This window comes from Ahaetulla prasina, chromosome 4 (assembly GCF_028640845.1).
Source record: "Ahaetulla prasina isolate Xishuangbanna chromosome 4, ASM2864084v1, whole genome shotgun sequence".
In the NCBI taxonomy this organism is placed as follows: Eukaryota; Metazoa; Chordata; class Lepidosauria; order Squamata; family Colubridae; genus Ahaetulla; species Ahaetulla prasina.
Window position 1 is genome coordinate 5243539 of NC_080542.1, and position 125522 is coordinate 5369060.

At 46.9% G+C, this 125522-nt stretch overlaps 2 protein-coding genes across 3 annotated transcripts; one reads left to right on the forward strand and one right to left on the reverse strand.

Annotated features, from left to right (window-relative positions):
- Positions 1-21837: 21837 nt before the first annotated feature.
- NGDN (neuroguidin) lies at positions 21838-33206 on the reverse strand. Of its 2 annotated transcripts, none has more exons than XM_058183610.1 (11): positions 33111-33206; positions 31061-31120; positions 30599-30670; positions 29513-29650; positions 28090-28174; positions 27946-27998; positions 25847-25973; positions 25566-25734; positions 24265-24421; positions 22669-22729; positions 21838-21988 (listed from the first exon to the last, which is right to left on the reverse strand). In XM_058183610.1, exons 1-11 carry the CDS (start codon positions 33153-33155, stop codon positions 21969-21971), a joined length of 987 nt encoding a protein of 328 aa, XP_058039593.1. In that variant the 5' UTR covers positions 33156-33206; the 3' UTR covers positions 21838-21968. The 2 variants fall into 2 exon arrangements, with proteins under 2 accessions (XP_058039593.1, XP_058039592.1); XM_058183609.1 differs by lacking the exon at positions 33111-33206 and adding an exon at positions 32969-33103.
- A 22469-nt stretch (positions 33207-55675) lies between these two features.
- LOC131198696 (myosin-7) lies at positions 55676-114852 on the forward strand. Its single transcript, XM_058183608.1, has 40 exons — positions 55676-55764; positions 57331-57387; positions 59759-59964; positions 61955-62098; positions 63029-63185; positions 63965-63992; positions 65862-65976; positions 69156-69248; positions 69364-69427; positions 69560-69658; positions 72013-72116; positions 74674-74812; positions 77237-77355; positions 78827-78976; positions 81174-81344; positions 84152-84461; positions 86117-86187; positions 88136-88223; positions 89305-89422; positions 90574-90697; positions 92723-92859; positions 93982-94237; positions 94988-95230; positions 96657-96833; positions 98328-98473; positions 98563-98653; positions 99760-100149; positions 101513-101639; positions 102804-102922; positions 103034-103230; positions 103537-103720; positions 104434-104599; positions 104678-104802; positions 106155-106463; positions 107356-107559; positions 107875-108000; positions 109822-110097; positions 111484-111579; positions 113438-113572; positions 114663-114852. Exons 3-40 carry the CDS (start codon positions 59767-59769, stop codon positions 114684-114686), a joined length of 5820 nt encoding a protein of 1939 aa, XP_058039591.1. The 5' UTR covers positions 55676-55764; positions 57331-57387; positions 59759-59766; the 3' UTR covers positions 114687-114852.
- The last annotated feature ends 10670 nt before the right edge of the window (positions 114853-125522 follow it).

A 125522-nucleotide genomic window follows, 5' to 3' on the forward strand; every position in this document is an offset into this window, starting at 1 on the left:
TCATAAGGCGAGAACTACTGTGTGTGAAGGTTCCGACAGATGCGTTTCCCCAAAAATAAGACCCGGTCTTATTTATTTATTTATTTATTTATTTATTGCCTCCAAAAGAGGCATTAGGTCTTATTTTCAGGGGATGTTTTCCACTGACTAACCTCGCCGCCGCGGCACCAACGGTCCAGCCTAGCAGGAGCCCATGTGGCCTCTGCCAGCCCACTTCTCCTGCGGCTACTTGTCACCGCTCGTGCGCAGCACACCCAGCCTTCATTTTGCTGTCGGAGGCCTTCAGGAAAGGCCTCTGCCTGCCCACGTCTCCTGCGGCAACTTGTCACCGCTCGTGCACGGCACAACCAGCCTTCGTTTCGCCGTCGGAGGCCTTCAGGAAAGGCCTCTGCCAGCCCACGTCTCCTGCGGAAACTTGTCACCGCTCGTACGCGGCACACCCAGCCTTCGTTTCGCTGTCGGAGGCCTTCAGGAAAGGCCTGTGCCAGCCCACGTCTCCTGCGGAAACTTGTCACCGCTCGTACGCAGCAACCCAGCCTTCGTTTCGTTGTTGGTGGCCTTCAGGAAAGGCCTCTGCCAGTCCACGTCTCCTGCGGAAACTTGTCACCGCTCGTGCGCAGCACACCCAGCCTTCATTTCGCTGTCGGAGGTCTTCAGGAAAGGCCTCTGACGGTGAAACGGAGGCCGGGGGTGACAAGCACAATATACGGCGAGTGGCCGGAGAAGTGGGCTGGCAGATGTCGGGGTCTGCGAGGCCTGGCTGCAACTGTCTGAAGGTAAGTGGGTACGGGGCACATGGGGCAGCTCCACCTGCATCCCCATCCTGGCTTAATTTTTATCCATGTGCCTCATCCTGCCTCGTGCAACCAGGTACAACGGAGTGGACAGTGTCTTATTGTCAGGGAAACACAATCTCAGTAGCTTCAACAAGACTGAAAATTCGATTTCAGCTGCCGTCTATTAAATATGCTCACGCTCCTACCACAGCAGAGGGTTTGCTGAAAACTCACACCTGGGTTTCACGGGCGCTAAGTGTGCAATTTCACAAAACAGTCTCCGAGCCAGGCGAAACAACCCTTGGTGCGCATCCTCGAAACACCACAAGACCTTAATAAGGCGTTTCATGCACAGGAATTCCTCGTTTCGAACTCGCCAAGCTATCAGGCAGGGAACTCTGAACAAAATTGCGCAACTACGAACACACAAATATCTCTGCTGATTCTCAGTTATCCGGCTCATGATTGTTCCAAAAGCACTTTTTTTTTTCCCCAAAAGGCAACTGCCAGCAATTTAACTACCAGTTCGCCCGAACCGGCCCGAACCGTCTTATTACCACCACTGAGACACACACACACCAAACACATACTTCCAGCTCATGATTTCAACCTTAAACCCTAAGAAACGGGAAGCTAAGCAAAACCGCTGAACATCAGGAAGGCCTGCAGAAAAAAAAAAAATCTCCTGCCAAAACTGCCTAAAAAATTAAGAGATTTCTGGAAAGATTTCTAGATGTCCACGTTTTGATAGCCAATCTCTGCTTACCACCCACTCTGCTTTTAAACCTTTCGGAATAGGAAAATAATGATTCTCGGCAAAAATGTCCACTGCCAAATTTATTTCCCCTCATAACAAGGAGACCTGATTTAAAAGCGAAGTTTTAACGAACGTGCCAATCCTGCTTGTGGAACGGTCTTGTCCAATCTGGAGCCCGTCTGACCCAGGTGGCTAAGATTTTCAACACAATAGGAATATTTCAGACTGGAAGAAATACTACTGCCATCCAGACCATCCGAAGTTACAACAGCAATGAAAAAAGTGATTTATGATAATTTTTCACATCAGCGTCTTGTGGTCCGTCAGCGGCCTACGGAGCTGGCAACGGAATCGGACAGCGATGAGGCTGAGGTGGGGCCAGGGCCATCGGGAAGTGAGGTGTGGACTCCAGAGCCTCCAGTGACTGATAGCAGTGAGGCAGAGGAACAGGAGGAGCTTGTTCCTAATGCACGCTTGAGAAGAGCTGCCAGAAGGCAAGAGCAGCTCAAGCAGAGAGGACGACTCGGGAGTAAGGCCAAGAGATGATTGGCCCCTCCCATAAGGCTTAAAACAGACCAGCACCGGTGTTTCAGCTTTGCCGGAAAACAACGTTGTAGCTGCGTCTTCTGCTCTGTCTTCTGCTTCATGTACGTCTTTGTTTTTGTGGCTTCTGGATGTTTGCCAGGAAGGGCCTTTGGCAGTTTGCCTAATTGGACCAAGGTTTGTGAGATAACTGAGGAATTTGTGTTGGGAAGCATTTGTTTTACTTTGAGTTGAACGATGCTGGGAATGAAGTAATTCCCAGCTGTTCGAATAAAGTTTGTTTTTCCACAGACTAAGTTTATTACTACCTACTTGGGCCTGGGTCACAACAGAGCGTTGCCGCATTCCCTTTCTTCAATTTGATCAAAATTCAGACGTTTGGTAACAGACTCGTATTTATGACGGTCATAGTGTTCCAAGGGTCAGAGGTGGGATTCACATACTGCAGCAACCGGTTCGCCCAGCACTGCAAATGTAAGCATGCGTGCGGCATCACAAAATACGGCAATTCGCTCGTCCGTGCCATCCGCATGCGGTGTCAAAAACACAGCGATATAGGATGGGATTGCACTTGCAGGGTGCCACTATCGGTTCGCCCGAACCGGTTCAAACCGGCTGAATACAACCTCTGCCCAGGGTCACCTGATCTCCTTTTGCGACCTCCTGATGAACGATGTCTAGGGGGAAACCAGATTCACTTAACAACCGAGTAACTTAACCACCGCAGTGATTCCCCTTACAACTGTGGCAAGAAAGGTGGTAGAATGGAGGAAAGTTCACTTAACAACCGTCTTGCTTAGCAATAGAAATTTTAGGCTCAGTTATGGAATCTGTATTGTTAAGCGAATTCATTACCCAGAAAACACGATGTTTATGAAGCACTAAGAAATGTAATTAATATAAAATTAATAAAATTCATTGAAAAAAAAAAGAAATTTTAGGCTCAGTTATGGAATCTGTATTGTTAAGCGAATTCATTACCCAGAAAACACGATGTTTATGAAGCACTAAGAAATGTAATTAATATAAAATTAATAAAATTCATTGAAAAAAAAAAGAAATTTTAGGCTCAATTGTAGTCGTAAGTCGAGGCCTACCTCAGGGCCACACATTTTAATAACATCACCTAATCCCTGGCCGTTAAGGATCTCTATTTAAACATATCCGTACAGGTAGTCCTCGACTTATGACCACAATCGGCACCAAAATTTCTGCTGTTAAGAAAGTCACTGTCGATCTTACAGCCTTTGTTAAACGAATCCCTACTGCTGTTACGTGAACCATGCCATCGTTCAGCGAATCCAGCCGCTCCCACTGACTTTGCTCATGGGAAGCCTAGGCTAGGACGGTCGTAAACGGCGATCGCACGACCCCAGGATGCTACAACGGTCGTAAATACAGGTTCGGTTGCAAACTGCCCCAATTTTGATCACGTGACCACGGGATTGTTCAGTGGTCTTAAAGAGGAGAAGTGGCCGTAAGTCCCTTTTTCACGGTGCCGCCGCTACTCCGAACGACCCATAAATGAGCGGTTGCAAAACGAGGAGTACCTGCATCCTGTTAACGCCGGTGATGCTACAATTGCTGCCACTGATTGGCTGAGCTTCCGCGGCGTCACAGGACGTGGAAAAGCATTCCAGCATCCTAGAACGTGACCGTCACAAAAGGTTTGCAAGCTTTGGAAGCCACGAAGCAGTTGCTACCCGGTTCGCCCAGCACTGCAAATGTAAGCATGCGTGCGGCATCACAAAATACGGCAATTGCCGTCCGTGCCATCCGCATGCGGTGTCAAAACACAGCGATATAGGATGGGATTGCACTTGCAGGGTGCCACTATCGGTTCGCCGAACCGGTTCAAACCGGCTGAATACAACCTCTGCCCAGGGTCACCTGATCTCATTTTGCGACCTCCTGATGAACGATGTCTAGGGGGAAACCAGATTCACTTAACAACCGAGTAACTTAACCACCGCAGTGATTCCCCTTACAACTGTGGCAAGAAAGGTGGTAGAATGGAGGAAAGTTCACTTAACAACCGTCTTGCTTAGCAATAGAAATTTTAGGCTCAGTTATGGAATCTGTATTGTTAAGCGAATTCATTACCCAGAAAACACGATGTTTATGAAGCACTAAGAAATGTAATTAATATAAAATTAATAAAATTCATTGGAAAAAAAAAGAAATTTTAGGCTCAGTTATGGAATCTGTATTTTTAAGCGAATTCAATACCCAGAAAACACGATGTTTGTGAAGTACTAAGAAATGTAATTAATATAAAATTAATAAAATTCATTGGAAAAAAAAAGAAATTTTAGGCTCAATTGTAGTCGTAAGTCGAGGCCTACCTCAGGGCCACACATTTTAATAACATCACCTAATCCCTGGCCGTTAAGGATCTCTATTTAAACATATCCGTACAGGTAGTCCTCGACTTATGACCACAATCGGCACCAAAATTTCTGCTGTTAAGAAAGTCACTGTCGATCATACAGCCTTTGTTAAACGAATCCCTACTGCTGCTAAGTGAACCATGCCATCGTTCAGCGAATCCAGCCGCTCCCACTGACTTTCCTCATGGGAAGCCTAGGCTAGGACGGTCAGAACGGCGATCGCATCGACCCCAGGATGCTACAACGGTCGTAAATACAGGTTCGGTTGCAAGCTGCCCCAATTTTGATCACGTGACCACGGGATTGTTCAGTGGTCTTAAAGAGGAGAAGTGGCCGTAAGTCCCTTTTTCACGGTGCCGCCGTTACTCCGAACGACCCATAAATGAGCGGTTGCAAAACGAGGAGTACCTGCATCCTGTTGACGCCGGTGATGCTACAATCGCTGCTACTGATTGGCTGAGCTTCCGCGGCGTCACAGGACATGGAAAAGCATTCCAGCATGCTAGAACGTGAACGTCACAAAAGGTTTGCAAGCTTTGGAAGCCACGAAGCAGTTGCTATCCGGTTCGCCCAGCACTGCAAATGTAAGCATGCGTGCGGCATCACAAAATACGGCAATTCGCTCGTCCGTACCATCCACATGCGGTGTCAAAAACACAGCGATATAGGATGGGATTGCACTTGCAGCGTGCCACTATTGGTTCGCCCGAACCGGTTCAAACCGGCTGAATACAACCTCTGCCCAGGGTCACCTGATCTCCTTTTGCGACCTCCTGACGAACGATGTCTAGGGGGAAACCAGATTCACTTAACAACCGAGTAACTTAACCACCGCAGTGATTCCCCTTACAACTGTGGCAAGAAAGGTGGTAGAATGGAGGAAAGTTCACTTAACAACCGTCTTGCTTAGCAATAGAAATTTTAGGCTCAGTTATGGAATCTGTATTGTTAAGCGAATTCATTACCCAGAAAACACGATGTTTATGAAGCACTAAGAAATGTAATTAATATAAAATTAATAAAATTCATTGGAAAAAAAAAGAAATTTTAGGCTCAGTTATGGAATCTGTATTTTTAAGCGAATTCAATACCCAGAAAACACGATGTTTGTGAAGTACTAAGAAATGTAATTAATATAAAATTAATAAAATTCATTGGAAAAAAAAAGAAATTTTAGGCTCAATTGTAGTCGTAAGTCGAGGACTACCTCAGGGCCACACATTTTAATAACATCCCTAACCCCTGGCCATTAAGGATCTCTATTTAAGCAGATCCGTACAGATAGTCCTCAACTTATGACCACAATCGGCACCAAAATTTCTGCTGTTAAGAAAGTCACTGTCGATCTTACAGCCTTTGTTAAACGAATCCCTACTGCTGCTAAGTGAACCATGCCATCGTTCAGCGAATCCAGCCGCTCCCACTGACTTTCCTCATGGGAAGCCTAGGCTAGGACGGTCGTAAACGGCGATCGCACGACCCCAGGATGCTACAACGGTCGTAAATACAGGTTCGGTTGCAAGCTGCCCCAATTTTGATCACGTGACCACGGGATTGTTCAGTGGTCTTAAAGAGGAGAAGTGGCCGTAAGTCCCTTTTTCACGGTGCCGCCGTTACTCCGAACGACCCATAAATGAGCGGTTGCAAAACGAGGAGTACCTGCATCCTGTTGACGCCGGTGATGCTACAATCGCTGCTACTGATTGGCTGAGCTTCCGCGGCGTCACAGGACATGGAAAAGCATTCCAGCATGCTAGAACGTGAACGTCACAAAAGGTTTGCAAGCTTTGGAAGCCACGAAGCAGTTGCTATCCGGTTCGTCCTCGCCTAACAATGCTTCGCTTAGTGACCATTTGAAGTTCAAATGATACTGGAGGAAAAAAAAGAGGGACTGATGACCATTATTTGCACTTACACCCAGTGGTGGGATTCAGCCAGTTCGCACCACTTCGGGAGAACCGGTTGTTAACTTTCTGAGCAGTTTGGCAAACTGGTTGTTGGAAGAAATCATTAGTGCAGAGAACTGGTTGTTAAATTACTTGAATCCCACCACTGCTTACGCCCGTTGGCAGCCTCTCAGCGGTCACGTGAATTACATTCGGACGTTTGGTTACTGACTCACATTTATGACGGTCGTAGAGTCTCGGGGGGTCATTTGATCCCCGTTGGCGATCTGACAAATTTCTCACGGCAGCAACAATGTTGAGCGCAATTGCGGTCGTAAGCCGAGGATCGCCTATAATTGCGGCCTAGGTTTTAAGACAGGGGAGGAATTATGCACAGTCACTCATGCGCTCGTTACCTCCCGCTTGGATTATTGTAATGCTCTCTACATGGGGCTCCCCTTGAGGTGCACCCGGAGGCTTCAGTTAGTCCAGAATGCAGCTACGCGGGTGATAGAGGGAGCTTCACGTAGCTCCCGTGTAATACCACTCCTGCGCAGACTGCACTGGCTATCTGTGGTCTTTCGGGTGCACTTTAAGGTTTTGGTTACTACCTTTTAAGCGCTCCATGGCTTAGGGCCTGGGTACTTACGGGACCGCCTGCTGTTACCTCATGCCTCCCACCGACCTGTACGCTCTCAGAGAGAGGGACTTCTCAGGGTGCCGTCCGCCAAGCAATGTCGGCTGGCGGCCCCCAGGGGAAGATCCTTCTCTGTGGGGGCTCCTACCTTCTGGAACGAACTTCCCCCGGGCTTACGCCAAATACCTGCCCTGCGGACCTTTCGCCGCGAATTGAAAACACATATATTTATTCGCGCGGGGCTGGCTTAAATTTTATTGGTTTTAAATTTTTTATTATCAATTTTTAATGGGTTTTAGTTTTATATGTTCCAAAGTTTTAGGCCAATTATGTAATAAGTTTTTTAATTCGTATTTTAAATTGTATATTGTACTGTTCGTTTTACCTTGGCTGTACACCGCCCTGAGTCCTTCGGGAGAAGGGCGGTATAAAAATTGAATAAATAATAATAATAAATAATAATAATTAAGTGGCCGGCATTTAAATCTCCTAACCAAAATCAAACAAGTAATCCTTAACTTACAAGAGTTCATTTAGTGAACCGTTCAAAAAACAGAACTGAAAAAACAGACTTATGACCAACGGCGGGTTACTCATTATGTTACTACCGGTTCATATCGCGCGCGCACACGCTCGCTTTGTGCACCTGCGTTCCGCACCTGCGCCTGGCCTTCTGCGCATGCGCTATGCTCTTGCGCACGCCTTCCACGCAGGTGCCCAACCTTAAAAACGATCCTAAATAGAGCCGGGGCGGCCTGAGATTTCTGGCAAATCGGCGCGAACCGGCTGAATACCATCTCTGCTTATGACTATTTTTCCCGCGATCGATCGTGGGATCGAAATTCACAAGATTGGCAGCAGATTCATACTTATGACCTTTGCCGTGCCCCAAGATTATGGGATCCCCTTTTGCGACCTCCCGACAAGCAAAGGGAAGCCAGATCCACTTAACAACCGACGCAAGAAAAATCGTTAAAACTCACCTAAACAACATACAGCTCAACAACATTGTTTGTGATCATAAAAGTAAGACCTACCTGTATTTGCACCCTAGATTTTAAGACAGGAGAGGGGAACATCAACAGGCTGGCATTTAAGGGGTCACTCACGCCCTCGTTACTTCCCACCTGGACTATTGCAATGCTTTCTACATGGGGCTCTCCTTGAAGAGCACCAGGAGGCTCCAGCTAGTCCAGAATGCGGCCGCGCGGGTGATTGAGGGAGCACCACACTGCTCCCATATAACACCTATCCTGCGCGGCCTGCACTGGCTGCCGGTAGCCTTCTGGGTGCAATTCAAGGTGTTGGTTACCACCTTTAAAGCGCTCCATGGCTTAGGACCGGGGTATTTACGAGACCGCCTTCTGCCACCGATAGCCTCCCAACGACCTGTGCGCTCCCACAGAGCGGGCCTGCTGAGGGTGCCGTCGACCAAACAATGTCGGTTGGCGGCCCACACAGGGAGAGCCTTCTCTGTGGCGGCACCGGCCCTTTGGAATGAGCTGCCTCCGGGGTTACGCCAACTCCTCGACCTCCGGACCTTCAAACGTGAACTGAAGACCTTTCTGCGCCAACTCAGTAAGCTCAAACTGCCCAAGGAGCTGCTGATTCAGTTCTACAGAGGAATTATTGAGTCTGTCATTTGCACCTCTATAACTGTCTGGTTCGGTTCTGCAACCCAACAAGAAAAACAGACTTCAGAGGATAATTAGATCTGCAGAAAAAATAATTGCTACCAACCTGCCTTCCATTGAGGACCTGTATACTGCACGAATCAAGAAGAGGGCCGTGAAAATATTTACAGATCCATCACATCCTGGACATAAACTGTTTCAACTCCTACCCTCAAAACGACGCTATAGAGCACTGCACACCAGAACAACTAGACACAAGAACAGTTTTTTCCCGAAGGCCATCACTCTGCTAAACAAATAATTCCATCAACACTGTCAAACTATTTACTGAATCTGCACTACTATTAATCTTCCCATAGTTACCATCACCAATCTCTTTCCATTTATGACTGTATGACTATAATTTGTTGCTGGCAATCCTTATGATTTATATTGATATATTGACCATCAATTGTGTTGTAAATGTTGTATCTTGATGAACGTATCTTTTCTTTTAAGTACACTGAGAGCATATGCACCAAGACAAATTCCTTGTGTGTCCAATCACACTTGGCCAATAAAAATTCTATTCTATTCTATTCTATTCTATTCTATTCTATTCTATTCTATTCTATTCTATTCTATTCTATTCTATTCTATTCTATTATTTCATCATGCGGGACTAGCCTATGTGTAATTTTTAATTGTAATTTTAATATGGGTTTTATGTTGGTCTATGACCGTTTTAATTGATTCGGCCTACTAAATATTTGTTTTTAACTTTGTTTTACATTTTTTATTTGTATTCTGTGTTTTAATATGGCTGTAAACCCGCCCTGAGTCCTTCGGGAGAAGGGCGATATAGAAATTAAATTATAAATAAATAAAAATAAATAAATAAATAAATCTTCAAGCCTTGCTTAAAACCGAAACCGAACAATTAAAAAAAAAAAAAAGCAAATTAAAAACTCAAAAAGGCCAAAAACGAAACCGCAAATGGCAGAAGAAATAAAAAGACGCCGTTTGGGGGGGTGCGGGGGGGAAGAAAGGAAAAAAAAAAAGAAAAAAAAAGAAATACCAACAGCTAAAGAACACAGAAAGCCAATAATATTGTATTTCACTTGTTGATTTGAATTAGTTCTCCAATTTCTTAGCTGCGGGCTAATTTCGCCCTTGCCCCGAATCGTTCGCTCCAAATGATTGGTGTGGATGACATAAAACGATTATCCCTATCGAACCGTTTGTAATTAGTTAAGTATTTTTTTTCCCCCCTACCCCTCCTTCTAAAGCGGTAATCCTTTCCTCGCTCAACTCGGAGGAAATCCCTTCGAACTCGGGAAAAACAATGCAGGATTAGAAGATGGTTAAGGTGGCTAGAATAATGACGGTTCCGTTATTACAGGAACACGCGCTTATATGAATGACCCAGAGGTGGGCTTTACGTACGGCAGCGCTGGAAATGTTGAGTGTGCGCACACGGTTGCTTCACTCAGTTGCGCCATCCGTGCACGCGTGCGGCGTCACAAAACACGGCAATTCGCGCCCGGGCGCGACGTCCGCACATCCACGCGGCATCAAAAACGCAGCGATATAAGGACGGGATTGCACTCGCAGGTCGCCACTCCCGAGTCTATGGATTTCAACCGAGTCTAACTTCAACGAAAAAGGCGATTTAAAAGGGAATTTTAAAAAAGCTTGCTCCAATCCAAATAAAGGAAAAAACACGTTTGTTTGTTTTTTAAAAAAGGTGAATATAATGACTTTCCAAATCCATAAAATAAGGGGGGAAAGTTTCAGGCGCAAATTTTAAATATTCCCACACACGCTGCCCCCCGCTTCTGCGTCATTGGCCCTTTGTGCAAAGACTGGTACATTTTGCAGTAGCCCATCGGCCACGTCTCTGAATCAACCCACTGCCAAGCATCACTGGGCTTGTAGTCCACTGGTTGGCCCATGCAAAAGCTTTTCCTGGCTCCTTCTGCGGAGAAGGAGGCACCCAATCGGTGCCAGGGTATCTCCTGGTCTCAGCCAGCCAGCCAAACAAACACTGCCCCAACCCACTCAGGCCATTCTGATGGGCCTGCAAGAAAGAAAGGTTGAAATCTCACCTCCATGATCGACGAAGAAGAAGAAGCTGGCAAGATGCTTTGAGCTCCTGGACCAGATTTCGTTAGGTATCGGTAGTCCGAGGTGGGGAAAAAAGGCAAAGAGAGATAACGGCTGGAGAAGGGGAGGGACGGAGGGAGGAAAGGAAAGAGGGAAAGGATAGGGATGAAAAATGAAAGGAGGAGGCTAGGAAGGAAGGAAAAGATGGACGGAATGAATGAATGAATGAATGAAGAAGGCAGAGAAGGAAGGAAGGAAGAAGGAAGAACGTGACTGAAGAAGGCAGAGAAGGGTGAAAAAGGCAGAGAGGGAAGAAAGAAAAATGGGAGGGATGGGAGGAAAAGGGAAGGATGATAATGAGAAGGAAGGAAGGAAGGAAGGAAGGAAGGAAGGAAGGAAGGAAGGAAGGAAGGAAGGAAGGAAGGAAGGAAGGAAGGAAGGACGCCAAGCAATTTCTTTTCCGGTGCCCACAGGGATGCCAAGGTGGTGGCTGGCCAGCGGCGTTGGCAACAATGCCTCGCTTCCGTCCTCTTCTTTGCAGAGTGCCAACCTCAGGGATTCTACTCACGTGCCAGCCGGGGCGATGCCAGCCCCCACCAGCTTTGACTCGGTGCCAAGTTCAGGCGGGCACAAGGGCGCCAAGGGGAAGGACCACGGGGGAGGTGGGGAGACGGTGCAGGCGGAATAGATTGGGGATGCCAAGGCCCAATTCTCGGGGGGGCTCAGCCAAGCAGCTTTCGCCAAAAACTACAGCTCTCCGGCGATGCCCACCTTGTGTGCCCAGTTGCTTTCCCAGTGCGATCTATGCCGGCGTCTCGTTTCCCTCCCTGCCTTATGCCATCCCTCAATCTGAGTCCCTGCGCTACTGCCGGGGGCGCCTCCTCCGATGCCCGTCGGCGCTTTTGAGCTCTCCGCCGTTGCATAGACGCCCTCTTCCCCGCCCTGCCCGCTTCTCGCCAGCTGCCGCCTGGTGTCCGAGTCTCTTTTTGTAGAGGCCGTAGAGGGAGGGAAGGAGGGCGGGGGCACGGTGCCAAGGCTCCCCAAAAGTCCCGAAAGACCTGCCAGCCTCCGCTCGGATGCCAATCTCTTGCCCTGGCCTTCTCTGCCTCCGTTTGGCTGGCGGGCACCGCCGTGCCAGCTGCTCTCTTTCCCTCCCCCTCTGTGCCGGGTTCCATACACCCCCTCCTCCCTCGGCTGCAATTTGTGAACCAACCTGGCATCTCTCTCTCTCTCTCTCTCTCTCTCTGGCTCTCCCCCCACCCCACCCCCACCCGCCCAGTTGGCATCGGCATGGTGAGCAGAATGAATGCCGCAGAAAGGAGGGAGGGAGGGGAGGAGGGAGGGAGGGTGGGTGGGTGGGTGGCAGGGCGGGCGGCTGTTCCATGCCAGCTGTCATCACCCCTCCCCTGTGCAGAAGCTCTCCTGGTATCCGGCTGGCATACGCCACCTTTCCGCCCCCCCCCCCCCCCCGCCATCTTCCCCTCTTTCCTTCTATCACGGGCGTCCTCGCTCGAGCCATCGTTGGCTTCTATGCCCGCGTCCGTTCTCTTTCTCTTTCTCTCTCCCTGAGACCTCTGGGCAATATTCTCCTGCCTCCACTTCTCTTTTTCCCCTCTTTCTCCATCACCCCATCCTTTCTCTCTCTCTCTCTCTCTCTCTCTCTCTCCCTCCCGCCGCCCTCTTTTCCCCGTGCCAACCTTCAAACCAGCACCCCATTCCCAAGTACCAGGTCTCTGGTCCGGGCGCCCTGCTCCTTATGCCAACCACGGGCAAGGGTTTTGTGCGTGTGGATGTGCGGGGGGGGTGTGCGCACGGCCACGTCTAAGCGTCTTTTCTCGGGGAAGCGACACTGTCCACACACACACACACACACACCCGCCAACCATGTACGAACAAGAACAGTGTGTCTTTCGGCTTTCCATCTCGCCCGCCCCGCCCGCCTGAGAAAAAGGTGGCACTTTGCCAGCCCATAAGCAGCCATCTGTGCCCCTGCCTGCAGCCCCCCCCTCTCCCCCCCACCCCCAGCGCCGCACTAATTGGCAGCTGAATTAATTAAGGCCGGGTTGCTAATTAACATTCCTACGGTGCCGTGTGCAAGGGGAAACTCAATTGGCACGGCAGCAAAAAAAAACAACCCAGGAAACGAGGCACGGACGGAGGTGAGTTGGCAAAGAATGGCTCGATTGGTGCCAGCGCAGGGACTCCCAAAACTGGGAGGAATTTAAAAATAATAATAATTTTTTTAAAAAAATAAATCGATCCGTTACAGGTCATCCTCAATGTACGACCGTCGGTTTCGAGTTACGACAGCACCGAAACCCGCGACCGGAGACCGTGTTTCACAGCCGCGCAGCGGTCAAGCGATACAAAATTCAGACGCTGGGCGTAACCGGTTCGTATTTATGACGGCGGCCGCGTGCCGGTGGGTCACACGCACCACCTTTTTATGCGACCTTCCGACGAGCAAAAGGAAGCCGGGGTTCACTTAACAACGGGGGAAGGGGGTGTGTGCTAATTTATCAACCGCAGGCAGCGGTGGTCTTCAGCCGGTTCGGACCGGTTCGGGCGTACCGGTAGCGAATATCGAGGGTGAGCCCGCCTCGGCGCTATGCCGTCCTATTTGGCCACAGTTTCGAGGCCGGGCGCATGCGCAAAAGGCACGCGTGCAAACAAAGCACACGTGCTGAAGGCCGGGGCGCGTGTACAGAACGTGTGCGCGTGGGGCGAACCGGTGGTAAAAATATTTGAAACCCACCTCTGACCGCAGACATTCACTGAACCACCGTGGCAAGAAAAGTGGTGAAACGGGGCAAAATCTCTCGCTTAACAACAGAGATGTTGGCCTCAGTTGTGATCGTAAATTGAGGACTACCTGTACTAAAGCAAAGTTAAGTGGCATAATTTTTTGCTAAAGGTTGCAGCCGAGCACAGCGCACTGGAGACTCAGTGCAGAGAGTCCTCGACTTGTGACCGCTGTTGAACGCAACATTTCCGTTGCTGAGCGAGACAGTTGTTAAAAGTGAGTTTTGCTCCGTTTTACGCCCTTTCTGGCCACAGTCAAGTTAATAGCCCGGTTGTTAAGTGAATCGGACTTTTCAGAAGGACGCAAAAGTCTGTGTGTGTGTGGGGGGGGGGAATCTCCTAACCCATGGAAATTGCAACCGTCATAAATACGAGTCACTTGCCAAGCATCCGAATTTTGATCACGTGACCGCGGGGGGAAATGTCGTTAAGTGTGAAAAACGGTCACAAGTCACTTTTTTTTGACCAGCGAAGCCAATGAGGGAGGCCAGATCCACTTAACAACCGTGTTGCTAAGTTAACAGCTTCACCACTACGGCGAGAAAGGTCGTAACGGGGTGTGTGTCAAAACTCGCTTAGCCGTCTCGCTTAGCAACGGACATTTTGGGCTTGGTTGCGGTCGTAAGTCGAGGACTGCCTGTAATTGGTCTCCATTTTAGTCTTGGCCACCTTGAGGGAAGGTGATGGGAACTGTAGTCCGTCCCCCTAGGAAATTCGGGGGAGAGTGTCCACATCACTGAACTGGGTTCCGATCACAACCACCCAGAATGGATCAAATGGACAATCAAGCAGGACCGTCACTAAGAGAGACAATCTGCAGCAGGAACACACACATTTAATTTTTCACTCAATTGAATCTTTAATTCGAACCGGGCCGCTATGTCCCTTTTCCGCCCTGACAAAGGTAGTCCTCGCCTTACGACCACCATTGAGCCTAGCATTTCCGTTGCTATGAGAGATGGTCGTTAAGCAAGTTTTTGCCCCATTTCACTTTGATCACTGCGGTTGTTAAATTAGCAACCCGGTCGTTAAGCGAAGCCGACTCCCCCCCCAGGGCTTTTTTTGCTCGTGAGGAGGTCGCAAAAGGGGATCGTGTGCCCCCCCCGGGACTCTATGACCGTCATAAATATGAATCAGTTGCCAAGCATTTGAATTTGAGTCACATGACCATGGGGAATGCTGCAACGGTCGTAAGTATGAGAAATGGTCGTATGATCACTTTTTTCCCAGCGCTGTGGTAACTTTAAAAACGGTCACTAAGTGAACTGCTGTAAAAAAAAGGGCTACTCGTACTACAATTCCCATTGGTCTCACCAGGTTAGCTTGATTGGAACTGGAGTTTCCAGCAGGAGAGGGTCGCGTTGAGTTGAAGCGGTATCAAATGCTCAGGAAACCTTTGCTGAAAACGAATTATTAAAATTTAAAGAAAGGACCATTAAAATGCCGGGCGAATTGGCGATTGGGCCAAACATGGCACGGGAACACGCCAAGCTTGGATATTAATTACATATTTATCTTGCCTTTATTTCTTTTTAAGTAAATCCGGGCAACAAATGTACATAATACTCCTTTCTCCTTCTTTTTCCACCACAACAACCTTGTTAGGTGGGCTGGGCTGAGAGAGAGACTGGTCCAAAGTCAGCCAGCCGGCTTTCAGGCCTAAGGCGGGACTAGAACTCACCGTCTCCTGGTGATTGGCCCAAAGTCTCCCAGCTGATTTTCATGCTGAAAGCAGAACTAGAACTCACCGTCTCCTAGTGATTGGCCTAAAGTCACCCAGCCGGCTTTCAGGCCTAAGGCGGGACTAGAACTCACCGTCTCCTGGTGATTGGCCCAAAGGCACCCAGCTGGCTTTCAGGCCTAAGGCGGAACTAGAACTCACCATCTCCTGGTGATTGCCCAAAGGCATCCAGCCGGCTTTCAGGCCTAAGGCAGGACTAGAACTCACCCTCTCCTGGTGATTGGCCCAAAGTCACCCAGCTGATTTTCATGCTGAAGGCAGAACTAGAACTCACCCTCTCTTAGCAATTGGCCCAAAGTCACCCAGCTGGCTTTCACGCCTAAGGCGGTACTAGAACTCACCGTCTCCTGGTGATTGCCCAAAGGCATCCAGCCGGCTTTCAGGCCTAAGGCAGGACTAGAACTCACCCTCTCCTGGTGATTGGCCCAAAGTCACCCAGCTGATTTTCATGCTGAAGGCAGAACTAGAACTCACCCTCTCTTAGCAATTGGCCCAAAGTCACCCAGCTGGCTTTCACGCCTAAGGCGGTACTAGAACTCACCGTCTCCTGGTGATTGGCCCAAAATCATCCAGCCGGCTTTCAGGCCTAAGGCAGGATTAGAACTCACCCTCTCCTGGTGATTGGCCCAAAGTCACCCAGCTGATTTTCATGCTGAAGGCAGGACTAGAACTCACCCTCTCTTAGCAATTGGCCCAAAGTCACCCAGCTGGCTTTCAAGCCTAAGGCGGGACTAGAACTCACCATCTCCTGGTGATTGGCCCCAAATCATCCAGCCGGCTTTCAGGCCTAAGGCGGGATTAGAACTCACCCCTCCTGTTGATTGGCCCAAAGTCACCCAGCTGATTTTCATGCTGAAGGCAGGACTAAAACTCACCCTCTCTTAGCAATTGGCCCAAAGTCACCCAGCTGGCTTTCAAGCCTAAGGCGGTACTAGAACTTACCCTCTTCTGTTGATTGGCCCAAAGTCACCCAGTCAGCTTTCAGGCCTAAGGCGGTACTAGAACTCATCATCTCCTGGTGATTAGCCCAAAGTCACCCAGCTGATTTTCATGCTGAAGGCACGACTAAAACTCACCCTCTCTTAGCAATTGGCCCAAAGTCACCCAGCTGGCTTTCAAGCCTAAGGCGGTACTAGAACTCACCCTCTCCTGTTGATTGGCCCAAAGTCACCCAGTTGGCTTTCAGGCCTAAGGCAGGACTAGAACTCACCACCTCCTGGTGATTGGCCCAAAGCCAGTCAGCTGATTTTCATGCTGAAGGCAGAAGTAGAAGTCATCCTCTCTTAGTGATTGGCCCAAAGGCATCCAGCCGGCTTTCAGGCCTAGGGCGGAATTAGAACTCATCGACTCTCGGTGATTGGTGCAAAATCACCCAACTGGCTTTCATGCTTAAGGCGGGACTAGAACTCACCGTCTCCTGGTGATTGACTCAGTCACCCAGTGGCGTTCATGTATTATGTAGGAAATATTATTTATGTCTTACTACAAAGATGATACTGTATTTACAATTCAATCAATGCAGTCTCTGCATTGTTTCTAGCCGAGGGGATTTAATCGCTCTAGCTTATATTCAACAAACCATGGTTTTAACCAAAGCAGACTGCAATGGTCGAAACTCGGATGCGGTGTGTGTGTACATGTGTGTACACACACCGCATCAGAACTTGGTTTTGGTATGTTCGGGTCTTTTTCCGTGTAAGATTGGAAGTATTTAGGCAATGTTTCGATGAGATCTCACTCATCATCTTCAGGCTTTGGCTTTGTTCTTATGTGAGCAAAGTACTCACATAAGAACAAAGCCAAAGCCTGAAGATGATGAGTGAGATCTCATCGAAACATTGCCTAAATACTTCCAAACTTACATGGAAAAAGACTCGAACATACCAAAACCTGTATGTATGTATGGCGACGTTTCGACGAAGTCTCATTCGTCATCTTCAGGCTTCAGCTTCATGCTCTCGGGGAGCAATGTGTGATCGCAGCTGTTTCTTCCTTTTAACTGCTAGTGGGGGTTTGAACTGATTGGGTGGGAGCTTGGCTGTGCTCTGACTGGATGGGGGTTTTTTTGTGCTCTGATTGGTTGGGGGTGTGTCCTGTTTGGGTGGGGGCTTATTTGTGCTCAGATTAGTCTGAGTTGCAGGGGGATTTGAGCTGGTGAGCTGCATTGCTGTTGTTTGGCATCGTGGTCGTGCTACATCTTCATAGTGGGTGTCACTCTGCTGAGACACCCATAGTGGGTGTCAGTCTGAGCACAACCAAGCCCCCACCCAAACAGGATACACCCCCAACCAATCAGAGCACACAAAAAACCCCCATCCAATCAGAACACAGCCAAGCTCCCACCCAATCAGTTCAAACCCCCACTAGCAGTTAAAAGGAAGAAACAGCTGCGATCACACATTGCTCCCAGAAGCACGAAGCTGAAGCCTGAAGATGACGAATGAGACTTCGTCGAAACGTCGCCAAGACACTTCCAATTTTATGCGGGAGAAAACCTGAATAACCAAAGACCTACATACAAACACCTGCGAAAACCTCAGAAAACATATATATACTGTATATATATAAATACAATATATATATTGTCCACTAAATATTAGATAAAAACTAACTAAACTTGTGGAATCAATTTCTCTAAGCATCCTGGGACTCTCATGTCCATGTGTCCTAGCACACCTGGCCCTAAGGCTGTGGATACTGGGAACTGGAGTCCCCTAACCCTGGCAAGAGCCACTTTCAGACCTTGGCACAGCAAACCAGGGTTCAGATAACCTCTTAGCCACGAATCTTGGTTGGTTGATCTTACAAATGGTGTTTCTCGGCCTGGCCTAACTCGAAGGATCTTCCCCCATGCTCCCTCCCCTGGCACCCCTCCCAGGAAAAAAAATATAAATAATAAGGGAATTATGGGAAAATTTGAGGGCTGGCTATCAGATTCCCAACGTAGGCAATCCTAGAAGCCTCAACAAGCCCATAAAAGCAACGGTTCTCCACAGGGGCCCGCTTGAAAGCGGTCTGTGGACTTCAACTCCCAGAATTCCCCAGCCCGCACAGGAGAATTCTGGGAGCTGAAGTCCAGACCTCTTCAAGCGGCCAAGGTTGACAAACACAGCCATTTTTTTAAAAAAAAAAGAAAAGAAAAATCAAGAAAATAATTATTTTGGGCATGTCAGCCATTCATCCTAGCAAAGTCCAATATTTAGGAATAGCCGACGGGTTTTTCTTTCGGAAAGAAAAAAACAAACAAACCCTGGATTTTCAGCACGTTGTTTTCATTCGCCATCCAAGCACCCCCTCCCCTCCTCAATTTCTTCAGCTCCCCCTCCTCCCGCTCTGCCAAATCCCCAGAGGAATTTCCCGTATAGAAAAAAGACGGAAAGGGGAAGACAAAATGGGGCAGGCGGAAAGAGGGAGAGGAGGAATAAAGGAAGGAAGGAGAGGGGGGGGAAAAGGAGGGGGGGAGGAAAAGGCTGGGTTAGGGGCGGCAGTGAGCGAGACACAACTGCAGTGCCAAACGAACGGAGGCACCAAATTAATTTGAGGACGGGAGTTGGAGGCTGCGTGGCCGGAATAAAAATGAGGAGGGGGGGGGGGGAAAGAGGGGTGGAATCGGGGCGGAGGGAGCCCCCTGCAGGCCGAGATAGATCAACGCACAAAGGACACAAACCCCCCATCCAAAAATGCAAGATGGAGTTGGGTGTGCACCAGGGGTGAAATGCTCCTGGGGTTCGGTCCGGTTTGTCCGAACCGGCAGCGATCTTGGCTGGTGGTTCGGAGAACCGGTAGCAATCGCGGTGCGAGGCTCCCCGCCCATCCGCTCGGCTGCGTACAAAAATGTGTTTTGAACCCTCTGCGCATGCGCAGAAACATTTGGCGCATGCACAGAGGGTGTGTGTGTACGCTTGCGCGGCGCGTACACTTCCAAACCGGTAAGGAAGGTAAGTAGATTTTACCCCTGGTGTGAAATCCCCTTTCCTCAGGTGAGGTGATATCACTGTCTTTCAGACTCTTCTCCCCCATCCAGGGACCCCCATCCAATTAGGATCCATATCCTGACATCTGGGCTGCGACCCCATCATCCACTCCCTCCTTTCTCCTTTTGAGAGGCGAACCAGCCAGACTTTGCTGCTTGGACAGCCATGGCTTTCTCTTGATTTTGCGGCTAATTAAAGCATCTTACAACGCTTATTGACCAGGTGCCGAGTTCAGATCCAGCCTCGGCGATAGCAACTGACAGGGCAAGCGACGGGTTTTTTTGTTGTTGTTAATTTTTAGCCCGTTTTTTTTTTTTCATACACACCTCAAGGTGGCAAATATACTTCACACTCTTTCCCCCCTCCTTCTCTTTCCCCCCACAACCACCACCCTATGATGGGTTGGGCTGAGAGGGAGGGGTTGGCTCAAAATCACCCAGCTGGCTTTCATACTTAAAGCAGGACTAGAACTCGCCATCTCCTGGTGACTAGCTAAGAGTCAACCAACTGGCTTTCATGCCTAAGGAGACCAAGGAGTTCTAGTTCCGCTTTAGGCATGAAAGACAGCTGGGTGACTTTTGGCCAATCACTGGGAGACAGTGAATTCTAGTTCTCCTTTAGGCCTGAAAGCCAGCTGGCTTGATTCTGGGCCAGTCATCGAGAGACTGGGAATTCTAGTCCCACCTTACTCATGAAAGCCGGCTGGGTGATTTTTGGCCAATCACCAGGAGACAGGAAGTTCTAGTTTCGCTTTAGGTATGAAAGCCAGCTGGGTGACTTTGGGCCAATCACAAGGAGATGGGGAGTTCTAGTCCCACCTTAGGCCTGAAAGCCGGCTGGGTGACTTTCGGCCAATCACTGGGAAACGGCAAGTTCTAGTTCTGCTTTAGGCCTGAAAGCCGGCTGGCTTGATTCTGGGCCAATCATTGGGAGACTGGGAATTCTAGTATCACCTCAGACACAAGATGGCAAGATGTCTTCGGGCCATTCCCTCTCTCTCTCTCTCAGCCCAACCCACCTCACAGGAAGGTGTTCAATACGTTTCCTGTGTCATTTATAAAAGTAATAAAAGCCACGGGACGCAAATAAATGAATAAAATACATATAAATAAATAAATATGAACCATCTGAGGGTTGTGTGTGTGTGTGTGTGTGGGAAGTCTTGAGACGCACTAATTGGGGCATTTTCCCACCCTATCACAACTCCTGCAATTTCTCCATTCCTATTTTCTTGTTTTTTTTCCTGCCTCCCTTTTCAGCGCTGATCCCTCCCGTCGGTTCCTTGAGCGTGTCGGGCCATCGATTCCCTCCTCGTGTTTTATCGGATTCCACTTAGCCCGATCAGAGTTTAAACCAGGCGAGGATTCCCTTTCCCGCTCCGACGTCTCCCCCTCCTCCCTCACAGCCCGAGTTGGATCAATGCCATTGATTTTGCCAGTCACTTTAACGCAGGCGAAGAATTTGAGGAGGGGGGGGGTTAGAGACACAGAGAGAGAGAGAGAGAACGAGAGAAACGTGGGGATTCCCGTGTTAAGGACTTCGATCGCTAAGAGAGAGAGAAAAACAACAGGCCGAAGTCACGCGGTGTGCGTTTCCCCCCGCAGACGCGCCAGACCTCGACTTACAACCGTCGGGGAGGCTGCCCCATCACGGCCCTCGGTCGGGACGGTGTTAAAGCAGATCGGTCAGGTGGCCGACCTGTTTTAACAACCTAATTAAGGGGGGGGGGAGGCGGTCGTTAAGCAAAATGCCAGCCTTGTTAAGCAGAATGAGAGTTTGCTGGAATCGGAAGCCGATGTCGGGTTTTTTCGGCAAAACGGTTGTAAAAGGAGGTCATGTTTTCACTGTGGGGTGCGCTAAACAGTCATAAATGGAGCGGGATGGCTGAGTGCCCAAGTTGGGTCACGTGACCCCGGTGGGGTGGTGGTGAAGAGGGGGAGAGCATTTGAACGTCAAATCCAGGTTGTAATTATGGGTAGACCTCAACAATTGAGCCCGTGCTTTCTGTCACTAAGTGAGACATTTGTCAAGTGAGTTTTGCCCCATTTTCTTGCCGTCAGTGAATGAATCACTGCCGGTGAGAAACACGGTTGTTAACCAAATCTGGATTCCCCCAGAGACTCTGCTCGTCAGATTGCAAAACGGGATCACTAATGGTGGGATTCAGCCGGTTCGAGCCAGTTCGGGTGAACTGATTGTTAAATTGCTTGCTGGCTGGCTCCTACCCTCCTCTTCCAGGAATCCCGACGTGCCCGATTTTGGCTCCCAGGTAAATGCAGGGAGGCGAACGAGTGCCAAAAACGTCATGTGGAAACGCGGGCGCGCTCATCAGGGCTGCACTCCGGAAAAACCGAACTTCCGGGTTCTAGCACACATGCACACCCGACAATCAGCTGGCCGTCTTGCATGCGCATACCGGTTTTCGGCACTGCCGCGCACGCGAAGGACAGCTGATCGTCGCATGCAGATGCGGGCCAGAAACCCCGAAGACAAACAAGCAAGGCCGCGCGTGCCCAGCAACATGGCTTCATGTGCCTCTTTGCCGTAGGTTCGCCATCACGGGACTATATCATGGCTTTTCTCCCAGGAAAGCATAAACCACGACATAGAGATTAAACCGGAAAAAATGGCCGTTCAGCTTTATTATTAAGAACTAGTATCCCATGCAGGCTAAACGGGGGTGGGGTGGGTGCCATTCCGAGCTATTGGGGGTTCTGCCGACTTCAATCCTGAGTAGTGAGCTTTATCGTCTCTTGCGGAAACCTGGAGGACGAGGGAGGGAAAAGAGGGGAGAGAAAGAAAGAAAGGAAGAAAGAAAGGAAGGGAATGAATTTAGTATGGGGGAAAAAATTCTAGATAGGAAGAGGTTGGGTTTCTATCAAGAGGCTAGACCTCAGTGAGGAACTGAGGTTCACAAGGAGCAAAGGAACGGCAGGTAATCCTCGCCTTCCAACCAGAATCCCCAATTGCTGGCTGTTCAGTGAGTCATGTCCAATTTTACCCCCCCCCCAATTTGTTAAGTGAGTCAATGCATTTGTTAAATGAACCAAGCGGTTGTTAAGTAAATCCACCTTTCCTCACTGACTATGCCGGTCGGAAGCCGGCTGGGGAGATCGCAAACCGCGATCACATGATCCCAAGGACGCTTTGACCGTCGTTAATATACGCCGGTTGCAAATGGCCAATCGCGATCAATTTAGAGAAAACAAAACACCGGGCAGATATTTGGCATCGCTTTTGAGACTGCCTCGTTTCGCGCAGATTCCAGATTTTAATCTTTTCACTGGGAAGAATTCAAATTTGAGATCTCCTCTGCTTCCTAAACCAGCAGGAGAGACAGTGGGAATTTGGGGTGCCGGGAGAGAGTTTGCTAAACTTCCCAATTTTCCGCTTTAAAAGGGGGAAGGAAAACAAGAGATCACTTCCTTTTCATCAATGCTTACCTTTTTTCTTGCCCCGTTTCGTGCTTATATTCTTCCTCCTCTTTTTGGGTGGATTGAAATCCTGTCGGGAGGAAGTGACCGAAGAAAAAGAGATCAGAGGAAAGAGAAAAATCATCAGGAAGAGGGGAATCTTAAGGACAAGAGAAGGGAATTCCCACGTTCAGGAGATTAACTGGTAGTGCTCAATTAACGACCGCAACGGAGACTGGGATTTTGATCGTAAATCATTGCCACCGATTCAATTTCACTCCCACAATTCTCTAGCCATCATGGAGGTTAGCAACCGCAGCAAGTTTTGAGATAAACGGACTTCAACTCCCAGAATTCCCTGATGGCTAATGAATTCCTTTTGATATGTACGCCCATTGTGGACGGCATACTCTCTTCTAATCCCTTTCTCTGCAATCTCTCCGCTCTAGGAGAAAAAAATAAATAAAGGCAATTCTGGGAGTTGAAGTCCACCCATCTTGGACTTCCAAGTTGCTGAGGTTGTACAACAGTGCCTCAGATTCTCTCATAAAGAAACCACAGTTACGAAAAGTTCAGATGATCCACTCCATGGCCAAAAGGGATCCGCTTCCAGTTTGCAAAGCATGGTAGTAGGAAGGTTTATGGGCATAGATCAGCTATTTCCAAGCACCAGACTACAAAGTGGGAGATCCTAAATTCTAGTCCCATTTTAAGCTTGAAAGTCAACTAAGTGACTTTGAGCCAGTCACCAGGAGACGATGAGTTCTAGTCCCACCTTAGGAATGAAAGCCAGCTGGATGACTCTAGGCCAATCACCAGGAGACGGTGAGTTCTAGTTTTGCTTTGGGCATAAAATTACTGCAGGTTCGAGCCCGGCCCAAGATTGACTCAGCCTTCCATCCTTTATAAGGTAGGTAAAATGAGGACCCAGATTGTTGGGGGGGCAATAAGTTGACTTTGTAAAAAAATATACAAATAAAATGAGACTATTGCCTTATACACTGTAAGCCGCCCTGAGTCTTCGGAGAAGGGCGGGGTATAAATGTAAACAACAAAAAAAAAAAAGCCGGCTGGGTGACTTTGGCCCAATCACCAGGAGACGATGAGTTCTAGTCCCACCTTAGGAATGAAAGCCGGCTGGATGACTCTAGGCCAATCACCAGGAAACGGTGAGTTCTAGTCCTGCCTTAAGCATGCAAGCGAGCTGGGTGACTTTGGCCCAATCACCAAGAGACAGTGAGTTATAGTCCCGCCTTAGGCATGACAGTCTATCTGGATGACTTTGGACCAGACCCTCCCTCTCAGCCCAACCCACCTCACAGGGTTGTTGTTGTGTCTCTGTGTGTGGGAAAGACGAAGCGAAAGGTGGGTTATCTATTTTCCCCAACTTGAGCTACTTGTAAAATAATTTAAAATAAATTAAATGTCTCCAATAACCAAGAAAACACAAGACAGCCCACGAGTTTCCGGTGCACAGTATTCACGCATCCCAATATTCACGAAAAAGCCCCGCCCCTTTCCCCCTCCCTGCCCCATCACTAACCGGCAAAGGGGGGGGGGCGGCTTTCAGACCCTCACCAAACCCTTTCCCGTCTCAACGATCAGAGCCAGACCCAATAAACTCACTTCCCCCAGAGATGGGGCGGTCCCCGTGAGGGCGCTGATGTCCCCGAAGTGGGTGAGGGAGCTGAGCTGGGAGCTGAAGACCCCTCCTCGTCTACGACGCGCTTTCTCCTTCCGAGTCACGTTGAGACGGACCATCATGTTCTCCTCGTAGTTGGTCCTGCGACAGACAAAGACGACGGGACACGTTTGTACTGCAGAGGCCAACGAAGGCAGCCCGGTGGATGGGGTTCCGAGGTAGACTGCGACTGCCTCCGGAGGCTCCATCCAGGACCACAGAGATTCCTGCTTCAAAATCTGCGATGTCTTTCCATTCGGCCCTTCCACGGTGCTCTCTCCCATCACAGCCTGGGTCCCCCACAACCCGTAAAGCTTCTACTTTCCCAAATTTTGCCAGAAAAATCAGGATTTCCCCATTCGTCCTCTCATGCCTAAATATATTTTGGAAATTTTGAACCCTGGGTGTTTCACCTGGAGATGAGCACCGTAGACAGGGATGGGTTTCACTTTATGTTACTACCGGTTCGCCGTGCGTGCCCGTCCCTGCTTCGCCCACAAGTCCCACTATCGGTTCGGGTGAATCAGTATGAACCAGCACGAACCAGCTGAAGACCACCTTCGAGTAGAGTATTTTAAGCTAAAGGAAGTTTAGCCCAGCATTATGCTCAACCTCCTGGAGGCCAGTTCTAATGGTTAAGGCACCAAGCTAGAAAGGAGATGTGAGTTCTAGTCCTGCCTTATGCATGAAAGCTGGCTGGTGACGTTGAGCAAGTCACGAGGAGACATTCTAGTCGTGCCTTGGGAACGAAAGCCGCTGGGTGATTACGGGCCAATTACTGGAGATGGTGAGTTCTTGCTCTACTTTAGGGATAAAAGCCAGCTGGGTGACTTTGTGCCAATCACTGTGAGATGCCGAGTTCTAGTCCCACCTGAGGGATGGAAAGCCATTGGGTGTCTTTGGGCCAATAACCAGGAGACATTTGCGTTCCAGTCCCGCTTATAAATGAAAACAGGCTGAGTGCCGTTGGGGCCAACAACCAGGAGACTGTGAGTTCTAGTCCCGTTTCTGGCATGAAAACTGACTTGAGTCAATCCCTCTATGTTCAGCGCGCCTCACAGGGTTGTTGTTGTTGTGGGGAAGCTAGGAGGATGAAGGAATATTTCGTTCATTCATCACCCTGAATTATTTGTAAGGACTTAAATAAATAAATAAAATGCACCACCACCCTCTACTTCTGAGGAAACAGGCTGATGCCCTCGCCCTCGCTGCGCCTGGTCTGACCCTTCCCTCCTTCCTCACTAACCGATGCTCGTCTTCCCGGTTCTGTCGGGCCGTGTGAGCGTGATGCCCTTCCCGGATCTCTTCCGGAGCGTCGGAATACTGTTCCTTCAGCTCACGGATGATAGAGCTGCTAAGTGCTCGCTTTTTGGCTTGTTCCACCATCTTCTTCTCTCTCTCCATCTCGGTTTCATCTGCAAGAGACAGACTGACGTTCGTGGTAGTCGAAGCCCTCCGGGTTTCTCCTTCCTTACGTCGCGACGTCAAAGTCCCTCCTCCCTTTGTACAACCGGGTTTCATTCTTACTGTAATGCACAGGGACCAGACGAGGCGGGATGTATTTCCGGATGCCTCCTTTGGAAGTCGCTTTCCCAGGAGTCTTGGCGGGACCGCCACCTTCTTCTTCCTCTTCTCCGTCTTCCGAGTCACTGAGCTGGGAATGGGACGAGAGAATGGCAAGAGTTTCGTTCAATTTAAAAGTAGATCAATGTTTCTTAACCTGGGCAATTTTAAGAGGTAGGGACTTCACCGTATGGGTCTGGATGGGGAGAAACAGACTCAAGCTCAATCCCTCCAAGACGGAGTGGCTGTGGATGCCGGCACCCCGGTACAGTCAGCTGCAACCGCAGCTGACTGTTGGGGGCGAGTCATTGGCCCCAACAGAAAGGGTGCGCAACTTGGGCGTTCTCCTGGATGGATGGCTGTCGTTTGAAGATCATTTGGCGGCCGTCTCCAGGAGAGCTTTTTACCAGGTCCACCTGGTTCGCCAGTTGCGCCCCTTCCTTGACCGGGATGCCTTATGCACGGTCACTCACGCTCTTGTCACTTCTCGTTTGGATTATTGCAATGCTCTCTACATGGGGCTACCCTTGAAGTGCACTCGGAGGCTTCAGTTAGTTCAGAATGCAGCTGCGCGGGTGATCGAGGGAGCCACACGTTGCTCCCGTGTAACACCACTCCTGCGCAGTCTGCACTGGCTACCTGTGGTCTTTCGGGTGCGCTTCAAGGTGTTGGTTACCACCTTTAAAGCGCTCCATGGCTTAGGGCCCGGGTACTTACGGGACCGCCTGCTGTTACCTTATGCCTCCCACCGACCCGTACGCTCACACAGAGAGGGTCTTCTCAGGGTGCCGTCCGCCAAGCAATGTCGGCTGGCGGCCCCCAGGGGAAGGGCCTTCTCTGTTGGAGCACCTACCCTCTGGAACGAACTTCCCCCTGGTTTGCGTCAATTACCTGACCTTCGGACCTTTCGCCGTGAATTGAAAACGCACTTGTTTATCCAAGCGGGACTGGCTTAATTTTTAAACTTTTTGAATTTTAATAATTTTAATTGGGGTATTTTTATGAATTTTATGGGTCAAATTTGACGGTTTTAAATTTTCGGCCATTTATTGAATATGTTATTTTAACTTTTGTCTTAATTTGTATATTGTACTGTTTTATTCTGGCTGTACACCGCCCTGAGTCCTTCGGGAGAAGGGCGGTATAAAAATCTAAATAATAAATAAATAAATAAATAAACTCCCAGAATTCCCCAGGTACTGGATGGACTGCAACGCTCAGAATTCTACCCAGCCAGCATTTGTGGACTTAAAACACCCACACTTTGAGCCAATCACCAGGAGATTGTGAGTTCTAGTCCCGCCTTAGACATGAAAGCCGGCTGGGTGACTTTGGGCCAATCACTAGGAGACAGTGAGTTCTAGTCCTACCTTAAGACATGAAAGCCAGCTGGGTGACTTTGGGCCAATCACCAGGGGACGGTGAGTTCTAGTCCCGCCTTAAGGCAAGAAAGCCGGCTGGGTGACTTTGGGCCAATCATCAGGGGACGGTGAGTTCTAGTCCCGCCTTAAGGCAAGAAAGCTGGCTGGGTGACTTTGGGCCAATCACCAGGAGACGGTGAGTTCTAGTTCCGCCTTAAGACATGAAAGCCAGCTGGGTGACTTTGGGCCAATCATCAGGGGACAGTGAGTTCTAGTCCCGCCTTAGACATGCCCCAGGTAAGGCTGTGCAGGAAGTCCTAGACTTACGACCGCAATTGAGTTCCACAATTTCTGTTGTTAAAAGAGAATTTTGCCTGATTTTACGACCTTTCTTGCCACGGTTGTTCAGTGAATCCCCCCCCCCCCGCTTTGACTTTGCTGGTCAGAAGGTCGCAAACTGCGATCACACGACCGGGGGATACTGCGACCGTCATAAATAAGAGCCCGGTTGTCAAGCGTCTCAGTATCGATCGGGTGACTGTCGGGATGCTGCAACGGTCGTTAAGTGTGAAAAGCGGTCCTAAGCCGCATTTTTCTCGCGCCCTTTGTCACCTCGAACGGTCACTAAACGAACCGTCGTAAGTCGAGGACCTACCTGTATTCAAATCTAAATTTCTTTGTTGTTGTTGTTGTTTTTCCTACCTTGCTGACCAAGTTATCCGGATTTGGTTTGTATTTCAAGGGATCATCATCGGCTGGAAAGATGAGAGACAGAAACCATGGACCATTTGTGCCAATTTTGCACCGTTTTTCCACCCCCATCCCTCAAAATCCCTCAGGACTTACCCAGCCCCCCAGTAACAACCGCCTTCATCAGTTTGTCCATCTGGTATTTCAATTTCTGCTCAATCGGACGCATCTTCTCCAGTACCTGTGCACACCCCCCCCCCACAAAAAAAACCCAGTGTATTGAAAAATAAACCAGCTTTCTTTAATTACGGTCGTAAACGTCAGCGGGTCCCATGGACTTCGTCAGAGGTATGAGCACTTATCAAGAAAAGGACGTTTTTCTATGCCCTCCCAACCTATTTTACTTAAAGACATCCCTGTTTCTCAACCGTGGCAGTTTTTGAGATGGGTGGACTTCAACTCCCAGAATTCCACAGCCAGCAGTCAGCTGAGGAATTCTGGGGGTTGAAGTCCGCCATCTTTAACATTCCTAAGGTTGCTAACAGCCATATTGGATGAGGAATTCTGGGACTTGAAGTCCACCCATCTTAAAGTAACTAAGGTTGCTAATTCCCTTGCTGAGGGAGGAATTCTGGGAGATGAAGTCCACCCATCTTCAATTTACTAAGGTGCCTAACAGCCATATTGGCTGGGGAATTCTGGGACTTAAAGTCCACCATCTTTAACATTCCTAAGATTGCTAACAGCCATATTGGATGAGGAATTCTGGGACTTGAAGTTCACCCATCTTAAAGTAACTAAGGTTGCTAATTCCCTTGCTGAGTGAGGAATTCTGGGAGATGAAGTCCACCCAGCTTCAATTTACTAAGGTTCCTAACAGCCATATTGGCTGGGGAATTCTGGGACTTAAAGTCCACCATCTTTAACATTCCTAAGGTTGCTATCAGCCATGCTAGCTGTGGAATTCTGGGAGTTGAGGTCCACCCGGCTTCAATTTACTAAGGTTCCTAACAGCCATATTGGCTGGGGAATTCTGGGACTTGAAGTCCACCCATTTTAAAGTAACTAAGGTTGCTAATTCCCTTGCTGAGTGAGGAATTCTGGGAGATGAAGTCCACCCAGCTTCAATTTACTAAGGTTCCTAACAGCCATATTGGCTGGGGAATTCTGGGACTTGGAAGTCCACCCATTTTAAAGTAACTAAGGTTGCTAATTCCCTTGCCGAGTGAGGAATTCTGGGAGATGAAGTCCACCCATCTTAAATTATTAAAGTTCCTAAGAGCCATATTGGCTGGAGAATTCTGGGACTTGAAGTCCACCCATTTTCAATTTATTAAGGTTCTAAGAGCGATATTGGCTGGGGAATTCTGGGAATTGAAGTCCACCCATCTTAAAGTTACTAAGGTTGCTAACTCCCACGCCGGCTGAGGCATTCTGGGAGTTGAAATCCACCCATCTTCTATTTACTAAGGTTCCTAACAGCCGTATTGGCTGGGGAATTGTGGGATTTGGAAGTCCACCCATTGTAAAGCTAATGGACCAGATCGATCTCCCTGCAGAAGTCCAGGATGGCTCCTACCGTTCGCGTTTCCACCAACCGCAGTAAGGCAGGGTGGTTGGCCACAGAATGTCCTGAGGTCTTCTCCAACATCAAGTGGGAGAGGTCTTGAATGTAGAGGAGAAGGAGATGGTCTTTCACATCCAGGAAACTGAGGCCCTGACGGGAGGAGAAAAGGAGGCTGGTGAACCATAGGGAAGATTTACGACCTGGAGTGAAGACTCGGGGAACAGAATTAAGGTATGAGATGCCACCTTAGAAGAAGGTGTTCAGAAGGTATTCTGACCTAGGCTTCCCAAGAGCACATAAATATTAAAACCAATTTAAAAACCCCTATAAATTTAAAATCTAAGCCAGTCCTGCACAGATGAATAAATGTGAGCTTGCGACGGAAGGTTCGGAGGTCCGGAAGTTGACGGAGTCATCGTCCACCTGTGGCTTTACTCCTGAGTCGACCCTTGTTCTTTAGCTGTTCCCTTCGTCTGGCAGCTCGGCAGATGCGCACCCTGGGAACAGGCTCCAGCTGTTTGTCTGCCTCACTGATGGCCGACTCCAAAGGCAGCTGATGACTTGGCATACGGCCCTGGCCCCCTCTCTGCCTCCAACGCAGAGCCCTCATCACAGCCTTCCCCAGACTCCAGGACTGGCCCATGTTCCTCCCCAACCTCCTTACTGTCACAGATCGTCCTCGACTTACAACAGTTCATTTAGTGACTGCCCAAAGTTACGACAGCACTGGGGGAAAAAGTGACTTATGGCTGTTTTTCGCACTTACGACCACGGCAGCATCTCCATGGTTACGTGATCAACATCCCGATGCCGTGCAACTGACTCGTATTTATGACGGTTGCAGCGATCCCCTCTGGCGACCTTCCAACCAGCAAAATCCATGGGACAGCCAGATTCACTGAACGACCGGGTGACTCGCTTACCAACGGCAGCGATTTGCTTAACCACGGTGAGAAAAAAAGGTCGCCAAATGGGGCAAAGCTCACCGAACAACGGTCTTGCTTAGGCGACGGAAACGTCGGGCTCAATTGTGGTCGTTAAGTCGAGGACTGCCTGCATTGGCCCACATCCGTCAACCGTTCGTTGAACCGTTTTTACCTTTTCGGTGGGGTAATCGCCTGCTCGTATCTTCTGCGTTAAACGCTGTACGTGACGAGTAACTGCAACCACCTGCGTCGAATAAAGGAGAATATTTGTAGCTCAGGGTTGAAATGAGGGAGTCCTTGATGGGTCTCTGAGCTTGGTTGTTTTCTTGCAGACGTTTAATTACCCAACTAGGTCACATCATTAGTGCTACCAAGGAGTGATGTTTTAATATAAACTGACAGCAAACAGCCCTCGCCAGCACTGATGATGTTACCCAGTTGGGTAATGAAACGTCTTCAAAAACAACAAGCTCAGAAAGGACCAAGAACCATTTGTTAATCCCAACCAATAAAGGACGAAGCAAAATCACATATATTTATTTTTTTTGAAAAAGGAAAGAAAGACAGCCGGCTGCAAAAGCTTGAACAGGGCTGAACGTTTAGGTAAGAGGAAAAGTAAAATTGCTTATCTCACCTGTTCTTGGAGAGATTTGAACAGGGTTAGGGCTGCGGGTAAGTCAGCTTCCACAACATCCTGAAACCGAGAAGAAAATACAGGCAGGGGGGAGAGAAAAAATAATAATCAATTTCTGTATCTCAGAATTAATTCCATCATATTCCCACCACCAATGTCACTCTTGGCGAATAGATTTCAGAGTCATTTACAATTTCTGCCTGCAGTGATAAAGAGGCTTGTTTTCTCTCTTCCGTCGTGTCCGTCTCTTGGAGGGAGCCTTGACAGGTCCTGGCAAAGTCCGTGCTTTGCCGTTGCCTCTTTCTTAGGGCCAAGAGAAGGTGGGCGGCCCAAGGTTACCCAGCTGGCTTTCATGGCTAAGACGCGACTAAAACTCACTAGTCTCCTAGCGATTGGCCCGAATCAGGGGTCGGCAACCTTAAACACTCAAAGAGCCACAAGGGTCCTAACCGGAAACCCCCACCCCATTCAATTCTGGAGCCGACCAGAAGTCCAGTCCCCCCACCATACTATGTCCTAATGTGGAGTCTTTTTTCCTCTACCTATCCTAGCCAAAAGTCCTATCAATTCTGGAGCTGGCCAGCGACAGGGAGCAACAGCAGAGGGATGAAAGAGCCACATGCGGCTCCAGAGCCGCAGGTTGCTGACTCCTGATTTAGCTCAAAAGTGATTTGTCACGAACCAGTCCTTGCACTCATGCGATCGCAACCTGGTGTGGTTATTTGCAGCGTCCCGTGGTTTACGTGATCATCTTTTTCAGCCAGCTTCCAACAAGCAATGTCTGGATTCACTTAATGACTGTGTGATTTTCTTAACGGCAGTGGTGAAAAGTTTATAAAATTGGACGTGTTCGCACGTTGGAGCCTGCTAGTGATGGTTGTAAGTTAAGACAGCCATAAAACGGGTCACCCACACGACATATCCAATTTGATGACCTTTTTTGCGACTGTCATTAAATGACCATTGTAGTTGTTAAGTGATTGCTACGGTCCTTAAGTGACCACGGTGGTCGTTATTCAAAGCAGGGTGTAAGTATCCTGGGGAGCTCTGTTATTAACATTAAACAATCGCTAAGCGACCACTCATAAGTCCCGGACTATCTATATAATATTTACTTTTCATCCTGGGCCAAAATCTGAGGAGAGAGGAGAGAAAGAAAAGAAACAGAGGAAAAAAGAGAGGAGTGGAAGAAAGGAACAGAGGAAAAAGGAGTGGAAGTACAGTATTGGAAGAAAAAAAGAAGTACCCACAACAGAAGAATGGATATTGAAAGTTGCCAATTTGGCTGAGATGGCCACAATCTCAGCCTTTTTGAAAGACAATACGCAAGAAAGATATTTAAACTTAAACGAATGGAAAAAATGGATTGACTCTATTCAAAGCAGATATCAGACTAAGAGTTATCAGACTGTTTTTGAATGATTATGATGTATTATTTTTGATTGTTTTCTGGGGAAGTTAGGAATTGATGAGAATTGTAGGAGTATCATTGAGTTAGGAGGGAAAAATTCTTAGCATATGTTTGTTTTATTTTTAACTATACCTTGTGTTTGTTCCGGGAAGTCTGGGGGGGAGGGGGGGTTGTGAAGGGAGGGGGGAGGGGGGAAACTTTGTAAAACTTTTTCAATAAAAAAAAGGAGTGGAAGAAACGAATAAATAGAGGAAAAAGAGGAGGCGTGGAAGAATACACATGCACGCACACATACGGCTCATAAGACACGCACATACACACCAACACACAAATACATTACAATTATTAATTATTATTATTAATATTAATTGTTAACATAATTACAGTATTAATCGCATTAATTGCAAGTAATTACATGATGAATTATAAGTAACAGAATTAATTAATAACATTAATTTTAATACATTACATTAATATACATTATAATTCATAATTACATTAAATATAATACAATAAATTAAAAAGAGACTCAGTTCTGCCCAGATCACACGCTCAGGGCTAAAAAGCATCTGCTCAGGCCAAAGGCATTGTCGACCCGCGTTCAACACGTGTCTGCCTGCGTGTTGAACTCCTGCTCACCCGCGAGTCCATCAATTCAGACGACGGAGGCTGCAGATCCGCCATCGCTCCGACTCCAACGTGCAAAAGTCGCTTTAGTTCCTCTGCGGGGAGAAACCCCGCCTCCTTCAAGCGAGCTGTCCAATCCGCGAGCACGTCCGCATTTCCGGCGCAGACCTCCAGCCAATCGTTGAGCGAGGCGGAAGCGTCGCAGCCAATCATACCGAATCCCAGCGAGGATTTTTTTTTTTAAAGCAGCAGTTTATAAAAGAAGGCCGCTCTGCTTCTTTGACGGAGGGGAATAGCCAATAGGGATTTAAGAGCCCACCTCCTGCGGAATAGAAGTGGCCAATGAGGGGAAAGGAGGCGGGGCCTCCCGTTTGGAACGTTCACCAGTCAGAAACGTCTAAAGCAGGGGGTCTGCTTTAAGCCTGGTGGACTTCAACTCCCAGAATTCCCCAGCCAGCTTTGCTGGTTGGGGAATTCTGGGAGTTGGAGTCCGCCAGGCTTAAAGTAGACCTGTGGTCTAAAGGGTGATAAACAGATTCTTGATGAATCCCCGCCTCGTCGACTCCAACAGCCTATCAGAATTTGAATCTGGCTGTCAGCGAAACTTTTCGTCCAATCAATGAAATTTGAACTTCTTACAAATTTCATTGCTAAAATCTTTTGAGTACAGCATCCTTTATGATGGATTATATTTATAGAGAGCCTGTTTTTTCCCATTTTCTGATTAGTAGAGATCGATGGAAGCCACCCAAAAGGCTCGTTCCGATCTAATAACCTCCCATTCTCCCCAGACAAAGAAAAAAAGGTTGCAGGAATTGGGTCTGTCTAGTTCAGGGGTCTCCAACCTTGGTCCCTTTAAGACTTGTGGACTTCAACTCCCAGAGTTCCTCAGCTTCGCTGGCTGAGGGACTCTGGGAGTTGAAGTCCACAAGTCTTAAAGGGACCAAAGTTGGAGACCCCTGGTCTAGTTGAATGAAGAGGGACTCAGTGGCTCAGTGGCTAAGATGTTGGGCTTGCCGATCGAAAGGTCGGAGGTTCAACGGTTCGAATCCCGAGTGCCCCGTAATGGGGGTGAGCTCCCGTGACTGGTCTCAGCTTCTGCCAACCTAGCAGTTCGAAAGCATGTAAAAAAATGCAAGTCGAAAAAATAGGAACCGCCTTTGGTGGGAAGGGAACAGCGTTCCGTGCGCCTTTGGCTTTGAGTCACGCCGGCCACATGACCACGGAGACATCTTCGGACAGCGCTGGCTCTTCGGCTTTGTAACAGAGATGAGCACCGCCCCCTAGAGTCGGGGGGGGGGGAAAACCTTTACCTTTAGTTTAAGTTTAAGGCTTTAAGAGTTGTAAACTTAATCTTGCGTAGCTTCTTCTCTAGAAAGATTACACTACTAACCAAAGCGTACAAAACATTTGCTAGACCAATTCTCGAATACAGCTCGCCTGTCTGGAACCCACACCTCATTTCGGATATTAATACAATTGAACGTGTCCAGAAATATTTTACAAGAAGAGTTCTCCACTCCTTTGATCACAACAAAATACCTTATGCCACCAGACTTGAAATCCTGGGTTTAGAAAATTTAGAACTCCGTCGCCTTCGACATGACTTGAGTATAACTCATAAAATCATCTGCTATAATGTCCTTCCTGTCGAAGATTACTTCAGCTTCAATCGCAACAATACACGAGCACACAATAGATTTAAACTTAATGTGAACCGCTCCAATCTTGATTGTAGAAAATAGGACTTCAGCAACAGAGTTGTTAATGCCTGGAATGCACTACCTGACTCTGTGGTCTCTTCCCAAAATCCCCAAAGTTTTAACCAAAGTATCTACTATTGACCTCACCCCATTCCTAAGAGATCTGTAAGGGGCGTGCATAAGAGCACCAGCATGCCTACCGTTCCTGTCCTAATGTTCCCTTTGATTGTATCCAATTCGTATGGTTATTTCATGCTTAAACTTATATATACTGTTGTGTTTGACAAAATAAATAAATAAAAGAAATATAAAGAAATAGTTTAATGAAAAGAAGGACGAGGGGAAACGTGATAGAACTGTTCCAATATCTGAGGAGGGGCTGCTGCAAAGACGAGAGGGTCAAACTATTTTCCAAAGCAACAGAAGGCGAGACGAGAAACAATGGTTGGAAATTAACCGAGGTGAGAAGCAACCTGGGGGCTAAAATATAACAGTCCTTCGGGAGAGTCCTTCGGGAGAAGGGCGGTATAAAAATCAAATAAATAATAATAATAATAATAATAATAATAATAATAATAATAATAATAACAGCAACTGCTTGCAATATTGCAGGTTCAAGTCCCACCAGGCCCAAGGTTGACTCAGCCTTCCATCCTTTATAAGGTAGGTAAAATGAGGACCCAGATTGTTGGGGGGCAATAAGTTGACTGTATATAGTATACAAATGGATGAAGACTATTGCTTGACATAGTGTAAGCCGCCCTGAGTCTTCGGAGAAGGGCGGTATAAAAATCAAATAAATAATAATAATAATAATAATAATAATAATAATAATAATAAATAACAAAGAATGGTTGCAGGGACTGGGCATGGCTAGTCTAGTGAAGAGAAGAGATGGACCAGGGGAGACAGGATAGCATCTTCCAATATTTGGGGGGCTGCCCCAGAGAGGAGTGGGGGTGGTGGTCAAGCTATTTTCCAAAGCACCTGAAGGCCAAACAAGGAATAATGGGTGGAAAACTGATCAAGGAGAGATTCAACCTAGAAATAAGGAGAAATTTCCTGACAGTGAGAACAATCAACCCATGGAACAGAAGTTGCCTTTGGAAGTTGTGGGAGCTTCATCCCTGGAGGTTTTCAAGAAGAGACTTTGGACTGCCATCTCGTCTAGAAACGGCGTAGGGTCTTCTGCGGGGTTGGACTAGATGGCCTACAAGATGTTGCGACCCAGGCCCCAGTATGTAGTTGTAAACGCAATCAGTTCAAAAACAAACGGACTTTATTGGAACAGCTGAGAATTAAACTCATTCTCAGTGTCGTCCAAACTAAATCAAAGCAAATTCTTCCTAACACAATTCTTCAGTCTTATCACCAACCTTGGTCTTAATTAGGCAATCTGCCAAAGGCTTTTCTGGGCAAAAGTTTAAAAGCAGAAGACGCCGACAAGAAATAAATGCAGCAAGACAAGGAGCAAGGCTATCAACGTTGTTTTCCGAGAAAGAGCCCAAACGTCGTTGCTGGTCATTTAAGCCTTATGGGAGGGGCCAATCATTTCCTGGCCTTACTCCCGAGTCGTCCTTTTTGCTTGAGCTGCTCTTGCCTTCTGGCAGCTCTTCTCATGCGTGCATTAGGAACAGGCTCCTCCTGTTCCTCTGCCTCACTACTGTCAGCCTCTGGAGGCTCCGGAGTCCGCACATTACTCCCAGATGGCCCTGGCCCCACCTCTGCCTCCGACGCAGAGCCCTCATCCGGGCCTTCCCCAGCCTCCAGGAGTGGCCCATGTTCTTCCTCAGCCTCATCGCTGTCCAACTCCGCTGCCAGCTCCGCAGGCTGCTGGCGGACCACAACACAAGTCCCTTCCAACTCTTTTATTCTGTTGTGTTCTGAGCCAATCCCTGAAGTACCAAAATAAAAAGTTAGAAGTAGGTAAAGCCAGGAGGTCCAGCTGAGAATTTGTTGGGAAGCAGGGATTCCTGGTGTGTGTGTGTATGTATGCGTGTGATAGGGTGGAGGAAGGATTCCTTAGGATCTGGCAATTGTCTTGTTTGGAACAATAGGTGAATGAGGTCACCCCACCCCGAAGAGAGATGAGTAGCAATAATAGAGACACAATGGGATTCCTAGAGTGCTTCCTTTCGGCTCCCACCTTCCCTAGGAATCTGGCTCTCTATTGTTCCAAACATTAGCTTTGCAAACAAGAATTTTACTCTATTGTTGTTCTCCCTGGCCGCTGTGTGAGCAATGCCCCTGCGGCTCATTTCGGGCTGACTCCGCGTCATAACCCACTACAGAGAGTCCTCGACTTACAACACTTCGTTTAGTGACCGTTCAAAGGGACAACGGCACCAGGGGTGGTATTCGCTTAACCTTCCGTACCGGTTCACAAATGTCCACGCGTGCTCCTGGCCTTCCGTGCCTGCACCTGGCCTCACTAACATGACTAAATGGGATAGCATAGAGCTTCCACCTGCGATTTCCGCTACCGGTTCGGGCGAATCGGTCCGAACCGGCTGAATACTTCCTCTGAACGGCACTGTAAAAAGGAACTTAGCACCGTTTTTTTTTCACACTTAACGACCGTAGCCGCATCGCTGTGGTCACGTGATCAACATTCAGCTGCTTGGCAACTGGCTCGTATTTACGACGGTGGCATAGCCTGTGGGAGGGGGGGCCTCAGGTGATTCCTCTTTTGTGACCTGACGAGCAAAGTCAACGGAGAAGCCGGATTTGTGTCACAACCAGGTGGCTAACAACTGCAGCGGTTTTGCTTAACAGCGGTGGCGAGAAAGGTCGTATAGCAGCAGAGATTTGGGGCCCAGTGGTGGTCATATGTTGAGGACTACCTGTGTAATCATGACTACGGGTAGTCCTCAGTTTACGAATGGTCGCTTAGCTTCCGTTTGATGTTATGACGGACCCCCACCCCCAAAAGAGACTTACCACCTGGATTCAAAGTTCCATTGTCTATCACCATCACTCCAATAGTAATGTGACCAGATATAGTCCTTCACCTACAACTATTTGTTTAGTGACCGTCCGAAGTTACAACAGGACTGAAAGAAGATACTTGTGACGAGTCCTCACATTTTTGACCTTTGCATTCAACTCCATTCCATATTTCCTGTTTTCTTCTGTTCCATTCCATTTTTTCCTATTCTCTTCTATTCCACTCCATTTCATATTTTCGATTCTATTCTATTCTATTCCATCCCAATTCTGGTTTCTATTCGATTTAATTCTAATTCTGAATTCTATTCTGAATTCTGATTTCTATTCTATTCCATTCCATTCCACTGTACTTCATTCCATTCCATATTTTCTATTCTATTCTAATTCTATTCTATTCTATGCTATGCTATGCTATTCTATGCAATGCTATGCTATGCTATGCTATTCCATTCCATTCCACTCTATTCCATTCCATATTTTCTATTCTATTCCATTCCATTCCATTCCATTCCATTCCATTCCATATTTTCTATTCTATTCCATTCCATTCCATTCCATTCCATTCCATATTTTCTATTCTATTCTATGCTATGCTATAGAATAGAATAGAATTTTATTGGCCAAGTGTGATTGGACACACAAGGAATTTGTCTTGGTGCATATGCTCTCAGTGTACATAAAAGAAAAGATACACTCCACTCCACTCCATTCCATTCCATATTTTCCATTCTATTCTATTCTATTCTATTCTATTCTATTCTATTCTATTCCACCCCATCCCACCCCAACCCATTCTAAACAATCCCACCACTTGACGATTCTATTAAAGAGGAGATTGAACAGCCATCTTTCCTGAAATGCTGTCGCGTTTCCTGCTTGAGCGGGGAGTTGGATTAGAAGACCTCCAAGGTCCCTTCCCATCCCCGTTATTCCGTTACTTCATTCCTACAACGAATTTCCCAGTCCCTTCTTTACGGTCTTAAGTCGAGAGGGCCGCCCATATTTCATTCACTCTGTTAATATTTGGACCGTGGTTTTTTTTCGTGCAGATGGGCTCGAACGCTCAAGCGCCCGGGGTGTTGGATTTGCAGAGAAATGTGGTGGCAACTACCTCCAGGAAAACCCGTAACCATAAATCAGGCGGTCGTTTTCCAATCTCAGCTGTTTACCAACAATGCTGAGCCCGGCTACTTGGACTCGACAACAATAGCTGGAGCATGCCGGGGAGGCAGCCAGAAAGCGCCTGGCATCCTTTTGTCTTATTCAAAATTTCCTCTGTCTAATCCCGGGGACTCCATTTTCACCTGCCTATTGTTATTAAAAAAAAGAAATCCAGGGCGGCTGGCCAGCACATTCCTTCTCCTTGAAGCTGGGACTCTGTGCGAAGATGAACAGAGGAACAGAGTTGAAAGGGACCTGGTAGGTCATCAAGTCCAATCCTCCCGCCCAAGAAGGAGATCCTACACTTGTTTCTGACAAGATAGCAGTCCGGTCTCTTCTTGAAAGGCTCCAGGGATGAAGAAGAAGAAGAATAGAAGAAGAATAGAATTTTATTGGCCAAGTGTGATTGGACACACAAGGAATTTGTCTTGGTGCATATGCTCTCAGTGTACATAAAAGAAAAGATACGTTCATCAAGGTACAACATTTACAACACAATTGATAGTCAGTATAGCAATATAAATCATAAGGATTGCCAGCAACAAGTTATAGTCATACAGTCATAAGTGGAAAGAGATTGGTGGTGGGAACGATGAGAAGATTAATAGTAGTGCAGATTCAGTAAATAGTTTGACAGTGTTGATGGAATTATTTGTTTAGCAGAATGATGGCCTTCGGGAAAAAACTGTTCTTGTGTCTAGTTGTTCTGGTGTGCAGTGCTCTATAGCGTCGTTTTGAGGGTAGGAGTTGAAACAGTTTATGTCCAGGATGCGAGGGGTCTGCAAATATTTTCACGGCCCTCTTCTTGATTCGTGCAGTATACAGGTCCTCAATGGAAGGCAAGTTGGTAGCAATTATTTTTTCTGCAGTTCTAATTATCCTCTGAAGTCTGTGTTTTTCTTGTTGGGTTGCAGAACCGAACCAGACAGTTATAGAGGTGCAAATGACAGACTCAATAATTCCTCTGTAGAATTGGATCAGCAGCTCCTTGGGCAGTTTGAGCTTACTGAGTTGGCGCAGAAAGAACATTCTTTGTTGTCCTTTTTTAATGATGTTTTTGATGTTAGCTGTCCATTTGAGATCTTGCGATATGATAGAACCCAGAAATTTGAAGGTTTCTACTGTTGATACTGTGTTGTCAAGTATTGTGAGAGGTGGAAGTATGGAAGGGTTTTTCCTAAAGTCTACCACCATTTCTACGGTTTTGAGTGTGTTCAGTTCCAGATTGTTTTGGTTGCACCACAAGGCTAGTTGTTCGACCTCTCGTCTATATGCGGATTCGTCATTGTCTCGAATGAGACCAATCATTCGATCATAGGTTGGAGCTCTAAGGCCTCTATGATCCTTTCCAACTCTATGGTTCTAGGAATGCGAACAGTGGGCACTTCCTGCCTTCGGAAGAAGATTGGACTACAAGACCTCTAGGGTCCCTCTCAACTCCATGGTCCTAGAGATATGAGCAATGGGAACTTCCCAGCCCAACTCTATGGTTCTAGGAATGTGAGCAGTAGGCACTTCCTGCCTTGGGAAGAAGATATACAGGACTTCTAGCGTCCCTTCCAACTCTATGGTTCTAGGAATGCGAACAGTGGGCACTTCCTGCCTTGACAAGAAGATTGGACCTCTAAGGCCTCTGTGATCCCTTCCAACTCTATGGTCCTAGGAATATGAGCAGTGGGGACTTCCCAAACCAACTCTATGGTTCTAGGAATGCGAACAGTTGGCACGTCTTGCTCCAACTTTATGGTTCTAGGCACATGTACAGTGGGAAGAGGGTTGGATTAGAGGACCTCTAAGGTCCCTCCTGATTCTATGGTTCTAGGAATGCGAGCAGTGGGCAATTCCTGACATATAGCACAGCCTGGGGTGGGGTGGGGTGGGGGCATGTCAGTCAATTAGCAGGGCTGAGTAGCTACAATAGCTACTTTGTTTTATCGCGCAAGGCTGGCTTAATTTAATTTTAATATGGGTTTTGATATGGTTTTATTATAATTTTAAATTTTGTTCCGGCTGAATTGAATTAGATTTTTAAAATGTTCTTAATTTTTATGTAATCTGTTTTTTATCTGGCTGTAAACCGCCCTGAGTCCTTTGGGAGAAGGGCGGTACATAAATTTAAATAAATAAATAAATAAATAAATAAATAAAATAGCAAAGAAACAATCCCATTGTTCAAATGATTTAATTTTCCCCCCCTCCTTCAACTGACCTTGCAGTTCACACAACCGCCTGCCTCCTTATGTCGCTGCAGGAATCCCCCAACCACTGAAACGTCCTTGCCTTTCCAGTATGCAGGCAGTCCTCGAGTTACGACCACAATCTACATGAAGCCGCTGGGCGAGGTCATCAGTGGGTTCGGGGTGAGTTATCATCTGTACGCTGATGACACTCAGCTGTACTTTTCCACCCCGGACCACCCCAACGAAGCGGTCGAAGTGCTGTCCCGGTGCCTGGAAGCCGTACGGGTCTGGATGGGGAGAAACAGACTCAAGCTCAATCCCTCCAAGACGGAGTGGCTGTGGATGCCGGCACCCCGGTACAGTCAGATGCAGCCGCAGCTGGCTGTGGGGGGCGAGTTAGTGGCCCCAAAGGAGGTGGTTCGCAACTTGGGCGTCCTCCTGGATGGCCAGCTGTCCTTTGAGGAACATCTGGCAGCCGTCACCAGGAGGGCTTTTTACCAAGTTCGCTTGGTTCGCCAGTTGCGTCCCTTCCTTGACCGGGATGCCTTATGCACGGTCACTCACGCTCTGGTTACGTCTCGGCTGGATTATTGCAATGCTCTCTACATGGGGCTGCCCTTGAGGTGCACCCGGAGGCTGCAGTTAGTCCAGAATGCAGCTGCGCGAGTGGTAATGGGAGCCGCTCGAGGCTCCCACGTAACACCTCTGCTCCGTGGTTGCACTGGCTTCCTGTGGTCTTTCGGTGCGCTTCAAGATCCTGGTTACCACCTTTAAAGCGCTCCATGGCTTAGGACCCGGGTACTTACGAGACCGCCTGCTGTTACCGTATGCCTCCCATCGACCCGTACGCTCTCACAGAGAGGGCCTTCTCAGGGTGCCGTCCGCCAAACAATGTCGGCTGGCGGCTCCCAGGGGTAGGGCCTTCTCTGTGGGAGCACCGGCGCTCTGGAACGAACTCCCCCCTGGCTTACGTCAAGTTCCTGATCTTCGGACCTTCCGTCGTGAGCTAAAAACATACTTATTTATTCAAGCAGGACTGGCATAAATAGTGATTTTAAATTGGGGTTTTAGAGATTTTAAACATTTGTAAATTTTTTAAATTTTTAAATTATCGGCCATTTATTAATAGTTTCTTTTAATTTCTTTTAATTGTATATACTCTGTATTTTAGTTCGGCTGTACACCGCCCTGAGTCCTTCGGGAGAAGGGCGGTATAAAAATCTAATAAAACTAAACTAAACTAAAACTAATTGAGGTCGTTGATTTACGTGGTTAAGTGAGAATTGGTCAAGCAGGTTTTGCCCCGTTTTACGACCTTTCTCGCCACAGTTGTTAAGTGAATCGGGCCTCCCCATTGACTTGGCTTGTCAGAAGGTCGCTAAAGGGGTTTTCCCAGGGGACGCGGCAACGGTCGTAAGTATGAACCGGTTGCCAACGTCTGGATTTTGATCACATGACCCTAGGGATACTGCAAACCCGCCCCCCTCCATCCCCTTAGTCCAGGGGTCTCCAACCTTGGCAACTTTAAGCCTGGAGGACTTCAACTCCCAGAATGCCTCAGCCAGCTTTGCTGGCTGGGGAATTCTGGGAGTTGAAGTCCACCAGGCTTAAAGTTGCCAAGGTTGGAGACCCCTGCCTTAGTCCCTGAACGATCTCAAATTCTAAATCCAAGTGAGCAAAACGGGGCTGCAACTCTCCGTGCAGCCCAATAGAGGGCAACGGATCCATTTCCATCTCTCCCCACTGCCCCCTGGAGCATACCTGTAGTTTTGCAGCCTCGATCTCTTAAATCTATCATATGATATCTTTTGGCTTGTAGGTTTCCCAGTTCTTTGAAAAAGGTTTTTTTTTTTTTTTCCCTTTTCCACATTTCGATTCACTTAACAACGGTATTCATTATTTTTATTTCTTTTATTTCAGACGTCGACATCGCCGCCGGTTCGCACACGGTGACTCAAGACGGCTTGTCAAGAATCAAACAACCTCCTATAAAAAAAAAAAAAACAACGACGCGAATAAAAGAGAGAATCCTATAATAAAATGAACCGCGTTCCTCCTTTAGCAATCCGCTTCACAACTGTGAAAGCACGGGAAAGTCCCTAAAACGGGACAAAACTCCCTTAACAAATTTCTCAAACTTCTGGGCTCATTTAACAGATTTAACAGATGAACAGAGCTGGAAGGGACCTGGCAGGTCATCTAGTCCAACCCCTACCCCACCCCACCCAAGCTGGAGACCCTACACCATTTCTGACAAATGGCAGTCCGGTCTCTTCTTAAAAGCCTCCAGGGATGAAGCTCCATCGGTCTTCTGTTCCATCGGTCGATTGTTCTCGCTGTCAGAAAATGTCTCCTTATTTCCAGGTTGAATTTCTCCTTGGTCAGTTTCTATCCATTTTTCCTTGTCTGGCCTTCGGGTGCTTTGGAAAATAGCTGCCTCTCTGGGGCAGCCCCTCAAACATTGGAAGACTGCTCTCGTGTCTCCACTGGTCCTTCTCTTCACTGGACTAGCCAAACCCATTTCTTCATCCCTTCCCTTGTCCCTGGTGGCATTTCCCACCCCAAATGTCAGCTTCTCCCCTCACCCTGCCCGCCCCCCAGGAAGAAAACCCCCCAGCCGCCTGCCTGGCCTGTGTCATTCGATCTGGCCTTGACGTATTTGTCCTCCTGGCCCGAACAAAAGGCAAAAAATGCAGAAGGAAGAACGGGCGACCTTGCCTGCCGACTCCGGTCCTTATATAGCAACGGTGCCTCGCTAAACAAAGACGTCTTATTTTAGCCACAATGGGCTGACCGCCTCTTGGGGAGTGCCGGGAATTAGACCCGTGGCGTCCGGGCGCCTGGTTGACATGGGTCAAGCAGAAAGTCAGCTTGGCAAAGAGAGAGAGAGAGAGAGAAAAAAAATGGACTTTTTAAGGTCCTGAAGGTGCTTTTTTCCTTCCCAAGACTTTTTGATTTATTCTTTTGAAAATGTTTCGCTTCTCATCCAAGAAGCAGAATGGAATGGAATAGAATAGAATAGAATAGAATAGAATAGAATAGAATAGAATAGAATAGAATAGAATAGAAAATACGGAATGGAATGGAATGGAATGGAATGGAATGGAATGGAATGGAATGGAATAGAATAGAATAGAAGAATATGGAATAGAAGAAAATAGGATAGGATAGGAAGGGATGGGATGGGATGGGATGGGATGGGATGGGATGGGATGGGATGGGATGGGATAGAATAGAATAGAATAGAATAGAATAGAATAGAATAGAATAGAATAGAATAGAATAGAAAATACAGAATGGAATGGAATGGAATGGAATGGAATAGAATAGAATAGAATAGAATAGAATAGAATAGAATAGAATAGAATAGAATAGAAAATACGGAATGGAATAGAATAGAATAGAATAGAATAGAATAGAATAGAATTTTTTATTGGCCAAGTGTGATGGAACACACAAGGAATTTGTCTTTGGTGCATATGCTCTCAGCGTACATAAAAGAAAAATAAAATATATTCATCAAGAATCATAAAATACAACCCTTAGTGATGGTCATAGGATACTAAACAAGCAATCTAAATCATACGAGGAAACTAGTATATGCTGCAGCTGCCCAAAAAGCCAACACAGTTCTAGGTGGCATAAACAGAGGGATAGAATCAAGATCATGTTAAAAGTGTTAATACCACTTTATAATGCCTTGGTAAGGCCACACTTGGAATATTGCATCCAGTTTTGGTCGCCACGATGTAAAAAAGATGTTGAGACTCTAGAAAGAGTGCAGAGAAGAGCAACAAAGATGATGAGGGGACTGGAGGCTAAAACATATGAAGAACGGTTGCAAGAACTCGGTATGCCTAGTTTGATGAAAAGAAAGACTAGGGGAGACATGATAGCAGTGTTCCGATATCTCAGGGGTTGCCACAAAGAAGAGGGAGTCAAACTATTCTCCAAAGCATCTGAGGGTAGAAGAAGAAGCAATGGGTGGAAACTAATCAAGGAGAGAAGCAACTTAGAACTAAGGAGAAATTTCCTGACAGTTAGAACAATCAATAAGTGGAATAACTTGCCTGCAGAAGTTGTGAATGCTGCAACACTGGAAATTTCTAAGAAATGGTGTAGGGTTTCCTGCCTGGGCAGGGGGTTGGACTAGAAGGCCTCCAAGGTCTCTTCCAACTCTGTTGTTGTTTTGTTGTTGTTGTTGTTGTTATTAATAATTATTAAGAATCTCCAAAGACATTTTAGGGTTAAATAAAGCTTTTGAGCATTTGGAAGGGGGAAAACGGAGGGCTTTCTCCTTCAGGGACCCACCGAAAGGTGGGTTTTGGGGTTCAGGATCTTCTCAGATAAGCATAGCTTATATGAGGTCCTGTGTGCTCAACCTGTGTGCTCAACCTGTGTGCTCAACCTGAGGAGAAAATTAGAGAGGATCAAATAGGAGATTTTCTCAGAACAAAACTCTGATCCAGTGCATGCAAAACTCAATGCAGAAATGGGATTTTTTTTCTTCCCTGCTATTAATTCTAACCTTAATAATTATTTTATTGTTATTAATTTTTTAATTTAATTAATTAAAATTTAATTTAATAAAATAATATAATATAACAGAGTTGGAAGGGACCTTGGAGGCCTTCTAGTCCAACCCCCTGCCCAGGCAGGAAACCTACCTACACCATCTCAGTTAATTTATTATAAATAATAATTTATTATAAATAATAATAAAAATACGTTTAATTTTAGTCATATTTATTCCATGCCAACATTGGGAAGAGGCAATTTCTCCCACATTTTACTCATTTACTCCGTTTGCAAAAACCTAGATGAGAGAAAATACAAGTAGGCCTCGATTTAACGACCACAATGGAATCCAAAGTTTCTGTTGCTAAAGCAAGAGAGTTGTTAAGTGAACCTTGCCCCGTTTTACGACCTTTCTTTCCCCCCTGGATGTTAAGCGAATCACTGCAGTTGTTAAGTTAGTCCAGGGGTCGGCAACCTGCGGCTCTGGAGCTGCATGTGGCTCTTTCACCCCTCTGCTGCAGCACCTGTCACTCAAAATATGCGTCATACGCCGGCACGTGATTTATTGAGCTTTTCAACCCCCGGTAGGCCAACCATGGATAAATCGAAGAAAAGAAAAATTCCAGAACGTTTAATTCAACTACATATGCTCGTTTTGTGGCCGCTCAAGAAATAATCAGGAATAATCAGGCACGAGAAGGGTTTTGTGGCTTTTCTGTGGGAAACGGATCCGAATTAGACACACAGTTGTTAAGGGAATCAGACTTCCCCGTAGACTTTGCTGGTAAGAACGGTGTCCAAAGGGGGTCACGTGACCTCGGTGGCCGTCGTAAGTGTAAATCATTGGCCAAGCGTCTAAATCTGGGCATGCTGCAACGGTCGTAAAGCATGAAAAACGGTCCCGAGTCCCTTTTTTTTTCTCAGTGTCGTCGTAACTTCGAACGGTCCCTAAACAAACTGTTGCAAGCCAAGGACTGGACTACCTGTGCTAATCCTGACCTAAAGTCTCCATCTATACCAGGGGTCTCCAACCTTGGCCCCTTTAAGACTTGTGGACTTCAACTCCCAGAATCCCTCAGCCAGTGTGAAGTAAGACAGGGGGTCTCCAACCTTGGCCCCTTTAAGACTTGTGGACTTCAACTCCCAGAATCCCTCAGCCAGTGTGATGTAAGACAGGGGGTCTCCAACCTCGGCCCCTTTAAGACTTGTGGACTTCAACTCCCAGAATCCCTCAGCCAGTGTGATGTAAGACAGGGGGTCTCCAACCTTGGCCCCTTTAAGACTAGTGGACTTCAACTCCCAGAATCCCTCAGCCAGTGTGATGTAAGACAGGGGGTCTCCAACCTTGGCCCCTTTAAGACTTGTGGACTTCAACTCCCAGAATCCCTCAACCAACAAGCTGGCTGAGGAATTCTGGGAGTTGAAGTCCACAAGTCTTAAAGGGGCCAAGATTGGAGACCCCTGATCTAAACTGAAAGAGAAGGCAATTATGTCCAAAACGATTTTGCCAAAATAAATTAGATGAGAGAAAATAAAAGCCATTTCGGGTAGTTCGCTTCGCTTCCCTTCATGGTTGATTTATGCAAAACCGAGCCTTCTTTTCAATTTCCCAGTTCACCTCATACCTCGCAGATCGCCTCGTGGTCTCCCATCCGAACGAAATCTCAGCCTGCTTAGGAGAATCTCGGATTGAGAGCAGAATTTCTGTCGCTCCGCAAATCGGCTCTTGAACGAACTTGATTTTTACAGCCTTGTTACCTTTACTTTAAGCCAATCGTTGACGTCGTTAAGTGAGTCACACGGTTGTTAAGATGATCCAGCTTCCCCCCTCCCCCCCTCCCCGCGTGGACTTTTGTTTTTCGGAAGCCAGCTGGGAAAAGTTCACACGTGACGATCACATAACCCGCTGGGATGCACCCATATTTTAATCCCCTGACTGTGGGGATAATAATAGAAGAACCGAGCTGGAAGGGACCACAGAGGTCCTCTAGTCCAACCCCCTGCTCAAAGCAGAAGACCCTGTACCAATTGCGGACAAAGGGTTGTTCCAATCTCGTCTTAAAAAAACTCCTGTGATGAAGCAATCACAACTTCTGAAGGATGCTGCAAAAGTTACAAGGGTGAGTCATTTTTTTTCAGCGTTGGTGTAACTGATTGCGAAATGTATGGTCGTAAGTCGAGGATTCCCTGTGTATATATGTGTATGTCTGTTTGCTGTCTGTCTGTCTGCCTATCATCTCCTTTTAATGACCTTCATCATCCCTTGCGGGGTGGAGTCGGGGCAACTGAATGAAGCTGAGTATTTACTGGCCGGATGCCTTTCCTGTTGCCAATGCGGAGTTTTGTTCAGTAGATATATTCTCATCGTGCCCAGAGAGAGAAATATCTGCCTCTGCCTAGGATCGAACTCACAGCCTACTGATTGTGAAGAGATATCTATCTATCTACCTATTTACTTATCTATCTATCTATCTATCTATCTATCTATCTATCTATCTATCATTTTCTTTTAATGACCCCATCATCACTTGCAGGGTAGATTCAGGGCGATTGGATCGAGCTGGCCAGATGCCCTTCCTGTCGCCAGCGCGGAATTTTGTTCAGCAGATATATTCTCATGCCCAGAGAGAGAGATAAATATTTGCCTCTACCTAGGATGATGGTTGTGGTCCGCCAGCAGCCTGTGGAGCTGGCAATGGAGTCGGCCAGTCCTGGAGGCTGAGGAAGGCCCGGAGGAGGCTCTGCGTCAGAGGCAGAGGTGGGGCCAGGGCTATCGGGGAGTGATGCGTGGACTCCAGAGGCTGACAGTAGTGAGGCAGAGGAACAGGAGGAGCCTGTTCCTAATGCACGCATGAGAAGAGCTGCCAGAAGGCAAGAGCAGCTCAAGCAGAGAGGACAACTCAGGAGTAGGGCCAAGAGACGATTGGCCCCTCCCATAAGGCTTAAAAGACCACCAACGGCGTTTGGGCTCTTTGCCGGAAAACAACGGTGATAGCTTTGTCTTGCTGCATTTGTTTCGTATTGGTGTCTTCTGAACGTTTTGCCAAGAAAGGCCTTTGGCAGTTTGCCTAATTGGACCAAGGTTGGTGACAGGACTGAGGAATTTGTGTTGGGAGGAATTTGCTTTAATTTAGTTGAACTACGCTGAGAATGAAATAATTCTCAGCTGTTTGAATAAAGTTTGTTTGTTTTTACACTGATTGAGTTTCCTACTACCTACTTGGGCCTGGGTCACAACAAATGGAACTCACAGCCTACTGATTGTGAGGAGATATCTATCTATCTATCTATCTATCTATCTATCTATCTATCTATCTATCTATCTATCTATCTATCTATCTATCTAGTTTGATCTATCTATCTATCTATCTATCTATCTATCTATCTATCTATCTATCTATCTATCTCTATCTATCTATCTATCTAGTTCTATCTATCTATCTATCTATCTATCTATCTATCTATCTATCTATCTATCTATCTATCTATCTATCTATCTATCTATCTATCTATCTATCTATCTATCTATCTATCTATCTATCTATCTATCTATCTATCTATCTATCTATCTATCTATCTATCTATCTATCTATCTATCTATCTATCTATCTATCTATCTATCTATCGTTCTATCTATCTATCTATCTATCTATCTATCTATCTATCTATCTATCGTTCTATCTAGTTCTATCTATCTATCTATCTATCTATCTATCTATCTATCTATCTATCTATCTATCTATCGTTCTATCTAGTTCTATCTATCTATCTATCTATCTATCTATCTATCTATCTATCTATCTATCTATCGTTCTATCTAGTTCTATCTATCTATCTATCTATCTATCTATCTATCTAGTTCTATCTATCTATCTATCTATCTATCTATCTATCTATCTATCTATCTATCTATCTATCTATCTATCTATCTATCTATCTATCTATCTATCTATCTATCTATCGTTCTATCTAGTTCTATCTATCTATCTATCTATCTATCTATCTATCTATCTATCTATCTATCTATCTATCTATCTATCTATCTATCTATCTATCTATCTATCTAGTTCTATCTATCTATCTAGTTCTATCTATCTATCTATCTATCTATCTATCTATCTATCTATCTAGTTCTATCTATCTATCTATCTATCTATCTATCTATCTATCTATCTATCTATCTATCTATCTATCTATCTATCTATCTATCTATCTATCTAGTTCTATCTATCTATCTATCTATCTATCTATCTATCTATCTATCTATCTAGTTCTATCTATCTATCTATCTATCTATCTATCTATCTATCTATCTATCTATCTATCTATCTATCTATCTAGTTCTATCTATCTATCTATCTATCTATCTATCTAGTTCTATCTATCTATCTATCTAGTTCTATCTATCTATCTAGTTCTATCTATCTATCTATCTATCTATCTATCTATCTATCTATCTATCTATCTATCTATCTAGTTCTATCTATCTATCTATCTAGTTCTATCTATCTATCTATCTATCTATCTATCTATCTATCTATCTATCTAGTTCTATCTATCTATCTAGTTCTATCTATCTATCTATCTATCTATCTATCTATCTATCTATCTATCTATCTATCTAGTTCTATCTATCTATCTATCTAGTTCTATCTATCTATCTATCTATCTATCTATCTATCTATCTATCTATCTATCTATCTATCTATCTATCTATCTATCTAGTTCTATCTATCTATCTATATCATCCCAACTAGTTTCTGCAATAGTCATCAAGCTCCCTCTTGAAATCCAGACAATTGTTTGCTGAAGGAAGAAAAAGCACTCCTGTTTCCTTATCGGCAAAACGACAACGCTCATTATAGACGCGGTGTTGTTTTGCAAGCTCTGGCACACAACCCACCCACCCCCACACAACCCTTCCTACCAACTCCAAAATGCCACGGCGGGGGGGGAGGGGGGGAAATTGCGTGCGTGTAACGCCGAGGATATGTTTTTGTCATGTCACAGAGATTATCCTGCTTTGTGTCATTACGTAGTCTGACTTTTGCTCCGTCAATCAAATGATCGACGGAGTAAAATCAGACGTCGAGAAAGGTGCATTTTTAAAAAAATAATAATTGCATTTTCAGGGGGAAATACAAAAAAAGCCCAATAAATGTGTTAGTCCAGATTATTGTTTCTTTTCATGGCAAATCATTTCTCGGCTTTTATTTCCCAGCCACGCAGGAAGCCTCCTCCTGAAAAATTACAAATAGTCCTGGACTTAACGACCACAACCGAGGCCAAAATTGCGACTGCTAAGCAAGACAAGTGAGTTAAGTGAGTTTTGTCCAGGGGTAGTATTCACTAACTTTCCCTACCGGTTCGCAAATGTGTGCCCAGCCTTCTGCGCATGTGCTTTGCTGGCACGTGCGTCTTCTGCTACGATGGCACCTGCGATTTCTGCTACCGGTTCCAGCGAACCGGCTGAAACCCACCTCTGGTTTTGTCCCATTCTTGCTGCCACGCGACTCCCTGCAAGTTAAGTTAGCCTCACAGTTGTTCACAGTGAATCCGGCTTTTCCCCTGTTGACTTCGTTTGTTGGACGGTCGCAAAAGTGGATCGCGTGACATTCCACCCCCTCACCCCCGGGGGTCACTGCGGCCGTCATAAATACGAGTCGGTCGCCGAGGGTCTGAATTTCGATCAGGTGATCCTACGACGGGTCCTAAGTGCCGAAAAACAGTCCTTTTTTTCCCCCCGGGCCCGTTGTCACTTCGGTCACTAAACCAATGGTCGTAAATCGAGGACCGCCTTGCAATAAGAACAGCAGCCAGTATTGTTACGGTGATTATTCGCTTTTTTTTAAGCCAGAGGGAGACCGCTTGGCTGGGAGAACGTGGGATTACAAGAGATATTGTTCAAGCTGTCATCACATACCGCTTCCTATTTTAGAAGCCCTTCCAGGTTGCTATTATTGGTTCCTGAGGGAGGGGGGGAGGCATTTCCATCAGACCAGCCCCCCCACCCCCACATTTGTGGGGATTTAAGCCGAGAATGCAAAGTGGAAATCTTGAAATAATTAAGATTCGTAACCGGCTGCTCTGAAAATACGGTTGGAACTCACCTTGAAATTATATCTAAGAAAGTCGTAGGTTTCATTTTTAAAATTAACAGGGCGAGCGGGAACAATATCATTATAATATAATGGGATTAAAAAAATGTTTTCTAAATTTACACATCTTTCTTTAACATACATGAGCATTGGGTTGATTCACATATACCTAATAATAGTAAGAATAATATTCTTTACTTGTGAATTGTATTATTAACGTTAATAGTGTGTTAACGTATATTTAAAGGATTGGAAATTGTGGGGATTTTGAGAGACACTCCTGGGACTGATTAAATCATGTTAATATTTGGCGTTATTAGTAATCCTACACATTTGGAATATTGACGTTATGGTGGAGTAATGTGTAATTTTAAAAATATTAAAAAATAGTAATTTAATTTAATTAAAGGTAATTTAATACCTGGCAGAAAGAAATGTTATCGATGTTTAAATGAATTAATGGGGAAAAAATGATAAAGGATTATGAAGAGAGAATAGCATTGTTGAAGTTGGAAGATTAGGATTACACATATTTATTTGTATTACTATTTTTAGCATTGTTTAAAAATCTTTTGACCAGTCAATACACTGTCCCCAAAATATGTACGGTGTGAAAAGAAAACTGCAAATGAAACATGTTTAAAATAATAATGATAATGATAATAATAATAAATTATAAATAATAATACGAAATCCACCATAGTTATCTCATTTGCTGTGTATACTGTCATTTTGTATAATAATAATAATAATAATAATAATAATAATAATAATAATAATAATAATAATAATAATAATAATAATAATATTCTTTACTTGTATTTAATGGTATTCTCCCAACTTCTAATTCCTACCTCTATTATCTAACCATCGGAAACACAAATCCCAAGTTAAAAAAAAAAATATCCTGTGTCTTCTTTGCCCTTTATCTTTAATGTTAAACTATCCATTTCCGCACAATCTCATATTTTTTTAAAAAATTATGTTTTTCATCCGTAGGGGTTTCCTCATTTTTCCAGTATTGCTGCTGTGAAAACATGTAATATTAAATATACATTCCCTTTGTCATGTTTTTTCTGGCGATATACCGAACTGAATTTTCTGGCTTTAAATCTAATGTAATTATAATATAATGGGATTGTTAAAAATTAGGAGCAATATTTTCTTTAGGTTCCCTGGGTTTCCTTTTTTTAATCCCGAAGAAGGTTAGTTTCAATTTTAGTGGGAAAGGAATCCTCCGTAACCTGAAATTTGTCACGTTGTAAGGTTCTGTCAAGGGATGCGGTGGCTTAGTGGCTAAGACGCTGAGCTTGTCGAGCGAAAGGTCGGCAGTTCAGCGGTTCGAATCCTTAGTGCTGCATAACGGGGTGAGCTCCCGTGACTGGTCTCAGCTTCTGCCAACCTAGCAGTTCGAAAGCATGTAAAAAAATGCAAGTAGAAAAAATAGGGACCACCTTTGGTGGGAAGGTAACAGCGTTCCGTGCGCCTTTGGCGTTGAGTCATGCTGGTCACATGACCACAGAGACGTCTTCAGACAGCGCTGGCTCTTCGGCTTTGAAACGGAGATGAGCACCACCCCCTAGAGTCGGGAATACTAGCACAGATGTGCGAGGGGAACCTTTACCTTTACCTTAAGGTTCTGTCATTTAAAACCACTCTGTAAAATGCTAGTATTAATTAAATTAATTAATTAAAGTGACATCGGTACTCCAAATTTATCTAATTAAGAATTTTTTTAAAAAAAATAATTTGCTCCTGATTTTTGGGAAATTGTGTGCAGGTATGTATGTCTGTACAGGGGACCTCTGATCTCCTAGTGGTCTCCCATCCAAGCCAAGCCTGAGCTGAGACGAACTCGTCTTAACGTAAAAATAGTTCTCGATTTACAACAGTTCATTTAGGGACCGACAACATTGTCGAAAAAAGGGACTTACGACCGTTTTTCACACTTCCAACCGTCGCAGCATCCCGACGGTCGTATGGTCGAAATTCAGACTATTGGCAACTGACTCGTATTTATGACGGTCGCAGTGTCCCGGAGTCACGTCGTCCCCTTTTACAACCTTTTGAGGATCAGAGAGTCCATGGGAAAGTTGTTCAGATTCACTGAACAACCAAGTTACTAATTTAACAGCTGGCAGTGATTCACTTAACAACCGTGGTAAGACAGGTTGTAAAACGAGGCAAAAAACTCACTTAACACATGTCTCATTGAGCGACATAAATTTGGGGCTCAACCGTGGTCGTACGTTGAGGACTAGCTGTTTGAGATGATGATGTTTAACCAGGCTGCAATGTTCCGCATGTCCACAAGAGGGCGGTATAAAGTGCCACCTGCCGCCCTCTGGTGGGCATCTGGAGCTTTGCAGTCCAGATCTGATACCCGCAAGGCAACTAATTCTCTTTTGTTTTAGATAAATTGTAATTACAATCTTTCTGCAAGGTGGAATACAAGGGGAGGATTCTAGATGTGGCATCAGGGCTCCAAATTTATAGAACTGGAATAATATAAATTTAAAGAGGGCGATGAATAACTAGGTTGCAATAATCTACATGTCCATGAGAGGGCACTACAAATCGCCAGGCTGTAATCCCAATGGGATTGACTGAGAATCTCCATAGACACCAGGCTGCAATGCTTCTCATGTCCACCAGAGGGTGGTAGAAAGCACCCATCTGCAGCCCTCTAGTGTGCAAGTGGAACTTTCCAGTTTTGTTCCCCGCAATGCAACTAAATCTCTTAATTATATATGGATTGCAACAACAATCTTTCAATGTAGGTTGCACGCAACGAGAGGACTCTTGTTGCGAAGCCAATGAGCCAAATTTATATAACTAGGCAAAGGTTCCCCTCGCACATACGTGCTAGTCGTTCCTGGCTCTAGGGGGCGGTGCTCATCTCTGTTTCAAAGCCAAAGAGCCAGCGCTGTCCGTGGTCATGTGGCCGGCATGACTCAATGCCAAAGGTGCATAGAACGCTATTACCTTCCTACCAAAGGTGGTCCCTATTTTTTCTACTCACATTTTTATGTGCTTTCGAAACTGCTAGGTTGGCAGAACCTGGGACAAGTAACGGGAGCTCACGGGAGCTCACCCCGTTACACAGCAGCACTAGGGATTCGAACCGCCGAGCTGCCGACCTTTCGGTTGACAAGCTCAATGTCCTAGCCCCTGAGCCACTTCGTCCCTTATATAATTAGAATAATATAAATATACAGAGGAAGACGTACAACTGGGCTGCAATACTCCACAAGTCCACAAGGGGGCAGTACAAAGCACCATATCATTCTTCAGCCCTCTACTGGGCATCTGGAGTGTTGCAGTTCAGATTTGGTACCCACAATGTAACTAACTCTTTTATCATTTTCGGATCGGGCGCAAGAACAACCACCTTGCGGTGGAGGTTGCATGCAGCGAGAGGACCCTTGTCGCAAAGCCAATGAGCCACCAGGACTCCAAATTTAGATAACTGGAATAATATAAATAGAGAGAGGAAGACATACAACTGGGCTGCAGTACTCCGCAAATCCACAAGAGGGCAGTAGAAAGCCCCATATCATTCTGCAGCCCTCTAGTGGGCATCTGGAGCGTTGCAGTCCCAGATTTGGTACCCGCGAGGTAACTCACTCTTTTAGTTTTTAGATGGGTTGCAACTGACATGCCGAGGGGAGGATTTCTACCCCCTGTTGGGGGTAGCCGTTGCACGAATTCTCGCCCTCCCAGGACCTCCCCCCATTCCTCTCCTTCTCCCCCCTCCCTCTGGAATCTCAGCCCTGTTGTTCCAAGATATTTTGAAGTCTCGCTTGCCCTCCCCTCCTCCTCCTCCTTCTCCTCCTCTCCCCCGTGAACCTGTTCCTATTCTTCATATTACAACAATGATGACACTTCCAATTGTTCGGGGGCCAAGCTGGAGATGTGGGGAGGGGGGGGCTGATATGGGTCTGCCTGTCCATATGAGGCCGGCCAAGAAGAAGGGGCGGGGGGATCTGGGATTTATAACCAGGGTCCCGGCCAAGCACCCTTGCTTACAACCCCACCCCTCCTGTACTGGTGTCAGGTAAGACCCCCCCCGTCAATCCCCATTGCAGCCTTCCAGCCCCCCACCCTCTAAAGCGTGGGGTTAGGGAATTTCCCATGTTTCAGGGGAAACCGTGAGGTTTTTGGTGTTCGGTGAGGTTTTTTTGGTGTTCGGGAATGATAAAACGCGAATCTTTCAGGAGTTGTGGGAATGGGACGCGGGTCTTAAAGGCCAGGTTGCAGGAGGAGGGGGGATACGAGGTCTACGCGTATCACCCCGCTCCCCCCAGCATCCTGAATTTTAGGGGAGCGTGTGAGGGGGGAGAGAGAAGGGATTGTAAGGGGTGAGCTGGTAACTGCCACGGCCGTTGGGCATCTCTGGCAGCTGCTGCAGCTGTGGGCGATGTTGCCCTCTGTGAGGCAGTGGGCATCCTTCCTTGCTCCAGCTGAAGCTTTCCCCCAGCTGGGGAACATGGGAGATGTGGTCCAGCTGGGCTGGAGGAGCCAGGCAGGGGAAGGATGAGTTAGCAGCATCGCACTATCTGTAAAGAAGGGAAGTCTACTCTGGAAATGGTCTCATTTCGGGGCCAGGAATATTCTACATTTTCACACTCTAGTCTGGCTTTTAATTCAGAAATGTCCCTTTCCTTTCCTTTCCTTTCCTTTCTTTTTTCTTATTGCAATCTCCTTCCTTCCTTTTTTCTTCTTTCCTTCCTTCCCCTTTCTTTCTTTTTCTTTCCTTCCTTCCTTCTTTCTTTTTCTTCCTCCTTCCCTCCCTCCCGCTATTCTTTTCTTTTCTTTCCTTCTTTCCTTCCTCCCTTCCCTCCTCCCTCCCTTCTTTCCTCCCTCCGTTCCTCTCTCCTTCCCTTTTCTTTCTTTCTCTTCCTCCTCCTCCTTTTCTTTTCTTCCTTCTTTCCTCCTCCTCCTCCTCTTCTTTCTTTTCTTTTCTTCCTTCTTTCTTTCTTTTCTTTCTGCTTCCTTCCTTTCTGCTTTCCTGCTTCCTTCTTCCTTCCTTCCTTCCTTCCTCCCTTTTCTTTTTTCTTTCTTTCCTTGCTTCCTTCCTTCCTTCCTTCCTTCCTTCCTTCCTTCCTTCCTTCCTTCCTTCCTTCCTTCCTTCCTTCCTTTTCCTTCATTCTTTCCTTTCTTTCCTCCTTTCCTCCCTCCCTCCCTCCTCCCTTTAATAAAATCTTCGGGAAAGGCACTCCGAGAGACCCCTTCTTTTGCTCTCCAAATACTGGGGACTACAACTCCCATCGCTGGCTGAGACACATGGTCTTTGTCATCCTCGCCACCTTTGGGAACAAATGGCGGCGGTGCTCGGCGTGTCCAGCTGAAAGAAGAAGAAAAAAAACCACACAACTTTCGAGCGGTTTAGTTGAGTTCTTTCCTTAAGGAAACAACCGGACGCTGCGGGAATTATACCCCAGACTCGCTCTTTCATAAAATACATGAAAATCTATATATTGCAGGGTTTCTCCTCCCGATATTTTTTCTCCCCCCTTCTTTAAATATATATTGGAATGATCCTGGCAGGAAAGGATAGCTGGGTGGCTGGAGGAAGAATTGGGGTGTATTTTGTACTAACGTGTCCCTTTTCCCACAACAGGAGTCCAGTCTGAGGTGCCCCCAGTTCTTCTCTTGCGAAATCGTCTAAAAACAAAGGGTAACTATCAGGAGTAGCTATTTCTGACCCAGAGAGCGATCTATTCCTAGTATTTCTATCCGCACTCCAGGCGCAGCTGTTCTCTGCCTACAGCTTGTTTTCGAGAGAGAGCGATTCTGCTCGCAGCCAGCAGGGGGCAGCGTATTTGCACTGGAAGGAGAGGGATTCAATCAGGTGCAGTTCCAGTGCTGTACACCTGGTGGGGGAAGGGGGAGAGGAAGCAGCGCTATTCAAAACTTGGCTTAGCTCAGGGTGCCCTCTGGTGGATCTCTTGGGAATGACACATTACAGATGGCACCTCTTAAGCATTAGTAGTCCTGATGATGTTACCTACTAGGGTCATGAAATGTCCACAAGAAAACCACCAAGCTAAGAGAGTACTATTTATTCCTCCTCCTCCTCCTCCTCCTCCTCTTCCTCCTCCTCATTTGAGCACTGATGATGTTACCTAGTTGGGTCATGAAACATCTGCAAGAAAACCACCCAGCTCAGAGAGCATCAGACCCTTCAGTCCTCCTCCTTCTCCTCCCTCTCTTCTCCTCCTCCTCCTCCTCCGAGCACTGATGATGTTACCTAGTTTGGTCATGAAACGTCCACAAGAAAACCACCAAGCTCAGATAGCGCCAGACTCTTCAGTCCTTCTCCTTCTTCTTCTTTTCCTCCTCCTCCTGCTCATCCTCCGAGCACTGATGATGTTACCTAGTTAGGTCATGAAAGGTCTACAAGAAAACTACCAAGCTCAGAGAGCATCAAAGTCCCTTCAGTCCTCCTCCTTCTCCTTCTCCTCTCTCCTCCTCCTCCTCCTCCTTGTCTTTGTCCTCTTCCTTCTCCTCCTTCTCCTCCTCTTCCGAGCATTGATGATATTACCTAGTTAGGTCATGAAAGGTCTACAAGAAAACTACCAAGCTCAGAGAGCATCAAAGTCCCTTCAGTCCTCCTCCTTCTCCTTCTCCTCTCTCCTCCTCCTCCTCCTCCTCCTCCTTGTCTTTGTTCTCTTCCTTCTCCTCCTTCTCCTCCTCTTCCGAGCACTGATAATATTACCTAGTTAGGTCATGAAAGGTCTACAAGAAAACTACCAAGCTCAGAGAGCGTCAAAGACCCTTCAGTCCTCCTCTTCCTTCTCCTCCCTCCCTTCTCCTCCTTCTCCTGCTCCTCCTTTGGGCACTGATGATGTTACCTAATTTGGTCATGAAACGTCCGCAAGAAAACCACCCAGCTCAGAGAGCACCAGACTCTATAGTCCTTCTCCTCCTCCTCCTCCTCCTCCTCCTCCTCCTCTTCCTCCTCCTCATTTGAGCACTGATGATGTTACCTAGTTGGGTCATGAAACATCTGCAAGAAAACCACCCAGCTCAGAGAGCATCAAAGACCCTTCAGTCCTCCTCCTTCTCCTCCCTCTCTTCTCCTCCTCCTCCTCCTTCGAGCACTGATGATGTTACCTAGTTTGGTCATGAAATGTCCACAAGAAAACCACCAAGCTCAGATAGCGCCAGACTCTTCAGTCCTTCTCCTTCTCCTTCTTTTCCTCCTCCTCCTGCTCATCCTCCGAACACCGATGATGTTACCTAGTTAGGTCATGAAAGGTCTACAAGAAAACTACCAAGCTCAGAGAGCATCAAAGTCCCTTTAGTCCTTCTCCTTCTCCTCTCTCCTCCTCCTCCTCCTTCTCCTCCTCCTCCTCCTCCTCCTCCTCCTTTTCTTTGTCCTCTTCCTTCTCCTCCTTCTCCTCCTCTTCCGAGCACTGATGATATTACCTAGTTAGGTCATGAAAGGTCTACAAGAAAACTACCAAGCTCAGAGAGCATCAAAGTCCCTTCAGTCCTCCTCCTTCTCCTTCTCCTCTCTCCTCCTCCTCCTCCTCCTCCTCCTTGTCTTTGTTCTCTTCCTTCTCCTCCTTCTCCTCCTCTTCCGAGCACTGATAATATTACCTAGTTAGGTCATGAAAGGTCTACAAGAAAACTACCAAGCTCAGAGAGCGTCAAAGACCCTTCAGTCCTCCTCTTCCTTCTCCTTCTCCTCCTTCTCCTGCTCCTCCTTTGGGCACTGATGATGTTACCTAATTTGGTCATGAAACGTCCGCAAGAAAACCACCCAGCTCAGAGAGCACCAGACTCTATAGTCCTTCTCCTTCTCCTTCTCCTTCTCTCCCTCCTCCTCCTCTTCCTCCTTCGAGCCCTGATGATGTTCCCTCGGTGGGTCATGAAACGTCCTCAAGAAACCCACCCAGCTCAGGGAGGCACCAAAGACCCCCCTCGTTCAAACTTTCCCCCAAGGCCGGCAAGTGCAAATCCTGCCACCCGCCCATCGCGAGTGAGCATCACGGCCTGTAGATTCCATTAAACTGAGTTTATTTCCCCCTCCCCCCTTGCAGCTCCCGCCATGGATGTCAACACGTCTGATTTCGGGCCCGCCGCCCCGTTCCTGCGCCTGTCGGAAAAGCTTCGCATCGAAACTCAGACGCGGCCGTTCGACTTGAAGAAGGATGTCTTTGTGCCGGACGACAAGGAGGAATTTGTGAAGGCTAAGATCGTTTCCAAAGAAGGTGGCAAAGTCACTGCCGAAACCGAAAAGGGCAAGGTAGGCCAATCTCGTCCTGCTAAGATTACTTTCTGGATCAAATGTGATCATTCCTAGCCAGATCTTTAGAATAACAGAGTTGGAAAGGGGCCTCGGAGGTCCTCTAGTCCAACCCCCTGCTCAAGCAGGAGATTTTATACCATTTTAGACAAATGGCTGTAAGCCGGTAAGCCATTCCTCCTTATCTGAAGGAGTCAGATGGATTCCCCCTTAATCCTTGGCGTCTTCCACCCGGGTGTGCTGTAAAACGGGTGCTGGCTGAGGATGATGGGGCTTAAAATCCAAGCTACCTGGACGGTACCCCTCGGAGAAGGGTAGCGAAACCGAGAAGAAATAACAGTGAGAGAGCACAGAGCGGTGTTTCTCAACCACGGCCATTTTAAGAGGGGTGGACTTCAACTCCCAGAATTCCCCAGCCAGCCATTTTCAGAGAATTCTGGGAGCTGGAGTCCGCCCCTCTTAAAATGGCCGTGGTTGAGAAACACAAAATGGCCGTCTGGACGGCAGGAACAGTTGCTAACAAAACAATGGTTAGATAAGAGGGGATTCAGCCCCGGCCAAGAAAACAATGTAAGAAAATATTTCAGACAAGCCCCTCCCAATTCGCACGAAGGGGGACAAGTTTTCAATCTTGTAGAACCATCGCTATAACTATTACAAGATTACATTTATCTTGTAATATTGTAATGCCGACCTAACGTGGTGCAGACTTCTTAATCTGGGCTCGACAGTGATAAATCTTCCCGTGCAGGGGTCAGCAATGTGTGGCTCTGGAGCCGCGTGTGGCCCTTTTACTCCTCTGCTGCGGCTCCCTGTCACTCAACATATGCGTCACAACCGCCAACGTGCGACGATTTATTGGGTTTTTCAACCCCCGGTAGCCCAACCATGGATACATCTAAGAAAAGAAAAGTTTCAGAAGAAAACAGAATGTTTAATTCAACTACAGATGCTCGTTTTGTGGCCGCTCAAGAAATCGTCAGGCACGGGAAGGGTTTTGTGGCTCCCGGTTTTTTCCTTTCTGTGGGAAACGGGTCCAAATGGCTCTTTGAGTGTTTAAGGTTGCCGACCCCTATTCCAGTTGTTGTTGTTCCCTTTTGTGTGTGTTGTGTGTATTTGTGTGTGAACTTTTGAGACAGTGTGGACTCCCGAAAGCTGCCTGGACACGTCCCTGCAGTTTTCTTGCAAAGATTTTGGAAGTGAGGTGCCATTGCTTGCTTCCTAGGGCTGGGAGAGAAGGACTGGCCCAAAGTCACCCAGCCGGCTTTCATGCCTGAGGCGGGACTAGAACTCCCCGTCTCCTGGTGATTGGCCCAAAGTCACCCGGCCGGCTTTCATGCCTGAGGCGGGACTAGAACTCCCCGTCTCCTGGTGATTGGCCCAAAGTCACCCAGTCACCTTTCACATCTGAAACAGGACTCAAAGTGTAGCATCCTGATTCAAGGTAGCATTTATTTATTTATTTATTTATTTATTTATTTATTTATTTATTTATTAAATTTTTATACCGCCCTTCTCCCAAGGGACTCAGGGCGGTTTACAGCCAAAATAAAAACGACAGCAATATACACATAAAACCATGAATTAAAAAACTTATTATTACACAAATGGCCGAATTAAAACATTTAGAATAAAACTCCATAAATTATAAAATATGAAAACATGAAAACTAATCAAAATCCTATGCCAGTCCTGCGCGAACAAACAAATAGGTCTTCGGCTCGCGGCGGAAAGTCCGAAGGTCCGGCAGTTGCCGAAGTCCAGGGGGAAGTTCGTTCCAGAGGGTGGGAGCCCCCACAGAGAAGGCCCTCCCCCTGGGGGCCGCCAGCCGACATTGCTTGGCGGACGGCACCCTAAGGAGTCCCTCTCTGTGAGAGCGTACGGGTCGGTGGGAGGGATTCGGTAACAGCAGGCTGCATGGAGGGAAGGGAGCCCCATTCTCGCGGTGAGGCCTGTCCGAACTCAAGATCCGATTCCTTCTCGTTGGCAGACGGTGACGGTCAAAGAAGACCAAATTATGCAGCAGAACCCGCCCAAGTTCGACAAGATCGAGGACATGGCCATGCTGACCTTTCTACACGAACCGGCCGTGCTCTACAACCTGAAGGATCGCTACGCCTCCTGGATGATCTACGTAAGCCCAGGACTTTGCGTTCTGACCCAGCTCCCCAAATACAACAAACCGTCTGACGTGAACTCAAAAGATTCCTTTAATTAGGAACGCCGGCAGCCCCGGCAAAAAGTTTCTCTCGCAGGCTAACAAGTCCGTCCGTGTAGTTGTCTGCCACACCTATTCATCTCCGCCCCCTGCCTTTTATCCCCAGAGCTAGGGTGGGGCCTCGCTAGCAGAGGTGGCTCTTCCGTCCCAAGGACCGGCCCATAGATTTCCACTGCTCTCCTCTCTTCTGCCTTTTATCCCCAGAGCTAGGGTGGGGCCTCGCTAGCAGAGGTGGCTCTTCCGTCCCAAGGACCGGCCCATAGATTTCCACTGCTCTCCTCTCCTCTGCCTTCTGTGCATCCGTGCGTCAGGCACTGGACCCAGCTGTTCCTCCTCTTCCTCATCAGCCACCTCCAGACCTGGGAGGTGTTGACTCTCCATCTGAGGGCTGACGGATGGGCCAGGCTCTGCCCCCCCTCTCTCTGCCAGCTCCATTCCCTCGTCCTCCTCGGAGCTCTCCTCATCCTCCTCATCCTCCTCTGATTCGGTGGCCGACAGGCCGCAACACTTTGCGAGGTGGTCCTTCTTCCTACCCTGCAGGGAGATCTGTGGGCAATGAGCAAAACACAGGTGGGGTTGTGTCTTTGGAAGCCATCCCAGTTACAGCAACAATGCAGATAGTCCTCAACTTCCAACCATGGTTGGTCGGGGAAATCTGGGAGTTGTACTCCACGGTCTTAAAATTCCCAAGGTTGAGGAGCACTTCTCCAGAGAGAAGGCGGGCATTCATCTAAGGAAGAAATCAGTTGTCCTCTCCCCAAGCTTGGAGATGTTGAGTCTGGAGGTTCTTCCATAGTCTAAGAGGACCTTCAGGATTTCACTTCTCGTCCTTCTCTTCTTTTCTAGACCTACTCAGGGCTCTTCTGTGTGACAGTCAACCCCTACAAGTGGCTGCCCGTCTACAATGCGGAAGTGGTGGCCGCTTATCGAGGGAAGAAGCGGAGTGAAGCTCCTCCTCACATTTTCTCGATCTCCGACAATGCCTATCAGTACATGTTGACAGGTAAAGGAGGACCAGAGAGCCAGAAGGAGGCACCTGGTTGTCATCAGAGAAGAACGAAGGTTTCAGGAAGTCAAATGTTGCTCCTCCTTTTCTCTTCTTCCTTTTTCTCCTTGTTTATCTTCCCCTTTCTTTCTCCTCTTCCTCTTTATCTCCTCTTCCTCCACTTCCTTGTCTATCTTCTCCTTCTTCTCTGTCTCTTTTCCTCCTTGTTTACTTTCTCCTTTTTTTCCTCCTTCCTCATCTGTCTTCTTCTTCTCTTCTTCCTCCTTGTCTTTCTCCTTTTTCTTCCCTTCCTCCTTTTCTATTTTCTTCTCCTCTTCCTCCTTGTCTGTCTCCTTCTCCTCTTCCTTTCCTCATCTTCCTCCTTGTCTCTCTTCTTCCTTTCCTCCCCTTCCTCCTCCTTCTTCCTTTCCTTGTCTTTCTCCTTCTCTTCCTTGTCTGTCTCCTCCTCCTCCTTTCCTTCTCTTTCTCCTTGTCTGCCTTCTTCTCTTCCTCCCCTTTTACCTTTATTTTCTCCTTCTCTTCCTCCTTGTCTGCCTCCTTCTCCTCTCCTCTTCCTCCTCTTCCTCCTTGTCTATCTTCTTCTTCCCTTCCTCCCCTATTTTCTCCTTCTATTCCTCCTTGTCTGTCTCCTTCCCCTATTCCTTTTTTCTCTTCCTCCTTCCCTTCCTTCTCCTTCCCTTCCTCCTCTTCCTCCTCATCTATCCCTTTCTGCTCTTCCTCCCTTGCTTTCGTGTTTCTCCCTTTGTTTTCTAACCTGTTTTCTTTCTCTTCCCTAGATCGCGAGAACCAGTCCATTCTGATCACGTAAGTCCCATCTCCTGCCTCGAGTTGTTTCACAATACATTTTAGTCGTCTTCCCATCCCATGGAACTTGTTTTCCATTTGGATGGTGGGTCTCCTTCTCCCAGCGAAATTAAAGTGGTTTTCTTCAGCCTTTAACCTAGCATTAAGCTATGTGGACATAACATTTGTTTATGGATCTGGGATCGAGTGGTGGGTTCCAAATTTTTTTACTAACGATTTTGTGGGTGTGGCGTGGTGGGCGTGGTATGGCATGGTGGGCGTGGCTTGGTGGGCGTGGAAGGATACTGTACAATCCCCATTCCCACCCCACTCCAGGGGAAGGTTACTGCAAAATCCCCATTTCCTCCCAATCAGCTGGGACTTGGGAGGCAGAGAATAAATGAGGGGGGGGGCAGCCAGAATTTTTACTACCGATTCTCCGAACTACTCAAAATTTCCACTACCGGTTCTCCAGAAGTAGTTAGAACCTGCTGACATCCCTGGGATCCCTACCCATTTGCAGGAGCTGGCTTGCAAAATGGTGCTGGGTTATTTGGTATTAAGCATATATATAAAAGGGACGCGATGGCTCAGTGGCTGAGCTTGTCGATCGAAAGGTCAGCAGTTCAGTGGTTCGAATCCCTAGTGCCGCAGAACGGGGTGAGCTCACATTCCTTGTCCCAGATTCTGCCAACCTAGCAGTTCGAAAGCACGTAAAAAATGCAAGTAGAAAAAAATAGGGACCACTTTTGGTGGGAAGGGAACAGCGTTCCGTGCGCCTTTGGCGTTGAGTCATGCCGGCCACACGACCACGGAGACGTCTTCGGACAGCGCTGGCTCTTCGGCTTTGAAACGGAGATGAGCACCGCCCCCTAGAGTCAGGAACAACTAGCACATAGGTGCGAGGGGAACCTTTACCTTACCTTATATATAAAAGATAATAACTGATAGCGTTAGAATGGTCTCCCAACCAATTATGGGTAGTCCTCGACTTATGAACACAACTGAGCCCAAAATTTCTGTTGCTATAAGCGAGACAGTTATTAAATGAAATTTTGCCTTGTTTTACAGTTTCCCGTGCCACAGTTGTTAAGTGAATCACTGCAGTCTTTAAGTTAGGAGCACGGTCATTAAGCAAATCTGGCTCCCTCATGGACTTTGCTTGTCGGAAGGTCGCAAAAAGGGATCACATGACTCCGGGACACTGTGACCGTCATAAATATGAGTCAGTTGTCAAACATCCGAATGTAAAAGACTTCCGCCGTGGCCTACAGGTGGAGCTCTTGCCTCACAATCAGGAGGTTGCGAGTTCGATCCTAGGTAGAGGCAGATGTAGGGTCTCCTGCTTGAGCAGGGGGTTGGACTAGATGACCTGCAAGGTCCCTTCCAACTCTGTTAACCTGTTAAAATCCACGGAGATGCTGCAATGGTCATAAGTCTGAAAAATGGTCACGAGTCCCTTTTTTCCCCCCAGCGGCGTTGCAACTTCGGACGGTCACTAAGTGAACTATTGTAAATCGAGGAATGCCTGTACCAATCAGATCTGACCTAGCTTCGCTTTCTGATACCTCCCGGGTTCAATAAATCCCGCTTAGGTACAACAGTGCTCGACGTACGACCACAATGGGTACTTTCTCTAGCTGAGCGGGGCAGCTGTTGTTACCTGAGCCAAGCCCCATTTTGCGACTTGCTTGCCACGGTTGTTAAGCGAAACGCAGCGGTCGTTAAGTGGATCGCGCGGTCGTTCAGCAAATCCGGCCTCCCGCACCAAGTTTGCTCGCCGGAAAGCAGCAGGGAAGGTCCCGAATGGTGATCTTATGTACTGCCCACATGAAAACTGTCCCATAAATCGGGCCGTAATGAAATGAATGTTGTTTTTCCAACCCGTAGCGGAGAATCCGGTGCTGGGAAGACGGTGAACACGAAGAGGGTCATCCAATATTTTGCGGTCATCGCTGCCATCGGGGACCGTAGCAAGAAAGACCAAGCAGCGGCAACCGGGAAGGTGAGCGTCCAATCGGGCGGCGTGTTGCTCAGCCGTGGGAACTTTAAGGCGGGGTGGACTTCAACTCCCAGAATTCCTTGTACTCAGGAACAACTCCAGTTCAATGTTTCTCAACCTTGGGAACTTTAAGGCGGGGTGGACTTCAACTCCCAGACTTCCTTGCACTTCAATGTTTCTCAATCTTGAGAACTTTAGATAGATAGATTAACAGAGTTCGAAGGGACCTTGTAGGTCATCTAGTCCAGGGGTAGTATTCACTGACTTTCCCAACCGATTCGCAAATGTGAGTGCGCGCGCACGGTCGCTTCACTCGCACACGCCCGGTCCATGCATGCACCCGGTCTCCCACTCATGCGTGCGCAGCTTCCGCTCAAAAACGTGCCTAAATAGGATGGCATAGAGCTGGAGTGGGTGGGCAGGCCCACCTGCGATTTCCGCTACCGGTTCGGGTGAACCGGTGCAAACCGGCTGAATTCCACCTCTGATCTAGTCCACACACCCACCCACCCACCCCGGCCCGGCCAAAGCAGGAGACCCTAGACACCATTTCTGACCGATGGCAGTCCTGTTTCTTCTTGAAAGCTTCCAGGGATGAAGCTCCCACAACTTCCGAAGGCAACTGGGGCCGGAATAGCTCAGGCTGTAGGGCCGGAATAGCTCAGGCTGTAAGGAGCCTGTTATTAGAACACAATAGCCTGCAATTACTGCAGGTTCAAGCCCGGCCCAAAGTTGACTCAGCCTTCCATCCTTTATAAGGTAGGTCAAATGAGGACCCAGATTGTTGGGGGAGCAATAAGTTGACTTTGTAAATATACAAATAGAATGAGACTATTGCCTTATACACTGTAAGCCGCCCTGAGTCTTCGGAGAAGGGCGGGATATAAATGTAAATAAAAAAATAAAATAAAAAAAAAACTTCTGTTCCATGGGTAGATTGCTTTCACTGTCAGAAAATTTCTCCTTATTTCCCGGTTGAACCTCTCCTCGATCAGTTTCCATCCATTATTCCTTTGTCTGGCCTTCGGGTGCCTTGGAAAATAGCCTAACCCCGCCCTCCTCTCTGGGGCAGCCCCTCAAATATTGGAAGACTGCTATCTGACTGGGAGGAGTCAGGGATGTCCTCAGTTCTCAGGGTTGGTGTTCTGTCCTCCCTCGCCTCCGTCCGAATGATGGCTTAATTAGCCGTCACTATCAGCTCTGGCAGCAGAATAGCCAGCGTCTGCCAAGAGCCTCCGTTATCTTCCACGATGCTGGTGAGTCACCTAGAAACAAACTTCAGCTCTTAATCAGTGGATTTGCCTGTTACAAAGAGACACAGCAGCTCTGGCTGCCTTTTATATTCTGTAGGGTGTGGCTCCATGACTCAGCACTTCCTAGGCCTGCCCCACCCTTGCTTCTCTTGTTCCCTCCTCTCCTGCCTATGAAACCAAGCCTGATTGCCATCAGCTGGGTCTGCAGGCGTGGCCTGGAGGGGGGGAAGAGTCAGGGGATGGAGGCCTCGTTATCTCTTCCACCTGGGCTGTTTCTGGCTCCTGGAGCTGAGCCAGGCAAGCCGGTGCTCCTGAGGTAAGTCTTGACGGCCCTTCCCCCTCACTGTCCAAGTCACTTTCTGGCAGCAGGCCCGGCTCGGGGGCCGCAGACACAACAGTTGGATTAGAAGACCTCCACGGTCCCTCCCAACTCTTGTTATTCTGTATGACCTCATGACCCCTCGGGACCAAGAAATCCTGTTCTAGAATCAAAGAATCAGGCCAAAAGAACGTAAAAAAAAGATTAATATCTCAGCAACTGGATCGAAGCTTATTAAGCTGAGACGTTTCATCCGAGTAACTTCTTCGGTTCAAAATGAAAAATTTGGGGTTAGGCACAGAGCGAGAGATGTTTCGTTTTGGGGAGAAAATTAATACATAGTTGAGATCAGTGGTGAGATTCAAATAATTTAACAAGCAGTTCTCTGCTCTAATAACCAGCTGGGTGGGCGTGGCTCGGTAGTCATGTGACTGTGTGGGCATGGCCAACTCAACGTCACTCACGTTGATGGGCACTTCTCCTTAGCTGTTACTAAGGTACTAAGTACTAAGGGTACTAAGGGTTAACCGGAGAGGCAGTTTCTCTAAGCAGGGCCATAAAGATTATGCTAGAAACAACACCAGTGTTGTGCCTCGCCCGCCCTCCTCTCCTCAGCCGGGCCCCTCCCATCTCCTGCTATCTGAGCCAGAGACTGATAGTGAAGAAGAATGGCCTGGCATGCCTCCAGCCCCCAACCCTGGCACCATGCCCGGACAGACTGAGCAAACAAACCTCCCTCCTACAGCGTGTGAGCATGAAGCCAGCCACAAGCTAGAATTGCCGGCAGCTGAGCAGGACGACGAAAAGTGGACAGATCCCCGCTTCTGGAGAATGGAGAGGCGACATCAGCAAAAGGAAGGGAGGGGCAGGCCTGGATAAGTGCTGAGTCATGGAGCCACACCCCATGGCCTATATAAAGGATATGCTTTTTGGCATTCCTTGAGTCAAGCAAAGTCTCATCTGGTTGCTCAAGTCACACCTTGGATTCCTGCCTGCCCTGAGAACTCTGACAGGAATTTGGCAAAGCTGCAGAGGCTTCGTGGCCACGCTTGATACAGACTTCCCAGACCTGGCCGTCAGAGGAGGAGTGGGACATGACAACCAGAATGTTTCCTTCCTGCCTTATTAGCCCTGTAAAGTGGGGGGGGGGGAAAATAAGATTTCTTCCAACAACCAGTTCTCTGAACTGCTTAAAAAGTTAACAACCGGTTCTCCCAAATAGGTGCGAACCGGCTGAATCCCACCACTGGTTGAGATGTATTAATTTTCTCCCCAAAACGAAACATCTCCATCGGCGGTGGGTTTCCAATATTCTTACCACCAGTTCAACCGTGTGTGCGCACCTTCTGTGCATGCGCCTTGCTCACTCGCACACCTTCCTTGCACGCACCCCGCCTCGAAAATGTGCCTAAATAGGACGGCATAGAACCTGCGTGGGTGGACGGGCTCACCTGTGATCCCTGCTATCGGTTCGGCCGAACCGGTAGGAACCGACTGAACACCACCTCTGATCTCCATGTAATAAACTTGCGTCCAGTTGCCACGATTTTACCTTTTGATATATCCTGTTCCAATACGTCCACCCTCCCCAACCCCTACCCCATCTACAGGGCACCTTGGAAGATCAAATCATCCAAGCCAACCCAGCTCTGGAGGCCTTCGGCAACGCCAAGACCTTGAGGAACGATAACTCCTCCAGATTTGTAAGTAGGGCTGAAAGTTTTGGGGCTACCTCTCTCTGGGCTACCGAGACCATCATGCTCAATTTTTGCCAGCTTCTAATCCTGCCCTCAATCCATTTCTCCGTTTCTTCTTCAGGGTAAATTCATTCGAATTCACTTCGGGGCAACAGGAAAGCTGGCGTCCGCCGACATAGAAACCTGTGAGTTTTGGGGGCTTTCCAAAATTCTTAAAATCTTTGACTGATTCTTTGAAAGTTCTTCTGGGTTTTTTCCACACTTGTTCACCATCTCGGTATCTTTTGTCGTTCTCCACGTCTCCGTCTTCTCCTTAGATCTCCTGGAAAAATCCAGAGTAATCTTCCAGCTGAAGGCTGAGAGGAATTATCACATCTATTACCAGATCTTGTCCAACAAGAAGCCAGAGCTGTTGGGTGAGTCATTCGCCATGAATTTATAAAGACCCTAGTTAAGATCAGTGGTGGGATTCAGCCGGTTCGGGGGAACTGGTTGCTGGCTGGCTTCCCCCTTCCCTACCCCTTCCAGGAGTCCCCCTGCACCCTGTTTTGGCTCTCAGGTAAATGCAGGGAGACCTACTAGACCCAAAATGGGATCCTGAGGGGTGTGTGGTGTCCCGCCCGGCCCGTTTTTGCTCCCAGGAGATACAGGGATGCCTACTAGGCACAAATGGGGCATAGGGGTGCAGCACGGCCCCCATGGCCCGTTTTTGCTCCCAGGAGGCTGCAGGGAGGCCTACTAGGCCCAAACGGGGCATAGAGGTGCGGCACAAACAAATCTAAAAATTTTCCCTACTAGTTCTGTGGGCGTGGCTTAATTGGTGGGCATGGCTTGGTGGTCAGGTGACCAGGCGGGCGTGGCCAATAACCATAAATAATAAAAAGAATAAACAAAGTACACAAAACAATAAGAGGTACCAAAAACCCACTTTCACACTTCACGCACACACAACACAACACAACTGACTCACGCACGATGCAAAAGCAGCTGCACTTCACCCAAAATGGCTCCTGCAACAAGCCGGAACCTCACACAGCCAAAAAAAGCTCAAAAACCAACTTTCACACTTTACACACACACAACACGACACAACTGACTCTCTCTCTCTCTCTCTCTCTCTCTCACACACACACACACAAAATGCCACATGCAGCTTTGTGAGATTTTGTGTGTTTGTGTAGTTAGAGCGAAACACTACAGAAACACACCAAATCTCAGAAAGCTGCACAAATATTTTATTGTATTATTTTATTTTATTATAGCGATTTAAGTTAACTTCCTTAACTTTAAATTGCTATGTCTAAAAAAATAGTAAGAAAGCTCCTAAAAAACCTCCCAATTAACTATTTTTTTAAAGCTCCCCTCTCCCCTTCAATTACCCAATTGAAGGCAGATTGAGTTGCTCACCGATGAGATGGATTGCAGGCAGGCAGATTGAGTTGCTCGCTGATACAATTGATTGCAGCAGCCGAAGCAAAGCAAGGCAGCGAGCCCGAAAGCAGCAGCAATTGGGTGGGCATGAGTGGATGGGGAGGCAGGGATTTTTGCTACCGGTTCTCCGAATTACCCGCCCCCCCTCCCCATTGCTACCGGATCGCTCGATCCGGTCCGAACCGGGAGCATTTCACCCCTGGTATAGGTTCTCCTGCTTGAGCAGGGGGCTGGACTAGGGATCTGCTTTGAGATTTACAGCAGTGGTAAAGTGTTGTTTCCATTTCAAAATGGCCCTTGTCCTCTTCTGGCGATGGAGTAACCGCTTAGGAAGAGAAGGTTAGGAAGTGAAGGAACGCGGTGGCTTAGTGGGTAAGAAGCTGAGCTTGTTGATCGAAAGGTCGGCAGTTCAACGGTTCAAATCCCTAGTGCTGCGTAGTACCGTAACTTGTCCCAGCTTCTGCCAATCTAGCAGTTTGAAAGCATGTAAAAAATGCAAGTAGAAAAATAGGGACCACTTTGGTGGGATGGTAACAGCGTTCCATGAGCCTTTGGCATTGAGTCATGCCAGCCACATGACCATGGAGACATCTTCTGACAGGGCTGGCTCTTTGGCTTTGAAACGGAGATGAGCACCGCCCCCTAGAGTCGGGAACGACTAGCACGTATGTGCAAGGGGAACCTTTACCTTTAATCAATACAATTGAACGTGTCCAGAAATATTTTACAAGAAGAGTTCTTCACTCCTCTGAAAACAACAAAATCCCTTATCCCACCAGACTTGAAATCCTGGGCTTAGAAAACTTGGAACTCCGTCGCCTTCGACAAGACCTAAGTTTAACTCACAGAATCATCTATTGTAATGTCCTTCCTGTTAAAGACTACTTCAGCTTTAATTGCAATAACACAAGAGCAACCAACAGATTTAAACTTAATGTCAACCGCTTTAATCTAGATTGCAGAAAATATGACTTCTGTAACAGAATCATCAGTGCTTGGGAACACTTTACCTGACTCTATGGTCTCTTCCCATAATCCCAAAAGCTTTAACCAAAAACTTTCTACTATTGACCTCACCCCATTACTAAGAGGTCTGTAAGGGGCGTGCATAAGCGCACAAATGTGCCTACCGTTCCTGTCCTATTGTTTTTCTTTTCTTCTTCCTATATATATGCTTATACCTCCTTATATTTATTCATATATGTGTTTATATACTATATAATCTTTTTGTGTGATGCTTATGTATATTGTTGTGACAAAATATATAAATAAAATAAAATAAAATAAATAAACATGTTGTGTAAACGCCTGACTTCTTCCCTCCATTTTCTCTTTCTAGATATGCTGTTGGTCACCAACAATCCTTACGACTACGCCTTCATCTCCCAAGGAGAAACCACGGTACCCTCCATCGATGATGCCGAGGAACTGTTAGCAACTGACGTGAGTAATATTCTCTATGTTTTATAGGTGGCATTTACCCCCCCCCCGGAGAGATCGGCTAAGATTTTTATTTATTTATTTATTTATTTATTCGAATTTTTATACCGCCCTATCTCCCGAAGGACTCAGGGCGGTTCACAGCCAGATAAAAACATGCAAATAATACAGGTAAAAACAACAATTAAAAAACTTATTAATTAGGCCGAATTAAAAATATCACTAGAATAAAATAATATAAAACCCCATTAAAAACTAAATTTAAAAACTAAAACCCTAGGCTAGCCCTGCGCAAATAAATAGATGTGTCTTAAGCTCGCGGCGGAAGATTCGGAGGTCAGGAAGTTGACGAAGCCCTGGGGGAAGCTCGTTCCAGAGGGTGGGAGCCCCCACAGAGAAAGCCCTTCCTCTGGGTGTCGCCAGTCGGCACTGCCTGGCGGACAGCACCCTAAGGAGTCCCTCTCTGTGAGAGCGTTCGAGTCGGTGGGAGGCGATCGGTGTTGGAAATGCAATCGTGCACAAGGGACATACCACCACATGTGGTGGACATGTCCCAAAGCAAGAGATAAAATTAAAAAATGGTTGGAGGAAATGACTGGGGGAAAAAAATAGATATGAAACCGGAATTATTTTTGTTAGGGATTATAAAACAAAACAAAAAAAAAGACTAAAGGAATTCAATACCTCATAGTCCACATAATTACAGCCGCTAGAATTTCATTTGCTCAAACCTGGAAGCAACAAAACGCTCCAACTAACACGATGATTATAAAAAAGATGTGTGCAGAACTTAAGGACAGAGAGTTTTTATTTATTTAGTATTTATTTATTTATTTAGTATGAAATATGGAACAGGTGGTATGATTAGCTGGAAAAGGAATCGAAAATTAATGGATAGTATATAGTAAAAGAGAAGATATTATAATGAAACGTTCTATTTAATGTGTAGTAGAGATGTATATAAAACGTATTTATATAAATATGTAACAAACAAAATGCATATGTATATAATTGGCCAAGAGATAGTGGATATTACTAAAAATGCCGGTTTTGGAAAGCTGTAAAAATGTAATTATGATTTAAAGATCTAAACGTTGAATAAAACCAATTTTTTAAAAATATATTCTCCAAGTGTTCTCCAACTTAGTTTCTAGATCAGAGGACTTTAACTCCCAGAATTCCCTGGGACAGCATGGGTTTGAACTCTGAACCAGGGCAAATTGAAGACTTCAGATCTGTGGACTTCAGCTCCCAGAATTCTCCATCAAGCTGGGGAATTCTAGGAATCGAAGTCCACAAAGGTGCTAACAAGGTTGGAGACCCCTAGTTCAAGATGTTTTGGACTATTGAGCCCTGTACCTGGGCAATTTGAAGACTTAAGATTTGTGGACTTCGACTCCCAGAATTCCCCATTCTCGCATGGCTAGCTGGGGAATTCTGTGTCTTGATGTCCACAGGTCTTCAAGGTGCCCAGATTGGACATTCCTTGTTCAAGATGTTTTGGACTATTGAACTTTGAACCTCGGCAACTTGAAGACTTAAGATTTGTGGACTTCAGCTCCCAGAATTCCCCATGCAGTGTGGCTAGCTGGGGAATTCTGGGAGTTGATGTCCACAGGTCTTCAAATTGCCCAGATTGGACACTTCTTGTTCAAGATGTTTTGGACTATTGAACTTGAACTTCAGTGTGATGACCCGGGACAAGGCACGAAGGTCACACAACCAGCTGCGCCCAGTCCAGCAAAATAAAGGAACAGGGAAAGGAGTCCATGAAACAAGGAACAAACAATGAGTCCACAAAGTCAGGAAGAAGCAAACTCCGTCTATCTCTACCGGACACCAAACTCTATCAATTCAGTGTTTGTTCCTGACAAAAACCCCTCCCCACAGTGTGTCCTTAAGTCTCAGTACCCAGGTGTGCCTTGTGAAGAGGGGCAGGGTGTTTCCTCCCGAGTCGTCGGGTCAGTCTTTGCTGTTCTCGCCTTCTCTCCACTCTCCGTGCTCGTGGATCAGGAGGAGGAAGTCCTTGCTCATCGCCTGAGCTCTATCGCATGTCCACTGCTTGCCCTCTCTCGGTCATCCTGCCCCCGTTCTTCCCTGCTAGCAAGCCATCCCAATCCTGAGGGATCCTGGGCTGCCTCGTCCTGCTCCCCCCACCATTCCTCCAAAGTCAACAAAGCTGCCCCCTCAATCTCTGTTGGCTCTAGCTCCAGCTCATCATCTTCCGCAGATTCAGGCTCCGACACTCAGCAACTTGAAGACTTACGATTTGTGGACTTCTACTCCCAGAAATCTCCATCCAGGGTGGCTAGCTGGGGAATTCTGGGAGTTGAAGTCCACAGGTCTTCACGTTGCCGAGGTAGGATATCTCTAGTTCAACTACGGTATTGCGCCCTGAACTTTCCCCAAGTAAAGGCGCATGGGACGTGTAGTCCCGACCTGTCTCTGAGAAATCCAAGATTGGAGATCGTTTTGTTGGAACTGAATAGCTGGCTGGTTTCGGTTGTGCTTAGAGAAAATACTTATCCCCTGTGTTTTTTTCCCCCCCTCCAAACCCCAGAGTGCCTTTGACATCTTGGGGTTCACCCAAGAAGAGAAAAACTCCATCTACAAACTGACAGGGGCCATCATGCACTACGGGAACATGAAATTCAAGCAGAAGCAACGAGAAGAACAAGCCGAGCCTGATGGGACTGAAGGTGAGGGGAAGAAATGATCACACACACACCCAAATTACGAGGATGAGAAATAATTTACCAAGGTTCATCCATACACAGTGAAGGATAAAATTATTAAAAGGATACCGGTAACCCTCAACTTACGGCAGCCAATGAGCCTCAGGCATCCCTTGCTAAAGCAAGACCGTCGTAAGTGAGTGGTTGCGCTTGTGATGGGTTTGAAATGTGCCTGTATGTTGTGTTGGCTGGAGATCCTCCCAAAAAAGAACGAAAAGCCATCAAGGAAGCTCTTAGAATGTGTGGCTATCCCAAGTGGACCTTCATCAAATCTCAAAAAAAAAAAAAACACCAAAAAAAAAAAAAACCCCCTGCAGAAGGTCCTCCAAAACAAGACAACACAGAGGACAATAAACGAAACCACGTTGTCATTCCGTACGTTGCAGGAATAGCGTGAGGATCTTCAGCCGACACAACGTGCATGCACGTTTCAAGCCCAAGAAGGCAGTAGCTTGTCCACCCCTAAGGATAAAACACCCATACGCAAACTGAGCAACTTGGTAACAAGGCAGGGAGCCGTGCGCAGATCTATACATTGGGGAAACAAAACAGCCACTTCCGAACCGCATGGCACAACATAGGAGAACCAACCCAGGACTAGATTCAGCAATCCATCTGCGTTTAAAAGACAAAGGATGACCTGGGTGATTTGAGAACCTCCATAGACGTTGAGGCATGCAGCTTAATGTTTTTGTTGTGACCCAGGCCCAAGTAGGTAGTATGAAACGCAATGAGTTCAAAAACAAACAGACTTTATTAGAACAGCTGAGAATTATTTATTTATTTATTATTCAAATTTCTATACCGCCCTATCTCCCGAGGACTCAGGGCGGTTTACAGCCTTATAAAACATAAAGTATAAAATAAATACATGTTAAAACAACATTTAAAAAACGTATTCCATTAGGCCAAATTTAAAACTATGGTTAAAAAATACAAAACCCCATTTAAAATTAATTTTAAAATTAAACCCTAGGCCAGCCCTGCACAAATAAATAGATGTGTCTTAAGCTTGCGGCGGAAGGTTCGAAGGTCAGGAAGTTGACGTAATCCTGGGGGGAGCTCGTTCCAGAGGGTGGGGGCCCCCACAGAGAAGGCCCTTCCCCTGGGTGTCGCCAGTCGGCACTGCCTGGCGGACGGCACCCTAAGGAGTCCCTCCCTATGAGAGCGTACCGGTCGGTGGGAGGTAGTCGGTGGCAGCAGGCGGTCCCGTAAATAACTCGGCCCTATGCCATGGAGCGCTTTGAAGATGGTAACCAAAACCTTGAAGCGCACCCGAAAGGCCACAGGTAGCCAGTGCAGTCTGCGCAGGAGAGGTGTCACATGGGAGCCACGAGGGGCTCCCTCTATTACCCGCGCAGATGCATTCTGAACCAACTGAAGCCTCTGGATGCTCTTCAAGGGGAGCCCCATGTAGAGAGCATTGCAGTAATCCAAGCGAGATGTGACGAGCGCATGAGTAACTCATTCTCAGCATCGTCCAAACTAAATCAAAACAGATTCTTCCTAACACAATTCTTCAGTCTTATCACCAACCTTGGTCTAATTAGGCAAATTGCCAAAGGCTTTTCTTGGCAAAAGTTCAAAAGCAGAAGATGCAGACAAGAAATAAAGGCAGCAAGACAAGGAGTAAGTCTATTAATGTTGTTGCTGGTCTTTTAAGCCTTATGGGAGGGGCCAGTCAAGGCTTTGCTTGACTCAAGGTTGGAATGCCAAAAGCAGGTCCTTTATATAGGCTGTGGGGTGTGGCTCCATGACTCGGCATTTATCCAGGCTTGCCCCACCCGTCCTTCTGCTGGCATCGCCTCTCAGATCTCCGGAAGCGAGGGTCCTCCTACGCTGAATTGTCTTCAGCTGGATCTGCTGTCAGTAATTCCAGCACATTCCTGCTCACACGCTGTAGGAGTGAAGTTTATCGGGCTTGTCCGTTCACTCCTGGCATCCTCTCCGGGCATGGGGCCAGGGCCAGGGGCTGGAGGCATGACAGTCCGTTCATCTTCATTATCAGACTCAGAGTCTGATAACAGGCCCGGATGGAGACGGGAGGGACCTGGCTGAGGAGAGGAGGGAGGACGAGTCACAACACTCCAGAGTCCGCATGTCACTCCCCGATGGCCCTGGCCCCACCTCTGCCTCCGACACAGAGCCCTCATTTGGGCCTTCCCCAGCCTCTAGGACTGGCCCATGTTCTTCCTCAGCCTCATCCCTGTCCGACTCCGCTGCCAGCTCCACAGCGGAGTTGGACCACAATAGTTTTAATTCTCCAAAAGATGTATTAAAAAAATTACAAGTTGACCGTCCACCGCTTGAGTCTTTTTCAACCTGTTCCCCCCTATCTCCTAACCCAAGAGACGGGCTTGTACTGAACCTCTTCCGTGGCTCTTGCAGAAGCTGACAAGTCGGCGTATCTGATGGCCCTGAACTCCGCAGACCTGCTCAAGGGGCTTTGCCACCCGAGGGTCAAAGTGGGGAACGAGTACGTCACCAAAGGGCAAAATGTCCAACAGGTAAGAATCCCACCTGGCCTAGAGAGAGAAAAACCAACTCTCAAAAGAAAAGGAAAAAAAAAATGAGAAGGACCCAGTTTTCACATTCAAATGTGGACGTACTGATTTCTTTTTTAATGGGGTGAGATGTTCTTATGCGCACAACCCCCAAGCAGACTCAGGTTGTCTCCTTGTGTGTCTAATTCAAATTCCTTGTGTGTCCAATCACACTTGGCCAATAAATAATTCTATTCTATTCTATTCTATTCTATTCTATTCTATTCTATTCTATTCTATTCTATTCTATTCTATTCTAGTCTAGTCTAGTCTAGTCTAGTCTAGTCTAGTCTAGTCTAGTCTAGTCTAGTCTGTAGTCTGTAGTCTGTAGTCTGTATGCTATATTCTCTTCTCTTCTCTTCTCTTCTCTTCTCTTCTCTTCCCTTCCCTTCCCTTCCCTTCCCTTCCCTTCCCTTCTCTTCTCTTCTCTTCTTCTAGTCTGTAGTCTGTAGTCTGTAGTCTATAGTCTATAATCTATAGTCTATAGTCTATATACTGTATACTATATTCTCTTCTCTTCTCTTCTCTTCTCTTCTCTTCTTTATTCTGTATTCTGTATTCTATAGTCTATAGTCTATATATTCTATTCTTTATTCTATATTCTGTATTCTATAGTCTATATTCTATATCCTATAGTTTCTATTCTATTCTATTCTATTTTATTCTATTCTATTCTATTCTATTCTATCCTATCCTATCCTATCCTATCCTATCCTATCCTATCCTATCCTATCCTATCCTATCCTATCCTATCCTGTCCTGTCCTGTATTCTGTAGTCTAAGGACTGGACTAGATTTTAAATTTGAATTGGTTTTAATGGGGATTTTATTATTTTTATTATCATTTTAATTATTCGGCCAATTATAATAAGTTTTTTAATGGATGTTTTATTTGTATTCATATGTATATTTTTATCTGGTTGTGAACCGCCCTGAGTCCCTAGGGAGATAGGGCGGTATAAAAATATGAAAAATAAAATAAAATAAATAAAATATAGTCTATATTCTATATATTTTTTCTATTCTTTATTCTATATTCTGCATTCTATATTCTTAACTCTATATATGCTCTATACTCTATAGTCTATTCAGTATTCTATAGTGTATATTCTATACTCTATATTCGCTTCTCTTCTCTTCTGTATTCTTTATTCTGTATTCTAAAGTCTTTTTTCTATATTCTATACTCTATACTCTATATTCTATATTCTATATTCTATTTATTCTATTCTATTCTATATTCTATGTATTCTATTCTATTCTGTATTCTGTATTCTGTATTCTATATTCTATGTATTCTATGCTATATTCTATATTCTACGTATTCTATTCTATATTCTATATTCTGTAGTTTAGTCTGGTCCTCTTGAACTTTGTCGGAGAATTTAGGAAGGGAAGAAGCTTCACCTCCCCATCACTTCTTTTTCCTCGTTAGGTGTACTATGCCACTGGGGCTCTGGCCAAAGCTGTCTACGAGAGGATGTTTGTCTGGATGGTCATGAGAATCAACACCACGCTGGAAACCAAGCTGCCCCGGCAGTATTTCATTGGGGTGTTGGATATTGCTGGCTTTGAGATCTTCGACGTGAGTAATTCCTTCTCGAGTCGCGAGTTTGTTTTGTTTTTTGGATAGATCGACCTTCCCCAGGACTGCAGTTCTCAGAATTTACCCGTTGCCGGTAAATGGTAGATGGATGGATGGATGGTGGGACCATTTTGCTTGCTGTTAGAAATTGTCAGGATCTTCTTTGGCCCTCAAGCCATCTTGTTCAGCTTTGGCCAGGCCCGTCCATCCATGCTTCCATTCTTCTATCCATCCACCACCAATCCATCCATCCATCTCTCTCTCTCTCTATATATATATATAGATAGATATAGATATAGATATAGATTTGTTTTCTGAGGTTTTCGTGGGTGTTTGTATGTAGGTCTTTGGTTATTCGGGTTTTCTCCCGCGTAAAATTGGAGGTGTCTTGGCGACGTTTCGACGAAGTCTCATTCGTCATCTTCAGGCTTCAACCGTGCTTCAGGAGGAGCACTGCTCCCAGAAGCACGAAGCTGAAGCCTGAAGATGACGAATGAGACTTCACGAAACGCCGCCAAGACACTTCCAATTTTACGCGGAGAAACCCGAATAACCAAAGACCTACATATATATATATATATACATACATATATATATATACATACATACATACATATATATATATATATATATATATATATATATATATATATATATATATACATTCATCACTCTCTCCCTGCCTTCCTTCCTTCCACCCATACACCCACCCACCCACTCTTCCTTCCTTCTTCCATCATTCCTTTCTTCTTTCTTTCCTCCCTTCTTTCCTTCTACCATTCCTTCCTTCCATCCACCTATCCATCTATCCATTTTTCTATCTTCTTCCCTCCCTCCCTTCCCTCCTTCCATTCATCCGTTCACCCATCCATCCATTTTCCATCCATCCACCCCTCTATCCATGCATCCATCCATCTACCCATCCTTCCTCCCTTCCGTTCCTTCCTCCCTTCCTCCTTTCTTTCCTTCTACCATTCCTTCCTTCCACCCACCCATCCGTTTTCCTCCATCCATCCATCCTTCCACCCTCCTCCTCTTTCCACTTATCCACCCACCCATCCATTCACCCACCCACCCACCCACCCACTCACTCTTCCTCCCTCCCTCCCTCCCTTCCATTTATCCACCCACCCATCCATCTTCCATCTATCCATCCACCCATCCATCCTCCCATCCAACCTCCCTCCCTCCATCCACCCACTTCCTCCCTTCCACCCACCCACCATTCACCCACTCTCCCTCCCTCCCTTCCACTTATCCACCCACCCATCCATTTTTCCAACCACCCATTTATCCCTCCCTCCCTCCCTCCATCCATCCATCCATCCACCCATCCACCCACTCTTCCTTCCTCCTCCTCCCTCCCTTCCACTTATCCACCCACCCATCCATTTTTCCATCCACCCATTTATCCCTCCTCCTCCATCCCTCCCTCTGTCCCTTCCACCCATCCATTCACCCATCCATCCATCCATCCATCCATCCATCCATCCATCCATCCACCCACTCTTCCTCCCTCCCTCCCTTCCACTTATCCAACCGCCCACCTATCCATCCCTCCCTCCCTCCCCCACACATCCACCCTCCTCCCTCTTTTCCACTTATCCACTCATCCATTCACCCACCCACTCACCCACACCCCCAAAAAAGTTGAACTAATTTTCAGGAGCTTTCACCAGGGGCGGGATTGAAAAATGTTAGCAATCACTTCTCTGCCCTGTTGCTGGGTGGGCGTGGCCATGAGGGTACTTCCGGTAGGCCCATTTTTTGCCCTCCCCAGGCTCCAGAGGCTTTCCTCGAGCCTCCAGGAGAGCAAAAATGGCCTTCTCTTTGCTCTGGAGGCCGGAAAAACAGGCCCGTTTCTGGACTTCCGGTACTTCCAGGAGGCCCATTTTTCACCCTCCCAGAGCCTCCGCGCAAGTCCTGCACTTACCTGGCATTCAAAACTGGCCGCATGGAGACTCCTGGGAGGGGTGGAGTGAGGTGGGCGTGGTCAGCCAGTCCTTGTAACTACCGGTTCAGCGAACCGGATGTAAAATTAGCATCGGGTTCGCCTGAATCGGTCCGAACCGGTTGAATCCCACCCCTGGCTTTGACTTTAACTGACAAGGGTTCCTGCTGAAAAAAGTCTAATCTTCTAGAAATGGTCACCTTCAGGAAGGCTGATTTCTCTCTTTTTCCCCCCTCCCCCACCCAGTTCAACAGCTTTGAGCAGCTCTGCATCAACTTCACCAACGAGAAGCTGCAGCAGTTCTTCAACCATCACATGTTTGTGCTGGAACAAGAGGAGTACAAGAAGGAGGGCATCGAATGGGTGTTCATCGACTTCGGCATGGACCTCCAGGCCTGCATTGACCTCATTGAGAAGGTACCTGGCTTTTCACCAGGCACCTCCTTCCGTCTTTCATTCCTGATCCTGGTTGTGACCCAATTTAGATCCACAAGGAAATGTTATTTGAAGAATGAAATGCTCCATGTTGGGGTTATAAGATGGATCAGAAGTTGGGCTAGCAGCGCACAACTTTTGGAAGTCCTCAAAAGTGTTTAGGGTCAACAACATCAGGGCCCTTGACAGAATCGCAGAGTTGGAAGGGACCTCGGAGGCCTTCTAGTCCAACCCTCTGCCCAAGCAGGAAACCCCAGACCAGTTCAGACAAAGGGTTGTCCAATCTCTTCTTAAAAGCTTTCAGTTTTGGAGCAACTCACAACTTCCGGTGGCAAGCAGTTCTACTGGTTAATTGTTCTCATTGTTAAGAAATTTCTCCTTAGTTCTAGGTTTATTTATTTATTTATTTATTTATTTTTATTTATTTATTTTGTCACACAGTATATATAAGCATAAGCATGAAATAACTATACAATATATAAGCATATATATAAGCATAAGTATGTAATAACTATATTAATTAGATATAATGAAAGGAAAACAATAGGACAGGAACGGTAGGCACTTTTGTGCTCTTATGCACGCCCCTTATAGTCCTCTTAGGAATGGGGTGAAGTCAATAGTAGACAGTTTTTGGTTGAAGTTTTTGGGATTTTGGGAAGAGACTACAGAATCAGGTAGTGTGTTCCAAGTATTAACAACTCTGTTACTGAAGTCATATTTTCTGCAATCAAGATTGGAGCGGTTAACATTAAGCTTAAATCTATTGTGTGCTCGTGTATTGTTGCAACTGAAGCTGAAGTAGTCTTCAACAGGAAGGACATTGTAATAGATGATTCTATGAGTTAAACTCAGGTCATGTCGAAGGCAGCAGAGTTGCTCATCAAGGAGGTTGGTTGTTGTTTTTTTAATTTGCATTTATATCCCGCCCTTCTCCGAAGACTCAGGGCGGCTTACACTGTGTTAAGCAATAGTCTTCATCCATTTGTATATTATATACAAAGTCAACTTTTTATTGCTCCCAACAATCTGGGTCCTCATTTTTACCTACCTTATAAAGGATGGAAGGCTGAGTCAACCTTGGGCCTGGTGGGACTTGAACCTGCAGTAATTGCAAGCAGCTGCTGTTAATAACAGACTGTCTTACCAGTCTGAGCCACAGAGGCCCGCTTCTCTCCTTGATGAGTTTTGATCCATTGCTTCTTGTCCTACCTTCAGGTGTTTTGGAGAATAGGTGTTCTGACCTAGGCTTCCCCAAACCCTGAAGCAGACTACATTGTCCTGATAAAAACCCCTTTTTATTAAATGACTGTGAATTCTTCTCTTTCACATCCAGCCAAGTCTTTCATTCGGTGAATTTACAGTCACTGACCTTATCTGGCTCGGGGAGCTGCTAGGCCGATATCTTCAAAACTTGGCAAGGAGTCACTGAGAGTCACGAACCAATTAAGCGCACTAATGGTCTCCTGCAAACTCCACACCTCTTTTATTCCCTTTGGGAGGGGCCGCTCATCGTCTACCTCTGGCTTTACTCCTGAGTCGACCCTTGTTCCTTAGCTTCTCCTGGCAGCTCTGTGCATGCGCACACTGGGAACAGGCTCCAGCTTTCTTCTGCCTCACTGATGTCTGCCTCCGAAGGCAGCTGATAACTGGCATACGGCCCTGGCCCCCGCTCTGTCTCCGACACAGAGCCCTCAGTGCAGTCACATCAATAGATGTGCAGTGCTCTATAGCGTCGTTTTGAGGGTAGGAGTTGAAACAGTTTACGTCCAGGATGCGAGGGGTCTGTAAATATTTTCACGGCCCTCTTGATTCGTGCAGTATACAGGTCCTCAATGGAAGGCAGGTTGGTAGCAATTATTTTTTCTGCAGTAACGAAAGGAAACAATAGGACAGGAACGGTAGGCACGCTGGTGCTCTTATGCACACCCCTTACAGACCTCTTAGGAATGGGGTGAGGTCAATGGTAGATAGTTTTTGGTTGAAGCTTTGGGGATTTTGGGAGGAGACCAAATTAACCAATGGAACAGAAGTTGCCTCTAGAAGTTGTGGGTGCTTCCATCACTGGAGGCTTTTAAGAAGAGATTGGAAAGCCATTTATCCGAAACGGTATAGAATCACTCCTGCTTGAGCAGGGGGTTGGACTAGAAGACCTCCAAGGTCCCTTCCCACTCTATTACGACTGACGTGATCTTCAGTCAGTAGGTAGGATTCAAAAATTTTAGCAACCGGTTCTGTGCCTGGTTGCTGGGTGGGCGTGGCCATGGTGGGTCTGGTCTACTTGGCCTCCTGCACCATGGCAGTGGGGGAGTCTTTGCCCTCCCCAATCTCTGGAGGCTTTCCTCAAGCCTCCGGGATGGCAAAAACGCCCCCCCCAGGCTCCGGAGGCACTCCAGAATCCGAAAATGGGTTTGTTTCCGGACTTCTGGAACTTTTGGGAGGCTCATTTTTTGCCCTCCCCAAGCTCTGGAGGCTTTCCTTAAGCCTCCAGGAGGATGAAAACAGCCTCCCCTGGGCTCTGGAGGCTCTCTGGAGGCGGGAAACAGGCTGCACTTACCTGGCATCTAAAATGGGCTGTGTGGAGACTCCTGGGAGGTAGGTGGGGGCCAGCCAGGCCTTGCAACTACCGGTTCGGCGAACCAGATGTAAAAATTAGCATCCGGTTCTCCCGAATCGGTCCAAACTGGCTGAATCCCACCTTCCGTTTGTGCCGTTCGTGTAAACCCATGGCGAGATACTGAAGGACAGATCTTCTCAGTTGTAATGCCTTGGTTTTTTTTCTTCTTCAGCCCATGGGCATCATGTCCATCCTGGAAGAGGAATGCATGTTCCCCAAGGCCACTGACATGACCTTCAAGGCCAAGCTGTACGACAACCACCTGGGTAAATCGGCCAACTTCGGCAAAGCGCGAGTCATCAAGGGCAGACCCGAGGCCCACTTTGCCCTGATCCACTACGCGGGCACCGTGGACTACAACATTATGGGGTGGCTGCAGAAGAACAAGGACCCTCTCAATGAAACGGTGGTGGGTCTCTACCAGAAGTCGGCCATGAAGCTCCTGGCCAACCTGTTTGCCAACTACGCTGGAGCGGACGCACGTAAGAAAAAATGGAAGGAGATAAGAGAGGAGGCCCCGATGCCTTCAAACAACCTTCAGGTCTATGAGATTGAAAGCCGAGCAGAACTCGTCAGCCTTCAAGAGTAGGGAGAGTGGAAGCCAAGTGAGGCCGTATGGAATGTGGGATGGACTTAGATGAGAGACTGAAAGAGAGAGAGAAATACAGGGAGAGGGAGGGAGAGGGAGAAAGAGAGAAAGAGGGAGGAGAGGGAGGGAGGGAGAGGGAGAGAAAGAGGAGGAGAGGGACAGAGAGAGGGGGAGAGGGAGAGGGACAGAGGGAGGGAGGGAGAGGGACAGAGAGAGAAAGAGGGGAGAGGAGGAGAGGACAGAGAGAGGTAGGGAGAGAGAGAGAGAGAGGGAGGGAGGAGGTGGAGAGAAGGAGAGGAGAGGACAGAGAAAGAAGAGGGGAGAGGAGAGGGAGGGAGGGACAGAGATAGGGAGGAGGGAGAGGGAGAGAGAGAGAGGAGGAGAGAGAGAAAGAGGGAGGAGAGGAGGAGGTGGAGAGAAGGAGAGGAGAGGACAAAGGGGAGAGGAGGAGAGGGACAGAGAGAGGGTAGGGAGAGAGAGAGAGGGAGGAGAGGGAGGGAGGGAGCGAGAAGGAGGGGGAGAGGGACAGAGAGAGGAAGGGAGGGGGAGAAAGAGAAAAAGTCTGTTTCCAAAAGGCAACTGGACTTTCTAGGGTTATTTTCCCCCCCTCAAAGACAGAACAGAACAGAATAACAAAGCTGGAAGGGACCTTGGAGGTCTTCTAGACAGCCTCAAAACTTTGAACCGCCACTAAATGAACGGTCCTACCTTCAGGGCTATCTGTATGTTTAAATAAATGGGCAGTTAATCTGGCCTAATATCATGGTAGTTGCGTAGGTCTTCTTTTAGTCATTATTATTTGTTGATATAGCCTATAGGCCTGTAATGGCGAACCTATGGCACGTGTGCTTCAAATGGCACGTGGAGCCATCTTGGTGGGCACGCAAGCATTGCCCTAGCTCAGCTCCAGTGCGCATACGTGTGCTGGCCAGCTGAATTTTGGGCCTTCTGGGCCCACTGGAAGTCGAGAAACAGGTTGTTTCCAGCCTCTGGAGGGCTTCCAGGGGGAGGGAGACTGTTTTCACCCTCCCCAGGCTCCAAGGAAGTCTCTGGAGTCTGGGAAGGGTGAAAAATAGGCCTACCAGGCCCACCGTGCCAAAAGCGGGAGGAGCGCAGAGGGGTTGCATGCACAGGGTGGGGGGCGCATTGAATAATGGGTGTGGGCATGCATTGGCGAACCCCCCCCTCCACGCTTTTGGCACGCGACAGTGAAAAAGTTAGCCCTCACTCACAAGGTTCGAAAGACGCATGGCCACTAAAATCCTACACAAAGCGTTTACAATAAGAAGTAGGGTAAAATACAATAATTCAATACATAAAAACCAGGCCAATTTCGGTCTCCTTGGTGAATGGATGGCCTTCCATTCACCTCGCAGAAAGTGCTCCAGATGGCGGGGTGGGGGTGGGGATTCCACCCCACATCAGCCGGCCCGCCTTTGAGACGCCTGGGATACGATGGGAATTGTAGTCCGAGATATAGCCGTGATCCACTGAACACGGAATTGCTTTTCAAGTTGGTTTTTCTTCCGTCTTTCTTATCCTCCGCAGCGCTGGAGAAGGGGAAGGGGACTCACAAGAAGAAAGGGTCTTCCTTCCAGACGGTGTCGGCCTTGCACAGGGTAAGGAGAACCCAAACGTCGGCGGGAACGGGGACCTTCTTTGTAGTCTTTCCCTGTTCGTTCTGGACCGTCGACGTCCGTCCGAGGTGTCGTCCGATCTCCGGTTCGGGTGCCTTGTTCAACCACTTGCACCCGAGGAGAAGGAGGCAGTCCCACCCTGGGGCTGAGCAAAGTCTAGGTGGCCGCTTCGTGGAAGGCTTTGCCAACGTTGGTTTCTCCTAAGCGTTGAGTTTGCCTTCAGTGGAGGTTATTGGAATGGCTCACGCGAGGATTCTTTGTGACTCCCGGTTGGCTTTCTTTTTTCTTTCAAATCCATTGGTCTTCCTCTCTTCGTTTTCCTTCCTTCCTTCTTTCCTTCTCTCCTCTCCTCTCTTCTCCTCCTCCCTCCCTCCCTCCCTCTCTCCTTCTCCTCCTCTCCCGTCTTCTCCTTCCTTCCTTCTTTCCTGTCTGCTCTTCTTCCTCCCCCTTTCCTTCCTTCCTTCTTTCCTTCCTTCCTTCTTTCCTTCCTTCCTTCCTCGTTTCCCTTCCTTCCTTTCTCCCTTCCTCTCCTCTCCCCTTCTTTCTTTCCTGTCTTCTTTCCTCCTCCCCCACCTTTCCCTTCCTTCCTTCCTTCCTTCCTTCCTTCCTTCCTTCCTTCCTTCGTTCCTTCCATCCATCGTTCTCCCCCTCTCCTCCTCTCCCCTCTTCTCCTTCCTTCCTTCTTTCCTGTCTATTCTTTTTCCTCCCCCTTTTCTTCCTCCCCCCCTTCCTCCCTTCTTTCCTCTTCTCCCTTCCTTCCTCTCCTCTCTTCTGCTTCCACTCCCTCCTTTCCTCTCCTCTCCCCTCTTCTCTTTCCTTCATGTTTTTTTCCTCCCTCCCCCCTCCTTTTCCCTCCCTCCCTCCCTTCCTCCCTTCCTTCCTCTTCTCCTCTCCCCTTTTCTCCTTCTTTCCTCTCTACTTTCCTCCCTCCCCTCCCCTCTCTTCCTCTTCCTTTCATCCATCCATCCATCCATCCAGGGGTGGTATTCACTTACTTTTCCTACCAGTAAGTAGGATGGCATAGAGCCGGGGTGATTTCCGCTACCAGTTCGGGTGAACTGGTCCGAACTGGCTGAATACCACCTCTGCATCCATCCATCCTCTCTGTTTATCTCCTTTCTTTCTTGCTAGTGGAAGTTCTTCCCCACCGACCTCTGTATACCATCCGCTCATTTTTGCATTTCTTCTCCTTCTTCCCTTCTCCCACCCCTTCCTCAGTTTTCCCCACCAACCCGTTTATCCTCCTTTCTTTCCCTCCAAACTTAAAACTCCTGCTGTTGTGTCCCACCCTCACTCTGACGAACGAGTCAAGGAAGTCCGTAACAAACTTGGCAATGAAGCCTCTGCAGCTTGCCAAGTTCCTTCGAGGTTTATCAGGGCAGGCAGGAGTCCAAGTTGTGACTTCAGCGATAAGAGTCCGATATCAGCAAACTAGATAAGACTTTGATTGACTCAAGGTTGGAATGGCAAAAGCAGGTCCTTTATATAGGCTGTGGGGTGTGGCTCCATGACTCAGCATTTATCCAGGCCTGCCCCACCCTTCCTTCTGCTGGCGTCGCCTCTCAGATTTCCGGAAGCGAGGGTCCACCCACTGTGAATTGTCTTCAGCTGGATCTGCTGTCAGCATCTGGGAAAGGGAGGGGTCAGAGGGAGTAGGCCTGGGTAATTCCACCACCTGGTTGGCTTCCTGCTCTGAAGGCTGAGCCAAAGGAACACACACTGTATGAGTGAGGTTTATCGGACTTCTTCTTTCACTCCTTGAATCCTCTCCGGGCATGGGGCCAGGGCCGGGGGCTGGAGTCATGACAGGCCGTTCATCTTCATTATCAGACTCGGAGTCTGATAAAAGGCCCAGTTGGAGACGGGAGGGGCCCGGCTGAGGAGAGGAGGGAGGACGAGTCACAAAATCTGCTTTCCTTTTCCGCCCCAGGAGAACCTCAACAAACTGATGACCAACCTGCGCTCCACCCATCCCCACTTCGTCCGTTGCATTATCCCCAACGAGACCAAAACCCCAGGTGAGACCTCACCCCCACATTCCACCCTGAAGGGGGGTGTCCCCATTTATTTATTACATCTTGATTGCAAAAATGACAAACCCTCTGAAGTGAACTCAAACAGCAGCACCAGCAAAAAGTTTCTCTCTCAACACAGTCTGTCCGGTCGAAAGATGAATAGTTGTCTGCCACACCTATTCATCTCTGCTGCCTGACTTTTATCCTCAGAGCTAGGGTGGGACTTTGCTAGCACTGGTGGCTTTTCCATCCCAAGGACCGGCCCATAGATTTTCACTGCTCTCCTCTCCTCTGCCTTCTGCGCATCCGTGTGTCACGCACTGGATCCAGCTGGAATGGAATAGAATAGAATAGAATAGAATAGAATAGAATAGAATAGAATAGAATAGAATAGAATAGAATAGAATAGAATAGAATAGAATAGAATAAATAGAATAGAATAGAAAAGAAAATATGGAATGGAATGGAATAGAATAGAATAGAATAGAATAGAATAGAATAGAATAGAAATATGAAATGGAATAGAATAGAATAGAATAGAATAGAATAGAATAGAATAGAATAGAATAGAAATATGGAATAGAATGGAATGGAATAGAATAGAATATAGAAATAGAATAGAACAGAACATAATAGAAATATGGAATGGAATGGAATGGAATGGAATGGAATGGAATAGAATAGAATAGAATAGAATAGAATAGAATAGAATAGAATAGAATAGAATAGAATAGAATAGAATAGAAAATATGCTTTATTATCTAATATGCTATTAGAATAATAGCTTTATTTTCACTCTGAATGTAAACTAATCAGCATACATTGAAGTGAAATTTCATTGAATTCAAACCTCTCTCACCACCTCCATTATACACTACATAATATAAAGGAATAAATAAATAAATAAGATAAATACAGTTTTATGCATATACCCACATATATTATGCGTCTGGTTATACCGAACTGGTAAGCCTTACGGATAGCATCCTGTTAGGAAAGGTCACTTCATCATCTTCCGATCCTTCCTCAATGAGGACCGGCTTGTTACTTTCGTACCTACCAGCTTTTTCTCCATCTTCCGCAGGGTTTATAGACAATCCTTTGGTCATGCACCAGCTGCGTTGTAACGGCGTGTTGGAAGGGATCCGTATCTGCCGGAAAGGATTCCCTAATCGGATCCTCTACGGGGATTTCCGGCAAAGGTAGGCCCGAAATTCAGAAGTTTGGAGAGGGGCTTTAAAGACCCTTGGAAAAGTCATCCCCCTCCCCCCCCAAAAAAAGATTAAAGAAAAAAACCACAAATCGTTTCTGGACTTTGTGCTCAAGGTGGGGAAAAACCTGGAAACCATTTCTGGACTTTGTGCTCAAGGTGGGGAAAAAAATGGAAAACAATGAAACTTTGATTTTGGGGTTTACCGTTTAGACAGGTTTGCTGTTATAGAAATGGCTATAGGTAATCCTCGATTTACGACCACAACTGAGTCCAAAATGAAGTGAATTTTGCCCCGTTTTACGACTTTCCTTGCCCCAGTTGTTAAGCGAATCCCTGCCGTTGTTAAATTAGGAACATGGTTGTTAAGCGAATCTGGATTTCCCCCATTGACTTGGCTTGTCAAAAGGTCGCAAGAAGGGATCAGGTGGCTCAGGGACGCTGCAACGGTCATAAATGTGAGTCAGTTCTCAAGCATCTGAATTTTGATCATTTGACTGTGGGGTTGCCGCAACGGTCGAAAAACGGTCCTTTTTTCAGTGCCGCTGTAACTTCAAGTGGTCACTAAATGAACTGTTGTAGGTTGAGGACTAGTTGTACGTAAAAGTGAAAACTGCCAAATATCTTATTTATATTGGCGGAAGATGTTTCTAAAAAAGATGGTGTTTTCTGAATGACTTTTTGGTTTGCCAATTCTTTAAAATAATTTAAGCTGTCAAAATTCAATCAAATCTTCCATGCGTCTACAAGTTGTCCTCGACATACGACCATAACCGAACCCGGAACTTCTGTGGCTATGCAAAGCAGTTGTTACGTCAATTTTGTTTCATTTCATGATCTTTTCTGTCCCGGCTGTTAAGTGAATCGTGTGGTCATTAAGTGAATCCAGCATTTCCCTGTGGGCTTCACTTGTCAGAAGGCCATGGGGAAGGTCACAAGTGGTGATCACATGACTGTCATAAATATGAATTGGTGGCCAAGCGCTCGAATTTTGATCATGTGGCCATCGGGATTCTGTGACGGTCGTAAGTGCGAAAAACGGTCGCAAGTCACTTTTTTCAGGCCCGCCGTAACTTTGAACGGTCGTTAAATGAACAGTTGTAAATTGAACTTGCAGCCCTTCGTTTTTTTTTTCCTTTTGAGGTACCGTATCCTAAACCCGGCGGCCATTCCGGAAGGCCAATTCATCGACAGCCGGAAGGGGGCAGAGAAACTTCTGGGCTCCCTGGACATCGACCACAGCCAGTACAAATTTGGACACACCAAGGTGAGTGAACAATTGAAAGACTTCACAACTTGGAAAAGGATGATGGGCTTCATTCAAGGTGCTCCCGTTGGGTTCTAGGAGACAACGGCAGCCATCTTAAGAAGAATCTGAAGAAGAGCAACTAAGATGATTAAGGGGCTGGAGGCTAAAATATACAAAGAACGGTTGCTGGAATTGGGCAAGTGGGTGCGGTGGCCTGGAGGTGGAGCTCTCACCTCATAATCAGGAGGCTGTGAGTTCGATCCTAGGTAGAGGCAGATATTTCTCTCTCTGGGCACGATGAGAATATATATCTGTGTTGTGTCTGCGCCCCCTGAGCTGGCCCCCCTGCCAGAAAGTGACTTGGAAAGTGAGGGGGAAGGGCCATCAGGACTTACCTCGGGAGCACCGGCTTGCCTGGCTCAGCTCCAAGAGCCAGAGGCAGGCCAGGTGGAGGAGATAACGAGGCCTCCGTCCCCTGACTCTTCCCCCCCAGGCCACGCCTCCAGACCCAGATGATGGCGATCAGGTCTGGCTGGACCCTAGGTTTCATAGGCAGGAGAGGCAGGAACAACAGAAGCAGGGGTGGGGCAGGCCTAGGAAGTGCTGAGTCATGGAGCCACACCCCACAGGATATAAAAGCAGCAAGGGCTGCTATGCCTCTTCGTAGCAGGCAAATCAACTGCTTGACTAGAGCTGAAGTACTGTTTGTTGACTCATTGGCATCAAGGGAGATAACAGAGACACTTGGCAGACGCTCGCTAGTTTACTGCCAGAGCTGATAGTGCCGGCTAATTAAGTCATCGCTCAGACTGAGGTGAGGGGGACAGAACAATCTGCTGAACAAAACTCCGCATGGGCAACAGGAAAGGCATCCAGCCAGTAAACACTCAACTCCATTCAGTTGCCCAGATTCGGAGAAAGGACGGCAGGCCTGCAGGGGATTATGGGGGTCATTAAAAGAAAGAAGATGGTTGCAGGAATTGGGTTTAAGGAAGAGAAGGACATGATAGCAGCCTTCCAATATTTGAGGGTCTGCCACAAAGAAGAGGGGGTCCATCTGTCCTCCAAAGCACCTGAAGGCAGGAGAAGAAGCAATGGATGGAAACTAATCAAGGAGAGAAGCAACCTGGAGCTAAGGATAAACTTCCTAACAGGGAGGACAATTAACCAGTGGAACAACTGGCCACCAGAAGTTGTAAATGCTCCAACACTGGAAGTTTTTGAGAAGAGATTGGAAAGGGAAAGAGGAAAGACAAAAAAGAAAGAAAGAAAGAAAGAGGAAGGAAGAAGAAGAATGAAGAGGGAAGGGAAAAAAGAAATTATTGAGTCTGTCATTTGCACCTCTATAACTGTTTGGTTCGGTTCTGCAACCCAACAAGAAAGACACAGACTTCAGAGGATCATTAGAACTGCAGAAAAAATAATTGCTACCAACCTGCCTTCCATTGAGGACCTGTATGCTGCACGAATCAAGAAGAGGGCCGTGAAAATATTTACAGACCCCTCACATCCAGGACATAAACTGTTTCAACTCCTACCCTCAAAACGACGCTATAGAGCACTGCACACCAGAACAACTAGACACAAGAACAGTTTTTTCCCGAAGGCCATCACTCTGCTAAACAAATAATTCCCTCAACACTGTCAAACTATTGACCTGCACTACAATTAATCTTCTCATCGTTCCCATCACCCATCTCTTTCCACTTATGATTGTATGACTGTAACTTTGTTGCTGGTAATCCTTATGATTTATATTGATATATTGACCATCATTTGTGTTGTAAGTGTTGTACCTTGATGAAGGTATGATTCTTGATGAATGTATCTTTTCTTTTATGTACACTGAGAGCATATGCACCAAGACAAATTCCTTGTGTGTCCAATCACACTTGGCCAATTAAAAAAAAATTCTATTCTATTCTATTCTATTCTATTCTATTCTATTCTATTCTATTCTATTCTATTCTATTCTATTCTATTCTAATGCAGCCCTCAATGAAATCGAGTTTAACACCCCTGTTCTAATCTGTTTCCATCCAGGTGTTCTTTAAGGCTGGTCTCCTGGGACTGCTGGAGGAAATGCGAGACGAACGTCTCTCCCGGATCATCACTCGCATCCAAGCCCAATCCCGTGGTGTGTTAGCCAGGATAGAATTCAGGAAGATCATGGAACGGAAGTAAGTTCATTGGTGGTCCTCAGGGCTGGAATTCACTTACTTTTCCTACTGGTTTGCAAATCTGAGCGTGCACATGGGTCCACCCTGCGCTTTGCTGTCCACATCCGTGCCCGGCCGTCCATGCATGTGCTTTGCTGGTGCATGTGCCTTCTGCACATGCGCCCGGCCTCAAAAATGTATCTAAATAGGATGGCATAGAGCCGGGGCAGGTGGACTGGGCCACCCACGATTTCCAGTGGTAGAATTCAACCGGTGTAGCAATTTGTTGAGCGTGCACTCTGTGCATGTGCAGTGCATTTGAAAAGAGCTCTAAAACTTACCTTCTACTGCAGCCCCAGTGAGTAAAACCGCGCCTATCAGCTGAGCGTCAGACAAAGGAAATATAGGTCATTATAGTGCAGGGGCGGGCGGGTGGGCCCAGCTGATCATCGGAGCATACCAATTCGCTCTCAGCTGATCATCTGAGCTACCGGTTCACTCGAACCGGTCCAAACCGGCTGAATCCCACCCCTGGGCAAATCGGTCCGAACCGGCTGAATACCACCTCTGGGGTCCTCCTGCTTCGGTTCTTTCCTCTGGAGGAGGCTCTTTTTGGTGGTTAACTTTCTGCAAAGACCTTCTGTGACCATTCCTGGGTCCCCTCGCTCATCTTGGTTCAAACGTAGACCCATCTCTGCTGTTGTGGGCTGGGTTCCTGATTGGGATGGCCTCGTCACCATTTTTGGAGAACGTGAATGCATGATAGGAAGGTGTGGTCCACCAACTTCTGTCCCCTTCCCAATTATTTACGGGACACAAGAATAAGGAAGATACTGCTTATTTCGAAGTAGCTTCCAGATTTATAGGAAGATAGCGATACCTCCAGATTTGAATGTATGAAATAGCTTCTTGTCCATCCAGATCAGACTTCTGTAATATTTATGGAACAGAGAAGTTCTCAGTCTTGAGAATATCTGTAGCTCAGCTTGAATGATTGGGTTCATGATGTTCTCCAAGCTTGATTGTTTCCTTGTAGACGTCTTCTTACCACGCTAGGTAACAGCATCAGCGTGTGGGAAAGCCTATGAAACCGAGGTCTATGACACTTTGGCCTGATGGTCCCCTCCTCTACTTATTTTGCAGGGAATCCCTGCTGGTGATCCAGTACAACATCCGAGCCTTCATGGTGGTGAAGAACTGGCCCTGGATGAAGTTGTACTTCAAGATCAAACCGCTGTTGAAGAGCGCGGAGTCGGAGAAAGAGTTGGTGGCCCTGAAGGAAGAGTTGGCTAAGTTGAAAGAGGCCTTGGAGAAGTCGGAAGCCCGTCGGAAAGAGCTGGAGGAGAAGATGGTCTCCTTACTTCAGGAGAAGAATGACCTACAATTGCAAGTTCAGGCGGTAAGTCACGGAGGGCCCTCCTGGTGTTTAGGTTGGTCAGGTTAAGTCAAGAACAATGTTGACTCCACATGACAATCAAAGCAGTAAGACCAGTGGTGGGATCCTTCCAGTTCAACAACCGGTCCGGTGATCGCATGCTGTGTGCGCGTACACAATTCAACAAAAAATCACCTTCTGCGTTAGTGGTAGGGAATTAAAACAGCTGAGGTACAGCAATCTGTTCTGTCACACTAATCAGCTGCAAAGATAAAAGTAAGTAAAACACAGGGGCGGACGGGCAGGCCCAGCTGTTCGTCGGAGTGAATCGGTTTGCTCCCAGCTGATCGTCAGAGTGAACCGGTTTGCTCCCAGCTGATCGTCGGAGTGAACCGGTTTGCTCCCAGCTGATCGTCGGAGCGAACCGGTTTGCTCCCAGCTGATCGTCGGAGTGAACCGGTTTGCTCCCAGCTGATCGTCGGAGTGAACCGGTTTGCTCCCAGCTGATCGTCGGAGTGAACCGGTTTGCTCCCAGCTGATTGTTGGAATTACTGGTTCTCCCAAATCATCCAAACCGGTAAAATCCCACCCCTGACTAAGGCAGCGTTTCTCAACTTTGGCAAACTTGAAGATGGGTGGACTTCAATTCCCAGGCTTCTCCAGCCAGCATAGAATTCTGGGAGTTGAAGTCCGCTCGTCTTAAAGTGGCCACGGTTGAGGAATTCTATACTCGGCTGGGAGTCAATTCTTCAACTCTCATTCTTCCCTCTTTAGGAACAAGACAATCTTGCAGACGCCGAGGAACGCTGCGACCAGCTGATCAAGAACAAGATCCAGCTAGAAGCCAAGGTGAAAGAGATAACCGAACGGCTTGAAGATGAAGAGGAGATGAACGCCGAACTGACCGCCAAGAAGCGAAAGCTGGAAGACGAATGTTCGGAACTCAAGAAGGATATTGATGACCTGGAATTGACCTTGGCCAAGGTGGAGAAAGAGAAGCATGCCACGGAGAACAAGGTAAGGATGGAGTTGATGCGGCGTGGAATCAGAAATCGATTAGGTGGCCAAGGGGATATCAGAAATATTAGTTGGGGCCATCGTTCATGGAAATGTTGATCTTGGTGTGGAAGAGGAGGAGGAGGAGGAGGAGGAGGAGGAGGAGGAATGTGAGTTTCTTGCTGATCTCTGAGCTTGGTTCTTTTCTTGTAGACATTTTGTCACCCAACTAGACAACTTCATCAGTGCTAGAAGGGAGTGGGTTTATGGAGAGGAGGAGGAGGAGAAGGAGAAGGAGAAGGAGAAGGAAGACTGTGGGGCCCTTAATATGTTCTGAGCTTGGATGTTTTCTCACAGAAATTTCATTGCCGAACTAGGTAGTATCATCAGTGCTAGAAGGGAGTGGGTTTATGGAGAGGAGGAGGAGGAGGAGGAGGATAAGGAGAAGGATAAGGAGAAGGAGAAGGAGAAGGAGAAGGGAGAAAGAAGACTGTGGGGCCCTTGATATGTTCTGAGCTTGGATGTTTTCTCACAGAAATTTCATTGCTGAACTAGGTAGTATCATCAGTGCTAGAAGGGAGTGGGGTTTATGGAGAGGAAGAAGAGGGGGAGGAGGAGGGCTATGCGGTCCTTGGGGCTCCCTGAGCTTGCTTGTTTTCCTCCAGATATTTCATGAATTAGAGAACATTGTCCATGGTAGAAGAGGAGAGCAGGCATGCTTTCTTTATAAAGAGAGCAAAGCCACCTCCCTTCCAGCACAGCTGATGTTACCTAGTTGGGTCATGAAATGTCTTCAAGAAAACCAGGTTCAGAGACCACCAAGGACAGTCCTCCTTCTCCATCGCTTCCTCTCCTCCTCTTCCACCTCCATCTTCTCCTCCTTTTCCATCCTTCTTCCCCCTCCTCTTTCTTTTCCATCCCTTCCTCTCCTCCTCCTCCTTCTCCTCCAACCGTAGCACTGATGATGTTACCTAGTTGGGTCATGAAATGTCCCAACCAAACAACCAAGCTCAGAGAGGACCAAAGATCCCACAATTAGGAATATCTGCAAGTGCGCTCTCTCTCTCTTTTTCTCTCCCTCCCTCTCTCTCTCTCTCTCGGTCTCTCTCTCTTTCTCTCTTTCACACACTCTCACACACACAGCTTCCCTACATCACATTCGGCCATTAGCTCCCCGATACAGTATTATTTATTCCAGCGGATTCTCTTATGACTTGCTACTTGGACGCTTAACCAAGTTTAAGTGCTTGGATTTAAGCAGCAGAGTAACAAGGTTTCGTTGGTCCTTCAAAGAGTTGTGGCTTGTGAGACGCACAACCCACTGACGTGAAATCTCCACGTTAGATGCGACCTGAGAAACTAAGTCGCCAGATCTTGAGGTGTCCATCAAGGTGTGAATTTGGACAGCTCCAGGCAACTGACGTGGTATGTTATGATATGACCGCAGGTGAAGAATCTCACGGAAGAAATGGCTGGTTTGGATGAAATCATCGTCAAGCTAACCAAAGAGAAGAAGGCTCTCCAAGAAGCCCACCAGCAAGCTCTGGATGACCTCCAAGCAGAAGAAGACAAGGTCAACACGTTGACCAAAGCCAAGGTCAAACTGGAACAACAGGTGGATGATGTAAGTACACCGACTTTGGCTGCCAGAAATTGTGTCCGAGAAGATGCTAGAACCTTTTCGACACCGAATGCCCAAATTGGAATGCGCTTGCACGCACATATGTGTGGGTGCGCCAGAGCACCGGAAACATGAAGACCAGCTGGTCGCCGCACGCATGCCTGTTTTTTTTTTGGCTGTTTTTGGCCATTTTTTTGGCCATTTTCAAACCTTTTTTCAAGCCCTTTTTGGCCCAAAAAACAGGCTGTTTTTGGCTGATTTTGGGGGCCATTTTTCTGGGCTGTTTTCCTGGGCTATTTTTGGCATTTTTGGGGCTGTTTTCAGGCCATTTTTCCGGACCATTTTCGACAATTTTTCGGGCCATTTTCAGGCCATTTTTCTGGACTATTTTCAGGCCATTTTCCTGGGCCATTTTTGGCCGTTTTTAGGCTGTTTTCCTGGGCCATTTTTGGCTATTTTTCTGGGCCATTTTAAAGCCATTTTTCAGGCCCTTTTTGGCCCAAAAAACAGCCCGTAAAACAGGTTTTAGCCATTTTCAGGCCCTTTTTGGCCCAAAAAACAGCCCGTAAAACAGGTTTTGGGGCCATTTTTTCTGGGCTGTTTTCATGACGTTTTTTTCGGGATCTTTTAAGGATGTTTTTGGGCTGTTTTCAGGCCATTTTCCTGGGCCATTTTTGGCCATTTTTTGGGCTGTTTTTACGCCATTTTTCTGGCCGTTTTCAAGCCATTTTTTGGGCCATTTTCAGGCCATTTTCCTGGGTTGTTTTTGGCCGTTTTTCTGGGCCATTTTCAAGCCATTTTTCAGGCCCCTTTTGGCCCCAAAACAGCCTGAAAAACAGGCTGTTTTTGGCTGGTTTTTGAGGCCATTTTTCTGGGCCGTTTTCAGGAGGTTTTTTGGGATGTTTTCAGGATGTTTTTGGGCTATTTTCAGGCTATTTTCCTGGGCCATTTTGGGCTTAGTTTTTTTGGCCATTTTCTGGCCATTTTTGGGCTGTTTTCAGGCCATTTTCCAGGCCCTTTTTGGCCCCCAAAACAGCATGAAATAACAGGCTGTGTTTGGCCAGTTTTCGAGCCATTTTTCTGAGCCACTTTTGGCCATTTTTTTGGGCTGTTTTCAGGATATTTTTCAAGGCCATTTTCAGCAATTTTTCAGACCATTTTTAGTCCATTTTTCCAGGCCATTTCCACGCCATTTTCCTGGGCTGTTTTTGGCTGTTTCTCCAAGCCGTTTTCAGGCAATTTTCTGGTGCTCCAGTGCCTGTGAAGACCAGCTGGTCGGCATGCATGTGTGCGCCAGAAATCAGAAGAGCAGCTGGCAAAGACCCATGTGCCCACAGAGAGGGCTCTGCGTACCATTTCTGGCATGCGTGTCATAGGTTCACCATCGCTGCTAGATCATAGAACAAAGAACCATGGGGCTGGAAGGGACCTCAAAGGTCTTCTAGTCCAATTCCTACAGAATTGACCGAGCTGATTTGATTTTTCTTGGCCTGACAGCTGGAAGGCTCCTTGGAACAGGAGAAGAAGATCCGCATGGACCTTGAGCGGGCCAAGAGGAAGCTGGAAGGAGACTTGAAGCTGGCCCAAGAAAGCATCATGGATCTGGAGAACGACAAGCAGCAACTTGACGAAAAGCTGAAAAAGTAGGTCTAATGCGTCGTTATGGAGGTGCAAGCTGTTGCCCATCTCTTTACCGCTGGATTCCAACTTGCTTCTCCTTCCCGATCCACAGGAAAGATTTTGAGTTGAGCGCCTTGAATGCTAGAATTGAAGATGAGCAGTCTTTGGCCGCCCAGTTACAGAAGAAACTCAAAGAGTTACAGGTACAAAATCCAAGTCTACCTCTTGTGTGGTTTCTCTAAAAAAAAAGAAAGAAAAGAAAATCTAGATCAAAACTAGAAAACAGCATTTCTGGATAAGGTCTAGAACAGGGCTGTCAAACTCAATTTCATTAAGGGCGGCATCAGGGTGATGGTTGACCTCGGGAGGCTGGGAGAGTGTGGTCGACTGGGTGGGCGTGGCCAGCTTGATGACACTCATTGGACACGACCAACTGGGTGGGCATGGCCAACTGGGTAGGCATGACCAACTGGATGGGCGTGGCCAGCTTGACACTATTCACCGGACATGGCCAACTGGGTGGGCGTGGCCAGATGGGTGGGCGTGGCCAGCTTGACACCATTCACCGGGCATGGCCAACTGTTTGGGCATAGCCAACTGGGTGGGCGTGGCCAGATGGGTGGGCGTGGCCAGCTTGACACCACTCACCGGACATGGCCAACTGGGTGGGCATAACCAGATGGGTGGGCGTGGCCAGCTTGATGCCACTCCCCAAACTGCTGGCATGTTTCCTCTTCACATTGGGTAGAACAGGTCATCCTTGCGGGCCAGATCTGACCACATCATGGGCCTTGAGTTTGAGAACCCTGGTCTAGGATGTCCAATATGGTGTCCATAAGTACCAAAGTTCTCACTGGTACCACTCTTTGTTTCCGCTAATCAGTAGCCATAATGCAAAAGCCATAAGGCTCTCATGGGCTGAAGTAGTTGAGAACTTCTAATCTAGCTGGGTTCTACACAGTGGTGGGATTCCAAAATTGCGCAGCACTCGAACACCGCCTTTCGTGTGAGCGCTGATGAGCTGAGCTGTTGTTTAACTCAGCTGAGGCGTGGCAATCAACTCTGCCACGTGAGTCAGCTGAGCTTAAAAAAAAACAAGGGAATATAGAACAGGGAACGGCAGGGGCGGGACGGTGGGAACAGCCAGAGATGGTATTTGCCGGTTCTCGAAACTACTCAAAATTTCCGCTACCGGTTCGTCCGAATTGCTGCGAACCGGCTGGAGATGTCAGATTAATTTTTAGTCTAAATTAATTCAGATTAACTCCACTTTTTTGAGCCATTAATGGGCTCCTTCTTCCTGACCCAGGCCCGGATCGAGGAACTGGAGGAAGAATTAGAAGCGGAGCGCACGGCCCGCGCCAAGGTGGAAAAACAGCGGGCTGAACTTTCGCGAGAACTGGAGGAGATCAGCGAGCGTCTGGAGGAGGCTGGAGGGGCCACTTCGGTGCAGATCGAGATGAACAAGAAGCGGGAGGCCGAGTTCCAGAAGATGCGGCGCGACCTGGAAGAGGCCACGCTGCAGCACGAGGCCACGGCAGCCACCCTGCGCAAGAAGCACGCGGATTCCGTGGCCGAGCTGGGCGAGCAGATCGACAACCTGCAGCGGGTGAAGCAGAAGCTGGAGAAGGAGAAGAGCGAGCTGAAGCTAGAAGTGGACGACATGGCCTCCAACATGGAGCAACTCATGAAAGCCAAGGTCCGACATTAATGAAGAGGGGGTGGGACCTCTATTGGAGCTGCGCCTTAGAAGTGGGTGGGGGGAATTCCAGATTTGTGGACAAGGTTGAGCTTTGGGGATGGATCAGGAGACACGGTAATAATTAATTTGGAAAGGGAGAAGGGCCCAAAAGATGAAGAGAGCATGAATTGTTCCTACATCTGAATGGGATCTGCTCCTCGATATTTTGGTTCTTAAAGATCTGAATTTTTACTCAACCTTCCTCCTGTTTTTATTTTTCTTTGAACTTGTCATTCCATGGTTCTTTATTATTATTATTTTTATATGTCATCATGGCATATCATGGTCGTAACTTCCATCATCCTCAACCAGCACAGCCGTGTTTACAAGGATGATAGGAGCTGTTGTTCAATGTCAAGACAAAATGACTTGTTTCTCCAGCTGTCCATCCATCCATCCATTCATCCACCCACCCTCACACCTATCCATCCATCCATCCATCCTCTCATCCATCCATCTTTCCATCCTTCTACTTATCCATCAATCCCTTCTTCCATCCATCCATCCATCCATCTATCCTTCTTTCCTTCCTTCCATCCATCCATCCATCCATCCATCCATCCATCCATCCATCCATCCATCTATCCTTCTTTCCTTCCTTCCATCCATCCATCCATCCTTCTTTCCTTCCTTCCATCCATCCATCCAACCATTCATCCATCCATCCTCTCATGCATCCATCTTTCCATCCTTCTAGCTATCCATCCATCCCTTCTTCCATCCATCCTCTCATCCATCCATCCTCTCATCCATCCATCTTTCCATCCTTCTACCTATCCATCCATCTATCCTTCTTTCCTTCCTTCCATCCATCCATCCATCCATTCATTCTCTCATCCATCCATCTTTCCATCCTTCTATCTATCCATCCATCCCTTCTTCCATCCATCCATCCTTCTTTCCTTCCATCCATCCATCCATCCAACTATTCATCCATTCATCCTCTCATCCTCTCATCCATCCATCTTTCCATCCTATCTGTCCATCCATCCCTTCTTCCATGCATCCATCCTCTCATCCATCCATCTTTCCATCCTTCTACCTATCCATCCAACCCTTCTTCCATCCATCCATCCATCCATCCATCCATCCATCCATCCATCCATCCATCTTTCTTTCCTTCCATCCATCCAACCATTCATCCATCCAACCATTCATCCATTCTCATCCATCCATCCTCTCATCCATTTTTCCATCCTTCTATCTATCCATACATCCCTTCTTCCTTCCTTCCACCCACCCACCCACTCATCCGTCCATCCCTTATTTAAATCTATTTCTCTAGGTTTTTTCACCATGTCTTCTCGTTCTGGAAATCTAGGCCAACCTGGAGAAACTGTGTCGGACTTTTGAAGACCAAATGAACGAGCACCGGACCAAGTCCGAAGAGTCTCAACGCATGGTCCACGACCTCACCACGCAGCGAGCCAAGCTCCAGACCGAGAATGGTAAGCAACAAGCAAACTCTACACACTTATCCTTAAGAACTCCGATCGTTCTCTTGGTCTTCTTTTTCCAAAATTGTCCACTTTGACCAACAAATTGTCACAATCTTTCTTGGAGATAATAAACCTGAAGAATAATCTGTCAGAATAGAGATAATTCTCAATTTACAACCCGTTGTTTGGCAACCATTCAAAGTTCTGACAGACCTACCTGGAGGACATCAACAACCAGGGTTTGAAGTTCTAATGGCCACTGCCTCCCTGTGGTCACGTGGCGACATGATCCTTCAACAACCATGGTCCATTTGCGGTCATTTTCACTATCCTACAATCATGCGACCATGTTTTATGACAATTTCTCCCCAAACTCGGCAATTCACTTTCAAATTTTGGTGAAACCATCCCCATACCAAACCATTGATTCACTTAATGACCGCGATGTTTGCTTAATGATTTAGATTCACTTAACAACCAGTGTTTTTCTTAACAACCACTGCAAAAAAAAAATCAAGTCAGAGATATGACCTCCGTTTCCACTATGATAGATTATAGATTACAGATTATCAAGAGTTGGAAGGGACCTTGTAGGTCATCTAGTCCAACCCCCTGCCCAAGCAGGAAACCCTACCCCCTTTCTGACAGATGGCAGTCCAGTCTCTTCTTGAAAGCCTCCAGTGATGAAGCTCCCACAACTTCCAAAGGCAACGTCTGTTCCATTGATTGATTGTTCTCACTGTCAGAAAATTTCCCCTTATTTCTAGGTTGAATCTCTCCTTGATCAGTTTCCACCCATTGCTTCTTGTTCTACCCTCAGGTGCTTTGGAGAACAGCCCGACTCCCACTTCTCTGTGACAGCCCCTGATATATTGGAACACTGCTATCATGTCTCCCCTAGTCCTTCTTTTCATTAAACTAGACATACCCAGTTCCTGCAACCATTCTTCATATGTTTTAGCCTCCAGTCCCCTAATCCTCTTGGTTGCTCTTCTCTGCACTCTTTCTAGAGTCTCAACATCTTTTTTATAGTGTGGTGACCAGTGATTGGCAGACTCCATTATGGTCCTAACATGAGGACTCCCTGTAACCAATTGTCCACTTCCAAGTGAGCCTTCTGGTGGGACCTTCGCCCTTCATTCTCCCTTGCCTATGTTTTTTTTTTTAATCCAGGCGAATTGTCCCGCCAGCTGGACGAGAAGGAAGCTTTGATCAGCCAGTTGACCCGAGGAAAGTTGACCTACACGCAACAGCTAGAAGATCTGAAGAGGCAACTGGAAGAAGAAGCGAAGGCACGAGACACACGGAGGCGGAGGGTCACGAGGGAGACGTCGCGAGAGATGGCGCTAGCTAGGCCAAGACCGAGACGCTGACATTGCATCTCCGTTCTTCTCCACCTCTAGGCCAAGAATGCTTTGGCCCACGCGCTCCAGTCGGCCCGCCACGACTGTGACCTTTTGAGGGAACAGTACGAAGAAGAAACGGAGGCCAAAGCGGAGCTCCAGCGTTCGCTCTCCAAGGCCAACTCGGAGGTGGCCCAGTGGAGAACCAAGTATGAAACAGACGCCATCCAGAGAACGGAGGAACTGGAGGAGGCCAAGTGAGTGGCTCCGTCATCTTCATCCATGTCCCCAGAGAAGATCCGTCACCTGAGTGGTTCTTCTCCTCATCCTCCTCGTCCCTCACCAACTCATTGTGTCTCACTCCATCCAAGATGGCTTCCTTCCACCCCATCCTGACTTCCTCACTTTCACTTTCACTTTCCCTCAGAAGCGGATTAGCTTTGAGTTGACCCCGTAAATGCCCAAACGGTGGTCCTACCTCCCGGCTTAGCTTGGGTGTCCCATCATCTTCACGGCGTTGGGGTGGGGGCCGACTGACACCGGGACGTCTTCTCACCTACCAGGAAGAAGCTGGCTCAGCGGCTTCAGGATGCCGAAGAAGCTGTGGAGGCGGTGAACGCCAAGTGTTCCTCGCTGGAGAAGACCAAACACCGCCTGCAGAACGAGATTGAAGATCTCATGGTGGACGTGGAGCGCTCGAACGCAGCCGCAGCTGCCCTGGATAAGAAGCAAAGGAACTTCGACAAAGTATGTTGGGGAACATGGGAGAAACAGAGCAGAGCGTTATGGGTGGGGCAAATCTTACGATGTGGACAATCCGACTCTTCGGGGCCGGGGGATAAGGGACCGCAGGTAGTCCTCGACTTACGGCCATAATTGATGCCTGTTCCTAAGTGAGACATTTGCGATGTGAGTTTTGCTCCCGTTTTGCCACCTTTCTTGCCACGGCTGTTAAGTGGATCACTGCAGTTGTTAAGTGAATGTGGTTTCCCCTTTGACTTTGCTTGTCGGAAGGTCGCGAAAGGGGACCTCGGGACACTGCAACTGTCATAAGTACGAGTCAATTGCCAAGCGTCCGAATTTGGATCATGGGACCGTGTGGATAATGCAATGGTCGTGTGAAAAATGGTCATCAGTCACTTTTTCCCCGAGCTGTTGTAACTTCGAATGGTCACTAAACAAATATATATAGGTCATGCTCAATTTACGAATGATCGCTGAACAACTATTCAAAGTTACGACTTTCTTCTTCTTCTTCTTCTTCTCCTCCTCCTCCTCCTCCTCCTCCTCCTCCTCCTCCTCCTCCTCCTCCTCCTTCTTCTTCTTCCTCTCCTCCTCCTCCTCTTTCTCTTTTTCCTCCTCCTCCTCCTCCTCATTGTTTTCATTCTTCTGATTCTTCTCCTTCCATCCTTCTCATCCTTCTGCTCCTCCTCCTCCTCCTCCTCCTCCCTCCACCCCAGATCTTGTCAGAGTGGAAGCAAAAGTTCGAGGAGTCCCAAACTGAGCTGGAGGCATCTCAGAAAGAGGCCAGGTCCCTCAGCACGGAGCTCTTCAAGCTGAAGAACGCCTACGAGGAATCTCTGGAACATCTGGAGACCATCAAGAGGGAGAACAAGAACTTGCAAGGTGGGTCCGTCCCCTTCACGTTGAGAGCCTCCTTATTTCTAGGCCCCGCTTCCAACATTTTCTTCTCTTTTCGTACAGAGGAGATTTCGGATCTCACCGAGCAACTCGGAACCACCGGCAAGACCATCCATGAGCTTGAGAAGGCACGGAAGGCGCTGGAGGCCGAGAAGATGGAGCTGCAGGCAGCTCTTGAAGAAGCTGAGGTGAGAACCAGCACCCTAAACTCAAGTTCTCTACCATTTTGTTTTCAGTTAAGTTCTTCCTGGGCTTCAGGAGGACCTGAATGTGGGTAAAGAACTCAAAATGGTGGCCAAAACAACATGGTGCTTTCTAGACTCCATTTCTTCTCATCTTCAAATAATATGAGGAGGGTGTCAAGGCTTCGACGAATTCCCTAATTAACTCATGAGCCTCGAGCCGAGTTTCAAAAGAAATCCACTAATTTATTAGGAGCAACATGTCGGCAGCTTCCCAAGTGTAGTCAACTCTGCCGCATGTAATATACGGCTCAACTATGACCCCCTGCTCTCAGGCTGTGTCATAAATCACATTCTCCAACGAGGCGCTTTTGTAGACTGTAGAAACCACGCCTCACAAACTGGCTCTGGTAATCTGAGATCCAACCTTGGAGGAAGGTATGCGTGGAATGTGGCTGCTGAATTGCTCTGTCAGTTCTCCCCTCTTTCTGCCCATGGCAACTCGAGAACAGACTAGAAATGCTTTGCGAGTTGACAGAGGGTTGGACTAGAAGACCTCTAAGGTCCCTTCCAGCTCTATTCTGATTGATCGATAGTCAAGGACTGGAAGCTTAACAGGGATGAAACAATTGTGTTTATGGTTAGTAAGAAATCTACCACACCATAGATAGCTCCATCTATGGGGGACTGAGTCCCATTCATAAGGTACAGGCAGTCCTCAATTTATGGCCAAAATTGGGCCCCAAATTTTTGTTGTTAAGTGAGTTTCGCCCCATTTTACGACCTTTCTTGCCGCGGTTGTTAAGTTGAATCCCTGCAAGTTGTTATGGTAGTCACACAATAATTAAGTGAATATTGGCTTCCCCATTGACTTTTGTTTGTCCGAAGGTCGCTAAAGGGGGATCACGTGACCCCGGGACACTGCAACTGTCGTAAATAAGAGTCAGTTGCGGAATGTCTGAATTTTGACCGCGTGAACATGGGGACACTGCAATGGTCATAAATGTGAAAAACAGTCCCAAGTCACTTTTCCCAGTGTTGTTGTAACTTGGAATGGTCACTAAAAGGACTATTGTAAGTGGAGGACCACCTGTATTTTAGTTTCTTCACGGGTAGTAATATTTAGGAGCATTGGAAACCTCGAGAACTTGGTCGGTGCAGACAAAATGGCCACCGTGATAGAATTGTCTTCTCACAAAATGGCGGCCCCGATGATCCAGAAGAGATGGAGCTTTCTGGAGGCGACAAGTTGGTGTCTGAGATCCTGTTGGTCACCATGTTGGCTACCCAGGATCTAAGGATTCTCTCTGCCATCTTGTCTCTCTCTCTCTCCGTCCAACCTTTCCTCAAACCTCCAGGCCTCTCTGGAACATGAGGAAGGCAAGATCCTCCGAGCTCAGCTGGAATTCAACCAGATCAAGGCCGAAATCGAGCGCAAGTTGGCCGAGAAGGACGAGGAGATGGAGCAGGCCAAGCGGAATCACCTCAGGACAGTGGACTCGCTTCAAGCTTCCCTGGATGCCGAGACCCGCAGCCGCAACGAGGCCTTGAGAGTCAAGAAGAAGATGGAGGGCGACCTCAACGAGATGGAGATCCAACTCAGCCATGCCAACCGCATAGCAACCGAAGCCCAGAAGCAAGTGAAATCTTTGCAAGGCTACCTGAAGGTATGGCCTGGACGTTGGTCTGGAGGAGGACCTTCCTTCCTTCCTTCCTTCCTTCCTTCCTTCCTTCCTTCCTTTCTTCCCTCCTTCCTTCCTTCCTTCCTCTGCCTCTCCTTCCCTCCTTCCTCCCTTTCCTCCCTCCTTTCCTCCTTCTTGCCTTCCTGCCTTCCTCTCTTTCCTTCCTTTCTTCCTCTCCATCGTCTCCCTCCCTGCCTCACTTCTTTCCTTTCCTCCTTCCTCCTTCCTTCCTTCCTCCCTTCCTTCCTCTCCTTCTTCTCCTTCCCTCCCTCACTTCTTCCCTTCCTCTTCTTCCTTCCTTCCTCTCCTTCCCTCCCTCACTTCTTTCTTTTCTTCCTTCCTTCTTCCTTCCTCCCTCTATTTTCTTCCCTCCCTTCTTTCCCTTCCTCCTTCCTTACTTCCTGCCTTCCTTCCTTCCTCCCTCCCCTTCCTTCCTTCATCTTCCTTCCTTTCCTTTCCTCCCTCCCTCTCACCTTCCCCTTCTTCCTTCCTTCCTTCCACCTCCCTCCCTTCTTTCTTTTCCTTTCATCTTCCTTCCTTCCTTCATTTCCTCCTTCCTTCCTTCTTTATTTTCTTCCTTCTTTCCCTTCCTCCTTCTTTACTTCCTGCCTCCCTCCCTCCCTTTCGTTCCTTCCTTTTCTTCCTTCCATCTTCCTTCCTTTTTCCTTTCCTCCCTCCCTCCCACGCTCCCCTTCTTCTTTCCTTCCTTCCTTCCTCTCTCCCTTCTTTCTTTTTCTTCCATCTCCCTCCCTCCCTCTCTCGCTCCCTCCTTCCCTCCCTCCCATCCATCCATCCATCCATCCATCCATCCATCTCCAGCGTGGTTCCAGTTCCCCTTTCCCCTTGCTCATTCCACCCGTCCTTCTCCTCTTTCTAGGACACCCACATACAGCTGGACGACGCGGTCCGAGCCAACGAGGACCTGAAGGAAAACATCGCCATCGTGGAGCGAAGGAACAACCTGCTCCAGGCTGAGCTGGAGGAGCTGCGGGCCGTGGTGGAGCAGACGGAACGAGCCCGGAAACTGGCAGAGCAGGAACTCATTGAAACCAGTGAAAGAGTCCAGCTCCTTCACACCCAGGTAAGGAGGATCGGACAGCAGGGAAGGAGGTCTTCTCCAAGCTCCTCAGGGGCTGGTCCTGCTCCCAGGAAATTATTTCCACCATGGCATGTTCCAGAAATTAAAGAATCTGTCGATCTCTTCTCTTCTCTTCTCTCCTCCCCTCTCCCTTTCCTTTCTTCTCTTTCTTTTTTCTCTTCTTTCCTCTCCTCTCCTCTCCTCCCCTACCTCTACCTCTCCTTCCTTTCCTCCTTCTTTCCTTCCTTCTCCTTCCTTCCATCTTTCCTTCTCTTCTTCTCTCTTTCCTTCCTTCCTTCCTTCCTCTCCTCCCTGCAGAATACCAGCCTTATCAATCAGAAAAAGAAGATGGAGTCCGATCTCTCCCAGCTCCAGACAGAGGTGGAAGATGCCATCCAGGAATGCAGAAATGCTGAAGAGAAGGCCAAGAAAGCCATTACAGACGTGAGTGACATTTTTAACGCATCTACTTTTCCAAGAAAGAACCAATTCCAACAAGGGGCTATTTAGAAAGCATTGGGTTTTTTTGGGGGGCTGCAACTATTTACATTAAGTGACCAGCAGATGGCAGCAAAGGGGAGGTTTTTTTTGTGTCTCTCTTTACTGCCATCTTCTGGTCACTTCGATGCTCGCAGACCCAACCTGGTATCGGATAACAGAAATCCACAAGTGGTTAATTCGGAACAGATGCCTTCATTGTGCACACACAGGAGTTTATTATTACTAAATTCATGTCATGCTATCTTTGATGGCTATTATTAATTCAGGAAGGATCGCAGGCCCTGCTTTGAGATCAACTCACAAAGGCAGCCCGTTCTTTAATGTCCAAGAATAGTTTATGAGTTATCGACGAACTCGAGATAAAATCTTCGCTTTCTTTATGAAAAAAAACAAGAGCTAGAAAGATGGCATTCACCGAGGAAAGGTGTATAGGTTCTAGTCTCCATCTTCCCCGCATACCCTCCAGAAGTAGGTTTACCATTCTGTCACCACTGGTTCTCCCAGCACCCAAATCTGAGCGGTGCGGCGTCAAACAACATGGGAATTCGCTCGTGTGCGCCATCCGCATATGCATGTGGCGTCAAACAACACGGGAATTCACGTGTGCGTGCAGTCCCCACCTACATGCGGCATCAAATAACATGGGAATTTGCTCATGCGCGCCATCTGGATATTCATGCGACGTCAAACAACGCAGGAATTTGCTCATGCGTGCCATCCGCACATGCGCGCGGCATCAAACAACACGGGAATTTACTCACATGTGCCATCCACCGAGGCGTGCAGCGTTAAAATCACAGTGGTATAGGATGAAATTGTGCCCGGGTGGGTGAGCGGGGGTGGATCCTCCCACAGGTCGCTACGACCGGTTCATCCGAACCGGTCCAAACCGGCTGAATACCACCTTCCAGTCCACCTCTCTTCCTTACACCAATAAAGCTGGTTGAGAAGACCCCGTGAAGAAGGATGAGAACAAAAGTTATGTGTGAAAGAGAAAGCAAGGCTGACCATGGGGTGTCCATGGGGCAGGATCTCCCCTCTTCTCCGTAACAACCTTGTGAGGTCAAAACAGCTCCTCCTTCTCCTGTTTGTAATAAGAAGGAGATCCAAAGTCCATGAATTGAGACACATCAACAGGTTCTCCTTTGCTTGGGTCCACCATCTCATGACCATCCTGGGTCAAAAGAAGAAAAAAAAAAACCCAACCATAATCTTCACATGAATATGGAGTCTAGGATCAATTCTTGGAAGGAGTAAACAGGTGGGAGGTCTCCCCAATTTAAAGCCAGCTCCTTCTGTCTGGTGGACATGTTTCTCCATTGTCCTCTTCAACGGGGCAGGCGGCCATAATGGCAGAGGAGCTGAAGAAGCAATCCACTTAACCAGGGATGGTATTCACTTACCTTCGCTACCGGTTCGCAAATGTGAGCGCGGAGAGCGTCAAAAATGGGACGTGATGATGTCCGGGTGGGTGGGTGGAGCCTCCCGCAGCCACTACTACTGGTTCGCCCGAACCGGATAGAACCACTGCACTTAATGACAATGTGTAACGACCATAATTCTGGGCTCAATTATGGTCACAGGTCGTGGAGATCTAAAATCTGAAATAAGACACATTTCCAGGTCCTCCTTTGATTCGGTCCACCAGGAGCATATTTATTGACATAAATAATTAGCCATTGAGTTTAGGACTAAATTCCCAATTCATGCAAAGAAGGAAGCCTGGGTGGACATCTTTTTCTCTCGTCCTCTTGAACGGGGCAGGCGGCCATGATGGCGGAGGAGCTGAAGAAGGAGCAAGACACCAGCGCCCACCTGGAGAGAATGAAGAAGAACATGGAGCAGACCATCAAGGATCTCCAGATGCGTCTGGACGAGGCGGAGCAGCTGGCCCTCAAAGGCGGCAAGAAGCAGCTCCAGAAACTGGAGGCCCGAGTGCGAGAGCTGGAGAACGAGCTGGAAGGGGAGCAGAAACGCAATGCGGAGAACGTCAAAGGGATGCGCAAGTGTGAGAGACGCATCAAGGAGCTCACCTACCAGGTGAGAAGACGCAGGTCACACCTGACCGGGACAACCCTGGCTCTGAAGCCAAGATTTTGTGTGGAATGGGTGGATCATCCATGGTGCCATCAACAAAGCTTTTGATGCACCCTTCTAAAATGGGTGGGATGAGGAATTTGGGGTGTGTGTGGATGGATTGAACCCCATCCCCCCCCGGAATCTTATAAAATATAACATTTTGTCCATCCAAAGAAAATTCCATGAGGTAAAATAATACTCTAAAATAGTGTTTCTCAACTATTGGGTACTTTAAGACCTGTGAATGTCAACTCCTAGAATTCCAGAATACTCTAGAATAGTGTTTCCTCAACCTTGGGTACTTTAAGATGGGTGGACTTCAACTCCCAGAATTCCAGAATACTCTAGAACAGTGTTTCCTCAACCTTGGGTACTTTAAGATGGGTGGATTTCAACTCCCTGAATTCCAGAATACTCTAGAACAGTGTTTCCTCAACCTTGGGTACTTTAAGACGGGTGGACTTCAACTCCCAGAATTCCAGAATACTCTAGAACAGTGTTCCCTCAACCTTGGGTTATTTTAAGACTTCAACTCCCAGAATTCCAGAATACTCTAGAACAGTGTTTCCTCAACCTTGGGTACTTTAAGAAGGGTGGACTTCCACTCCCCGAATTCTAGAATACTCTAGAATAGTGTTTCCTCAACCTTGCATACTTTAAGATGTGTGAACGTCAATTCCCCGAATTCCAGAGTACTCTAGAACAGTGTTTCCTCAACTTTGGGTACTTTAAGACGGGTGGATTTCCACTCCCAAAATTTCAGAATACTCTAGAATAGTGTTTCCTCAACTTTGGGCATTTTAAGAAGGGTGGACTTCCACTCCCCGAATTCCAGAATACTCTAGAATAGTGTTTCCTCGAGTACTTTAAGACGGGTGGACTTCTATTCCCCGAATTCCAAAATATTCTAGAATACTGTTTCCTCAACCTTGTGGTAATTTAAGATGGGTGAACTTCAACTCCTAGAATTCCAGAATACTCTAGAATAGTGTTTCCTCAACCTTGGGGACTTTAGAATTATTCTTCTTCTAGGCTAAGCTGGCTGGGGAATTCTGGGAGTTGAAGTCCACCCATCTTAAAATATCCAAGGTTGAGAAACACTGCCCTCGATTCAGAACACAGCGACATTTCTCCATCTAGGCTAGAATGTAACCATGGTTTAGAGAAGGATTTCCTTTAAAAAACAAACAAACATTTTTTGGTCCATTTCACAAATCCTTCCAAATAATTAAGCGCTGATGACGTGACCCAGGGTCAGACCTCATTTAAATTTGGCAGTATAAACCCACTTTTTGCTGCAGCCAAACAAACCCTGATCTCTCCGTCTCGTTCTCTTCTGGTTCCTAGACGGAGGAGGATCGCAAGAACCTCATCCGTCTCCAAGACCTGGTTGACAAGCTCCAGTTGAAGGTGAAGGCTTACAAGAGGCAAGCAGAGGAGGCGGTAAGTAGCGTCCATCTTTCTGTCCTTCTTTGGAACCATCCTGGTTTATCACCCATCCTAGTTTATTTAGCCCATCTCAGGATGCTGAGCTGGAGAAGTTGGCCCTCCTTTCCCATCTCTGAACGTCGACGATCACCTCAATCATGGAGGGCCTATCAGGAGGACCCTCATCCAAACCTTCTCTCTCACCCCTTCAACATTAGTACAGATAGTCCTCGACTTACGACCCCATGCAATGAGGTCGTTGAGCGAGTCACACTTGATTTTTTTGGACCTTTTTTTCATGCTGTCACATTTTTAAGCAAACCACACGGTCGTTAAGTGAATCCAGCTTTCCCCATTGATGTTTTCCCAATTATAATATGGGTCTTTAAACAAATGTTTGTAAAACGAGGAATTTTGTAACCCAAATTCATGTTGGAAGTGCTTCTGGACAGTGGTAAATATGCTGTACGTCAATAGTCACATGTCAAATAATAATAATAATAATAATAATAATAATAATAATAATAATAATAATAATAATAATAATAATAATAATAATAATAATAATTCTATTATTAATAAAATGTATCGGCGTATAATTCATCGATACATCACGCAGTCCTAAACGCTTGGGAAGTGTTCGACTAGTGATCTGTGATACGAAATCCAGCATAGTTATCTCGTTTGCTGTGTATACTGTCATTTTGTGTAAATAATAATAATAATAATAATATGATGATGATGATTTACGATCAGTCCTCATACTTATGACCAGTCCTCACACTTATGACCATCACATTATTATTATTATTATTATTAATATTATTATTATTATTTACACAGCATAGTTATCTCGTTTGCTGTGTATACTGTCATTTTGTGTAAATAAAATAATAAGATGATGATGATTTATGACCAGTCCTCACACTTATGACCAGTCCTCACACTTATAACCATCACATTATTATTATTATGATTATTATTTACACAGCATAGTTATCTCGTTTGCTGTGTATACTGTCATTTTGTGTAAATAAAATAATAATAATAATATGATTTACGACCAGTCCTCACACTTATGACCAGTCCTCACACTTATGACCATCACATTATTATTATTATTATTATTATTATTATTATTATTATTATTATTATTATTATTATCATTATTATTATTATTATTTTACACAGCATAGTTATCTCGTTTGCTGTGTATACTGTCATTTTGTGTAAATAAAATAATAATAATAATATGATTTACGACCAGTCCTCGCACTTACGACCAGTCCTCACACTTATGACCAGCCCTCATGACCATCACATTGTTGTTGTTGTTGTTGTTGTTGTTGTTATTGTTATTATTTACACAGCATAGTTATCTCGTTTGCTGTGTATACTGTCATTTTGTGTAAATAAAATAATAATATGATGATGATTTACGACCAGTCCTCACACTTATGACCAGTCCCCACACTTATGACCATCACATTATTATTATTATTATTATTATTATTATTATTATTATTATTATTATTATTATTATTATTAATATTATTAATATTATTACTATTATTATTTACACAGCATAGTTATCTCGTTTGCTGTGTATACTGGCATTTTGTGTAAATAATAATAATAATGTGATGGTCGTAAGTATGAGGACTGGTTGTAAATCACTTTTTCCTGGCACCTGTGTGACTTCAAACGGTTTCTAAGCAAACAGTCATAAGTCGAGGACTACCTGTAACGTGCCAAACATTTTGAATGGGAGTTTGGATCCTGATTTGTCCGGAGCAGCCTAGTAGCGGTAGCTCCTCAGAGACGAAAGTTCTCCGTAATTTTCAACGCATCCCTTCTCCTCGGTTCTCCACAGGAGGAGCAAGCCAACAGCAACTTGGGCAAATTCCGGAAGGTTCAACATGAGCTGGACGAAGCCGAGGAGAGGGCCGACATCGCCGAGTCCCAGGTCAACAAGCTGAGGGCCAAAAGTCGTGACATTGGAGTAAAGGTGAGGACCTGCCCTTAAGAGAGACTAACCCTAACCCTTACTCTATCCCTGCCCCTAACCTTAACTCTACTCCTAACTGTAATCCTAAACTTAGCCCTAGCCTTCCTTCTATCACTAGCCCTACACCTACCCTTAACCCTACTCCTACCACTAACCTTAACCCTACTCTTACTCCTACTCCTACCCCGACCCCCTAATTCTACCCTATCCCTACCTTAACCCTAATCCTACCTCTAACATTAACCTTACTCCTAACCCTACCTATCCCTAACCTTAACCCTACTCTTACTCCTACTCCTACCCCTAACTCTACTACTATCCCTACCTTAACCCTAATCCTACCTCTAACCTTAACCCTACTCCTATCTGTACCCCTAACCTTACTCTTACTCCTACTCCTACTCCTACCCCTACCCCTAACTCTCTACCCTATCCCAACCTTAATCCTAATCCTACCTCTAACATTAACCTTACTCCTAACCCTAATCCTACCTCTAACATTAACCCTACTCTTACTCCTACTCCTACCCCTTACTCCTATCCCTACCTTAACCCTAATCCTACCTCTAACCTTAACCCTACTCCTATCCGTACCCCTAACCTTACTCTTACTCCTACTCCTACCCCTACCCCTAACTCTCTACCCTATCCCAACCTTAACCCTAATCCTACCTCTAACATTAACCTTACTCCTAACCCTAATCCTACCTCTAACCTTAACCCTACTCTTACTCCTACTCCTACCCCTAATTCTACTCCTATCCCTACCTTAACCCTAATCCTACCTCTAACCTTAACCCTACTCCTATCCATACCCCTAACCTTACTCTTACTCCTACTCCTACCTCTATCCCTAACTCTCTACCGCTAACTAGTCTACCCCTACCCCTACCCCTATTCCTAACCTTAACCCTACTCCTAAATTTGACCCTAATCCTTCCCCTAACCTGCTCCCTACCCCAACTCTAAACCTAACCCTATTCCTAGCCCTAAGTCTAATCCTTCCCCTTCCCCTACCTCTACCCATAACCCTAAGCTAATCCAGCCGTTTCCTTCCTCCCTTTCTCACGTTTGCTCTTTTCTTCCTCAGCCAAAAGGTTTGTTCGAGGAGTAACTCCTTCGAAGACCGGATGGCCCCGTTCTCCGAGACCCCCCCTCCCCTTCCCCATGCACCCACCCCCAGACCTAAAAGGCCCTGGGGGAACCTCTGCCCCCACTCCTGTGCTCTGTATATCAGCATTGCCCCCGTCTCCAACGTAGAATAAAAACGATGAAACAGATGTCTGTTTGTTTATTTATTTCATTTCGTGTCTAAGACGGGACTAGAACTCACCGTCTCCTGGTGATTGGCCCAAAGTCACCCAGATGGCTTTCACGCCTAAAGCAGAACTAGAATTCACCATCGCCTGGGGTCACGTGATCCCCTTTTGCAAAAAAAATTTAATAAATAAATAAAAACCTTCCAGAAAAGCAAACTCAACGGGGAAGTCAGATTCACTTAATGACCGGATTACCGACTTAACTACGGCAGCGATTCACTTAGCAACGGCGGCAAGATTAAAACGCCCGGGTAAAACCAGATTGCCTTCACAACCGTGTTACTAAGTAAAACCCAACTGCTGCGGCCTAGAGCTGGAGCTCTTCCCTCACAATCAGGAGGTGGTGAGTTCGATCCTAGGTAGAGGCAGATGTAGGGTCTCCTGCTTGGGCAGGGGATTGGACTAGATGACCTGCAAGGTCCCTTCCAACTCTGTTAATCTGTTAAACAACCGCGGTGATTCACTTAACAACGGCGGCAAAAAAAGCTTCGCCACAGTAATTTTGGTTGTAGATTGCGGTCGTAAGTCGAGGACTGCCTGGATAAAAGTTGATCGCTGACTGACTAGGTGGCTCAAGTGGCTAAGACGCTGAGCTTGTCGATCAGAAAAGTCGGCAATTGGTTCGAATCCCTAGTGAGTGAGCAGGGGGTTGGACTAGATGACCTCCAAGGTCCCTTCCAACTCTGTTACTGTCAACTGATTTCTTGCTAGCGAATTCCAAACAGACATGCACACACAAAACACCAACTTGCAACCTTTTTGGACGACTTTAAAGAGGCTTTAAACCCACATTTCTCAACCCGGGACAACTTTATGAGGTGTGGACTTCAACTCCCAGAATTCCCCAGCAGCCATTTCCTTCCCTGAGAAAAACACAGATTTTGCTCTCTCTTTTTTTTTCTTCTCTGTCCGTTTAGCCCAGGGGGTCTGCAACCTTAAGCATTCAAAGAGCCATTTGGAACCGTTTCCTACAGAAAAGGAAACACAGAGAGCCACAAAAACCCTTCCCGTGCCTGACGATTTCTTGAACGGCCACAAAACGAGCATATGTAGTTGCATTAAATGTTCTATTTTCTTCTGAAACTTTTCTTTTCTTGGATTTATCTACGGTTGGCCTACCGGAGTCGAAAAGCTCAATAAATCACGTGCCGGCGGGTGTTGTACATTGCCGATTGTGACGCATATTTTGAGTGACAGGGAGCCACATGCTAAATCAGGGGTCAGCAACGTGAGGCTCTGGAGCCGCATGTGGCTCTTTGAGGGGTGAAAGAGCCACGTGAGGCTCCAGAGCCTCATGTTGCCGACACCTAGTTTAGCCCATCTTTGGGTGGGCGCCAGGTTGGGGGAAGAAGGCCTGAAAAATTGGCTGCCAGGCCGCCTTTGCAGATGGAGACAGGCGTGTTGCCTGCTAAGCAGAAAGCGGCTTAAAATATGCATGTGTACAAATGAGATTAGAACAAACCTGATTAGGGATCACAAAGCATTAAAGACTCGATACACAAGGAGATTAGGAAAGATGAAAGCACACGCCGGAGTCCAGATTAGACTGTCTGATGCTGGATTTCCACCGATTAAGCTGAGTTAATAGATCGCCGCTCTTAAAACGGGCTTAGGAAGGGCAGGGCCGCCTGGCTATTGATAGATCTTTTTAATTAATGAAATGAAAAAAATATATATACATCGAACAAGCCTTTTTCCAAACGGATCTACTGAAACCGTCCCCCCCCTCACCTCCCTGATGGAGCCAAGAAATTCAGCCGGGGGTGTGTGTGAAAACATGTCAGAAAAGTCCTTATTTTTTGAGTTTTGCTACAATGTTGGGCATTTCCGGTCCTGAGTTAGGAGAAAGTGAGCCAAGGGATACGCCGCTCGAGTCAGTGAGTCAAGCCGCAGCCTGCGGGAGAAGGCAAATATCACCTGAAGGGTCGTTTACCGTTATGATTTGCCTCATCTTCTTCCCTCTTTCCTCCTGTGACTCTTCCACCACATGGGAAACTAAATATAACACTTTCTTTTCTTTTTCATATATCTGTGGGCATGCGAGTGTTGCCCTAGCTCAGCTCCAGCACGCATGTGTGTGCCGGCCAGCTGATTTGGGGCCTTCTGGGCCCACCAGAAGTCAGCAAACGGGCTGTTTCTGGGCTCGGGAGGTGGAAAAGGCCGCTTTTGCCCTCCCCAGGCTCCTAGATAGGCTCTGGAGCCTGGGGAGAGTGAAAAATGGGCCTACTGGGCCCACCGTTCCACGCGTGCCAAAGACGGGGGGAACACAAGGGGGGGTCACGCGTGCATGCGTGGGGGGCAGGGCGCATTGAATTATGGGTGTGCGTATGCACACGCGTGACCCCCCTCACGCTCCTCCTGCTTTTGGCACACGACGGCAAAAAGGTTAGCCATCACTGATATATATCCTCTCACTGATCTCTTGATCTCAAAGCCCCCAAAGCGAGTTTCCAAGAAAGATGTCCCAATTTCCCGAAACCCCGAAAATCATCGTCTTTTAACGGACCCATAATCCCTCTCCGGGTGGGCGATTGAATGGAGCGAGCAGAGTGTTTTTTAAGGGCCGGATGCCTTTCCTGTCGCCGAGGCAGAGTTCTGTTCCCGAAAAACCCTACGACGACTGCCCTAAAAAAAAATATGCTTCGGGTAGTTTTATCTTCTGCTGATATCAAATGGGAAACTGAGGCAGGGAGAGAAAGGCTGGGGTGGCGGAGGAGATGTTGTCAAAAAAACACACACACACACCTCAAAATGGCCGCCTTGATGATGCTACAATTCAAGCCTCTCTCTCTCTCTCTCTCTCTCGTTTTTTTACATTTTTTAAAAAATATCCTTTTAATATTTATCCTGCTGTTGAGAGGGGGCTTCAGTGAGAACCCAGCGAAATATACAGTGGTGCAGCTCTCTTTATATAGTTTCTTGGTCAGGGTGTCAGCCAAGGGTCTTTCACAGAAAGGATCACAGAAAAAGACGTTCAGGACCTATTTCACAGACAAAAGCCAGGAAAAGCTCCAGGCCCAGACAAGATAACTCCTTCTTGCTTAAAAGTCTGTGCTGACCAATTGGCCCCCATCTTCACCCATATTTTCAATAAATCACTAGAGATGTGTTATGTTCCTTCTTGCTTCAAACGCTCTACCATCATCCCAGTGCCGAAGAAGCCCACCATCAAGGAACTGAATGACTACAGACCAGTTGCTCTAACATCTGTAGTCATGAAAACCTTTGAAAGGCTAGTGCTTTCCTACCTGAAAACCATCACGGATCCGCTGTTAGACCCCTTGCAATTTGCATACCAAGCAAATAGATCAACAGATGATGCTGTTAATATGGCTCTGCACTACATCCTACAATATCTTGAGTCTCCAAAGACCTATGCAAGGGTCCTTTTTGTAGACTTTAGTTCAGCATTCAATACCATCATTCCAGACATTCTTCTAACTAATTGCTACCAACCTGCCTTCCATTGAGGACCTGTATACTGCACGAATCAAGAAGAGGGCTGTGAAAATATTTACAGATCCCTCACATCCTGGACATAAACTGTTTCAACCCCTACCCTCAAAACGACGCTATAGAGCACTGCACACCAGAACAACTAGACACAAGAACATTTTTTTCCCGAAGGCCATCACTCTGCTAAACAAATAATTCCATCAACACTGTCAAACTATTTACTGAATCTGCACTACTATTAATCGAGGAGAAAGAGGAGGAAAAAGAAGACGAAGAGGAAAAAAAAGAGGAGGAGGAAAAGGAAGAAGAAGAGGAGGAGGAAAAGGAAGAAGAGCCTTTTTTTTTTACTTTTAAAAGCATTTTTTTTGACCGAAGCAAAAATGCTTTTAAAAGTAAAAAAAAAAAAAAACTCTGATGATCGCGCGGCTCAGCTGGGCATGCAGGGGAAGAAGGGGGGGTAGGGATTTTTGCTACCGCTTCTCCGAGCCACCCGCCACCATCGCTACCGGATCGGGCGATCCGATCTGAACCGGGAGCATTTCACCGCTGATCTCGGCAGACTCCAACACCTGGCCCTCTCTGAACAAAATGAAATTCAACGTAGAGAAAAGTCAAGTCTTACACTGAGGCAAGAAAAAAAACCAAAAGTTACACATACAAACTGAGCAAAACCAGGCTTAACAGCGGTCACTGTGAGGGGGGATCTTGAAGTCTTAGTAGACAACCGGCTAATTATGAATAGAATAGAATAGAATAGAATTTTTATTGGCCAAGTGTGATTGGACACACAAGGAATTTGTCTTGGTGCATATGCTCTCAGTGTACATAAAAGAAAAGATACGTTCATCGGTACAACATTTACAACACAATTGATGATCAATATATCAATATAAATCATAAGGATTGCCAGCAACAAGTTATAGTCATACAGTCATAAGTGGAAAGAGATTGGTGATGGGAACTATGAAACGATTAATAGTAGTGCAGATTCAGTAAATAGTCTGACAGTGTTGAGGGAATTATTTGTTTAGCAGAGTGATGGTCTTCGGGAAAAAACTGTTCTTGTGTCTAGTTGTTCTGGTGTGCAGTGCTCTATAGCTGCTTTGAGGGTAGGAGTTGAAACAGTTTATGTCCAGGATGCGAGGGATCTGCAAATATTTTCACGGCCCTCTTCTTGATTCGTGCAGTATACAGGTCCTCAATGGAAGGCAAGTTGGTGGCAATTATTTTTTCTGCAGTTCTAATTATCCTCTGAAGTCTGTGTTTTTCTTGTTGGGTTGCAGAACCGAACCAGACAGTTATAGAGGTGCAAATGACAGACTCAATAATTCCTCTGTAGAATTGGATCAGCAGCTTCTTGGGCAGTTTGAGCTTACTGAGTTGGCGCAGAAAGAACATTCTTTGTTGTCCTTTTAATGATGTTTTTGATGTTAGCTGTCCATTTGAGATCTTGCGATATGATAGAACCCAGAAATTTGAAGGTTTCTACTGTTGATACTGTGTTGTCAAGTATTGTGAGAGGTGGAAGTATGGAAGGGTTTTTCCTAAAGTCTACCACCATTTCTACGGTTTTGAGTGTGTTCAGTTCCAGATTGTTTTGGTTGCACCACAAGGCTAGTCGTTCGACCTCTCGTCTATATGCGGATTCGTCATTGTCTCGAATGTGACCAATCACTGTTGTGTCATCTGCCAACTTCAGTAGCTTAACAGATGGATCATTGGAGATGCAGTCATTGGTATACAGAGAGAAGAGAAGTGGGGAGAGCACACAGCCTTGGGGGGCCCCTGTGCTAATTGTACAGGTATTTGATGTGATCTTGCTTAGCTTCACCTGCTGCTTCCTGTTTGTTAGGAAGCTTGTGATCCACTTACAAGTCTGTTCCGGTACCTGTAGCTGGTTTAGCTTAGTTAGGAGAATGTCTGGAATGATGGTATTGAATGCTGAACTAAAGTCTACAAAAGGGACCCTTGCATAGGTCTTTGGAGACTCAAGATGTTGTAGGATGTAATGCAGAGCCATATTAACAGCATCATCTGTTGATCTATTTGCTCGGTATGCAAATTGCAAGGGGTCTAACAGCGGATCCGTGATGATTTTCAGGTAGGAAAGCACTAGCCTTTCAAAGGTTTTCATGACTACAGATGTTAAAGCAACTGGTCTGACGAATGGTTGCAGGAACATGGCTAGTCTAGTGACGAGAACCAGGGGAGACATGATAGCAGTGTTCCAATATTTGAGGGGCTGCCCCAGAGAGGAAGGGGGGGTCAAGCTATTTTTCAAAGCACCCGAAGGCCAGATAAAGGGATAATGGATGGAAACTGATCAAGGAGAGATTCAACCTGGAAATAAGGAGAAATTTTCTGACAGTGAGAGCAATCGACCGATGGAACATAAATTGCCTTCAGAAGTTGTGGGAGTTTCATCCCTGGAGGCTTTCAAGAAGAGACTGGACTTGCCATCTCGTCAGAAATGGTGTAGAGTCTCCTGCTTGGGCGGCGGCCGGGGAGGGGGTTGGACTAGATGACCTATCAGGTCCCTCCCTTCCAACTCTGTTGATCTGTTAATACCCGACAGCTTTCCAATCCTGGCTGACAGCTTTAGAAATAGGGAGAAATTCCCTGACAATGAGAACCATCCACCGAAGGAACAGAAGTTGCCTTCGGAAGTTGTGGGACTTTCATTCTTGGAGGCTTCCAAGAAGAGACTGAGTTGCCACCTGTCAGAAATGGTTGAGGATGGGTTGGGCTAGATGACCTCCAAGGTCCCTTCCAACTCCGTTAATCTACCTATCTAAAATTTCCACGGTTGAGAAACATCGAGCAGCTGTTTAGGTAGGCCTCAAGCATAGGGAATTCTGGGAGTTGAAGTTGTGAGAGCTTCATTCACTGGAGGCTTTCAAGAAGAGACTGGACTGCCACCTTGTCAGAAACGGCGTAGGGTCTCCTGCTTGGGCGGGGAGGGGGGTTGGACTAAATGACCTACAAGGTCCCTTTCCAACAATCTGCCCCTCGGTGGGGGGCAAGCTTCTGCCTATTTAATGTTGTGTGGGAGGCGGGAACGGTGGTGGGATTCAAATAATTTAACAACAAATAATTTATCGTCTGCCTTAATGATTTCTTCCGACAACCAGTTCGCCAAACCGCTCAGAAAGTTAACAACCGGTTCTCCCGAAGCGGTGCGAACCGGCTGAATCTGACCACTGGGCAGGGAACCATTAAAAGGGGATCCCAGCAAAGTTTCCGAACGGGTGGACACTTTCAGAAGCTCGCCGTCCATCCGTCCACCTGTCTACGCACCGGCCAGCGTCCAACTCATGATGGGACGAGTGGCTTTGCGTCCAACAGGTGTACCAAATCTTTGGAAACTTGCAAGGGGGCGGAGGAGTGGAAGGGGAACATAACCTGGTTGAACTTCCAAGATTCGTTCTTCTCGCCACATAGGTGTCGACATCCAAACGACACTCTGTTGTTTCTCCGTGTTGTCGGAAGAAATGTCCTTCTGGGTTCGGTTCCACATGGGGAGAAAGACACCAGAAACACGGTGGCTGCTTGGATGGATGGTTTTAATGGTGGACAGGATCACAGGCCGTGAAGATCTTGGGCAAAGAGGGGGGAAATGGGGGAAGCGATGCTGAGGGTGCCTGGATTTTATGCCCTCTTGGGGGTTTTGAATGAGCTTGTGTCTGATTGGTTGCCCAACTCCCATGGGGGGGGCATGCAGGGGTAACTTCGTAGGTTGCCTGTGTCCCAGGCTTGGTTGACTCTTGCCAGGTGATGATGTGATGAAAGGGCATTTTTATGGCTCTGCCTGAAGGAGGTAGATCTTTGTTATGTAGAATATTGACAAATGTGTGTGGGAGCAATTGCTCCCAGAAGCACGAAGCTGAAGCCTGAAGATGACGAATGAGACTTTGTCGAAACGTCGCCAAGACACTTCCAATTTTACGCGGGAGAAAACCCGAATAACCAAAGACCTACATACAAACACCCGCGAAAACCTCAGAAAACATATATATATGTATATATATCTCGAAAGGTCGGCAGTTCAGCAGTTCAAATTCCTAGTGCTGCGTAATGGGGTCAGCTCCCATTCCTTGTCCCAGCTTCTGCCAACCTAGCAGTTCGAAAGCAGGTAAAAAATGCAAGTAGAAAAATAGGGACCGCCTTTGGTGGGAAGGTAACAGCGTTCCGTGCGCCTTTGGCGTTAAGTCATGCCGGCCACATGACCACAGAGACGTCTTCGGACAGCGCTGGCTCTTCGGCTTTGAAACGAAGATGAGCACCGCCCCCTAGAGTCGGAAACGACTAGCACGTGTGTGGAACATACATACACAATTTTGTATTTATTTATTTATTTTGTCATGTTCGTGTAAGTGTATATTGGAGGCGGTGACCCTTTTGGGAGCATTCCGCAACCCATTTTCATCTATTTTACCCTCCGTCCCCTAAATCGATTTTTGTGGCTCTTCTCTGCACTTTTCCGAAAAGCTCATATCTTGCTTTGTAAAAACCGAGACAATAGTCCAATATATTGATACTAGCCCTTCTCCATGATCTTAATTCAGAGTAGGAGATAGGGATTCAAGTCAAAGTGCCCTGGTTCTGTTCTATTCTCCAGAGCACCGGAAAGCAGGAGAAGAAGCAACGGATGGGAACCCTTCAAGGAGAGACGCAACCTAAGAACTGAAGAGAAATTTCCTGACAGTGAGAACAAGGGAGAACGAGGGAGGGAGGGAGGGAGGGACGGAGAGAGGGGGGAGAGGGAGGGACGTGTTGGAAGAAATATCCATCTGGGTTCAGTTCCAAGTGGGGACAAAGACACTGGAAACATGGAGGCTGCTTGGAAAGATGGTTTAATGGTGGTCAGGAACACATGGCTTGAGATCCTGAACAGAAAAGGGCTGAGATCCTGTGTGCTCCCTGGTTTTATGCTTTTTCTGAGCTTTGAACTTTCTGGGGCACAGGAAGAGTACCCTGATTGGCTGTCAGACTCCCAGGGAGTGGGGGTCTTAGCTAGCCTTGCTGGCTGTCTCTCAAGCTTGCCTGAACCTTGCCATGTGGTGAGTTTCTGTTCTATTGTGTTGCAAATGATGGTCCATTGAGGAAGGTGGGGGGATTGAGTGAGCTTGGCTGAAGCTTTAATGGCCCATTGACAAAGGTGGGGGGGTGGCAGGAAGTTGCAGGGAGCTGCTTTGTCTTTAAAACATGTTTCTCCATTTCTCATCCAGGGAAATATATTCTGCCTTTTAAGTATTTTCTAAAATATTTCATTCTTCTAGGAGGGGGGTGGGTGCTAAATTCCTACAGACGGGGAGAGAGAGAGAGATTATGAATCTGAAGAAGAAATATCAGCTACTGAGATACAAGCAGAATAAGAAGCAATGGATGGAAACTCATCAAGGAGAGAAGCAACCTAGAGCTAAGGAGAAATTTCCTAACCATTAGAACAAGAGAGAACAAGGGAGGGAGGAGGAGGGAATGAGAGAGAGGAGGAGGAGATACACACACACACAGAGAGAGAGAGAGAGAGAGAGAATCTGAATCTGAAGAAGAAATATCAGCTACTGAGATACAGGCAGAACAAGAAGCAACAGATGGAAACTCATCAAGCAACCTAGAACTAAGAAATTTCCTGACAGTGAGAACAAGGAGTAGAATTTAGCACCCACCCCTCCTAGAAGAATGAAATATTTTAGAAAATATTTAAAAGGCAGAATATATTTCCCTGGATGAGAAATGGAGAACATGTTTTAAAGACAAAAGAAGTGATACCTTTGTCAATGGGCCATTAAAGCCTCAGCTAAGCTCACTCATTTATGAATCATCTGCATCATAACAGAACCGATAGAACATAAATTGCCTTCAGAAGTTGTGGGAGTTTCATCCCTGGAGGCTTTCAAGAAGAGATTGGACTTGCCATCTCGTCAGAAATGGTGTAGAGTCTCCTGCTTGGGCGGCGGGGGGGGAGGGGGGTTGGACTAGATGACCTACCAGGTCCCTCCCTTCCAACTCTGTTGATCTGTTAATACCCGACAGCTTTCCAATCCTGGCTGACAGCTTTAGAAATAGGGAGAAATTCCCTGACAATGAGAACCATCCACCAAAGGAACAGAAGTTGCCTTCGGAAGTTGTGGGACTTTCATTCTTGGAGGCTTCCAAGAAGAGACTGAGTTGCCACCTGCCTGTCAGAAATGGTTGAGGATGGGTTGGGCTAGATGACCTCCAAGGTCCCTTCCAACTCCGTTAATCTACCTATCTAAAGTTTCCACGGTTGAGAAACATCGAGCAGCTGTTTAGGTAGGCCTCAAGCATAGGGAATTCTGGGAGTTGAAGTTGTGAGAGCTTCATTCACTGGAGGCTTTCAAGAAGAGACTGGACTGCCACCTTGTCAGAAATGGCGTAGGGTCTCCTGCTTGGGCGGGGAGGGGGGTTGGACTAGATAACCTACAAGGTCCCTTTCCAACAATCTGTTAATCTGCCCCTCCGTGGGGGGCAAGCTTCTGCCTATTTAATGTTGTGTGGGAAGGGGCCAGCAGAGAGGCGGGAACGGTGGTGGGATTCAAATAATTTAACAACAAATAATTTATCGTCTGCCTTAATGATTTCTTCCGACAACCAGTTCGCCAAACTGCTCAGAAAGTTAACAACCAGTTCTCCCGAAGCGGTGCGAACCGGCTGAATCCGACCACTGGGCGGGGAACCATTAAAAGGGGATCCCAGCAAAGTTTCCGAACGGGTGGACACTTTCAGAAGCTCAGCGTCCATCCGTCCACCTGTCTACGCACCGGCCAGCTTCCAACTCATGATGGGACGAGTGGCTTTGCGTCCAACAGGTGTACCAAATCTTTGGAAACTTGCAAGGGGGTGGAGGAGTGGAAGGGGAACATAACCTGGTTGAACTCCCAAGATTCGTTTTTCTCGCCACGTAGGTGTCGACATCCAAACGACACTCTGTTGTTTCTCCGTGCTGTTGGAAGAAATGTCCTTCTGGGTTCGGTTCCACATGGGGAGAAAGACACCAGAAACACGGTGGTGGCTGCTTGGATGGATGGTTTTAATGGTGGACAGGATCACAGGCTGTGAAGATCTTGGGCAAAGAGGGGAAAAAAGGGGGAAGCGATGCTGAGGGTGCCTGGATTTTATGCCCTCTTGGGGGTTTTGAATGAGCTTGTGTC

What these genes read in the sequence shown, in the direction of transcription:
- LOC131198696 (XM_058183608.1), top strand. Translation starts at nt 59,767, where the DNA reads ATGGATGTCAACACGTCTGATTTCGGGCCCGCCGCCCCGTTCCTGCGC. An exon ending in CTGGCTTTGAGATCTTCGAC is followed by an intron (nt 78,977 to 81,173) that starts GTGAGTAATTCC and finishes TCCCCCACCCAG; the next exon opens with TTCAACAGCTTTGAGCAGCT. An exon ending in GTCGTGACATTGGAGTAAAG is followed by an intron (nt 113,573 to 114,662) that starts GTGAGGACCTGC and finishes TTTCTTCCTCAG; the next exon opens with CCAAAAGGTTTGTTCGAGGA.
- NGDN (XM_058183609.1), bottom strand. Translation starts at nt 33,040, where the DNA reads ATGCTTTTTAGCCCTGAGCGTGTGATCTGGGCAGAACTGAGTCTCTTT. An exon ending in TTTATTGTATTATATTTAAT is followed by an intron (nt 31,121 to 32,968) that starts GTAATTATGAAT and finishes TCTCGGTTTCAG; the next exon opens with GATGTTGTGGAAGCTGACTT. An exon ending in AACCGGGAAGACGAGCATCG is followed by an intron (nt 24,422 to 25,565) that starts GTTAGTGAGGAA and finishes TGTCTGTCGCAG; the next exon opens with GACCAACTACGAGGAGAACA.